Here is a 125745-nt window from a genome sequence, read left to right as displayed (position 1 = left end):
ATTTGCATTAACTTGATGTCAATAATTTTTCTTACGTGATGAATCAATAAGAATATGTTTACGTGATTATACATGTAGGAGTTATTACACCGACCAAGCAATCAAGTGTGTAAATTTATCGGTCATCAATGAGTATTTAGCCTTGCAAAGTGGTCATCGCTGATTCACACGGGATTCCACGTGCCCCATGCTACTCGGATCAAAACATAATAAGCTAGTGATGCATTTGGCTTATTTATTTTTTAAAAAAATACTGGATATTTTTAATCAGCTGGTTGCTAAAAAACCCGATTTTTGAGTTGTGTTATTTGAACATTCAATTATATGAAAACTTTTGAGACAACCAAAATTTACATAGAAAATAAGGTATTGACATAAAAACCAAAACAATATATTGAGAAAGTAAAAACATAATGTGAGTATGAGAGAGAAAGTGGTCACAAAAGTTGTCAAAAAATGGTTGTTCAAATATCATTTCTCCTTTAATTAAGTGTAATTAATATCATTCACAAAAGTGTCGTGGTATTTGAAATTTTTTTATCTTAATTGCAAAATTATGACGATGTTATCAACTCAATTGCAAAAATGTCATTTTATCGCCTTTGTGACGGCTATAGCTAAGTCTAGTTAAGAATGGGGATTTTTTAATCCCTATTTTGCACTAGTGATTGACTTCCACCATGCACCTAAGAATTTGAAGGGAAAAAAAAAGTTCCAAGTCAAAAACTCGAGAAATATGAGTTTTTCTTTTTTCATAAAGTGATCATTACATATAACCCAAAAGTATTGCTTTTGAAGAAACTTACTCTTAAGCCATAGACTAATTATGGACAATTTAACTCGTGTGATGATATATAATCTTACGTTATTTTCAGCATATTTTTCTGGTTTATTTTAGTAGTTAATTGCGTAAATAAAGTGGAGTTTTAAAGAAGTTGCTCATGATTTAAGGGATATTTTATAATGTTTTTAAATTGAGTCATATAATTATATTTCATCCCCAAACCATACAATTTTCTAAGTGTTTTAAGGCTTTTAATGAAAAATCATGTACTTCGCCAAATCAAGACACCTCATAGAAGTTTCGAAGACATGAAATGAAGTTCAAGAAGCTTGTAAAGACATCATAAGTTGGGGAATTATGTTCCAAGTCCCAAGACTAAAGCGGAGAAGAAAAACACTCGAAAAGATGAAGAAAAAGGTGAAAACGACACGAGACCTAGACCACACGCGTGGAAGAGAGAGCAACATGTTCTCTATTTGCTGCCACACGTGAGGCCAATATCAAAGTAACCTGAAGCAACACCAACAATAACAAACTTAGATCTAATTTAGGAACCAAGTGTAAAACACAAAACGATAAACAAAAGATAAAGAGAGAAGAGAAACACGCACATCAATAAATATTTATCCAGTTCGGTCTAACAATGACCTACTATGGGGGAGAGATTGATCTCTCCAATCCACTATCAATGCATTCTTTACAAAGAGATACAAAAGGATTATAAGAAATTAGCTTCAACAAGCTCTCCAAGAACAAAACCTGATTTATTCTCTTTTTCCAATCTCTTCCCAAGAACAAAAGACTCAATGATTCACTCACTCAAGGTATTTACAAATGTTTCCCAATCCAAGAGAAACTCTCAAGAGAACCCTCACCAAAGACTCTTAACCATAAAGTTATCTCCCTTGATTTCTCAAGTTTATCTCTCTTGAAGCCTTCACAAAACATGAAGAATGAAGCCTTATATAGTGCTCAAATCTCGAGAAAAATTGTGCCCCGATTTTCACCAATTGTGCCACGATTTGCAGTTTGTACACAATACGAACTGACCGTTATCTACAAAATTGTGTCTTGATTTCATCCTATCGTGCCCCGATTTTTGGTGAATCAAAAATCCAAATTTTGAACCAAAATTGTGTCACAATTTCTCCAAATCGTAACATGATTTTTGTTGAACCTTCAATCATCAATTTTGAGACAAATCTCAACATATAATAGACATGCCGAAATAAAATTGTTTTAAAATGTGAATGGAATAAATGAGTTGACTTAAAAACATAAACAAAAAAATGTTGATGGAAAATATTTAAAGGACCGTTGTTTAAACTAAAACTTTAAAAAATACTAAAAACAAAATATCTCGGGTTAAAAATTTATTTAACCTTTAAAACTGTCAATAAAGCCCAAAGACCGTTCCACATGCTTCACCTGTAAATAAAATGAGAAATGATATTTGTACAATCACTTTGTGACAACTTCTTGACAATTTTATCTCTCTTACTCACATTATACTCTTATTTTCTCTCTTCCTTTCTCTCTCTCCATTGTTTTTGACCAATAAAAAGATAGAAAAAGAAATTGTCACATAAATTATCTAAAATGAATTGTTCAAATATCACTACTCAAATAAAATATCATCAATGAACTAGAGAAGTGAGAAGGAAATTTGTATAACCCTTAGATAACCCAAAATGACTTATCAACTAAACTAGCTAATCCCTCCACCATGATGAGAAAATTAAAAGAGGAAATAGGATCCTTTTATCTAAGCCCCTCGATGCAAAAAAAATCTTATGTAGAAGATGTCCATTCACAAAAATAAACATTTGATATGGGAGGCGATCATACTTCTTCTTTCTTAGTGTCCAAGTCTATAATTCATTCACAACCAACACCTAATCCAAATTATATTTGTACTGTATATTGGAAATTTAACCTATATTAGCGTAATACAAGTGTCACTAAATTGTATAATGATAGAAATTCAATGATATATAAACAAGTAATTGAGTTCAAGTGGTTAATGAGTTCAACGAATAATTTAAAAAAACCAAGTTCGATTTTTAGATGAAGCAAATTTTGACTATGCTTTACTTACTTCCCGATAGAACTCCAAGAACGGTAGGTAAACCCTGTGATTTTTTCCAATTAGATAGAAACCCATCACTATAATCTATAGGGACGCACAAATTAAAACTGTTGTACAGTGAACTATTGACTACGAAATAATTTATCGTCGGTAGAAATTATAAATATTTAGGACTATACCCACGATTTTTTTTTTGTCTTTAATCTATGGTTTTTTGCTTCTACTAAAACACAAGTTTCCTACAGTGAAAAATTAATCATTATAAGAAAACAATGAGAATCTCTAATTTGCTTCGTTTAGAGGAAGTTCACTGATGTCTTGGTCCTTTTCTTTTGGCTGTATACTACATTTGCATAAATAAAGTACAGAAATAAAAGTTCAATCCATAAATTAATTAATCGAATGTCTCTACTAATCCTTACGGGCAGGCAAAATCATGTGCTAAGCTTGTATTCAAAGATAAGGTTAGGATCACCAAAATTCACCACAAAATTTAAACAACTAAGGATCACAATTCACAAGTATAGAATTCATTTTCCATTAGCTTGATAGTTTTGTTTATAGCAAAAATAGTGGCTACCCTGTTTAATTTAATAGCTACAGTACCTTCAATCATCGATAGGATATACCTTCAATTTATGAATTTCACGAGCTATCTTGATGCGCTTATAAAAATTAACTGAAAACAATTTATGAATATGTCAGAAGTTATTTTACAAGTTCTCTTAAATAGCCTCAAAGAGCTTATATCAATATATAAACACTCAATAAACCAATTCAAATAGGCCGTTAATAAATTATAGGGTTAATAGTATTTTTCACCCCTGTAATATATGTCATTGGTTTTCGCCCCTATAAAATTTTCAGTTTGATTTGCACCCTCATAAAAATTTTATTTTTCGGAAAACACCCCTAATAGGCCATTTTCAGGATTTTTTTTCAAGAAATTTTGGTTTTTGAATGGCCTATTAATGGTGTTTTCTGGAAAATAAAAATTTTACGATGGTGCAAATCAAACTGAAAATTTTATAGGGGCGAAAACCGGAAATGACATATATTACAGAGGTGAAAAACACTATTAATAACCCTAAATTATACATGCAACTTTTAAAAATATAAGAAATCTTTTGAATGTTATTAACTTGAATGTTGTAAGTTCATTCGCAAATTTACATTTTACGTAGCGATATTTGATCATGTCATTGTATTTGATGTACACTATCAATTTAAATAAATAAATATTGTTTTCCTTTAAAAAAAACAAGAAGAAATCTTTTGAATGGAAGTCATAATATTGATTCATGAATGAAAGTGTGGTTGCTCATTTTCTAACACGGAAGCCACATATACACCTCGACCTTAGTATTATCACTGCAGTTCAACGTAAATTTGAACCTTTTAATATTGAGGAAATGAGGTGGATTTCTCTTAGATATGATAGAAAAGTTATCAAGTGAAAGTTGTATTTCAAGTGATTGCGCATATTATTTTTTTGGTGTTAATCTAGAGGAAGAAGATCTTAGTAATTTAGAGTTTGTCCGTTAGATAAGTATAATCTGACAAAAATTTGTTCAATTTAAAAATTGAACTCAGATTCTTTTAAACGATTTGTCCTCTGGATGAAGTTCCTTAATCACTTATGTCTGATTGCTTGGTTTGATGGCATAGATATAGCAGACTTGGAAAGTGAAAGAAAAAAATTCATTAATGTATATTGCTTTTGCATTTAAAGAAGTGTAGCCACTTATGTTGCTGGTTTTGAAGTCTTCATAATGTGGTTGTACATTGTCCCGGGTGTTGAAAGAAAAATGAAAGCGATGCGCCCAAATAACCTATAGGGTGGTCCCCTATCATACAATATGGTCATACCATGTTATACTACCATGGTCTATTCTATAGAAGAGGTGTGTGCCATTTTGAGCCGAATGATAATACATTTCAATACAAAACAAAAATATTGTAAGTGAATTGTATGCATTAAAAAACTAATTTACTTTTATGCTCTTTGTAAAAATAGTAGATAAACAACAAATTAAATGATTAAATATATTTGTGGTCCCTACACGTGGGGACATTTTATTAAAAAAATGATTTTTATGACTTGACATTAGTGATTTGGAATAGGCGCATTAATGTCAAGTCAGCGCCATATCATTAGTGAGACCGCTACATCACCTAAATAAAAGGAGGACCAGAAAAATATTAACTTTTTTAGTAGGGATCAAAAAAACTGGTTTTTACAAAAAATATGTAAATAGGAGACCAAAAGTACATTTAAGAAAAAATAAAATAAAATTAAGGAATAAACTTAAAAAGTTTCCATTTTGTAGAAACTAAAAACATATTTAATCCCCTAAGTTAAATGATATCAAATGAATTTATAGCGAATAAGTCAATTAAAAATGAGTAAGTCAGATTGAATTTGAAGTATGAGCAGACTTTCAGCTGAAACCATTGGTAGGCATCACGTGTAATGTAGATGTAGTTACTTTCAACAATTAATAACTCTATCATGGGGCATGATACATGTTTTTGTGATTATACGAGATCACTCTTGCTTGGCAAATCAGTCTTCTCCAATTCGTTTGCCACAATTCTATAAGCCGAGTCTTTAGGCTTACTATAGATTCTATTAAAGTGACTATTTCAAATGGAATGCATGATGTCGTGTTTGAAATTGATTTCAAAGTTTTGTCTGATGCTGTCACCACCACCACTACTTCTATCAACGAGTTTGGTGATCTTTTATTTAAATGTAGAAGTACGTCTCTTATCTAGTAGACCCGATTTTATAGTGTGGTATGTTTAGGCAATAGTAAACATCTCTTGTTTGTTTTTACAAGTTTATCATGACTTGAGCTATAGCAGTTGATCTTATCAAACTGCCCAATGTCTCATCACTATAATTAATGTGCTAATATAATATTTTCATTAGATTATTAGTGCATTGGATGAGATTAACATAAAGGTGGATGGAAGAGGGTAGAAATACACCTAATTTCCTCTTGCATGCAGTAATTTTGATCGAACAAATATAGCAAGATCTGGCTAGGGTCACATGATCCCAACCCCCAATACAAACTCTAATCTAACTCAAAATAAGTGGATTGATGATTTGATTCATTTTAAAATAAAAGAAAGTAAAATAACTTATTTCTATTTAATTGTAAAGAAAATGCTCGGGATGCTAGTCGTACTCAAACAGACACCAACTTAATCAGGCAGCAATAAATTGTGATTGGACAAGTATACTATGGAGTCGTGACCTACTAGTCCAAAATGATGAGTGTTATTTGAACAATCAATATGGTGACAACTTATTTGACAATCATACTTTATAAAAAAAATAAATGGTATTGACACGGAAACCATAGCAATAGAGAGATAAAGTAAAAAATAATGTGACTATGAGAGATAAAGTTGTTGCAAAAGTTGTCACTAAATGAATGTTCAAATATCATTTCTCGTCTAAAATAAGGAAAATATACATATTTGAACAAAATGAAAAATGCAAAAGATTATATTATATATGTCATACTTTATTTACATGTAGAGTTACTATGGTACATTGAAATATTAAAGGATTTCAAGTGCAATTGTTTTCTTGTACTTATATAAGTTCATAAAAAACATATAATTTTGTTGCCTAAACGTTTTTTTTTTATAGCTTTGCTATAATATTAGGATTATGGTTAGATATAGCGGAACACTATAAAGTCAGCTAGTAAAATAACAATCACACTCACTTATAAACTCATTCAAATTTTATTTTATTAAATGTGGGACTCTTAACGAACATAGAACGAGGTTTATATTGCCTTCAAAATGAAAAGTTGTCGAAACCATCAATAGTGGACAACATGTTCGTCTTTGGGCGCAGTCCATATAAACGATCAATAGTGGTCGAAACTACTCATAGAGTGAGTACCTTCCTCAACACCCCTGCCACGGCTTGCTGGAGCAAAGGCAAGGATCGCACACCTTGCCCATAGGCGTTACCTCCTCGGTCTTTACGATGCCTTTCCTTGGAGGTCATCAAACTTAATTAGCTATAAAAAGACTCATTCACAAACGCAAAGTGTTACTTTATTGTCTTTTCGATAATCACCCTTTTGATCTTGTACGAATCCGTGATTTATCCAAACATTCACCGAAAATTTACTACATGAGTAAATTTACAAGTGATACTAACAAGTTAATTTTTAGTCTACTTACAAATTCACTCCTCATCATCGTTAATTTTTATTGATTATTAGCTAAATTACCCATAATTTTTCAAAAATAAAAATTAGAAAAAACCGTAAAATTTTGTTTTGTGGGTTATAACCTCTTTCTATATATAGATTGTTGTTCTTTGTTGGAAGGTTCTGGTTGGTTAAAATAAGTAACAGTTGTTTAATTCTTCCACAAAAGGTGATGCTCAATCAGATTTGTTGTACTGAAAACCTACAGAATGTGATAGAATAGAATCCACCAATGGTCCACCAAAAATCTTAAGCCACCACACACTGATAGGACCAATTATACCACCATGGCCCCCACATGCAAAATTCAATTGATTTGTACAGTGCCAAAATCAATTAAGGGGGGCCACCGACGTAGTGCTAAGTTATCAATATTTCAGTTTCTTAAATAACAAGACTTAGGTGCGTTTGGTTTGCAAAACAGCAAGTACAGTACAAGAAAGAACAGTACAATACAAGGGAGAACAGCACAGGACAAATTTTTATGACATTGAATAATTTTTTGTTTTATACGATTTTTGGGGGACAAAATGCTATTTTGATATTTTAGACAACTTATACGTGTGACAAAAAGTTGTGTTGTGGTTTGCTGAGGCACAAAAATATCAGTTTTTGTCCTGTCTCTTGCCTCCAGTTTGTCCTGTACCTGAAACAGTTTTACAAATCAAACACTGGACAACTGAAGTTGTTCTGTCCTGTCCTTCATTTTTTAGCAAAACAAACGCACCCTTAAGGTACATTTTTAGATTTTCATATGATTCTTAATTAAAACTATATTTTCTTTCACTAAATAAACTTTTGAAGAGACCATCACGAAGGATCAACGTCCAACATAACCATATTCATTTCTCGATTTTCATTGAACATATCGAATTATATTTAAATTTTGTCCTTTTTTAAATACTTCCTTTCCAACAAAAAAAACCTCGTTGTTAATATTTACATTTTTTTTGAAGGCCAACAAATAAATTTATCAGATGGCATAAAACATGCAGAAATGCATTTACATGGTAACAAGCAATATTTATCAATGTGAAACCACCTTCTAAAATCTGAGCAGATGCAACAAGAAAATCTTTTGAAAAAGAAAAATATATGTAGTTGAAAGTTTGTGCAATAAAGTCACTCGATGATGTCCCTCTAAGAGTAATTTCGACATCAACATGTTGAATAGTCCTTGAGTATTAAAGACTAAAGTACTATTGTGGTCTCACATTGTAGTTGAATTATGTGGATGCAACATCTCCTTATAAATAAGAAAACAATTTCAATACAATGAGATGAGAAAGAAAAAAAAACCAACGAGATTTGATTGAAAGTAACGTTGAAAACATAATATGTTTGAACCTCATCCAAAAACATTCAATTAAGAACGGACAAAGAGGTAAGGTAACATAATGTGTCAATAACTTTTTTTTAGATGACAAAATCAATCATCTTACACATAATATTTACGGATTTTAGAGACATAATGCTGTATTATTATGCATGACCTTAATTTGATAAATTAACATGTCATAAATTCTATTTAATATGTATGTCATAAATTCCCCTTAAAAAAATGGATGTCATAAATTCTGTTTATAAAATTTTAATGTTTAATGAAGATTTTTTCTATATTAACCTTAATGAATTGAGGTAATTTACCCCTATTATAGAAAAACTCATTTTTCTTCGTCTTTATTCTTACAATCGGTTACCAATTTCATTTCAAGAACATCAAATTTCTTCATCTTCTTCATTCACTATGTGGTCTTCATCTTCTTCGTTTCAGAATCGTATCTTACTTATTAGGAGTAAATTATTGTCAATTTATCAAGGGGTAATATAGGTCTCACCTTATTCAAAGTATGTTTTAATGTTAAATTTATTTAAAGGTAAAGGGATGATGTATGAATTTAAGACGAAGAAGACATTATCAATCATTGAGCCCTTACAAATACAAATAAATTTACATTAACTTCCTCCAAAGAGTTCAAAGGAACAAATGAAATTTAAACATGTAACTTGCAGATTCAAGACCTCTTTTTTTATGACTAAATAAATATCAATCTCTTGAAAATCCAAATACATTTTGTTGTTTAAGCAAAGAGTTTAAATATTGAAACCAACAAATAATTTGCTTAAACAATAATAATAATTAATAATAAAAATGTCATAGAGTTGACACGTGCGATACTCAGATAGACTCTCGTTAAAGCCATAGTTAAAGCCTTAATTTTACTATGGTCAATGTATAATTTCTCTAAGAAAAAATAGTAAAAAGCACTTGTCGATGTTCCATAAACATGCAATGATTCCATTTTTGTTAACTATGTAGCTTGAATGAATTAATTGTAGAAGAAAATTTTGCTAAACACAACCCCCACCACCCTACCAAATCTAATGCCATGAGCATGTGGAGGTTGCACATTTGCAACGCACAACCCCCACTTCCAGTAAAAAAAAAAAAAAAAAAAAATCTTCCTTTAAAAATGGTCGAAGTTGGGGAGGTGTTGCAAGTCTAAAAATAAATTGAGAGAGATGGAAAACTTAGCAAGTAAATACGATGGTATATTGCAGAGTGGGAATTTGACCAAGGTTCGTTTATTAGCTTTTTTTTTTTTTTTTTTTTGGCTTATAGTTTTCTAATTAGTTGGCTTCAATTAAATAAATTGTTCAATCCTATTTGCTTAATTAACCAAAAGTTTTGTGATCAGTATATACTGGAAACCAGCGTTTACCCACGAGAACCAGAGAGTCTGAAAGAATTAAGGAATGCCACTGCAAGCTACCCTATGTACGTAATTTATTAGAATTAACAACATTTATGATTTTTAATAATAAGATAAAATTATTATGAATTTATATTAGGCACTTCATGGGCACTCATCCTGATGCGGGTAAGTTAATGGGCATACTCTTGAAGCTGTTGAATGCTAAAAAGACAATTGAAATTGGAGTTTTCACTGGATACTCTCTTCTACTCACAGCACTTAACATTCCTGATGATGGAAAGGTTTGCATATTCATATATCTCCAACATCCATGTGTATTTGAACTCGATTTATATGAGAAAAATGTCATAGTAATTCGGAGTTCGGTCATGATGTAAGTAAAGTTTGACCAAATATTGTTTACACCAGAAATCGAATTCGGGCTTTTATACCACGTCATTTAATTAATGTATTTGATAACACGTGAGTTGTTGTAAATTGATATGACAACACATAATTGAAAGCATGTAAAAAATTAACTTAACACTCCATGTGTACATGAATGAATCCTGCATATATTATGCAAGGTTTAAGGTTCGAGACCCGATCCCTGTATATATTATGCAATATCTCAACCAAATTAGTCAAGCTCATGATAACTTTATTATCCTTTTTTTTCTTGGTTAAGTAGCCAAGTGACTAGAATTTACCTTTTGGGTGAATAAGTGAGGTGTTTGAAATTCGAACACCGACTCTGCATATTTCAATTTTATAATATTTATATCATCTAAACTTATCTAAATTTTGGTTTAAATATTCATGTTGTATTTTTGAAAATTGAATTTAGTTTCAATTTTCTTATCTATATTAATACAATGGTTCTATTTATGGATTTTTTTTTTGTATTTATTAAATTTTTATGTCAGTAGTCTAATCGCTATAAATTTACCCCATAAGATGAATGAGTTAGGAATTGGAGTTCGAACTCAGACTCATGTATATATTAAGAAATGTTCCTATCAATTGAGATAAACTCAGATGACATAAATTCAATTTTTTAGTAGTGTTGATTCTCACGTACAACTAAATTGCAATTGCATCCAGTGTAAAGGTGATTTAACTCCATTGTATGGTTGCTGTAGATTATAGCTTTGGATCCAGACCGAAAAGCTTATGAAGTAGGACTTCCATTCATCAAAAAGGCTGGTGTAGAACACAAAATTGACTTCACAGAGTCTCCAGCTTTACCAGTTCTTGATAAACTCTTAGAAGATGTGAGTATTCATAACTCTTGGCCTAAAACTTGTTTATGTTTTGGACATTGTTTTAAATTGCAGTTGTGGTTAAACTGCGAACCTTTATGTTGCGGTAAAATGCGGAAAAATATGTGATTGATGGAGTCAAAAAAGAAATTTGGGCCCCCATATTTTGGAGGTTCAGCTTAGTAGAGCTGTTTGCACCCCCTCAAAAACGGTCCTGGTTACGGTTGCAGATCACAATTTAAAACTATGACTATTACTTTTTTGCTTAATTTTCAATACTACTATAAAAAATATAATTACCTATAAAAATTAATTAAAAACAACCGTTTCTAATTTTAGTGTCTTCACTATTTCTAGTTTGTTGGCTAGTGATTTGATTTTGCTATATATGTTTGCAGCCTTCAAATGATGAAAATTTTGACTTTGCCTTTGTTGATGCTGATAAACATAATTACTGGAATTACCATGAGAGGCTGATTAAACTTATCAAGATTGGTGGATTAATTATCTATGATAACACCCTTTGGGGTGGAACTGTTGCATGGCCTGAAGAAGCTCTTCTAGATCCCAGGAGAAAAAAAGTAAGGCAAGATGCAATTGCTTTCAACAATGCAATTGCAAGTGACACTCGTATTGAAATTTGTCTTGCTTCAATTGGTGATGGTTTCACTATTTGTAGGCGTGCTCATTGATCAATCATTATTTTCCTATGTTGTGTTATGGTTGAATTTTCATGTACTATTGTTTTTGTTTTGGGTGGAGTTGAATTTTCATGTACTATTGTTTTTGTTTTAGGTGGATTATTGAATAATGTTGCTTTAAACAACTTTATCAACTGTAAGTTGTGGAGTAAACTTTGTTTTTCCTCTGATTTTGTCAGTTTAAATTTATACAAAACATGTTTGTGTTTCGTTTGATGTGGAGAAGGGATGAATTTTAATTGAAGGGTCTTGTAAATTAACCGTTTTCATATTCCTTTTTTATAATAAATGATTTCATTAATGATGGGGATTATCCTTTTGACATATTGGGCTTAGTTGTCAATAGATTGAACCCGAGTGGTTTGATAACGATGACCTGAGAGCATGTGGTTCAAAGAATTTTGAATAGACTATGATACTATATTAGAATTTGGATTGATCATAACTCATTCATACAAAATTGATTTGTAAAATGATATTGTCTCCGTTTATAAATACTTGTTCGGGTTATATTTTATCAAATGTGAAGTCTTTGTCCCTCTAACATCTTCCCAAACTTAAACGACAAATCTCCCAATCATGAAAAGTGACTTCTAAGAAGTGGCGGATCTTAAGTAAATTTGTTGGGGGTATCAAAATTGTATTTAATATAAATTAAACAGTTTCAGGAAAAATCAATGAGGAACCAACAGTCTAGTGATTGTTCACTTTTGATTGTAGTCAGGTGGAGCTAGTTCGATTCCCCACAAATTACAGTAGAAAATTGTGATATATTTCCCTGAAAGTTTGGCACGCCTTCCAATTGCAACAAAGGGAAATTTTTGATATATATATATATATATATATATATATAATTTATCTTCTAAGATATATATGTTCAAAGTAGAAAGGGAACCAAAATTGTGATATGGCCTATTCTTTTTGCCTCTTCACATATAGATATATGAATATGTGAAATTTGCATCACATTTCTTGGGATACAAGCTCCAAATTTTCTTATGTAGAGGGAAAATTTGAACAAAAAAAAAGTTAAAATTGGGACAATGCTCAATATTGAATACCTGAATTGTAATGTCGGTGGCCCAATAATAACTCTCCTTCACGATTAGAAATGGACATTCAGGGTACGGTGAAACATCAAACTTAACATGGAAAAATCAGAAGTAATATTAGACATACTATTATAATAGAGAAATGATATTTGAACATCTATTTGGTGACAACTTTCTTTTTCATACTCACATTATTTTTTACTTTATCTCTCTATTGATATGTTTTCCGTGCCAATGCTACTTTTTCTTTGTAAATTATAGTTGTCAAATAAGTTGTCATGAAATTGGTTGTTCAAATAACACTCCTCATTACAACAAGAGAGAAAGTAGGATTCAATTTCTTAAATGACATTCTTTTGATGACTTTTATAGCAATGAGAGCCAAAATTGTAGCTGTTAGTATAACGGTAACATCAAGAATGACTTTCATAACACTTAGGCGAGGAATAGATTGATAGTTATGTTCTCTAAACTATCATTCTTAGCTGCCATAACGGTTGGAGGTGCCACTATTCAAGGTCGGCCAAATCAAATTGAAGAGCATATTTAAATATTAAAAATGGACCGCTAAAAATATGAGTCACGATTTTATCGTTACTTTTACCCACATGCACATCAGACTTTTTTCAATGGACAATGCATAGTAAAATTGTTGTTTATCAGACTTTCATCTATTGACAATCAACATTTTGTACGTCGATAAAAGTTTTTTTTTTTTTTTTAAATTTTTTTTTGAGGCACCTTAACTTTGAGGCCCTGTGCCAAGGGCTTGTTGCATTTACAAAGAGCCTCCCCTGTCATTATAACATTGGCTTATAGTGATATTGATACGAAGTTTCCACCGTTGTAATTTATTCGTGACTAATATCCATCAAAGAATTTGTTGGACACAAAATGAGTTTTACCGCTTCCAATCAGATTTTTTTTCATATACATGAGTCATGAATCGAACCCCTAACCACATGTTTAAAGAGCTCAAGTCTTTTACCACTTGGAGTAATCTATTATTGTTATTTTCATATTTTTTTATTAAAAACTTAGTGGTTAAAAATTCACCTTTTTACGATTTTAATTATGAAATTGGTGAAAGCATTTTACTTATATAGATTCAAATAAATAATTATTATTTTCTTTTGAAGGAAAATAATAATAATTATATTAACTATGATGATATTGATGGCTAGGAGATTTAAAAATAAATGAATGAAAAGAAAAAAAAACTAACCAATAATAGTTAGATGGGCCGGGTATATATATATACTTCTCCCACTTCCGGTTCAAGAGTTGCGATATATACTTCCTAAAAAAAAGAGTTGCGATTATACTTCCTAAAAAAAAAGAGTTTAATTAATATGCATGTAGGGTTGGGAATTCGAATAATTTGAAGCTCATAATTATTTAGGGAAAATGAATGGTGTGTAAAATGGATGGTCTGTGAGTTCTAAGTGATAAACATCTATTTAGTGGGGAAAAGAGAATCTATAAAAGTTATATAGCTCTAGTTAACGATATGAATTATGTTATGTGAACATAAATCACTTGATACGGACATTGCAATATGCATGTAGGGTTGGGAATTCGAATAATTTGAAGCTCATAATTATTTGCATTGAAAATGAATGGCATGAAACATCAAACGTCAGGGTCGGCCCAATAATTTTATAAAAGTAAGTGAGACCTAAAGCAGTTTTGAATATATGGGGTCATGTTTGTTCGACTCTAAGGCATTTTTGCTTGTAAAATTTGATGAAAAATATTTTATTATTTGGGGTCCTAAAGCGAGGGTTTTAGTGGCCTTATCCTTGAGCCGACTCAGTCAAATATGTCGTAACATTGCACAATCACAAGCTATTGGAGATTAATCATGCTATTATTACATTAAGAAAGGAAATTAAATAGGATTCAATTTATCTTGAAAGACATTCTTTAGATGACTTTTACAGTAATGAGAGCCAAAACTGTAGTTGTTGGGACAGATATAACATCAAGAATGGCTGAGGCATGTTCTCTTAGCTATCATAGCTGCTGTAGGTGATACTATTCCATTGATCATCATATAATCATCTACTTTACTAATATTTATATTCTTAACCATGAAATCAGTGAAAACAATATTTCTTTTATTATCTTCCTAGGATTCATTCCATTGTTTAAAAAAATCTTGTTCATTGAAAACATGTAGTTAGGGAAGAAACATGCAAACTCGTCAAAAAAATAAAAGTGAGGAATAGTTTAATTAATTAACCTCAATTTCCTTGTTTGATGGTACATCATGATGCTAACCACGCAATGCCATGTTGATAGTGCTAGTAAAAAATAAAAATAAAAATAAAATCAAATGTCAGATACTATCAACAAGATTTAGGGTCAATTATGACCCAAAAATCACCCCTCCTTCTTAAATCATGGCCGTCACCCCTTTCTTCTTCTTCTTCTTCTTGTCAGAGGGGTGATTTAGGATCAATTTTGACCCAAAAATCACCCATCCGAGTTGTTTTTCCTTTTATCTAGGGGTGGCAATTGGACCCAGGCCCGATGGATACCCACAAAAAAAACCCGCAATGGGTAGGGTAAAACCCCGCTTTCATGGGTCCGGGTAATTACCCGCAAACTTAAAAGGGTACGGGCACGGGTATGGGCACTATACTACCCAGCCCCGCAACCCGCATATATGTATTTATATATTAAAAAAAAATATATGTATATTAATTAATTAATTAATTTACCTAACTATTTAAGCTTAAACCTAAACCTAAAAAATGCTTATTACAGTAACCTAAACCTAGCCTCCTGTTGGGTTGATTCTCTGCTGCTGTTGCGTGCCTTTCGTTGCTTTCTGTTAATCCTTCTCTTCTACTTCTAGGTAACATCTTATTTTCCGTTGTTTTGTTTTCTCTTTTCCAAATGTTTTACCAAATTCAATCCAATTATTTTATAAAATAGTATTTACACTCTTCTGATACTTTCAGTTTTTTTCTCATATTGTTTTTCATCGTACTTCAGTTTTTTTCTATATTGATTGATATAAAATCTATATTACACTTCTGTGTTGTTTTTAATATAATCAAACTAACACTGGAAATTTTCAATTCACTTTTGTGAGTAGAAAGGAAAACACTTCTTACGCCATTCAGTCATGACTCAATGGATGATTTGTTTTTCTCTTGTTTTTTTTCTTCATAGTTTGAAAAACCAGACATAATTAGGTGCCTACCGCGTTTGCAATTTTGGTAGGGACTGTTACATGATTATTTTTTGGCTGATTATGGTGGCACTTATATATGTAATTTTTATTAATTTAAATGCAAAAGAATAAACAATTTATTCCATATACTATAATTGAAACATGTTTGGATATAGTTTACTAAGTGCCACTACATGGTATAGGTTAATGTCTCATATTTGGGGTTGACGTAGCATGACTGCATGGTTTTCTTTGAACATTTTTATTTGTTAATAATTGCTTTGAATCTTTTATTTGTATATGTTTCAAGCTGTGGTGGCTACTTAAATAATTTTTCCTTATGATAATTAATATTTTTAGTTATTATACTTTTTTTTTCTTTCATTAGTGTGATTCTAAACAAAGTACCACTTATTAACAATTTTATTGTTTCTAGATGGAAATTGGGAGTGGAATGATTCAAGTTAATGATTCTCTCACACAACCTGAAATCACTCCTAGTGATAACGTGGACAATTCCGACAGAGATCAATCTCAATCCCCAACTGACCTTATTCATCCTCTTACTGATGATGACGATGATGTTGATGCATGTGAATTGACTAATGAGGGCAAGAGAAAAAAGATATCTGATGTTTGGGACCATTTCAAAAGAAAAACAATTAAAGGGGAGGAAAAAGTTGTCTGCAATTATTGTAACAAAGCTTTGACAGGTAAAAGAACTCATGGAACTAGTCATTTGAAGAAACATTATTTGTCTTGTAAAAGAAAACCGTATAGGGATATAAGACAAGCAATCTTGTTGAGAGAACAAAAGAAAACAGACGGGTCATCTTCTTATTTGAGTAACTATCATTTTGATCCTGAAAAATCAAGAAAAGACCTTGCTAGTATGATAATAATTCATGAGTATCCACTTTCAATAGTTGATCATTTGGGGTTTAGAGCATATTCAGAAGGTCTGCAACCTTTGTTCAAGGTTCCTAGTCGAAACACGGTTAAAAGTGATATTATCAAAATCTATGAAAATGAAAAGTTGAAGACCATGGGACTCCTAGACAAGATTGAGAGTAAAATTGCTTTAACATCAGATATGTGGACAGCTAGCAACCAAAAGAAAGGGTATATGGTCATTACAGCTCACTACATTGGTGATGATTGGAGTATGCAAAGTCGCATATTAAGGTATGATATTTACATGGAATTTGTTAACATTATCTTTAATATAGAATTTGCATTGTCTTCATGTCTAATAAATATCTTGCATGATAGTTTTGTGTATGTAGAATGTCCACATACAGCCGAAGTTATTTCAGAAAAGTTGTTTAAGTGCATGATAGATTGGAATATTGATAGAAAGTTGTCAACCATCATTTTGGATAACTGTAACACTAATGATTGTGCTATTGGTATGTTGTTAAACAAGCTTGATTGTTCTACTCTTATGCTTGATGGTCAGTTGTTTCATATGAGGTGTTGTGCTCATATTCTAAACATAATTGCTCAAGATGGTTTGAGTGTTCTTGGAGATGGTATTGAGAAAGTTAGGAATAGTGTGGCTTTTTGGACAGCCACACCTAAGAGAGAACAAAGTTTTAGAGAAGCAGCACGCCAAATAAAAGTTACAATCACAAAGAAACTCATTCTTGATTGCAAAACTAGATGGAATTCTACTTATCACATGCTTATTGTTGCATTGGCTTATAAAGATGTTTTTATTCGTTTAAGAACAAAAGATCACTTGTATACATCTTTGCCTACAACAGGTGAGTGGGAAACTGCAAAAGAAATTTGTTCTAGATTGGAAGTATTTAATCGTGTAACTGAGATGTTTTCAGGTACACAATATCCCACAGCAAACATATTTTTTCCTTTAGTTTGTGAAATAAAACTATCTTTGAAGAAGTGGGTGACTTGCTCAATTGAATCTATTAGAAATATGGCTTCAAAAATGATTGTTAAGTTTGACAAATATTGGTCTGTTATTCATGGAATTATGGGAATTGCCATTGTTTTGGATCCAAGATATAAAATGAAGTTATTAGAATACTTTTATCCTTTGCTTTATGGAAGTGCATCTTCAAATGAAATTAGCAGCATCAAGCGATTATGTTTTTCATTGTTTGAAGAATATCAAGCTAAAATCAATGAAATGGTTGAAGGTTCAACTGAAAAGTCCAATGACAATGATTCAAATATTGATGATGTTCCTGGTAGCAATTATCTTAGTGGTTATGACTCGTTTGTCAATGATACCAGTGATATACAATCAAAGTCTGAGCTAGATAACTACTTGGAAGAAAAGGTACTACCTAGAAGTGCTGCATTTGATATCCTAGGATGGTGGAAAACAAATGGAATTAAGTATCCCACATTGCAAAAAATTGCTAAGGATATTTTGGCCATCCCAGTTTCAACTGTTGCTTCAGAATCTACTTTTAGCACAAGCGGTAGGTTGTTGTGCCCTCATCGTTCTAGGCTTCATGAGGATACTTTGGAGGCGCTTATGTGTGCACAAAGTTGGATGAAGCAGGAAAAGAAAGGTAATCAATATTACGTTTATATTTTTTTTCAATGAAATTGTTTTTCGCCTAACTATTAATTATTTTTTGGTATAGCTTCTATTAGTATAGTTGGACCAATGCAATATTTAGAAGTGAAAGACAAGCGCTTGCAAACTTTTCAAGACTCTGATTTCGAAGATGAGGTAAAATAATATAAAAACTTTAGTAACAATTTATTATGACTTGAACATCAACTCCAACTTTTTAATGTATAGCTAATGGAAGGTATCTCTTTTTTCTTTCTTTCTAGGATATGGAGGATATAGGCTCAGGAGCTACAAATTGATGATTTAAATTAATTTGTTTTTTTTATTTTAGTATGCACTTTTTTTTATGTATTTTGAATGTTTTTATTTATTTTCGAGGGATATTTTGAATTTTTTTATTTGGCTTACGATTCGCACTATTTTATGAGTTGATTTGAAATTTTTTGGATCATATTTTTATTTCAATTGTGATGCTTTTTTATTGTCTTTTCATAGTTATGCGGGTAATGGGTGCGGGTATGGGCACTTAGGTGCCCATAGGGTATGGGGAAGGGCACTAAAGTTGTTACCCACGAGGGTACGGGCACGGGTACGGCCATTTTTTACAAACACGGGTATGGGGATGGGTACTATAGTACCCTACCCATTGGGTGCCCATTGCCATCCCTACTTTTATCTTAATTGAATAAGTGATTTCACATATTTTCTGTTTTCTTTCGTTTGTTTTTGTGATTTCGTCGTCTCTGAACGACTCTGTTTGTTTTGATTTCCCGTCTTTGTGCGTTGTGTTTTTTATTTCCCGTCTTAGTGCGGTGTTTATTTGATTCAGGTTGAAAGATTAGCTTTGAGCAAGTGCAGATCCGATTAATGACAATGACTTTGGCGTCGCCAACGTTGCAGATCCAGAGACATGAGTATTCCGGAGACTTGAATATAGTCATATTACTCATATTTGTAGACATAAATGCTTTGACGTTTTATGCTATTAACATGGATGTTGTGAGTTTGTTCACAGTTTCATCCTTTTTGTTTCTAGCAAATTTGGATTTATATTGTATCGATGTACTCTATCAATTTGAATGAATGAATATCATTTAGTTTTGTCAAAAAAAAAATTGATATCAAATGTTGTTCATGAAAATCATTTTATTAAACTTTTATTCTTTTGTATTGAAAGGGGCCACAAATTTTTTTGTATTAATGAGATGGATAAAATCATCAAGAGTGGTCTTCATAACATTTGCAAATTGTCTTGTTCTCTTAGCTAACCATAGCTGCTGGAGGTGCCAATATTCTAAATCAGTGAAAATATTTTCCTATTTTACGTTGTTGTTGTTCCTACTTATATTAAGACGAGCGTTTTGTGCCCGTCTGCTATTTTAATTGCATTAAAGTGAAGTTTTTATCTATCCGATTTTTAATTGCGCTAACATGAGTAAATTGCAAGCAATATTTTTATGAAATTTGATTAAAATTGTATGTGTAGATGTCCGTGACCTTTAAATAGTAACAAATTATATTTTTCTTTTACCAATAATATAAGAAATATAATACCCCCAACAAAAAAATAGAATAAATTTTTTTTATCTTGTTCAATAATACCAACAATATAACATTTTTAAAACTCAATTTGTTTTAGAGTATAAAGAAAATAATGAAAAATAGAGCCTAAAAAATTATGTATTCCCTTTATATATTATTATAGATAATTATTACTATAGTAGGAACTATTTATTTTATTTTTTTGACAAAAAAATAAGCTTTATTCATTAGTCACAGTACAATCAAAATGATGATGCATTAGGACATTTTCCATCCATCTTTTTTTTTTTTGGAGGAAAATAAATTTCCATCCATCTTTTGAAATTGGTGCAAATGATCAAAATAGCTTGATGTAAACTAAATATTCATATAGAGCTTTCAGAAGACAATAAAGATTAATTTTTTTTTGTAATGTCAAATATTGTTCCTATCGGTTGTTTCTCATATTCAAGACAATAAGATTACAATAAGTGACTAGAAATTATTTTTTAAAGGTGAATAAATAGGGTGCCCGGGGTTCAAAATCTGACTCCTGCATATATAATTTAAGCTAAAATACGGTTTTAATTCCTGCAAATATGACTCATTTTGGTTTTAGTCCTGTAAAAAAAAATTGTTTTTGGTCCCTGCAAAATTTTTTGTTTTTTAAAATAGTCTTTGACCCAATTTTTGTGATGATTTGCATACGTGGCACATGATGACTGAACCCATTTTGTAGTTTTTGGTCCCTGCAAAATTTTTCGTTCCTATTTAACTGTCGTTTTGATATTTTAAGGGTATGATCTGTCAATTATACCCTTTGTCAATTATTCTTATATTTTTCAATAAAACTAATTAATGCTATATATTTAAAAAATTAAAGTTTGTTTTTTTTAAACAAAGTTTGTTTGTTTTGTTTTAAAATAAAATTTGTTTCTTGTTATCTTCAAATTTTTTAAAAAAGTTGTTACCTATGATAATAGTTCCATTAAGAGTTAAAATACTATAAATAACATGAGTAGTACTTGTTAAAAATTTCAAGAGATATGCACAATATTTAGAAAATTAAAAATTGTTTGTTAAGAGAGAAAGATAAAGCGTGCAAAAAAATAAAATTTGTTAGAGAAAGAGAGTAGTAACTAACAATTAGATAAAGTGTGTACAAATAAATAGGAAATTATAGTTTATTAAAGAGGGTATAATAGAGAAAAGGTGTGCAAAAATACACTTAGCTATTTTTATGTTAAAATTCTAAAACGACGCTTAAAAAGGAACGAAAGAAGTGTATATTTACAATAGTTAGTTTTTTTTTTACCAAGACTACGGTTAGTTCTCAAGAAACACTTGAACTTTGATTTGCCCGAGTTTAGGAGAATTGCTGTTCCCACATTACATAAGGCTGTGCCACACGAGTAAATGACGTTTTTACCCCTGCGGCAATTAACTACCGAAGTTTGAAACCGGCTGCAGTTAACTACCGAAGTTCCTTCGGCAGTTAACTGCCGACGAAAAAAAAAAAAAAAAAAAAAAAAAAACCTCGGCACTTTACTGCCGAGGAACTCATCAATTATTTTTTTATGTTTGGAAGAAGGAAAAGTGGGAAGCAATGAAGTCCTAAATATATATCAGGTAAAGTATGCAGATATCTCCCTTGTGACAAGCCAAAAGCCTCTTATGTTTATAATGGCATCAATAAATAACATATAGATTAGCTTACTCGTAATTAGAATTATTTCCTGTTGTACCCATGCCAAATTCGTGCATATTTGTCTTCCCTATGAATATGACACCACAGCTAGGAGCCTTCTTTTTTATGCAGATACAGCTTCCCACTTTTCCTTCTTCTCAAACATAAAAAAAAATTGATGAGTTCCTCGGCAGTAAAGTGCCGAGGTTTTTTTTTTTTTTTTCGTCGGCAGTTAACTGCCGAAGGAACTTCGGGAGTTAATTGCAGCCGGTTCCAAACTTCGGTAGTTAACTGTCGCAGGGGTAAAAACGTCATTTACTCATGTGGCACAGCCTTATGTAATGTGGGAACAGCAATTCTCCGAATTTAGATGTTATCTGCTATAAATCTTCAACTATCATCAACTTAACTTATCCACTATATACTACTAATATTTTTTTATTTTTTTTGCTAAAAAGAAGCAATATAACTTTCCTTTTTCTGAAAAAATAGCTGTGAGCATTACACGTAAACGTAATAGCATTAAATTACGTCTAAATTAAACTATCAACAGTTATCAAGATTAATTCATCTGCTATAAATATTCAACTTATCAACTATCAACTTAACTTATCCACTTGGTGCCTTCTAACTTTTTTTATTGCGCTAACGCGTATAAATTACGAACAATAATTTTAAACTATTTTGATTAAAATTATTTTTATTTTGATTCAAATTATATGTATAAATATTTTACACTTTCTTTCTATAACAAATTATACTAATCTTGTTCAAAAAAACAAACTATACTTATCTTTTTTCGATGACATAACAAATATTCCTTAAAAATAAAAATAATATAAATTCGTCTTTCTTAACAACAACAAAAATATAAATTCGTCATGGAGAATCAACAATAATAGTTAATGGTGAATCAAAAAGAAAAGAGACTAAGAAGGATGGTGTGCAAGTCTCTAAAGCTAGAGGTAGTTCTGCTGCACCCAAGTACGATAGCATGTTTATCATGACTACCGTTATGGCTCCTAGTGGTGGTGGTTGTGGATGAGGTTGTGGAGGTGGAGGGTGTGAAGGTGGTGGCGGTGGTTGTGGAGGAGGTGGAGGGTCGTAAGATTATAGTTACTAGTTTGTCTATATACAACCATAGACCTTAGTGTAGGTTATGCTTTTTTGGTGTATTTTGCTATTGGATTCCAGTTCTTGTGCAACAGACTTTTTTTGCTAATCTTTGTGACACATACTGTTCTTAAAGATTAGTCCCTCATGTTTTGATTTTTTTAATAATATTCCTTTTACTATGAACCATAGAGCAAATTTTTATTTCTCTATCTATGATGTAGCCCCCTCCCTTTCCAAAGTTTGGATTATTTAGATGATACGTGCTAAATTAACTTCAGAAGAAAATAAGAAAGACGGAACTTCTAAATCATATAGCAAAATAACGAAGATATGATTGTAAAATCGCAGCTTCATTTAAATATTAATAACATGTCTCTAAGTTTTATTGATGTTATTCTTTTAAAAAAGAAATTTCATTCTTGACAAAAAAAAAGAAAGAAAGAAATTTCATTGATGTTCCTCAAATTAATTCATTATACGTTATATTTTGATTCAAGTATTATGGACTCAAATGTCGGTTTTGAATATGACATTGCATTTATGTGTTCAAAAAAGTGCTATCAAAATAAGTTCTCATGTCATACATCTAGATCTATTATCAAATGAGATGTCACGTTTAAGGTGGATTGGTAAACCATTCGGATGTTAATCCTTTTTCAAATCACTATTACTATTTGCTAGTTGGCCCTGTTATATAAACTAAAGTGCTTTGATTGAGAGAAAAAATCTTTAACTTGGGGAAACAACGAAGTAGAACAAAGATGAAATAATATAGTGTTAAGTGTAATTATTAACTATGATTTGCTAATTGTTTTTGTTCTCTTCTTCAAAGATGGAAGGAAAGAAAAAACTCCATTATTCTCCATCTATTTTTGTACTCATCTTTCTTGAATGCTCATTTTGACTCCTTTGTTTGGACCCTATTTCATATTCATTTTGGCTACATATACATATGGAGAAGCCTATTCTATTTTAAATTCTTATATGATGTCTGACTCATCTTTATAAAATTGATTTGTCATGTGTGGAGTAACACTCTTTATAAAACCGAATTAGTTTTAATACTTTGTGATTGAAGTTGGCACATCTGTTTTCTAAATTTATAATAGATGAAAATTAAAAATTATTCTACAAAGTACTTCAAGTTTGATTTTTCTATAACTAGTTAGAAGAGTAATACTAACAACATACAGTTTAACACAAATTTTGCAATACACTCTTTTGAATGCAAACAACCATATTTTTTAAGAACTATTTGATTAGTTTAGTTAAACAAACTCTCATATTTTTTTTTAAAAAAAATAGAGATATCTTTTTTAATAACATGTATATTTGAAATAATGAAATGATAAGAAATTTTATTTGTTTATGCTCACAGGGTTCAAATGTTTGTGATTAATATTTTTCAAAAGTAATACTAGCAACATTTATTTTAACACATTATTTCTAACAATCGATCTCTTATTAGATGAAATAAATGTGAGACTCGTCACTTTATGTAGAATCATTTTTTAAAGCGATATATTCACATGTATTTCATTCAATAAGATATAGGGTAATAATTATTTTGATTCATGAATGTTTAAGGAGTAACCACAATAGTCTCTCAACGTATCGTAATATTAAAATAGTCGTTGATTGTGCACTATGTTATTCAAAATAGTTTCCTATGTTAAAATGCTTTGTTAATATTGTCATATTGGTACCTCAATATACTTATTATTGTATCAGTTCTTATAGATAATTACTTACTATCTCAGTCCCAATATGAAAAGAGTTCATGTCAGTATTGATGGATTATTTTGACATCAGATACTATTTTTTATTAACGAAGTGAACAATCAGGGACTATTTTGAAATTTGATACATTGTGGGACTATTATGATTACTTGTTACACATTCAAGGACCAAAATGTCTATTATCCCATAAGATATTGAATGTTAAAAAGCGTGTTTAAAATGAATGTTTTTTTTAAGGGTCTTGTTAACGAGTGCTCCCGGGGCACTATTTAAGGAACCCAAATTTAGAAAATATTTCTTAAAAAAATCAAATGTTACAAATTTCAATTTCAATACATTGATTACAATGTTTTTCATAAAAACTTACTGCTATTGGTTCTTAAAGAGTGCTCCTGGAGACATTCATTAACATTTCTCTTTTTTTAAAGGAAAAAATGAATGCAGTTACTATATTTGTTTTCCAAAACATGGGCTTCTTTCCATTCTCTCCATATTCTACTTGCTCTTCTCCCTTTTAAAATTGTTCATTTCTTTAATTCAATGCGAGTTAATTCACGTTTGATATTTTTTAGCGTGGTTAATTCACGCTGACATTTTTAAAATTGATTAAACCAACTTAAGAGTGATTGAACCAATCTTACTCATGCCGAAAAATGTTAAAGTAAGGTTACGCTGATTGAGGGAAGGAATAAAAAAGAAAGAAGAGCAACTTTCATTCTTCTTGGCACGTGGCAAATGGCAATGATCTTGTGAGTTGTTGGTGTAGCTACTTATTTTGGTCAGCATGGTAGAGGATGCAAGTGAATATATATTATTATTATTTCAATATAAAATAAAATATAACAACCTTTGAATTGCTCCAAAAAAGGAAATCTTTGAGAACAAAATTGCAAGATATCTTGTGCACTAAGGTACCCGATTTCATCTTCTACTTGCTCCTCCCTACCTTCCACGTGTCCATCAAGGTGTTAAAATGTCATATAAAAAACTATATTAATCTTTTTTTTTTTAAGGAAACTATATTAATCTTTATAAAATATTGTAAAAAAACATTATATTAATTTTTATACCAAAAAAAAAAAAATTAATTAAATGTTATATGAGTCCTTCCTACATCCAAATTCAATTCAAAGTTTTTTTTGACCAAGTTTCTTTTTCTAATTTGACTAAACTTTACAAAGTTGCTATTAGAACATCTACATTGGTAAGGTCTTTGCTATTTAAGACCAATATCTAATAGGTACTTTCAATGTGGAAAAAAATTTAGGGGTCTCTTAAGACTCATGATCTTACTTAAGACCCCCAATCTTAAGTGGACCCCACACTACTTTTCAATAAAATAATCATTATTTGAGTTGCTTTTCATTAATAAATAGTTATTTGTGTGATCCATTTATATCTTTTGATAGATGATCTCCATTGTAGTGGTTGAGTACCTATTAAATACTATTATTAAAAAATAATAAAAAAGTGATGTAGGATCGGTTTAAGACATCAAATATGAAGGTGTCCATTGTAGATGCTTTTATGTTAATAAAAGATAATAAAAGATAATATAATAATCAAACTATCATATTATATAATAATCATAATCTAATCTAATTACCATAACTACGAGTATAATCATAATTATCAATTTTGTAACAGAAAAAATAAAAACAAACATATGCCCGAGGTATAATCCCTGTTTCCGTTTAAACAAAGTCTAATTTTTGCCATTTTCAACTTCCTCCAATTCATCAATCAGGTTTCTTCATTTCTCTTTTCGTTTTTCCCTAATTTTTGAATTTTAGGGTTTTTAGGGTTTCAATGTTTCTTCATGTTCGTCAGGTTCCTTTTTTTCTCATTTTTTTCAATTTTTTTCTTAATTGATTAATCGAGTGATTCTCTGTTCAATGCTTCAGTTCAATTCCCATCTAAAATTATCGAATTTTAACGTAAAAATCGAAATTTTACATCAATTTTTATTATTTTTATTGTTTATTTTCTCTCATCATTGTAATTTGAGCTTAATAGTTGATTTATACCTTAAAATGGTAAAAAGATAGAATTTTTTTGGTGGGTTTTTTATTTGATTTATAATTGAATTGAAAATGAAGGATTTTGAAATTTGAAGTTGGATGGATTGAGAATTTGGGAATTTTTTTCACTGTTATCTGCTGTGGATTTTTTGCAACAAAGTTTTGATTGTTTTGTAATTTTGGGATTTTTTGTTAAAGGGAGAGGTTAATCATGGCAACTGCAACAATGGCTACTGCAGCAGGTGCAGCAGCTCTTTTATACTATACGTTGAATAGGAAATTACAGACTCAAACCACAGTTGATGAAGATGGTGAAGAAAGTGGTAGTGATGCGCCGACTGACATGCGGTTCCGTGTTACTCATAGGTTAATTCAAGCCCCTGCTACATGGTTGGAGACAATTTCAACATTGTCTGAAACTCTTAGGTTTACGTATTCGGAGACACTTGGCAAATGGCCTATTGGGGATTTGGCATTTGGTATTAGCTTTCTTCTCAAGAGGCAGGTAATGACAAATGCGGATTTTGGTTCTTTGTTGGTGCCCTGGTTTTACGCAACTAAAAAGGCATGAGAAACTTTGAAGTTTTGTGTTTGCAGCTACTAAACTTGATAACTTTTGAAGCATAGGATATATCGAACTTAAGTACCATGTAGGACATATTGAATTGCAAAAGATAGATCGTGTCTTTTAGGTAGAGCAATTGCCGAGTAGTTATTATAGCTGTAGCCCGCATATTGTACTACTCACATAATTCACATAAAAACTGAACATCACTGGCATTGATGAATATAATTAAGAGAGATAAAGAGAAATGGATGATGGGCCTGGTATACTATTGACCAAAGCTAATCGAATTATGTGAACATTTTTAGGTGCAAGTGACATTAATGGATAAGTGAGTGGTTGGCAGGCCAATTTAATGCCTACTGGTATCATCTCAATACGAAACTTATGGTCTTTTGAAGAAATACTTGAACCTTTGGAGAGGAATACTATTAGTTATATTATATCTAAACGTCTCCTCACAAATAATTGGCAATTTAATCTGAGTTTGTTTTCTTTTTTAAGCTTTCTCGACATCACAGCAGTGGATTGAGTTTATAATTTATTGATTTCTGTATTTTAGCGGCTGCTGTTATACTTTATCACGTTGCAATTATTGTATAATATTATCATTGGATTTTATGACCTACATGATATAACTCCCGTTTCTCCTTTCAAGGGATTAATGTGCTATTTTCAACAAAATGAGTCCCCTCTTGATCTAAATCATATGCCAGTCAGACTTTAAGATAGATCAAGCAACTTCATGACATCGCTGGAAACTTTGCATTCATCTATTCGCCTGGAATCCCAAACAGCTGAATCTCATCAGCTTAGCTTTACATATGTAGTTAAGAAATTGATCTGAAATATTGGTTGTGCTAGTTTAAGCTTTTCATATTTAGGCTTAAACCACAGTTTAGGCTTTACAGTAATCGGGTATCTATTTTTTCAATGGTTTAGCTCAGTAGTTATGCCGTGTATGCTTCAATTTTGTGTCCTCCAAAATAATCCAATTTGTCTGAAATTAATCCTTACAGTTTCCTTTTTTTTAATAAGCAAATGTTGGTTGTTATTATGTTAGCAGTAAGAGTTTGAACCCTGGACCTCCTTCTCAAACTCTTTCATGTGTCAAGCTAAATCACTTGCACTACCTTGATGCCAAGCCTTACCGTTTCTATTGTTGCTTGGTTAAAATTTTCATAATTAATTTCTTTTAAGAACGAATTCTAATGGAAGTAACACAGTTGTAGGCTGTAGCTTCCATGGTGAAGAAAACTGACTTTGAGATAAAGCCTAATGGTTTTCCAGAAAGCCCCTGCACGCAAGACTAAAAATTTAATTTGATAAGTTGAACCCGGTAACTTATCAAATGTATCCCAACAATTATACTTCAAATGTCATTGTACTGTAATAACCAAACAAATTTAAAATTATAAATCAGTTTTTTTACAATCTAATCTAAATGAAACCTTAAAGTTACTAGACTATCGATATTCGCAGAACACTAGCTTTGTGATGGCATCTAAAATTGCTTTGTATTATGTGATTTTGATGCTTTCTCTGTTTTTACATTCTTTATTTCTTTAATTTAAGTTAGACATAAAAAATTATGTTAGTTTGTGGTTTTAAATGCCAGTTTCTGGGTTATGCTTTTTCAGGGAAACTATCACGTTGACAGTGTATTTGGTGGTAATGAAAGTGTACAGCTGAAAGGATCCGAGATTACTGCTGAACTTAAGTATCTGTTAAATTTGCTGACTCTGTGTTGGCATTTTTCAAAGAAGCCCTTTCCCTTATTTCTAGAAGAAACTGGCTACCCTGATGAGAATGTTCTTCTTCGGGAACCGAAAGCTGGGGTAAGTCTTATTTAAAGTTTTGGGAATACGCTATAAATTTAATATCTGTATCCTGCGCTGACTATGGATTTGGTAATTCTTTACATACGGTTTCTTTTAAGGAATGTTGAAATTCAAAATTATTATAGACAGAGAGATATGTGATTAAAGGGGGTAATTAGGGGCTATGAAGGGTTTTTCTTTTCTTTCCTTTTTAGTGTGTTTTTAAGGGTTGAGGAGGAGGCCATGGTTGAAATGAATCAGATGGATGAGTAATACTTTCTGCGTATCAGTAGCTTCATTTTGTTTTGTAAAAACAATATTTATGTAAAATTGTCTGTTTATCTGTCATGCAGATTTTGAAACCGGCTTTTACAATCATAGTTGATCACAAGATGAGGTGTTTTTTGTTGCTGATTCGTGGCACACATAGTATTAAGGATACTCTAACAGCTGTTACCGGAAGTGTGGTACCATTTCATCACACTGTAGTTCATCAAGGGGGTGTTAGTGATCTGGTTTTAGGTTATGCACATTGTGGAATGGTAGCTGCTGCACGTTGGATTGCAAAGCTTGCAACTCCTTGTCTCCTTGATGCACTTGGCCAATACCCAGACTATGAAGTTAAGGTAAAAATGTTTATTTTCATACCACCCCTGGTTCTTTGATTAAGTAATTCCTTTAATAAGTTGTCCTGTTATACCATGATAACATTTTGCTTTATATTTCTTTTAATATTGTGATCAAACATGTATAAGTAGTGCTTGTGGTTATATAAGAGAACCGGTGATTCTAGAATTTGACAACAAAAGTTGTTTCTTAGTTTTTAAAATTAGTCCATTCGTACTTTGTATGTTTTCTGGCTTTTATTAATCTTTATAGGATCTTAAGCTTCAAATAGTTTCTACAGTATGTATCTGGTTTTATGCCTAACCTTTTGAAGATCTTTTATGCAGATTGTAGGACACTCTTTGGGTGGAGGCACAGCAGCAATTCTAACGTATGTATTACGAGAGCAAAAGGAACTGTCTGTGACTACATGTGTTACATTTGCTCCAGGTTGGTTTGTTGCTGCAGATGCTATATTTTCTAGTTTAAATAATGCTGCATTCATATGCAAATTGAAAGGATACTTTGGTAGTATCCTAGACCACTTTGTTACTAATACTTATTTACGCAGTGATTCTGCTGAGAATAATATCTTGTTTGATCATGCAGCTGCTTGTATGACATGGGAGTTGGCAGAGTCAGGCAATAGTTTTATTACTTCTATCATAAATGGAGCTGATTTGGTGCCTACATTTTCAGCTGCATCTGTAGATGACTTGCGTACTGAGGTTGTGATTCTTAAGTTTTAAAGAAAGAAAAGCATGCATCTTGTATTGGAAAATGTTTTTTGTAATCTTAGTTTATTAGCCAATGTTCAATGATTTTTGTCTGCTCTGGCAATGCTGTTTTCTATTAACTAGGAGCATGATTCGTGAGTGAGGCTTTTTCTTATGGTTAAATTTTTATTATTAAAAGAAAAAAGAAAATGAGAGGATAAAAAAAATGAAAAGACGTTGGAAGGAGAGACAAGTGGATCCTTCTCTTTTCTTGTTTGATTGGATGGAAAACTTAAAAGAAAATGACTGATTGATGCAATGTCTTTTTCATCCTTGATAAAATGAGAAAAATCAAGTGAACCTTGCACTAGGCAAGAGAGATAAGTATACAGTAAGATTGAAAAATATGAACTTGTCTTCTTCAAATTTGTGTTTTCTCTTGACTTGTGTAGAGAAAACTTCGGTATGGGTCTCATAAACTTTTTTCCTTCCCCATTTTCTTTATAAAACCAAACAAGAGAGAACTTCACTCCTATTTACTCTTGAAACGAAAAATATTAATGCTCCTATTTTCAGGTAAAGCTGAATACTTTCTTAATCTCTGTTCTATATCACATTGATACATACTAGTGCAGTGATTGATTATTGATATGAATGATTACTCTTTTTCTTATATTTTGGTCTAGTTGCATAACTATTCTGCACCGCATGAGTTAAAATTATTTGTTCAATTTTCAGGTGACAGCATCAGCATGGATAAATGACTTGAGGAATCAGATTGAGCAAACAAGAATACTTAGTACTGTTTATCGTTCTGCCTCAGCACTGGGTTCTCGCCTCCCATCTATTGCCAGTGCTAGAGCAAGAGTTGCTGGAGCTGGGGCTATGTTGCAGCCAGTTTCTAATGGTACCCAGGTATTCTTCCTTCTGTTATATAACATCAATTCCTTTTTGTGCAACAATTTGTCATACAACAACCTCTTGTCTTCAGAAGTAGAACGTGGTAAACTATGCATTGTTAGAAAAAGAATTGGCCTCCTTTTTAGTTGTTGTGTTAAACGAGTACTGGTTTTGCAATCCAGCTGTTAAAAAAAGTAATTACATTTTTATGCATTTGATCATCATTGACATAACATGTACTGTGGGGTTGATGCGTCCAATCTGGTTTATACAGAAAATGTTACTATTACATATTTATTTGATAACCACATACATATTATTCTACTTCATTGTCTGAATTTTGAAAAACTGCAGGTTGTGATGAAAAGGGCCAAGAGTATGGCTCAGGCAGCATGGACACGTCCAAACCTTAACTTGACCTCTTGGTCATGCATGGGACCTCGTCGCCGAGCGACAGGTGCTCATTTCAAAGAAGAAGGAAGTTCCCCTAGATCTCCAGCCTCCGACAATGCAGAGAGTTCTGATTCACTTCTTTGTTCATCGCCCAGGAAGGGGATAAACGCCAAGAGCATGAACCTTCCTGTATCTTCATCTGTAGACGAATGGACATCTGAAATTGAATGTGCAAATGAAAGTAATGCAGATGCCGAGGTGGACGATGATCTCCTTCTCAGTGAGAACACGATGGACCATGACAGATACGAGGATCAGATGAGTGAAGTGGAGTTGTGGCAACAACTAGAGCATGAACTGTATGACAGACCTGAAGGTGAGGAAGCTGACGTGGCTAAGGAGATAAGGGAAGAAGAGGAAGCAGCCGAAACCGAGGTAGTCGGGCAAACCCGTAACAGCTCTGCACTAGAAACTAAAGAAGTTCACAGATTTTTCCCTCCAGGAAAGATAATGCACATCGTTACTCTCCACTCTGATTCTACCGAGCTTGAAAGTGATGGCAGCCCGACCTCTTCTACAAGTTCGGATGATAGCCAGCTGGATGAGACTAAGATAGGGATTTTCCTAACTTCAAGGTCTTTATATAGTAAACTCAGACTTTCACAGACCATGATCAGTGATCACTTCATGCCGGTATATAGAAAGCAGATTGAAAGGCTAATTAAAGAACTTGAGGAAGAATCTAATGAGGATCATAGAACAAAAGAAGTAATGTTATAGTCAAAGGCATGATCACTCTTAGATTTATATGTTTGTACCATACATGTCATTGGGAGTTTTTTGTCCCATTGATTGCGCGGAACTAAGTCTCATAGGAACAGCAGTTTTTGTGTTGTGCTGCAGTGAGGAGCTGAAATGGTTGGTGATTTCTGCCGCCTAATATACTGATAGTGATGGTCACTCTTATACTCATCCCCGGATGCTTTAATATCGATGTTCGTCGGGGACAGCTAATTGTAAATGGATTCCCGATTCGAAGTTGTTTGTAAATAATAATAAAAATAATGATGTGATAAACTGAGCTGTAAAAGGTTAAAATGACTCGTTATCTAAATGAAATTATTTGCTCTCTATTAAAAATTGATAAATTTTGATTTGATATGTGAATCCTGCATTCATATTCATATAATTATTATGAGTTTGGTGGAATGTGGGGCTCAGGTACTTCAACTAGATTCACTAACTGAAAGGTTGGAGTTGAATTCACGTGAATAATTGTAATCCATTCATGTTGAAAGTTTTGAGAGACAAAGACCTCTTAACAAAGATTCTCAAAACTTGTATTCTAACATAGCCCATTTGCTTTTGAAAATTGAAAGATGAATGTCTGTTTAAGAAAAAGTTGATTGGAAGATATTGTTTGAGGTTAACAAAATTTGACATGGCTTGGTAATAATTATTCTTTACAAATGATCAAACTAAGAGATCTGCAATTAATATGCTGTGTTGCTAGGATAACCCTGCTTGGTATCCTTGAAATATTTGATTGTTTTGAACCCATGAATTCATTATGTCTCCAAAAAAAATTATTTTTAAACTAATGTCTCCAAAACTAAGGAGTGAGATTGAGATTTACTTTAGACATGAGAATATTATTACCTCCCAAATGAATTCCACATTATAAAAACGTGTCACAGTGATTTTTTGGACATACATGTGAGACCTAAAGTTAGTTTTCTATTCCCTAATTTTATTTTATTTAAATTAGAGATATTTTTCTTTTACTCTTGTGAGATATCTTTAACTTGAATCTTTGTTTTAATGAGTGACTTATTTTGCTTTATAAAATTTTGTGAAAGGAGTTTGTCTTTCTTTTCTTTTTTTGCTTTAAGCGAAAAAGAGTCTCAAAATTAAAATTGAATCTTTTTATTAACATTAGTTTTTTTTTTTAAGAAGCAAAATATATATATATTTATCAACATTAGTAACCTTAAAATGTTTGTCCCCAACCACTCAATCATGCATCATCGCCCATGTATGTAATGATCATACTCGATTATTTTTTTATTTATTTTTGGTCAGGGTTATACTCGATTATTTGATTAAACGCTACAAGGAATATAAGGCTTAATACATGCTTTGGTCCCTTAACTTATTTTTGGATTTTAATTTGGTCCCTTAACTTTAAATTGTCTCAAATTGGTCCCTTAAGTATCTCTCCGTTTACTAAACTGGTCCCGTCCGTTAGTTTTTTTCAAAAAACGTTAAGTTTGTCCAGGTCAGCTTCCACGTATTCATAACGTTACCTTTCTGAGGAGTTAGAGAGAGAATGAAGAAAACTTAGAGAGAGAAGGAGAACGAAAATCCAGATCGATTTGGTGAGGAAATCTGCAAAACGAAGAAGAAAAAGCTGGAAACGAAGAAGATTCAGGAAGCAAATCGACATTCGAGGTTAGTTTCATCATCTTGTTCGCGAATCTCATGGTTTTAGGAAGAAAAAAATAAATCTGAATAGGGTTTCGAAACTCTCTAGGGTTTAAGTGATCTGGAAGAATACAACTCTGATGAGCTTGTGAGTGGGTCTGACAATGATGAAGATGATGCAGGAAATCCAAAATTTCCAGTTTTTAAGATGCCAGACAGTATGAAAAAGTATGAATGGGAGGTGGGAACTTTATTTATGACTAAGGTTGATTTTCAGCTTGCTGTTAGAACTTTTGCTGTTGAGAATGCTAGAGATTTGAAGTTTAAAAAAAATGACATGAAGAGAATGAGGGTAATTTGCAAAGGTAATGGTTGTGATTGGGAGATGTATTGTGCTAAAATTGAAGGTGAGGAAACGTGGCAATTGAGGAAAATTACAGGGAAGCATACATGTGCACCAGGGTGGAAAATTAAGATGATGAACTCTAAATGGTTAGGATCTAAACGACACACAAGGGTAAGAGAGAATAGAGACATAAGTGTTACTGCAATTATGCAGAGGGCTCAACAGAAATGGGGAATGAATGTCAACAGATGCAAGACTTATAGGGCAAAGAACTCTGCAGTTGAATTTGTTGAAGGTAGCTTTAGAGAGCAATATAGAAGGTTACATGATTATGGTAAAGAATTAATTAGAGCCAATCCAGAATCATCTGTAACCATTACTAGTACCCCTTATGTAGGTTCTGAATCTGACCTAGAATCTCCTAACCAAATAGTTTGTCCTCACTAGGGCAATGTTTAAAGGTGATTCAAACTGTGACACATTAGTAAATAACATATCAGAAGCATTCAACTCTGTTATCGTTGTTCCAAGGTCAAAGCATGTGGTGTCTATGTTGGAGGATATCAAAGTGTATGTGATGGAAAGGTGGCAGCTTAATAGGGAGAAAATTGCTAAGTATTCTGATGGTGAGGTGCTGCCAAATATCAAGAAAAAACTTGAAAATGAATCTTCATATACTAATAATTGGCTAGTAAGGTATGAGTTACTTAATACATCATTGCTTTTATTTATATTCATCTGCTGAAATCTGGTGTTAATATGATGTTAACCTTAATGTAGGCAAGGTGGAGATAATGATTTTCAGGTTACACATATGTCACAGACTGGAGACAAGTTTGCTGTAAACTTGATGAACAAAGTGTGTGATTGCAGGAAATGGTTGTTGACAGGACTGCCATGTTGTCATGCCATTGCTTGCATGAAGTACAAAAATTACAACATAGCTGACTATGTGCCATCAATATTCAAGAAAGAGCAATATGCAGAATGTTACTCCAGCATCATTTTCCCAATAAATGGTCAAGATCTTTGGGAGACCACAGAATGCACTGATCTTCAACCACCACCTGTGAAAAGGCAACCAGGTAGACCTAAAAAGAAGAGAAGATTGGATGCAAGTGAGCTGATGAGAGATGACAAACAGATGAAGAGAGCCAGTTATGGAATTAAGTGTAGCAGGTGCAAGCAAACTGGACACAACAAATCCACATGCACACTACCTCCACCACCAGCACAGGCATCATCTCCTCAGGCACAACCAGCCTATGCATCATCTGCTCAAGCACAACCAGCACCAGCAACACAACATTCTCATCAACAACCACAAGCTTCTCATCAACAAGCACAATCATCTCAACCACGAATTCAGAAGAAAATGAGATCACCTAGGAAGAGAAAGAATGTGAATCAAGCCCAATCAGGTGAGACACAAGCTACTCAGTCACAGACACAACCTCCTCATGCACCAACCAAAGAGAAAATCAGAACACATAGGAAGAGAAAGAATGTGGACCAAGTTGCTGCAACTCAACCAACACAGGTACAAAAGAAAGGAAAGAGGTTGTCAAAGAAGACCGGAGCAGGGTCTGCATCTCAGCCTTAGATTAAGCACTGTGAATGTCTTTTTGGAATGTAATTTGTGCTATTAAGCAGTTTTGAATGTCTTTTTGGTTAACTGGTATTAAGTGGTGCCTATTAAGTAGTAATTGATGTAATATGTGCTATTGACTGATATTTAAGCACATCTGACTTTACTTTATTTTTTGGTTAGCAATGTCTATGCACTTTGTAACTGTTAAGCACTTAGTGCTGTAACATTGCTGTAATGCACTTATTAATATATGGAATGATGTGCTATTAAGCACTTTTTAATGCCTTATAGCAGCCTATAATATAGTTTCTGTTATAGCCATTATAGTAGTCTATAATTGTAGCATTTTATACCAATTCCTGTTACAGTATTATATCATCTTAAAAGGTTCTTATCAACATTATGTGCTTGCTTAAACAGAACATGAATAAAACACAATTCATCCAAAATATTGCATTCATTCATCAAAGACTACACATTACATTCATTCATCATAACATTACATTCATAATCAACCTAAACATTCATTCATTCATAACAAAACCAAAGTACATTTGTGTCCCTATTTCAGATAAATTCCACTCATCATGGATGTGGTTTTGCAAACTAACACTGTTCCTAAGACCAACACAATCCCAAAGCATACAAATCCAAAAATTAAAGCCATTATCAACCATTTCCTTGTTCTTGCTAAATCACTCTTCAACTTGTTTTTCTTTTTCTTCTGCTTTTCAATCTTCAACTTCTGTTTTTCAATCTTCAAATCCCTTTCATCCACAACATCATCTTCATCAACTAACCTAAAGTAACTGCATCCTTTGTCACTTGAATTTTTATAGTTTCTACAACCCCAAAATTTCTTCCCACAATTTGGATTCAATGCATCAGTTACAGTTCTCACCACAACATTTTCTCCACACCTACAATTTGGTACTGACCTTATTCTCAAACTAGACCCAACCGAACCAGATCCATATGATGAATCATGAACCCATTGAGTTTTTGTAGTGTGGTTCAACATTTTTAGCTGAAATCTGTTGGAATCTGGACAAAGAAGAAGAAAAAGAATGGTGGGAGAAGGAGGAAGGAAGGATGTCACGATGAAAGAGAAGATTGGGTGAGGAAGGAAAAACAAAACCCTAATTTTCTCTTTTCTTTACCCTTTTATACTGATGACAGGGTTTTCCATCTCATCAAATGATAGGCCTACGTGTGATGCCAACAATGACAAACTTAACGTTTTTTGAAAAAAACTGACGGACGGGACCAGTTTCGTAAACGGAGAGATACTTAAGGGACCAATTTGAGACAATTTAAAGTTAAGGGACCAAATTGAAATCCAAAAATAAGTTAAGGGACCAAAGCATGTATTAAGCCAGGAATATAATTTAGAAGTTGAGACTTGTCAAAATAGAGAAACTTTTAGATTATATTCGAGTATATGTTTAACTACATAAAGAAATAAAAGCCTCTGTTCAAAACAGAGAAAGACATAAAAAATGTGTATTAAATATTTTTCATCATTTAATTTCTATTTGTCAAAAAATAAATCATTTAACTACTTTCTTTTTAAAAAAAATATGGCATCGTCTCTACGTCTTTCTCTCTCCAAATAATGTTATAATAAACAATCAACGTAGTTGGTAAAATATTGTTGTGTCTTCAATTTAGTCTCGAAATTATATAAATATAAAAACTAATATCCAAAGTACATAAAATTTCTTGTTTAGTCTATACCATTTTTATTTAAAGAAGTTTAGTCTAACTCTATACTATTAAGAATTTGTTTGGTTTGACCGCGGGAAAGCTAAACTCACGTCTAAAAGAGCTACTTTCGTGAAAATAGAAAAGCTTTGTTTCATAGATTTTACGGTTCCGTGATTCCTTGCCGCATGTTTAAAAAATACAATGCCTCTCCAAACAAATGCTAAGATGTTAAAGACAAAATTGACAGATTATCGTATGTTTTAGTGATTAATTTAACGGATTTCATTTGCTTCATGTATTGTTTATTATATTTATATAATTTAGCAATTAAATTAGAAAAAATAGTGATAGGTTATAGACTTAGTTTTTTTCTTTTCTTTTTCAATCATCCGATTCTAAGAGGAATGGGGCTTTAATAACCCAAAATTTGATTGGGCGGTAAATAAAGTCTGACGAAGAGACTCAACTAATGGTTTATTTATACATAATGGTATAAGTTTTTTTGTTTTTTGTTTTGTGAATGTGAGTATACTATAGTAGGCACAAATGAATATGACATATACACGCGATTATAAGTACACAAATCACAATTAGTAATAGTGTGCATTAATTAGAGCTCAATGTTGTGGTTATCATATCAAGGGCTCAAGGCCAAGTTTATGGCAATAATAATCTTCTCATGTCCTCACATCAAAGGTTCTTCTCATTGATTTGCTTTGATTAAACATTTTTGGTGGTAAAGTCCAGTTCCTGTTAACATCTTGGCCACTAACCATGTGATAAATATCGCTTTAATTAAGATGTTCATTAAGTGCTAAATAAATCTATCTCCACTGCTTTTTTGGAAAATTTATAGGATGGGAAAGTGTAAACATCACTTGACTATTTTTTGAGGGGAAACATCACTTGATTTAGAGCTCTTTAAATTGAGTTTATGTTAAGAAAACAATATATCAACTACTTTTGTGTGTGACAATAAATAACTAATTGCTATTGCTACTACTACCACCAATTATGCAATCCAAGGTCAAAAGTGTATATTTGTTGCATTTTTTGTGCACTAGATGTTAATTATATATTTTCACATTAAGCAGAGGTCCTCTATTTGATTATTATTATTATTATTGCACAATTTTTTATTTTTTTTTGAAGAAATATTATTACACAAACATGGATGTAGATGCGTAAGGACTATATAATATTTACATCACAATCGATTCTGCTGGCAATTACCATAATTATTTTCTATTCCTTTGCACTTGCATAATTGATCTTCTCCTTCATCAAAATAATTATACATAAATCATGTCAATGATAACCTACACGCTTACATCAGATCATTAAAGGCAACCATCCTATGTTAATTAAAAAATCTTATTATATTTTAGTTGCTACTGTCAATACGTTCCCAAATGATATGTGAATGTTCAACCTTTATTATTCAGATATTTCTTTAAATTCTATACAATTATTAAGTATTTTTTATAAGATAAATAAACTAAAGGAAAACAAGTAATACGTTAACTAATACACATCAATTGAGTTAATCTCCTAGCAACATTGCCTAACACACAATCAATGATATTAATACACCATTAGGAAGAAAAAAACAAATAATAAAATGGACTAAGAATTAATTTTAGGCAGGTGCAACACATATTGAGGGTTAAAACGAATGTAAAGATGTGTTTTTCTAAAGCTAATATTGTTTCATTAAAGTTATAATATTTTGTTTGAGTTCAATATTTTAGACGTTTTAAAATACGAAATCATTTTTCATTCTTAATTTCTTATAGATATAAAATATCTTTTATTAAATAACTAGTCTTGTTTAATATTTCATTTTTAATCAATAGTAAATCAATATTTTAATTAAGTGAATTTTTAATTACTTTTTGAGATCCAAGACATATTCTTTGGTGGCCTTACTTTTAGGTCGGTCCGATTGATTCCAAGACCTTATTTTTAAAGTAGTGATATTTATACAACAATTTTAAACAACTTTTGTGACAACTTATCTTTCTCATTTTTCATTGGTCAAAAAAGAGAGAGAAAAAGGAAGAGAGAGAATAAAAACATAATGTGAGTATGAGAGAGAAAATTGTCAAGAAGTTGTCACAAAGTGGTTGTACAAATAACTCGTTTCTCTAATTTTATTATATTTAGCAGAGACACCAATTAGTTTTTGGACTTCACTCTTGCTCACCGTCATTTACATGTTAATTTGTTCCTTCCATGGGCGAATGTTTGTATACGAGAGGGGTAGCCATGACTACTTAATTTTTTTTTATTGAATGAGTAGGTATATTTTCATATATAACTACCTCTAAAAATATATCTTTAGCTACCCCAAGTTCGGTTTTATGTGGAATAATTTTTTGTCTCACTTAAGTTACTTTCATATTTGATTACTTGATCCCGACTCCCAAAAACTAAAGGATTAACACCCAAAAAAGTAGTCTTATTTTTTGATACAATCCCCTATATTATTGTTGTTTTTTTTATACAATCTGTTGTTGTTTTTTTTTCTTTTTTTGGTATAATTCATTCTTGTTGCTTTAAGTGTATTTTATGAAATACATTTTGTATTAGTAATAGTTATTATGATTTTTTTATTGGTTAAATTTACTATTAGTTTTAAATAAAAAAAATTATATGTTGCTATCTCATGAAAATATCACTAGCTTTGTTGCTGGTTCCTTCCTCAAGCTTGAGAAAAGTTGTAATTTTTCTTTTTATGTGTTGAAATATGTTGTATTCATAATCCGTGAAAACATATAAAAATAGATGATCATGTACTCTAATTTATTAACTTAGGAATTTTTTTTATTTTATTTTTTTACAATTTTATCTTAAGAGTCCCTACTCTTGATATATCTTGTGGAAAAACTTTGATTTAATAAAAAGGAAAAGATAACTTTTGAAGCCGCTATTAGTTATGTATTACCTTTAATTAATCTCCTTTACTTTTTTTGAACAAAATTAATCTCTTTTACTTAAAAGCAGCTGTTTAATGAATTATTAAAGCTAACACATGATAATTGTGTGGCACGTAAGGCATGATGATATACTCCTAATAATTATTCTCATCAATCAACTATTAATTTAATTTTGATATAGAATCAGAAAAATTGTTATACAGTGTAAATAATGAATAAATCACAACGAGTTGTATATGTGACTTTTCGAAATCAAATATTATCAATATCCTATCGAATATGATTTTACACATGATTTTACACAGACGATAAATATGAATTAACTTCTCTAAAAAAAAAGATATATATGAATTAAGTCTATCAATTATTACTTGAATCAACCCATTTGGGGTTGGCCTAGTAGTTAGCTTGGGATCTTGGAGTTTGCTCCTCCAGAAGTCTCAGATTCGATTTCCTCTGGTGCCAATTTTGGTGGGCTAAGTCCGCTTGTTCTGGCTTTAAACGGACCCCCGCAAGTGGACGGTGGGATTGGTCCCCTCGAATTAGTCGATTTTTGCATCGGATACCGAGTTTAAAAAAAAAAACAATTTATTACTTGAACCACTTTGAATTAACTATACAATTGCCATCGTTATCAATATCATTTTTTAAAAAGAATTATAGCATTTATACAACGTGCTGAAAAGCACAAATTTGCTTAGGAATAAAATGAGATTTGATCACTTTATTATTTAGGTGGGTAGAGGGTGAATAATTGGGTTTAGAGATGTTCATACCTAAACATAAATAACTTAAAACATAGTTGTTCAAGGTCAAAAATTGAAGAAATTAAACATGGGTCCACATAGAAGACGTGCCATTGGTTATCAAACATACCTATAAAATATTTTGGAAACAAAAATGCATGAGTTCACACACACATGCCCTATATTAGTTTGAACATAGGAGTCCTCCTAGCCATGTGAACTATGCTCTATGTTCTCACACCATAAACTTCATGCATTTAAAAATCTGAAGTTGCTTTGTCTTATATTTCTTTGGAAAATGAGATATCCATAAACGGGAAAAATTAAAACAACACATATGTGTGGGTTTGTATATGTATATATATAGACACACACACACCATATTTTGGCACGAGAGACAAATGGGGTGTGTGAAAGTGTTGTCAATGTCCTTATCATAACCGCTGGTTAGTGCAATATGGCAATTATATACCATACACTATCAATTCATTAGCATGGCAATGTTTGGTCCATTCATTAATTGCTAGTTTTGAGTTTATATTTTTGTTTTTTTATATAAAAAATACAAATAAATGAAATATGTATTTTTTTATTGCCTCCACGAGGAATTAAAATGCCCCAAAATGTTTTTTTTTTTATTTTTATAAAAAGATTTTTTCATTCATAATTCATATCCCAATCTAAACAACTATTGAATCAATATGCACAAAGAGATCTCGTGCTCGTGCACAATACATGCACAAATGTCTAGTTCAATATTTTGGACTCCTAACTCTTTCCAACCAAGTAATAGCTTATAATAAATCATATGCCTCAATCTCTTTGGGTGACAAAGTTGCAAACCTAAAAAAAGTTTTATCTTGAACGAGTTCCCCTTTATCATTTTGCATTTGAGTATATATTGATCACTAGATTAACAGTAAAATAAACAAAAATATATTGTTGGACTTTAGATATGTCCCACTTGGAATAAGAATACTCAGCTTCATACCCTGTATATGGAGAATTTGAGGCTAATCAGCCACAAGTATATTCTGCCTTCCCTATCCTTAATGTTTTTTCTTCATGCGGTTCCCTTAATTGTCAAGGTGCTCGTGCATTATAAAAATTGCTTTTTGTTTTTTTGGCAAATTTTTTTTTGTGCTTAATAAATTCAACATTGCAAGAAGGTAAGTAGTGGATAAACAACACAAAACAAACATTTAAGGCACTGAACAATATTTTTTTTTCTTTCATGTTTAGTAAATAATGTGGAGGAAATGGATTAGAAAATGTGTGGGTACTGCTACAGCTTTTGTTCTAATTAACGGTAGTCCTACGGAAGAATTTCCTTTACATAGGGGCTTACGTCAGGGAGGACCTCCTCTCCCCTTTTTTTGTTCCTTATTGCAGCTGAGGGACTCCAAATTTTGATGAAAGAAATGGTTGATATTCAGTTATTACAGGATATTCAGTTGGGAAAGCCAACCCGGTGGTTGTTTCACATTTACAATTTGCTGATGATACTTTGTTGCTTGGCCACAAAAGTTGGCCAAATGTCCATGCTCTTCGGGCGACTCTTGACATTTTTTAGGCGATGTCGGGATAGAAGGTGAACTTTAATAAAAGCTTGTTGGTGGGAGTTAATATTTCTGACTCGTGGTTGAGTGAGGCGGCTTCGGTGTTGAGTTGTAAAGTGGGTAAGACTCCTTTTATGTATCTAGGTTTACCTATACGGGGTAATCCACAGAGACTTTCGTTTTAGGACCCTGTTGTGAATCATATTAAATCTGAAGTTGTTCTTCTTGGTGGCGAGAGGTAGGGAGGATCCGTGATGGTGTTGGCGATGATGGGGGTAGGTGACAGTGTGTTGAGGAAGGTGGGAGATGGGGCTAATACATTATTTTGGTTGCATAGATGGATTGGTGGTTCTCCCCTTAGTTAGCGGTTTCGTAGGTTGTTCGACTTAGCTGAGAACAAAACTGTTACGATTGCTTCTATGTTCTTTCGTGGTTGATCTGTTGTAGGGAGGGAGGGGTGGAGTTGGCGCGGGTGGAGTTGGCGCCATAGGTTGTGGGTGTGGGAGGAGAATTTATTAGAGGAGTGTAGGGCTTTATTGGTTGATGTTTCTTTGTTTCCTAATGTTTCAGATAAATGGATGTGGCCACCTAACCCTATGGGGGGTTATTTAGTTCGAGATGCTTATGATTTATTATCAGATTGTGACACTTCACCTATGGATAGCGCTTTGGACTTAGTATGACATCATCAGGTTCCCTTGAAGGTCTCGGTCTTTGCTTGGCGGCTCCTTCAGGATCGTTTACCTACAAAAGCAAATCTGGCAGTCTGTGGTATAATTCATTCAGAAGCGACTTATTGTGTTGCAGGGTGCAGTCATGTTGAAACGTCTGACCATTTGTTTCTATCTTGCACAACTTTTTCTTCGTTATGGCAGCAGATACGCCACTGGATTGGATTTGTAGGGGCGGATTCTAATTATATCTCCGCTCATTTGGTGCAATTTACTTATATGACAGATGTTGGTAAAGCTAGACGTTCGTTTCTGCAGCTAATCTGACTTCTTTGTACTTGAGTTTTGCGGAACGAACGTAATAACCGTCTGTTTAATAATGCTCTAACCGATATCACCAGATTGCTTGATAAGATTAAATTGTTATCGTTAGGATGGCTGAAAGCTAAAATAGTCATGTTTGTATTTGGTACTCGGAGGTGGTGGTCAAGTCATTTGGCTTGTTTGAGAATCGGCTAACCACTGTTGGTTTTTCTCTTTTGATACTGATTCACTTTGTATATTTGTAGTGGTATCCTAGGCACTCCTTATATTTGAGGACTACTATTGATGTCGTAATATAATTTAATTTTGCCTTGTTCAAATAAAAATAAATAATGAACAACACAAATAAAATAAGTTCAAATTAAATCTACTGCAATACTCAAAATATGTTATAGAGAGAGCTATGGACAGTCGAGTTTTAGTTAACTATTTTTTCGCAATTACATTCCTAGAGATAATTATGATATATTACTTATAACTTATATGAAATATTTATGTTATTTTTGTATAAAAATGAAAACGAACTAAAATTATTGAAGTAGTTTTGTAAAATAAAAAAGTTATAAAGTGATAAAAATAAACATTAATTAAGTTATTAATATACGGGTGAAGAAAGAAAAAAAAACTATCAAAGACATAGAAGTTTATCAAGGTAAAAATGTTATCTTTTCGGTGGTTGAAGGCGGTCTCATTACATTCGCGTTCAGCTATCATGACGGGTGGTTGGCTGCATCTTTTATCTTGTATGGGTCTGTTTGTTTCTTCTATTATATTTTTTGAGATATTTGTAACCCGACTTGTTCATATTTTTTGGTGGTTCTCTTTTGCACACCTTATGCAAGATGAATAACTCACATTGATATAATATATTTTACTTTGGCTTGTTAAAAAAAATGATGGAATATGGTTATTTTTAATTAAATAATTATTTATCAGTTTGTCTATCTAATAAAAAGAATATAAGCTTTAATTCAAATTTGAGAGCTGCTTTACGACGAATTTTTCCTTACAGGGAAATCTTGCTAGCTGTACATCTACCTGGAATGACTATATTTCACACGCCACCTAAGCATTGCTTCATAAATAAATATACGTGTGTTAATGATCAAGTAGCATATATATATATATTCATCCACTTTGAGTCCAAAAAATTAAAATTAAAAAGTAGCATATTCTCACTATTTATTAATAAAAGAAAAATGCTAGAAAAATTCAATTTTTAATAAAAAAGTTATTGAGTGCAACTCATGTAGATCTCACTATTTTACGTGGGAACTATTTGTAAAGTTTGAAACTAATATGAGTTTCATCCAATACTTTTTTTTTTTGGATGAAACTTGGTATATCATTCACGTGGAAACTGCAGAGACTAATCTCTCGAGCCTGGTATGATTTAAATGGACGGCGAATCCTCCCCAAGAGTCTTAACGCTATTGCATCTCCATGACTGGATTCAAACCCTTTTTTTTTTTTTGTGGTGTCCGGAGTTTGAACCTTGGACCTTGCATATATTATGCATTGTCCCTACCAACTGAGTTAAACTCACGAGGACAAACCCAAAATTTTTGTTAAGCTTAAAGAGATTTGTGTCATCCAACATGAGAGTATGTTATAGATCGTTTGAAAAAAGAATGTTTATGGCACTCCTCTTAATAAAAACATAGAGACGAATTTGTCTTCGTGATCATAAGTTCATAACTTAGTTAACAATTGCAATATATATGTCATCAGAGTTCAAACCTTAAATTTTTCGTTTATTTATCTTAAGAGATAAAAATATGACTATTAGATTACTTAACCAAAATATAAAGAAGATATGAACGGATATCTCCGACTTTAAACTCAAGATCTCCAACCCTTTCATTGAATTATTGATCACACTATCATGAGAATTATATAAATCAAATCAAGTGCTACAAAATACTATTCCAATAACAACTCAACAAGTATGCAAGGGAATAATATTGTATTTATATTATTAATTATCAAGAAAAAGTCCACAGCACATATCGGGTAAGAAAGAATCATAATATAACCATGCTTAGCTGGCAACCCAATCATAAAGTTCAAAGACATTAACATATTTACCAATTATATTGTCTATGTGGATTATTACCTTAGTCCACCTCCTTAAATCCTCAATCATTGAACATTTTTCTCTCACTAAATTGTATTTCCTCTCTCTACAAATCTCTTGTTCCATATCTCTCTCTCTCTATCATTCCAAATTCCCCACTAGAAATATTTGGTATATAGTTGAGTGCACAATTGTGGTGGAGAAACAAAAAACCAATCTCTTTGTTTCTTTCTTACAATCTTTGTGTTTCTTCAAAGCTATTTCCTACCATACATATAATACAAACTTTGTATGATTATTATATAGAGATTGAAGAAGAAAAAGAGATTTATTTTTTAGCCTAAAGTTTTTTTTTATAATGGTTTTCATGTCTGAGATTTTAAGCATAAAAGAAGAAAAAATTGAAGAAGAAGGTGAGTGGGAGAAAGAACGATAAGCAAGAGTAGCATATATACCCAGCAAGCAGAAGTAAAGAAAGATTTATTATAATCCAATTCATATTGTTTTGATCTGCTTCTGCTGGTAATTTTCATCAAACTTCATGTTCTATTTATTTTCTTATATACTTTTATCATGTCTAATTGTTTTATATTAAGTTTATATAATGTTTTGTGCCTTTCTTAAATTCAGCAACAATCTTTAGTATTTTAAATTATGATGAAAGACACATCATGTTCCTGGTACATGTTTGGAATCGCGGTGAGTTTGACAATATCAAGGTGACAACAATGTTTTGTTGGCTCCAAAGTTTATGTTTTGCAGAAATCATTGTTGCTCGTCGTAATCCTGTCTAACTAGTTGGCAATCCAAACATGTATTTTATATCGTATAGAATCGCAATCAAATCCAATTAATATGGTTTCAATCACAATTGTATTGCGATTGTAGAGACATCATAAACCTTTAGACCGTGCAAGATTGCGGTCTAAATTCTTTATTTGATTGAAAGTTTTTTTTTCCTATCTTAATTTACTATTGGATTGGATTATTTATCTTGTGAAATTTATTTGTATAAACATTGAAAAGGTTTGTGTTACAATTTTGATGTTAACTTGTTTGTAATTGATTTTTCTTGATATAGGGTGATTGAAAATGTCTGCAACAATGATAAGTGATCCAATGATTATTTCAACACCAGAAACTCAATCAACAACTAGTAGCATACTAGTTGCACAGAGTGAAGTTGAATTTGCAATATGTGAATGCTGTGGACTAACAGAAGAGTGCACACCAGCATACATAGAAAGAATCAGAGAAAGGTATCAAGGAAAATGGGTTTGTGGATTATGTGGTGAAGCTGTTAAAGATGAAATTGTAAGGTCAGAAAGACTTGTAAGCACAGAAGAAGCAATGACAAAACATATGAACTTTTGCAAAAAATTCAATACTTCAGGTCCTCCTCCAAATCCAGCAGTTCATTTGATTTCAGCTATGAGACAGATTCTTAGGAGGAGTTTGGTTAGGTCCACACCAAGTAGTCCTATTAATAAGACTACTAGAGAAATTCATGGTTCTGGACTTGCTAGGTCTGAAAGCTGCTTCTCTACTCTTTCTGGTTCTTGATGGTATCGGTTGGAAAATCTATGAAGCACTTACACAGACACATGCCAAACACGTCACTGACACGTTGACACTGATAATTATTTGAGAAATTGAATAATTGAATGTAACTACATGTGTCAGTATTGGACATTGAATACGTCTTGAATCAGAAATATCGGTGCTACATAGTCGGGAATAGAACAAGATGCAACAAAGGGAATGTACTGTATTTGGTTGGCAAAAAATGGAAATGTGGAAAAGAATAAAGACAGAAAAATCTTTAGCTTCAAGTTAAAGTCTCTCAATTGTAGTTATGCATTACATTACATAACTTTCAATCTGTTAAAAAAATTTGATTTGAACACAATTTGCTCAATTTTTTTGCTTCAATATTACATGTTACACTTTTTATTTTCAATTCCATTCAATTGTTTGAAAAATGATTGATATATAATTGAAGACAAGCATTTTCACAGTTGGTGCAATTGATGAATAGATTGGACAAAATAGTTCCTTTTATTGAATTCTTCCAAAATGTCATCATGGAGCTCAACTACTCTTGTCTGTACATAAATTGGTTAAACTTGGTTGAAACCTGTTACAGTTGTTTTGAAGTGCATAAATATAAAAGTAATCTTTACATATTGAGGCATCAATAATTGAGCTGTCCAAACTAGCTTAAATAAATAAGTTAATCATTGATGCAGTATAAAATTGACTAATCTACTTTTAGCCACTTGAGAGCCTAGTGGACAAATGATTCTTTTGGCATTTGTTTTTAGTTGAGTCAGCTACACATTTCAATGTGACCATGTCTTCTTGTTTTATCAATAATCAATCTTGCAAAGGTATATTCTTAAGATACAAAAGGAATACATATATTTATATCTGCCAAATTTCATTTCATGGCTGCTTTGCAGTCTAATTATCGCATGGTATTTTAAATCATAAAATACACTTAAGATATACAATTTTTTAGTTTGTTTGATCTTCATCGAATAACTATGATATTTTGAATTCGTGAATACAAAGTCCTTTAACTACATAGAAATTTAAACTCGTGTCTAGTGTTCCGTCTTGCCGTGTATAACTAACTTATTCCAAATTCTATTAGCTTTATCTTTTACTAATGGCACATCATAACAATGGATATAACTTCTCTATATATATGGTAACACACCGTAAATAAAACTTTTTGTTTGTGACAAATTCCTTTTACGTAAGGTAATTTTGTTCGAGTTGAGCTTCGAACTTTGACGCCTTACGTTATAAAAGATTAACTTCTTCTGCTAGACTCAACCATGAGTCCATGATTGTTTTGTAAATAGAACTTTGACATAGGAACAAAATAAAATGATTATTGTGCATTTGGTAGTTGAAGGGTCTGATTCTTATGTGATTTTCATCAGAATTCAGATGCTTGGTTGAGATATATTTCTGACACAGCACACTAACTTGATTGATGACAACTAAGTTTGTGCCAGAGAGAAATATTGTTTGTTGATTTTGCAAGATGGAAGGTTCTGGAATATAAGAATGCAATCATTCATGTGTCAGGTGGACCTAATTGATTGGCTTCTTCTTATAGCATATGATGATCAGTAACAGCAGCATTCCCCACATAGTTCCAAGTCACCTTCTTAATAAACATATCATGTGTCCTAGTTTAACTGGATCATGCAAATGTAACTTCTAAAGTGAAAAAATTATTAGGTCATGTTAACTAGTGTCCTTGCAATATTTTTTACACTTTTGAAGAATTGAGTACACAAATTTTAATATAAGGTATTATACTTGTTACCTTAATAAGTGTTTCAGAGACACCGGTTAACATTTCCTAAAATTATTATGCTAGTACAGTACGTAAACAAAAAATTACGTGAAAATTAAATTTTATATTTAAAATTAATAAAAGAGTGTATTAAACTTTATGTCATTATTACTCTAATTTTGCCAATTTACATATTGTCTAAAAAAAAGAGCAAGAAATAATCAAATTTTATTTTTCTAGTCCATTACTAGAGATATTTAGCATCTAGCCTTTTTTTTTTTTTATAAAGTTTTGAAACAAAAATCATTAGCTACTCCATTTCTTTCATTTGTGACATGGTTGTCTTACATTGCATTGAGAAATTTCTAGAGAGTTGACACCATTATATACGTGTATTACTTTGTCAATCTTGATCAATTTTAGGAGATTTGAATAATGTTCTTGACAGCTAGGATGAAAACTAATATAGTATAAAAAAGTTGAATGTGCTTTTTCGTTGAAAATGGTTGGTGAGTTTCCCTCAGAAAAATAACACCTAAGCCAACCTCTAATAAAAGTCCAAACTCTCACATCAATTGAGTGCTAGTTTTTGATATTTTTTTCCTTCCTTCTAGGAAAAGTAGTTGATCTAATTCTCCAATACTAACATATACTGTAGAATCATTCACATTGCTCTATGCTTGCAGCTTAATTAAATGATGATTAGTGCATCATTTAATATAATATTTTTTTAGGGAATTTAATAGTATAATATAGGCATAAGCCGGTTAGGAATATAGAACCATTGATTTCAAAATAATTTGTGTAAGCCCAAGTGGGAAAATTTTAAGGCACCTTAATAATATTTGGCGTGATTGAAGGTAGTCAATGAGTATATTCTGACTAAATAACTTAACCTAGGGGTTACGTGGTTGCAAATTGGATCTATTTTTTTATTATAAGGGTCTGTTTGGTGTACATGATAGGATAGAGATAGGATATGATATAGAACTGAATAATGATAGGAAAGAATATAGACAGGATAAACATTTATCATATCACATGTTTGATGCACACATGATAGCAGACATAATATCATATCAATAATAATTAAATGACAAAATTACCCTTGTAATTAATTATATATTTTTAACCCTTTTTAATTAAATAAAATTAAGCTATTATTAATTCTGCAAAGTTATCAAACATACTCCCTCCGGTCCTTATTATAAGAAAAAGTTGATTTTTTTAGGTTCATAGAATAATTAATGCATCTTATTGTAAATATAGTCTAAATACATCACTTACACAATGAACCAAAAAAATTAATTGTTTCTTATAATAAGGACCGGAGGGAGTAATTGTTAACCTTCTTCTTAAAAAAAAAAAAAAACTGTCTTCTTTATTTTTTTTTGTTGTTGGAAATTGGTGAAGGATAGCAATGAAATTGGTTTAGAAGAAATAAAATCACGATGGCTGAAATCCGTTGGTTAACCTTCTTCTTCTTCCATAGTCAAGGTTGAAATAAGTTTGTTATGGTTGAAATAAACGGATTTTGATTATGGTTAAAATCACGAAATTAGTGTAGAAATAAAATCCATTTGTTAACCTTCTTCTTCCTTTTAATTAATTATATATTTTAACCCCAAATTCTTAAACATGTCGTGTAGAAGAAATAAAATCACGAAATGGAGACGTGAACAACGGCACGTAGTTTTGCACAATGGTTGTAAGAACGATGGCAGTGAAGGAAATGGTCAGATCCATAACAGATAGAAGAGATGGTGCTGAAGATTTATGGAGAAAGAGGTAGAGATTGATGAATGAGAGACATGAGCGATGAATTGAGAGAAAGGGCAAAATCGAATTCTAGTGCTAATCATAATAGGATAATTCTAACCCACCAAAAACTAAGGATAATAATATCAAAGGAGAAGTGGGATAGGATAAAAAATAGGTTAAACTTATCATTTCTTGTTGGTGCACCAAACAACGGATTAAGACAAGATATGATAATGTAATCATATCTTGTCTCCTTATTCTTCGCACCAAACGAGCCGTAAAGGGATAAGGTTTAATCAATCATGTATGTGACAATGAATGGCATGTTGACCTCCAATGTGATATCCAAGAGACCAAGACATAAGGAAGTAAAAAATAATAATAAATATTAAGTTATTTTTTTAGATAAGCATGCATACTAAATAGTAAGTTAGTTGATAATTATGTATAAGCTAACATGAAAATGTCAAAACTTTAATAGTATGTTTGGATGGAAGAAATTTTGGATGTAGTGTAATTTTTTAGGGTAGTTCAAATTCTTCTATATAAGTTATATTCTTTTGCAGATAAAATTCAAAATTTTGTAAAATAAAGTATTTAAAATTACTTTCTTGTTGTATACAATGTGAATTTTAAATTGGTCCTTATGAAAATTATGCAAGTTGGTTTTGCTGCTAGAATCTTTAGAAAAAATAAAATAAAATATACCTAATAACATTTATATCTGAAAATTAAGTTTGATAAACTTGTAATAAATATAGAAATGCATATTTTCTGTCTTTTATTCGAAGAAGTTTATCGACCAGTTTTGTTTTAAAAAAAAAAACACTAATTTAGAACTATTTTTTATCAAGCTAAGAGTGAACGAAGTCATCAATAGCATTCGAAAGCTTATGAATTATCATTAGGTGTTGACTTTCTATCACTTCTTAAAGAAGAGGAACAATTGTACGAAGTAGCTAGCTAAATATAATTTGGGTCACACCGTTGCAAAGTGTCTTGAATTCAATGTTCAACTCTTTTGACTAGTTCTTTGATGCTACATATCATGGAAACTCGTTTATCTCGTGTACTTAGTTTTTGTAAAAAATTAAATTAATTTAGTAAAAAATAAGTGAAATTGTCTCATATGTTCTAGTTCAACTGATAAAAAATAAGTGAAATTGTCTCAGATGTCATGATCGGGGGGTTTGAACCCTGACACCTCCACTTATGTGTATATATTTGTAATGGTTTGTTATTTCGTCTATCTAAAAAAACAAGTGAAACTAAGTATTTTAAAATAATATTTTTGTTATGATTTTTTTATTTTTTAAAAAAAAAATCAAAATGAAATAATACTCAATCAAGAGTGGATCAATTCGAACAAGGTGTGCCGAAAAGATCCACATAAAAGAAATACAATGTCAAGAGTATGTTACCATAAGGCACAGCTAGAAGATAAAGCTGAAGAAAAACTACTTCCTAACACCCATACATAAAAGAGAGCGCTGCCACAAATCATTGTAACTGAAAGCGGCAGTTAGTAGCTTTGCTTTTAACCATAAAAAAGATAACAACTTAACATAATCCAATAACTTTGTCTAATCCTGAACTTTGTTCTGAAAGATCCTGTTGTTTCGTTCCTTGCAAATGACCCAGATAGAAGTATGCCAAATCAAATGAAGATATGAATGAGTAAAAAGCGGTAAGCCCGCTAACTGACCAAACTGATGACAATGATCAACGACCGATGCAGGGGAAATGAAAGAGATACCAACCCACTGATAAATGAGATGCCACATGCTGCCGAAGATGTCGCAACACAGAACCAAATGAACCGCAGACTCCATGCAGCTACATCCTCCAACACAAGCGGTGTCAGCTTGCTGAAGGAAACAAGAAAAACAATGATTATATTGTTTTTATTATGAAACTATTATAATAAGAACAACAAAAACAAGATTAAAGAGAAGAGAAATGATTATATTGTTCTCTTGTGTTATACAATAATGTTACATGTGATATCTATTTATAGAGAAGTACAACATGACTTAAGAGTTAAGTACTTAAAATAAGTACAAATATGTGTGATTTAGAAGAATTTGAATGAATCTAAAATGTAAAATTTGTTTATATTAAAAAACGGAGGGAATAAATAATACGGTAGCATTTAAGAGATAAATACAATGGTAGGTGGACATCCATTTACGACGATAAGAAGTTTAGTACTCTTATTCTAACAAAAAAAAAAAAGAGAAGTTTACTAGTTTAGTACTCTTATTATAACAAAAAAGAAAAAGGGAAAAGAAAAGAGGAACAAAATTTTGCTCATCAATAAAAAAATATAAAAAAACAAAAACCAACGTGTTGAAAACTTTGTTCTTCTGAACAAGGAACAAGTTCTTCCTGCAAATTCAACAACTCAAATACCCAAATCGAAAACCCTAATCGCATACCTTTCTTCAATTCATCGGGTAAGTTTCACCGTTCCTTAATTTTCACGCCAATTATTTCTAATGCAAAATTTTCCCCGTCAAATTCAGCTTCAATTTGTCTCACTTCCAAATCTTAGGGTTTCGTTTCGCGTTAAGAAACCGAAACCCTAGAAATTTTTCGACTAATTTGTAGCTGAAATTACATCACAAACGATCTTTGTGTCGATAATTGATTGGAAATGAAGGCTCTGAATGGGTTATTGGGTTTAAAACGCAGAAAAATTCATGGGGTTTTCAATGGTTTATGTGTTATGGTTGTGTTCTTCTTTTTTTACAACAGGGAAGATATAATTCGAAACCCCCTTCTTAGACAATCTGCTTATTTGGTTAATCAACATGGTTTGTCTCAAAATTTGATTTTGAAAAATGGGGTTTCGGTTATTCACCGTAGAATGGTTGAAATTAGGAATAGTACTAATGATTCGAGTTTAGTTGGTAATGAAGATTTGGGTGTGAGTACACCGGGAGTGTGCTTTGGATTGCTTCAGTATGATGGTTATGATAGCCCTTGTGAATTTTTGAAGGTGAATCCTCAGTGTAGTTCTGATGGGTATATTGATTACTTGAGGTTTTTCTATTGTAAATGTCGAGGTTTTAGGGCTCTAGGCTATCTAGTATTGGGTGTTTGGCTTGCTGCTTTGTTTTATCTCTTGGGGAACACTGCAGCGGATTATTTTTGTCCTTCGCTTGAGCATCTCTCGAGGCTTTTGAAGTTGCCTCCTACTGTAGCTGGTGTTGTGTTGCTTCCTCTTGGGAATGGTGCGCCGGATGTGTTTGCTAGTATAGCGTCGTTTGTGGGGACTGATACGGGTGAAGTTGGTCTTAACAGTGTGTTAGGTGGGGCTTTGTTTGTTACTACTGTTGTGGTTGGAACTGTTTCTCTTTGTGTTGCAGAGAGGGATGTTCAAGTTGATCGACGATGCTTTATAAGGGATTTGAGTTTCTTCCTGTTCACTATTTTTTCGCTGCTTTTGATTTTGTTTGTTGGCAAGATTGGTATTGGGGCAGCGATTGGTTTTGTATCGATTTATGTTGTTTATGCTTTCATTGTTGCTGCCAATGAGATATTGCGGAAACATGCACGGAGGTTGAAATTGGATTCTGTGACACCTATGCTTCCTGTCCAAGGAAGCGTGTTCTCTATTGGTTCTGAAGAGGATACTACTATATATAGCTCTTTGCTTGACTTAGACACCGAGAGCGATCCTCCCCGTCTCCCTCCTTCCTTGCCTCAGTGGATGTGGTCTTCGAATGTGGCAATATATTCAAACCAGGCAAGTAAAATCTATCATTTAGACGATGAAAGGCCTCCTTGGGGGTGGAGTGATGGAACCCCAGAAAACACCAGGTCGTCGTTCTCTGTTTCAAAGCTTTTCTTACTCATGGAAATGCCGCTTGCAATTCCTAGACGGCTGACTATTCCAATGGTTCACGACGAAGTATGGTCGAAGCCGTTCGGTGTGGCCAGTGCTTCATTGGCTCCCATTCTCCTAGCCTTTTTGTGGAGCACACAAGATAATGTGAGTTACACGAGTATTATACTTGCTTATTGTTTTGGCATTTCTGTCGGAAGCACACTTGGTATTCTTGCATATAAATACACAGTGTCTGATCGTCCGCCGTCTCAGTATTTGATACCCTGGGTTCTTGGAGGATTCGTTATGAGCATAGTGTGGTTCTACATAATAGCAAATGAGCTTGTGGCTCTATTAGTAGCGTTTGGTTTAATGTTTGGAATTAATCCATCGATTCTTGGTTTAACTGTATTAGCATGGGGAAATTCAATGGGAGATTTAATGTCAAATGTTGCATTGGCATTGGAAGGAGGGGATGGAGTTCAGATAGCTTTATCTGGATGCTATGCAGGTCCTATGTTCAACACACTTGTTGGTTTGGGGTTCTCATTGCTGCTCGGTGCATGGTCGAAGAAACCTTCTTCATACGTGGTGCCTAAAGACGGTAGCTTATTTTACACCATGGGATTTCTTATCACAGGACTGCTATGGGCACTTGTTGTTTTACCGCGCAACAACATGCATCCCACCAGAATGTTGGGATTGGGTCTCATTGCCCTTTATGTGATATTTCTTTCTTTCAGAGTGTGTACTGCAATGGGATTAATAACAATGTATGGTTTAAGTTAGACTTTTTTCGATTGATTTACGTTGTAATCATATTGATCATGGTTTCTACTTCTTATTGAGCCATGAGCTGTAATTTCTGTCGTGCATATAGCTGATACATAGGACATGAAATTTAGGAAAGAAAAATTTGGTCTCCACGTAGCATGAATGAGTTACTGCTCTGTATATTCAAACATTTTGTTGAAAAATGGACTCCAAAGCTACCACTTACCAATCAAAATGACTTCAGCAGTCTAGCCTTCTGGTGTGATTGATTTCTTCTTCGTTTGATTGTGTCTTATCGTTACTTATTACATGTCTATATGTACCAATATTTTGGCATTTGATTGAAAAATGGACTCCTAAAACTAAACTGAATAATAATTCCTTATGACATTTGCTAAGTCAAGCTTGTCTTAAAACTTGTGTTTAATTTTGCCTTAATATTTAGTAAAATGTACCTAAGGAAACTGTCCTTAAGAAGGATACTCCTAAATTAGCTGAGAATGAATTAGGAAGAGGCTCATGAACCATAACAATTAACAAGAGTATTATGAAGAGCATAGTGATGAAACTACTGATTTTACCTATCTTATAATAGGGTTTTGCTAAAAAACACCTTCATGAAAGCAACAGGGTTTTTGCATCTAATAGGGTTTTGCTATTTACCCTTTATAATATATCAATGACCATAAATTTTCCATAATTGTTCAATGTGGAAGACAAACCAATTTCGTGGCTCAAATAGGTGTTGTTTGTCACATTACATCTTTCAGCAACTTCGATACTGCAGAGAATCTCTGACACTTTCATCTAAAAATAACAATTCTACCATTTAATAATTCACAATTTGACTACTTGTCCCTCTATACTCTGATTTTTCGAGTCTTCTTTTAACATAAACAAAAAAAGCAAAATCTGAAAACTCTTTCTTTTCCAGTTTCCACTTTCCTGTGTGACAGTCACGTGTGCTTCGTTACCCTCTTGTCACTTTCTCAGGAAAATCTCAACCAATCCAATTTTAAGTGCTCATGTGCAAGTACAAAGCTAACCCATTTCACAAGTTTCTAACTTTCAACTAACCAACAATCAAGTTTCACTTTTTTTACTCTGCAACCATAGCCATTGCATTTGTTCATTGTTGTAGAAATTTCAAATGGATGGTGAATACAACTCTTCTACAGTGTCCTTAACATCGAAACCTTTGATGTGTCCCAAGTCACCACTTCCAGGGTTTGTGGATTTTCATGGAAAGAGGAAGCAGATGGTTAAGATTCAAGTTTTGGAGAAAGAAATTGGTTTGCTTCAGGTATGCATGTCTAATTGATTGGTTTCTCTTTCCCATTTGCTATCCAAAGTGCTTATTTTTTGAGCTAATTTGAGAAAGATACATCAAGCATTATGAAAGCTTTTTTTTTTCTCCCTACATAAGTTTAATAAGTTTGGTGGAATCAAAGGATATCTATACCTCATTATGCAGACTTAAGATAGTAGCATCCTACCTGGCTTTTACACTTTATATTGAAGTATATTGAAGGTGTGTCTAAGTGTGTGACATGTAGTTGTGTCAGACACCAACACGTCAGTACATACAATCACTTCTATTTTCTCAAATTATTAACGATGTCTCTAGTCCAGGTCGTATCCGGTTTTCGTGTTTGTCAGTGCTTCATATATGGATTTTTCTATTCCTTCCAAGTCTCATGACCATTTTGTGGTCATGAAGGAATGAAGTTTGATTTAAATAGTCTTAGTAATTATCCTAATATATGTTCAATATATATTCCTCATCACATAACTTTGGTAACATAACATATATAACATTTGTGGTTTGATTGATTTGAATACAAGTGATTGCATCATGAAAAACTACCATTTATGAACAAATGAGACCAATTTTCATTGTTTCATGTGTATTGCTCATAGGAAGAGTTAAAATCACTAGAAGGACTCCACCCAGCTTCTAGATGCTGCATAGAGTAAGGTTCCACCTTTTAATGTGTACTTTATATTATCATATATACTATATTCAATCACCAATGTTTAAATTAAAAATAGTGTACTTTATATTATTATATATACTATATTCAATCACCAATGCTTAAATTAAAAATACCTATCATACATGTATTATTATAGTCAAGTATTTTATATGTATGCTAATTTGGAAATAACCATTTTCTTTAACAGGCTTGATGCCTTTGTAGGCTCTATTTCAGATCCCTTCACACCCACGTATGAATCTTCAACTTTTAGATTATTAATTTATGTTACAAGTCTTAATAAATAAATAATCACCACTGCATCTAATACAGAAGAAAGCACACAATCTCTAAATCCCATTACTTCGGGAAGAAGATCAGGTACTCAGTTTTTCTCTATCTAACCATTTCATTTTTAAATATTAATTTCTTTCACATGCTTTCATTTCTAAATTCATGATGTATAATTCAATCAAGTTTGTATTGCTTAACATATTACTTCAAAATGTTTAATTCTTTAAAAAAAATTAGACCATTTTTTAAAGGGTTTACAACATGGTAATTGATTTTACTCTAGAAAAATAATTTAGTTTCATAACCACTTTACTTTCAAAACAAAATTTCCTAGTATACTTTCTTTTTATTCATTTCAAAAGATTTATTTTCTTTTTACTGACCTCATTTTTTCTTTTTAAAAAAATATCTATTGATGTGGAAACGGGAACAAAAATAGAAGTCCCTAAATATACAATCACTTTTTTTTTTTTTTTTTATAAATTAAATACATGATCCTTTGAGAAATTTCTTTATCCATTTTATAGAGTTTATTTAAATTTTTGTTGTATTAACAATTCCTTTATACAAATCCTCTTAACTAATATACATCATTTTTGTAACCAATGTCATGTGAGCATAACTCACTTGGTAGGACAATGCATTATTATATGCAGGGGTCGGGGTTCTAACCCTGGACAACCCACTTATTCACCTTATAAGGGTGAATTATAGCCACTAGACTACCTGACAAAAAAAAGGTAATAATATGATATGAATATATACATCATTTATGATATGAATATATTATAAAAAAAGTGTTACACATTTAGTACTACTATCAATTATTTTAGTTTTTATGATTTGATCAACATAATCTTACATTTAGGATAGAATGTAGTAATAATGTGAGCTAACTTTTTTTTTTCTTTGTTATTAGTCTTCCATGGATATGTTGCTCCTACAGTTGCTTTCCTCATAAAAAAATTGCAAAAGGTTGTTGTTCATGTTGTTCATCATCAAACTCCAGATGTTTTGGCAACAATTGCTTGAAGACTAAATCTACACTCTCCTTTGCTTGTTGCTGTTTGTGCTATTCTTTGTAAAGTTGATGTTGACCCAAGTTTTAATTGTTTAAATTATTGGGTGCTGTTAAACATTTTATCAATAATTGAAAAATATCATATAAGCTGTTCAAGTATTTTCCATATTGTTCAACTAGTGCTGTATTTTTTGTCAAAAAAGAAAGTGGTTTTATTATTATTTTTTGAGGGGAAAAAACAAGTGGTTTTGTTTAACATACTTTGATTTTCATATTTAGTCTGAAGTTCTTATAAGTTAAAATAGTAGGAAAATAACTGGATATAAAAAATAAAAAAATAAAAAACGAAAAATCAAAGCTTTAGTCAAAATCATCATTGATTTGTTGATGATTCAATTAGTTAGACATTGAACATTATTCAGTTCGATGCAAAGGAGATACTGTATTTCAAACTCAATCTATCAATACTTCTACAATCAAAATTCTTCAACCATTTTATTACTTGGTTATATTGAACATAATAATAATACACTAATTTTAAATTAATCAATTTTTCAATGACAAGAAATCAAAGTAGAGTAACCTGAATTTTATTACAATCAAACACCTTGCACACAACCACTTGTTTTAGATCTTACTAGGGTACATTACCTGATTTTTTAAATTTGCCTTTTTAAAAATAATAATAATAATAAATACATGATTAATTTTCAATTTTTCATATCATAATTTTCGATTTTTTAGCTAGAAAGAAAAATTAACTGTAGGTAAATTAGTTATTTCTAGATAAACTTAAAAAATGACTTGTGAAGAACGGAATATTAAAAATGTTTTGCAAAAATATAAGTTGATATAAAAAAAGAAGATAAAATATAAAAACAACAATATTAATTCTCAGTTATCATTCATTATAAGCCCAACCCTCTTATAGGGAGCAAGGATATAAAGAAGGCTAAATAAGAGCTAGTGTAAGAGTACACACCATTAATCAATAATATTGCTTGAAATGTAAGGATTTTCTCCCATTGATAAACACACTTTCAAACAATACTTTATTCAATGTGGGATTATAATACCACTACTCGTTTTCCATCGGTAGCTATGTTATACACCAATACTCTTTTCTTTTCTTCTCTTTGTCATTAGTCTTCCATGGATATGCCTTCTTCATAAAAAAATTGCAAAAGGTTGTTGTTAACTTGTTCATCATCAAACTCCAAATGATTGTTGTTTGTGCTATTCTTTGAAGTTGATGTGGACTGCACTATGTTTTAATTGTTTGAATTATTAATAATTTAAAAATATTGTAAGCTGCTCAAGTATAAAAATCCAACAACATTTTCTTGTACCCAAAAAAAAGAAAAAGAGTAGTAGGAAAATATAACAGTAAAGCTTTTCGGTAACTGAAAATCAAAACAGAAGGAAAAAATGAAACATTTGTCAGAAGTGGGATTTGAACCCACGCCCTCTCTCGAAGACCAGAACTTGAGTCTGGCGCCTTAGACCACTCGGCCATCCTGACATTTGATATTCAAAATACTGAACATATGATATATATACTCTAATACACAATAAATTATCAGGACCTATTTATTTGGTAATTAAATAAACAAATTAATTAAATTTTTTATTGAGATAATTGAATATAAAAAATAACATAATGGTATTTCAATCATCTATGGTTTGGATTATAATCACTAGTTATTTTTGTGTTGTTTGTTTACTCGAAGTAAAGTATTTTTATTTTCTGGAACTGTGAATACAAGATTTTGATTTTCTCAACCTCAAACTTGAAAGTCTACGAAAATTTGTGAAATGTTCATACTCAATTCGTGTTTACTCAATACAAAAATATTTTCTAAAAACCTATATACAGAGTAAAAATTAACAAAACATAATTTAATGCTAGGATCTGACCATCTTATATTCCAAATTATAAATAATAATACCACATTCATGATGAATACTTAACATTCCAACTTCATATTAAATCAATCCATCATAAAACAAATATGACATTGGGACTAAGATCATGCAAACATGACAACTATGAACTTGAAGTAATGCTTTCCATGTCGGATAGTGAAAAATGGAGGAAAGCCAAAAATCTTCCATATAAATACACCATTGCATATTTAAGAATTTTACTTTATCATGTAAAAATGTCTAAATTCACACTTTTTTTTTTTTGACTTAATTGGTTTTTTATTCATAATTTCTTCTCGTGCGGGAGAAAACAAGGAAATGACAATGAAATGAAAGACGACAACTTCCCTTATCCTTTCTCACGTATAGATCCATGATCTATATCTCTTTGTGTTCAAATTAACTATTTCTAGAGCCTATGATGTAGTGAACCTTTCAACTAGTGGTGTAGCTTGGGATGCTACAATTGATTATTCTACAGCCACATAAGATCAAGTACAAGCATCAATGGCCAATTTTGGTTTAATTATTTGGCTATTGGTGCTTCTACTTGATCGGATGTGGTAGTAAAATGATCAATTGTAGCATCCTTAAATCACACCACCAGTTGAAGGGTTCACCATCATCATGTGTGCTTGAAACCGTGAACTAGAGCTGAAAGGGGTATTGATCATGGATCCATATGTGAGATAGGGTAAAGGATGTTGTTGCCTTCCATTTCATTATTCATTTATCTATCCATGTTTTCTACTGCATGAGAAGAAATCAGGAATGAAAAACCAATTAGGTATAAAAAGACTTGAATTTGGACACTTTTATGTGAGAATGAAAAATTATATTCCCTCAGTGACAATTTAAACATTGGGTGTGCATTATTTGACTTCATAGTTTATACAAGACATGTGACGACCCTCGACATAGAGGTAACGTTGATAAGTTGGATTTTGTTTGAATTTTATGCTTTTACTTGATAGCTTAATTTAATATTTTTACTACATTTATTATGTTATCTTATTTTCTTTTGTTTATGATGAGAAGTGATGGAATGAGTGAATAAATTGATACAAAGAAAAGGAGTCTCGACTCATCAATGTTAGAGATTACACTCCGTTTACACCTAAAAATAATTATCTTGATGGCCGACATTAGCGGATATGCAATTAAGGTTAGGTGAATGTCCTCCCAACCGATGGAAGGTTAGATGAAGGCTAAGATAACCGATTTGGAAAGAGCTGATTTTTTTTTTTATCTAGAGTTTACAGACTAAGTATGTGGGTCTTAAATATCTCATACCGAACCAAAGTTCTGTAGAACCGAAAAATGTAGCTTACAACTGACGCTCCATGTTTACTGCGCCACTAACCACAATGAACGACGAGTGAGGGAAATTACAACTGAACGTGGGGCGCCTAACGAAGAATAATTAACACACTACTTTTGAAATTAGTGTATGCACCTGAGATCAGGGGAGTGTCATAGTAGTATGGATCAATCATCATCTATATCATCAATAAGTGAAGACCAACAAGAACGACCAATATCTTGAAACCCTAACTTAACATTTTAATTTACTAAACGATATGACTATTCACAGGTCTTTGTAGATCGATTATTAAAATATTTTGATACTACAGTAAAACTTTATCAAATTACATCATTGTCGGGAACTTGATCCTAATAGTTAAACATTGCAGTAGTTTTCTTTTAAGCTTTGTAATTAATTTTAACATTGTGTATTTTTATATTCTTTTTAATTAACCTTTGCTAAATACGAGTTTGATATATTGTGCTTTGCTTTGTGTATATGACATTAGACTATAGTCGACCAACTTCTTTTTGATTCAGAAATCGAGACAACGATGCAGAAATATCTTAACAAGGTCGATAAGAAGAAGCTAGACAAGCTTAAAGAGGCACAAGGAGAATGCTTCTTGTCCGTGACTTAAGAAAAAATACAAGAGAACATGACAGATCACATTGATTTTCCCACACCACCACATATGAACGATAATAGTTCAAGGTGACTGACTCACATAACAAGGCTCGGACAATATGTGATTGAGGGTTATGTGAGTGTCTATAATATATCATGGATACATCTTTTTTGTTAAAATAGCCTAATGATTAGAATGTCATCCCTTAACATAAATAAGTAGAGAATTTTAGGTTCAAACCTATACTCTGCATATTACAATGTCCTTAATAAGTTATGCTTACAATAACTATGAGATATAGATTTAATATGTGAATAACATTAGTTATACATTCAATAACAAATCAAATGAAGTGATGGCACTAATTAACAACTTACAATTTTATAAGTTATGACATAATTTCATGGAATAATATGATATGACTATCGGTTTCTGTTAATATACATATAAAAAAGTTGTGTTATTTAAATAATAATTTGAATGACAATTTATGGGACAATCATAAATTTACAAAGAAAATGAGGTATTAACACAAAAACTAAAATAAAGAGAGAAAGTAAAATCAGAATGTGAGCATAAAAGAGAAAGTTATCACAAAAGTTGTTAAAAATTGATTATACAAGTATCATTTCTCTATATAAAAATAGGTTTAATTGCATGTTTGATTCCTTATATTTATTTTTGGTTTCAAGTTGGCCCCTTATGTTTTAAAAGATTCAAGTTGGTCCCTTACATTTTACAGGTTTTAAGTTGGTCCAAAACGTTACTCACGTTGAAATAAGTTAGTCCCTACCGCGACATGATATTGAGTTTAATGAAACAAAAATATGATTTAAAACTGATTTTCTAAATAAGTTAAATTTTATCAATCATATTGTCAACTTGAATCTTTAAACGATCAAGTGATAAAAGAAACTAACTTATTCCAATGTGAGTAACGTTTTGAACCAACTTAAAACATAAAAGACCAACTTAAAACGTAAAATAAACATAAGAGACCAAACATGCAATTAAGCCTAAAATATAAAAAAGGCTAAATTATCTTTTTGGTCCTCTAACTATTTAATTGGTATCAGATTAGTCCTCTAACTAAAAATTGATTTATTTCGGTCCTCTAAGTTTCTCATCGTTACTACATTTAATCCTTTATGTTAGTTTTATTCAAATAAACGTTATAGTTTGTGTTATGTGAGTCCTCTAGCTTTATTTATTAGTATCATTTTGGTCTTATTCCTCGTTAACGTATTATGATTAAATAATGACTGATATTATTTGTAACTGTTATGGTTCATATGTATGTGTGAAACAGGAGGCCAGATACCCACATAACACAAATCCTAACGTTTATTTGAATAAAACTAACAGAAAGGACTAACGGTGAGAAACTTAAATGACCGAAATAAATCAATTTTTAATTAAAGGACTAATCCGATATCAACTAAATAATTAGAAGACCAAAAAGGTAATTAACCCAATATAAAAATATCACTAAATTTTTCAAATGAACCATACAAAACAAAAACTTCCAAATTTCAAAAAGAAAAAATTTCCGTTGTAAATTAGAGAAGTATTAATTAACTGATTTGGAGTGAACAATTTGAAAAAGCAGGAGTAGGTAACATCGTTGGCATACTCAAAATGAGTTCAAAAGAAAGTTGCAGAAGCGAACTTCGCATCGCAATTCGTCAACTCACAGATCGTTGTCTCTATTCTTCTTCCAAATGGTAGTAGTTCTTAACTTCAAATCTCTAATTACATTGACACAGACACGTCGACACAAGTAAATGAATTAATTGAATATAATCACATGTGTCGGTATCTCAGATACATACGTCTGCTATCAGAGGTGTCAGTGCTATAGAGCTCATCACAACACACTCTCACCATCTCATTTTCATTCTCCTTCCTTAATGCAGGGCAGCAGAGCAATTGGTAGGAATAGAGCAAGATCCATCGAAGTTCACTCCATCAAATACGAGGTTTCAGAGAGGTAGTTCAAGTATTCGACGAAAGTACCGAACACATGAGATTACACCGACGACAACACCGATTGCCGGTGTTTCGTATGTGGCTACTCCGGTTATGGAAGAGGATGAATTTGTTGATGGTGATTTTTATCTTTTGGCTAAGAGTTACTTTGATTGTCGGGAGTATAGAAGAGCTGCTCATGTTCTTCGTGATCAAATTGGGAGGAAATCGGTTTTCTTAAGATCTTATGCTCTTTATTTGGTTAGTTTTTCTTTATTTTGAAACCCTATTTTGCTATGTTTATGTTTATGTTTATGTTTGTGTTTTGTCACTTGCATTATTTTTACCAACAATGCTTTGAAGTTGGACTTACAAAAACCATAATGTTTAGTGTATGTTTGGTTCTGCGTAACAATAATTGATTTTGAATTGTAGGTAAAGTGATCTGTGTTTGGGTACATTCATATAAAAGTGAGTTAATTATAAGTTCGTATGTAAAAATCAATTTTAGAATCAAAAGCTAGAAACTTTATCTTAAAGTAGAAACAATTCCACGAGACAAAATCAATTCTACTTGAAAGCAACCAAACATGTCAGGATTCTACACCTCCAGAATTAATTTTGGCCCCTCCAAAAGTGGAACCAAACATATACTAAGCCAACATATGGTGTGCACATAGGACAAATTTTACACATGATTGGTTTGTTTCAATTTGATTAGTTTAGATAAGAACCGATCGTATATTCGAACTGGGTAACGAAGCGGTCCAATCTATTATCATATATACAGAACTAATTTGTAAAATTCAAACTTCAACTTGTCAAATATCTTAATCTTTGCCACATAAATTTTGTCATCCTATGGTTGAGTGTCCTTCTGAGCTTTTCACCTCATTATTGTTTCTTTAAATGCTTTGCAACTCTTACATTTCTCATTAATATTATGTTATAAACTCATTCTGAAATTGAAGAAGTTAAAGACTTATGTTATGTGTTTTGATATTCATAGATATCAACCAGTAACTGTTGTGTGTGAATAGACCATTCTTTTAAAAATCAGATAGAGAGCTAGCCATATATTTAAATCAGCCAAAATGGTTTTAAATAGGTGGTTAGAATCTGCTTAAGCTGGTAAATTTATAGTTTCTAGAACTGTAATTATTTCTATAGTTTGTAATGTTTTCATTCAGAAGATAATTTTTAACCTGATGAACAAGTTCAATGACAAGTTATACCTATATGTTATACTAGGGTCTAGCACACGTAGTTGCCGCGACACCATGTTCATATGGCAGATTTTGGCTGGTCATGATATTCCGCTATCCAATATTGATAACACCGATGTCCAGTAGTCCACCTAAGTAATTATAAAAGCTTATAGGTGTTTTTACCTTCAAAAGTCAAGAACATTCGTTTAAGATTAAACAAAGGGAAATGCTAAAGAGTGTTCTTAGGGCATTGGTTAAGGGGATAAAAATAGAAATATTGTATTGGAAAATGGTGAAAAGTGATGAATTTAGGTTTTTAAAAGTTAATATTGTTGAATCCAATTCAAACCTACTACTTTTGGTTTCCTTAACAAATGAGGGCACTTGCTAGCATAACCCTTAACCAAATCGGCCCTTAAGCTAGGGGCTTCTTTTGGTTAGAGTACAATAATGATTTCTGAAATAAAACTTACAAGATTGCATTAAATTTGCATTAAATCAAGTTGTTTATGTATAAACAAACTAGGCTTTGGGTTTTCATATTAATCAGTGGGATATTATTTGTTCAATGTCCAAATGTATTAGAGACTTTTTGTTTTTTGATTCCTTGTGGACTTAGATGTAGTGGCGTTTTGGAGAGCTTAGGATAGTTTGATTTTTTATATCTGGGTGTGTATGTTGTGCTGATGGGTCATTCTCGACGTTTGTAATTTAGTACAACCTTTGGTAAACACGAGATGGTTATGTGAAGGCAGTGCCAGCGGAGGGTTAGAAACATGACATTTATGCATGTATTTAATTCAATTTTTGTGGGCAAGTCTATTTTGGGTTGGAGGATGTTTGTGCCTGCTTATCTGCCAAATAGACTGATTAATTATGCTGATTCTGTTGGATTCCTTTTTTGCGGGATTTTTGCTGTGTTGTCCGTCCTGGATAGCAGAGCGGTCAACCCCAAAACTGGGATAGCAGGGTGTGATGGCTGTAATTTGCTATATTTAGGAATTAATGTTATTACTATACAGTTAATACTAATAATAAACACATAATTGCTGGAAAATTTAACAAATTACTCTAAAGCTCTTTGTGCTGCAAATTGCAATTGCACCACAAAAACAAGAAATGCTCCTGTGAACGCGGCCATGACGGTCGCCACACAATTCTGGGTTGCTATGGCGAGTGTGAGGGCGGCTACACAACGCGCTGCCGCTCTAATGGCGTTAGTTGCCATTATTGACATCATAGGATTTTTGGTATATTTACTTTTTTGATTGAAGCTAAAATCATGTGGATTATGTAGTAAGGAGAGTAGATCAGATGGAGGGGAGTCAGATCACTAGAGGTAAGGGTAGACCTAGAAAAACTATACGAGAAACTATTAGGAAGGATCTAGAGATAAATGAGTTGGAGAAAGACATGGTTTTTGATAGAACACTATGGTGTCGTTTGATTCATGTAGCCGAACTCACTTAGTAGGATAAGGCTTGGTTGTTGTTCTTGTTGTTGTTGATTGAAGCTAATGTCCTATAATTGTTGAAGTGGGGGTTTTGCAAAGTTTACAGAACATATAGCAACATTAGGCAAGAATACAGAGGGCAGTCTAGTTGTCATTTACTCTTTTTGATTTGAGTCGGGCACAGAGTTAAATGGACAATGCACAGCAGCTGACTGACATGTTATCTCTTCATGTTTTCCTCGTGTGAGGTGTAAAACGCGTGTCTCAACAATGTCTGTCTAGAATATCTATTTCAATTGTGATGCATTTTGCTATGGTGCTTTCAAATTATGGAAGGACATGCCTGATATCAAAAGTATAATCTGAGATATCTTTTAAATTTGATAATTTCTGTTGGAAAGTAAGTTAGATATAGGTATGCTTATATTAAATGTCACAACAGAGTAAAAATTAAAATACTGGTTGTTGCCTTCAGAGTTGGTGTTTCTTCTAATACATTTATCCTATTAACATTTTGATTAATAGGGTATGAACTTTCCATTAAGTTGTGTAAGTAATACAATTATGTTGCTGAATAAGTGAATGTTTGTTTGCATGTACTATTCATTTAAAAGAATGTTCTTTCACCTCAACAATGTCTTCCGTAAATAAAACTGGGATAGGAGGTATTCATATCAGTTTAACAAGCTTTTTTGAATTACCTTGTTTAAGTAAGAAATAGTTAGATTAAAAAATATATATGCAAGTTAAACCACGAGGCCTCTTTTTAGTTATTTTTGAACTCTTGATTTTTGCAGCAGAAAAATTGCAATTTTATTACGTGATATGTGAAGTAGCCAAATACCAAACTCAGTGATTTCTAGTTGTTACTTGTCGATTATGTGTAATGTGCTCTCTGTTTCCCCAACAATCTTCAGATCATTCTTTAAGACATTGTCAGTTGTCATCTACCCTTTTTAAGAGAATGTTTTCTGCAACTTATGCTTACCTTTGTTAATTCCTAGCATTATCATGCTATAGAACTATCATAATGTGTAGAATTTTTTTTATTCCATTTTTATCGTATATGTATATTAACAGAAACTGATTGTCATATCATATTCTTCCATGTCACTTGTTACCTCCCTTGAGTAACATTTAAATAAAGATAATGCATTGAGCTCTGTCGCATGCTAATAGCACAAACTACTGATCTGATGCAGTGCATTTTTCTTTCTAAATTATCATACATAATATCAGTTGAAGCGAACCGAGTTTTTTAGTTTTTGGAATTTGATATGTTGATAACTTCTTTGTCCATGCGTTGTACTTCCTACAGGCCGGAGAAAAGCGAAAAGAGGAAGAGTTGATAGAACTTGACGGACCTCTGGGTAAAAGTGATGCTGTGAATCAGGAATTCGTTTCATTAGAGAGGGAGTTGTCTACACTTCGCAAGAATGACAAAGTTGATCCTTTTCTTTTGTACTTATATGGTCTCATACTGAAACAGAAAGGCAATGATACTTTGGCACGCACAGTTCTTGTGGAATCTGTAAATAGCTACCCTTGGAACTGGAATGCATGGACTGAGCTACAATCCTTATGCACTACAGTTGATAGCTTGAATAGTCTTAATCTCAATAGTCATTGGATGAAGGAATTTTTTCTTGCTAGTGCCTACCAAGAATTAAGGATGCATAACGAGTCTCTGTCAAAATATGAATATCTACTCGGAACTTTTGGTTTTAGTAATTATATTCAAGCTCAAATTGCTAAAGTCCAGTACAGTTTGAGAGAATTTGAGCAAGCTGAAGCTATATTTGAAGATCTGTTGAGGACTGATCCCTACAGAGTGGAAGACTTGGATGTGTACTCCAATGTGCTCTATGCTAAGGAATGCTTTTCTGCTTTGAGTCACCTTGCGCATAGAGTATTTACGACGGATAAATACAGACCTGAATCTTGTTGTATTATTGGGAATTATTACAGTTTAAAAGGACAACATGAAAAATCAGTTGTATATTTTAGGAGAGCTCTTAAACTGAACAAAAATTATCTCTCTGCTTGGACACTCATGGGTCATGAGTTTATAGAGATGAAAAATACTCCTGCCGCTGTGGATGCCTATCGTCGGGCTGTTGATATAGACCCGTGTGATTATCGTGCTTGGTATGGACTGGGACAAGCATATGAGATTATGAGTATGCCTTTCTATTCGCTTCATTACTTCAAAAAATCTGTTTTCTTGCAGCCAAATGATTCTCGGTTGTGGATAGCTATGGCTCGATGCTATGAGACTGACCAGCTTCGCATGCTCGATAAGGCAATAAAATGTTACAGAAGGGCAGCAAATTATAATAACAGTGAAGCAATTGCTCTGCACCAACTAGCGAAGCTGCATTCAGAGCTCGGACGCCCCGAAGAGGCAGCGTTTTACTACAAAAAAGAGTTAGAGAGTATGGAATCTGAAGAGAGGGACGGGCCTCACATGGTTGAGGGTTTGCTCTATCTTGCAAACTATTACAAATCGATAAAAAGATTTGAAGAAGCAGAGGTTTATTGTACACGCCTTCTTGATTATACTGGCCCAGTGAGTCAAATATATAACTAAACTTCTGATTTATTTATTTTTATAATAACTACACTTTCAATATGAAACAATTTGTTCATACTAAATCATTCTTTCAGGAGAGGGAGACAGCAAAAAGTTTACTAAGAGGGATGCGGTCGACACAATCTAGTTTCCCAGATGCTGAGCACTTTCCTTCCTAATTTCTCTAATGAAGCATTGGTGCATATTACATTTTGGTTTCAATTCATTCTCATACCTTTTGCCGCGTCAGAAATAATGGCAAACATGAAAATGATAAGAATGATTCTCATACTTTAATGCGTGCTGCTCTAGTAGACAAGCATCATAGCACATTTAAGTCCAAAGTAGTAATCTGGTTTCCAAGAACATGAGTCTGAAGTTAGGAAAACCTTTCTTCTCTTCTATAATGACTAAACAGTTTAGGCCATGTTTGATTTTGTAACAATGTAAAAGGGATAAGATAGGATAAAACCAAGTGTTCCATGTTTTTGATTTAAAATAGTTGTAGAATAGGACAAAACAGCAGAAACTATTCCAACCCCTTGTATTTGATTCTACTTCTAATTTTTTCTTCTTCTGCTTTTTCTGTTTTGGTCGTTGTTCTGTTTGTTACTCATTTTTAAGCTTAATTTGTTACACTGTTACTGCTATTGGATTATTATTTAGAACAAAGTTGATTGGTGCAACGTGCATTGATGGCTCAATATAAGAATCTTTTATATGTATTCATTCATTTTTGTTTTTAATTTAAGATCTTGTTAACGAGTGTCCGTGACACTTTTTAAGCATTTTAAAATAAGTAATTATTCTTTACGAAAGTCAAATATTTCGATTTCCAATACATTGATTACACATAAGTACTTACTAATTATGACCCTTAAAGAGTGCCCCGGAGGCATCGGTTAACATTTTTCTTTTATTAGGAGCAACTCATGGTGAGTGTAAAAAAAAAAGTAGCAACTAATGGCAATGATTTAATCACAAAAAGATAAGACAAATACAAATAATTTATCACGACGCTTGCTCAAAAAAAATAATTTATCACGACGTCAGCATCAAGTCATAATCAAACACATATCAATATCTTTAATCTTTTTCTTGTCAATAAAACGTGGGTGAAAAAAAAAAGATGAATGCAAAGAAGATAGTTGTATTTTATATTAGATAATTTGACATTATATTACATAATTTGACTTTATATTAGATGAATGCAAACACTGTTGTATTTTATTTTTTATAAACTTTCATGTCGAGTTTGATCAGAGACAGCGAATGAGATAATTCATACATTAGCTAAATAGATCATATTTTTAATCCATCTCCATACTTTTGTTGATGTACCGATATGTATCATTGAACCTATATATAATGAAATGCATTAAACTTTTTTCCTTACAACAACGTGGGTTCTTTTATTTTGCAGATAAAATAAAGAAAGCTGATTTTTAACATTGTATTAGTGTTCTTTTATTTGGGTAGACAATCATTTTATTCTTTAAATTTGTTTTTAGATAGTCAATTTAGATATCCCTAAAAGACTAGATGCCTTTGTAACTTGTAAGCTCCGTCAGTTTTAGATCTGTTAATCTGTAAACTATTAATTTATGCTACAAGTCTTAATTAAATAATTACCATATTCGGGAAGGAGATCAGGTGCTCAGTTTTTGTCTTCTAACCATTTCATTATGAAATATTAATTAGTTTATGTCTTCTTAATTAAATAATGCAGCTTCCATTTCAAAATAATCTTTTATAACTCATTGAAGATATTGTTTAATATAAATATCACAAGTAATTGACTATTTTTGACTGCTTAATTCATTTGAGTTTAGGTCTTACTTTGATTATACTTCATTGTCACCATTTAGTGTAAGATCTCCTTATCTTTCTTAGTATGTGCCCATGTCATTGGTCGATTTATCCCTTGAAGTGTTTCTCCACATTAAAAGTTAACACTAATTAACACTGTATTCATGGGATAGTCTAACTTTTCTTTTTGAGTATGGGTTAGTTAACATCTTGGATAGCACTTGAAATAATCCATCTCTAACCCTTCGTCAAGTAGTGTATTAATCTAATCACAAGATAAAACAAACAAATAAGAATAAAGATTTTTTTTTTTGTACAAGCAAATAAAAATAACTTATCACGATGTCAACATCAATTCGTACACAAAAAAATAAATATCTACATCTTTGATCTTTTTCTTGTCAATACGTGGGTGGCCTGGTGCCTTATTCTCCAAACTTTTGTAAATAAATAAATTAAAAATCCAATACAAATGCATAGAATGTAAATTAAATTAATAAATTTAATGATTGACATCAAATAATTAACTAACTTTATTAAAAGATAAACTCACTTAGGTAGTGGTATTGACTTGGTACTTAGGAGTGTGTTCCTCCTTAAGGTCTTTTCGATGTCAATTTGAGTATACTAATTTAACTTCTTCAAAAAAACTTTATTAAAAGATAAAGAAGAATTCGAATTCAATTAATGTATAAAATAATTGTCAATCAAGCTGCATTTAACTTACGACTGAACTCCTGATTACTATATTATGTTCACTTAAGACTAGAGGGAAAAAATAAAAAAGCTTAAACACATTTTAGGTATTTATCTTTATTTAAGAGTTCATGTTGATCCATTGTTTTAAAAAAGGTGCAAATATGTTATTTAATTTGTTTTCTGTCAAAAAAAAAAAGTTATTTAATTTGTTTAATTGACACCACATTAGTCCTTTTAATCCACAAGGTTAGCAACATTGTCGTATAGGTAGCATGCAAATCAACGTCTTCTTCTTCCCACTTCATCAATTCCTCTAAAATTAAAATTATGGTTCATTGAAAGTCATTTTTCTCCAAATTCTTCATCCCAAATTAGAGATTGCAACCCATCTTCTTCCCTATCTGAGCTAACATATCAAATTCCCAAATTTTCTCGTTAGCTTCCTTTCTAAAATTATTGAACAACGATGCAAATGATAATCCAACACAAATTCATATAAATCTCGTACTTCAAAACCACAAATTCGTATGGAAAGACTAATATAATACCATTTAAACAAATTAAAGAACATATCTACATTTTTTTATTATAAAAGACCAACATAAACCTCAAAATAAAGATAAGGGAAAACAAAAAGTTTTCATCTAAAGAAAAAAAAAACAACAAGAAGAAGGTGATGAATATGTGTAGTATGGTATTGGTCTGATTATGGAGATGGCAAATCCACATCACCCATATGTCCTTCAATTATTGGCTATCTACTTTTTCTAATCCAATTTTTGGAATTTAATAACCCATAACAACACCCATATGTCCATCAATTATTGGAGAGTAACTAAATACCTAAAAATAATATCTCTACCCAATAACCACACAGAGCATGTCCCCCTTTTCCTGATTTATCGGTCAAATTCAGTTCCCTCTCCCCATCTTCATCATCCATCATCACAATTTCTACTTGTCACAAAGTGAATAATAATTCACAAATCACACAATAAAAACCCTATTCCAATTCATAAGGAAAACTCACACACAAATGGCTTTCCCTCACTCTCTCTTTCTCACCTTCTTTCTTCTTTTCCTCTCTTTCTCTCACTCATCTCAACAACACGAACAAGAACAACAATCTAATAACTCTCCTCAAACCTACATCATCCACGTGGCAAAACAACCAAAAAATTCAATTTTCTCAACCAATCAAAAAACCCATTTCTCTTCCATTCTCAACTCCCTCCCACCATCCCCTAACCCAGCAACCATCCTATACACATACACATCCGCCATTCACGGCTTCTCAGCCCACTTAGCCCCATCCCAAGCTGCCCACCTTCAATCCCATCCGGACATCCTCTCGATTCAAACTGACCAAATTCGCTATCTTCATACTACTCACACCCCCGTTTTCCTCGGCCTCACCGAATCCTCCGGCCTATGGCCTAACTCTCATTTCGCTTCTGAAGTCATCGTCGGTGTCCTTGACACCGGTATATGGCCCGAACTCAGAAGCTTTTCAACATCTGATGATTCAAATTCATTAAAAAGTCTGAATTCTTGGAAAGGAAAATGTGAAATTAGTAAAGATTTTCCTTCTTCTTCATGTAACTCTAACTCCAAGATTATCGGAGCGAAAGCTTTTTATAAAGGCTATGAAGCATATCTTCAGCGACCTATCGATGAAACTGTGGAATCCAAATCTCCTAGAGATACTGAAGGACATGGAACACATACAGCTTCAACAGCAGCTGGATCAGTTGTTGGTAATGCTAGTTTGTTTGGTTTCGCTAGAGGCGAAGCTAAGGGAATGGCAACAAAAGCTAGAATTGCTGCTTATAAAATCTGTTGGAAACTTGGTTGTTTTGATTCTGATATTCTTGCTGCTATGGATGAAGCTGTTGCTGATGGGGTTCATGTGATTTCACTTTCGGTTGGTTCTAATGGTTATGCGCCTCATTATTATCGTGATTCGATTGCTATCGGTGCTTTTGGTGCTGCACAACATGGTGTTGTTGTTTCTTGTTCTGCAGGTAATTCAGGACCTGGTCCTTATACTTCTGTTAATATAGCTCCTTGGATTTTGACAGTTGGTGCTTCGACGATTGATAGAGAGTTTCCTGCTGATGTTGTTCTTGGTGATGGTAGAGTTTTTGGTGGTGTTTCTTTGTATTATGGTGATAGTTTACCTGATAATAAACTTCCTTTGATTTATGGTGCTGATTGTGGTAGTAGATATTGTTATTTAGGGTCTTTAGATTCTTCAAAAGTTCAAGGGAAGATTGTTGTTTGTGATAGGGGAGGGAATGCTAGAGTTGAAAAGGGTAGTGCTGTGAAAAAGGCTGGTGGGTTAGGTATGATTATGGCGAATACCGAAGAAAACGGTGAAGAGCTTCTTGCTGATGCTCATCTTGTTGCAGCTACAATGGTGGGTGAAAATGCTGCTGAAAAGATTAGAGAGTATATAAAATCGAGTGAGAATCCAACGGCCACGATCAAGTTTAAAGGGACTGTGATCGGTGGTGAAGGTTCGCCTTCTGCTCCTCAAGTTGCTTCCTTTTCGAGCAGGGGTCCAAATTATAGAACTGCAGAGATTCTTAAACCAGATGTCATAGCTCCTGGTGTTAACATTTTAGCAGGGTGGACTGGGAAAGTGGGTCCCACTGATTTGGAGATTGATCCTAGGAGAGTTGAGTTTAACATAATTTCAGGTACTTCTATGTCATGTCCTCATGTTAGTGGAATCGCCGCGTTGCTTAGGAAAGCTTATCCAGAATGGTCACCAGCTGCAATTAAATCTGCTTTGATGACAACAGCTTATAATGTTGATAATTCTGGTGGAAAAATTAAGGATCTTGGAACAGGTAAAGAGTCAAATCCATTTGTTCATGGAGCCGGACACGTTGATCCTAATAAAGCACTTAACCCCGGTTTGGTTTATGATTTAAACATTAATGACTATTTAGCTTTCCTTTGTTCAATTGGTTATGATGCTAAGGAAATTCAGATTTTCACTAGAGAGCCAACTAGTTATAATGTTTGTGAAAATGAAAGGAAATTTACTAGTCCTGGTGATTTGAATTACCCTTCATTCTCTGTGGTATTTGGAGCTAACAATGGATTGGTCAAGTATAAAAGGGTTTTAACTAATGTTGGTGATTCTGTTGATGCTGTTTACACTGTCAAAGTGAATGCACCTTTTGGTGTTGATGTTAGTGTTTCACCTAGCAAACTTGTTTTCAGTAGTGAAAACAAAACGCAAGCTTTTGAGGTTACTTTCACTAGGATTGGATATGGTGGTTCTCAGAGTTTTGGGTCACTTGAATGGAGTGATGGAAGTCACATTGTGAGGAGCCCAATTGCTGCTAGATGGAGTAATGGATTTTCCTCAGCATCTTTTTAAATTTTCACTTTATTATAATGCTTTGTTGCTGTGAAAGTGGAAACACATTATTACCATGCATAGGTTATCTATGTATGAAGTTAATTAGTCTTGTCTTCTTGTAACTTTTCTGTTAGCTTATTGTACAAACTACAAAATAATAATAATTTGCTACGGTTGTTGATGTTTCATGAAGTTGTGCTCTAAACTTATAAGTAGCTGATGAAGGTCTACTAATAATTTATGGTAATTGTGGTTTTACATATGATCATGTCCATTATATATGAACTGATATGGCAGCATTGCACTTGCACCAACATCGTTTCACACTGAAACCTGACATAACATGTGTTTGGGATGTTTTGTAACATTGCTAACTATCCAGGAATACTATATGTGCATATTGGCATATTCTTCTTCAAACAATATTTTTGGAATGCAAAGCTATCACAATAGAGCAAGATTCTTATGTAGGTTTATGTGGTATTCGTCATAAACTCATAATAATTCATGTAGCGGTACACTAGTTGTTTTCTAAATTATGGGTTTGGGCCAAATTTGAACATCTAATATTTGAGTAAATTACACTCTTTCTCCCTTTTAGAGATTATGATAATACACTTCATCTCCTTTTATGTTTAAAAATATATAGTTTAGTCCATTTAACTTTTTTTTTTAAGCAAGTTTAGTCCATTTAACATAACATTGTTAGAATTATGTTTTTTAGATTAAATATACTTTAAAATTTATATATATACACTAAATTAATTTAAATTTACAATATTATCATTTCTATTAATTTGATGGATGCCTATCTTTCCTAACCTTTCTTCTTTAGCATATGTTTGGTTAGACGTCACATCTTGCAAAATCACGACGAAAATCCACATTAACGTGAAAGCTCCACATTTTAGTTTCTAACTTACACGTCAAATCAAATATACGCTTAACCTTTTCCATTGTGTGATTGGTCATTTCAAAACATAGAATCATCTCGCATCGAAAAGATTGCATATTTCTATGGATATGATATTTCTTTATTTTATTTTTTTCAATGGTAAATGTTACTTTCACTTTCCCTCTTTCTTTTTAGCCATTATTTTCTTTCTATTTCTCTATTTTATTTTATTTTATTTTTAATGGTAAATGTTACTTTCACTTTCCCTCTTTCTTTGTAATCATTATTTTCTTTGACTTTTCCTTCTAGTGAAACGTAATATGTTTTACTCTCAAACACATTTGTTTTTTTTTTCTTGCTATTATAGTATACATTTAGGGATTTAAAGATTATTCTATTTGCAGATACAATGAATCATTATGGAAAATTATTTTTGGAAGCAGGTAAAGATAAGTGCATCGGACATTCACTCACGAAATTCTTTGTCCTCATATTCACTCATCTACAACGTGCTATTAAAATTTTGACCAAATGAAGGTGTAGTTACTTTAAGCTCTACTTTCTAGATTCATGCAATCACAGTTAAATTCATTTGAGAATTGTGTGTGCGTGTTTATTTTATTTTTATTGATAAAATAAACATCATAGTATATATTATGAACGTTTATGAAAATGTTTTTTTAAAAAATCGATTGAATATTGTTGAAAATTCTGACAATTTCAAATGCATTCTCTGTAGTTAACTTCCATCTCCTCTATCACACAATTGAAAATCAAAATTCATAGTCATTCCAACCACCCACCTAAAAAGTAACAATTGAAAAATGAAAATATTAGAAAGTACAGGAACTCTACATTTTCTTGAATGCTTCACTCATAAATAAATAAATTTATAATAATAAACTTGAAATTATGAACTTATAACACAACCAATACACTTAGATCTGGATCTATTACAAAGATATTATGAAAGCCGAACCAACACAATCACACTATCTGCGAATTGCAAATATAAACTGCAAAAAGCAGTAAAGAAGGAAGAAAGCTACCTATACAAACACACCACTCAAAAGAAAAACTGAAAGGTTAACCAAGTTAATTGTCTTCTATTGTCTTCCTTCTTAGCCGATCTCTCTACGCAGAGGATACAACAGTCTAGGTCAGATGCATACCGGTTCCTGAATTCATTTTCTTATCGTCAATCCATGTCCAACATCAGAAACTTGTCTTCGGTATGCCAGTTACAATCTTATAATCAAGTGGACACAAAAAGCAGAAGAATAAAAACATAGTAGGGCAGAAGAATGATGCCTATGAAAGTTGACTCAACACTACCAGGTGCCACTATAATAAACTTGATGTTATTGGGTGCTGCGTGTTAATCCTCCACGTGTCACACTTCTGTGCAAATGAGAAAGGCTCCATTAGTCATCTCAGATTATGTGCGGGAAATCAGAAAAATAGAAAGCGAGACGAAAGAAAGCAAACAGCATTATATATTAATAAGTTATGTCTTTATTGAGATAGGTTCTAATTTAGCAAGTCAATGAAACAAAAAAACAAAAAAAAAAAAACCTGGACGATATAGAAATCTTAACATCATTATTCAGATTAAGTAGATTGACCAACATGCCAGGAAAAAGTATTGGCAAATGCCAAAAACTAGGCCGTTTTAAAAAGAAATCAGGGAAGATATTTGACCTAAAAAGGACTCATAGCAATCATAAAATTGAGATCCATTTTTGTCTCGGTTATACATTATGTGATTATGGGGAGTGCAAACTGACCAAAAAGGACAAGTGGATTTTGCATGCAATTTAATGGTGCATTTTCTAAGGGCTTTCCCATTCAACGTTAATCACCAAAATAAAAGGCCCGGATTGGGAAAAAAACATGGTTTATTAGGTAGTAACATTAAATCATAGCACATCCCGGGGATCCTGTTCTGAAAATGAAATAGTTTATATCCGTTGACTTGGGCAGAAATCCCTTGAGAAATACCCAGTTGAACGTAGCAGGTAAAACAAGGAACAGAATGGATGTATAAGAAGGTTAAAACCTCCAGCCTCGGACCAGTTACAGAAAAAAGCAAGTGAAGTGAAAAGTATGCCAATAGCTGCATATAAAAGGTAAGGAGGCGGGAAAAAAAAATTACCTTCCAGAAATTAGCTGATTCTGAGCACTGTTTACAGGGCCAGGGCCAGGGCCCTTTATATTGCTGAACCGCTTTGCTCTGCTCTCTTGTTCTTTCTCCACACGCATAGCAGCTACCTCCTTTTCCATGTTGGCTACTTCCCTTCTCATCTTCTTTGCCTCAACTTCCATGGCTTTGGTTAATGTATCTACCTTCTTTGCTAACATCTGACAGATAATGACCATTAGAAATAATTATAGCTAAGATTAATCTGTAAAGGATTAAAATCCAAAAATAACAATAAACAAGATGCTAACCTCAATAGCATCGTCTTTATCTTTTAGGCTTTGATCTTTCTCATTACCAGCTTTCCTCAAGGTCATGACTTCTTTCTGCAGGAGATCATATAAAATACCTGGAACACTATCCTCTGTATCCACTGTTGGGAAGTCATTTGCCTTATCATCTGAATTTCCTTTCCAATTAACATCTGTTTCTCTCTCTTTGGTTTCTTCAAGAGACTGGTTAAACGAATAACTTTGGGGTGCTCCATTCAGCTGCATTTTATTCCTCTCCAGTGACCTTGTGCCCCCATCAAAAGATTTAGATGTTCCTTTGGCATTCTTCAATACTGAGCTAGAAGATGGGGATGACCTTAATTGAAAGGATGGTAACCGCTTAGGCAAAAACCCATTAGAGGTTGGTTTTGAGAAATTATCAGCTCCACCTAGAGATTGCCGACGAGAATTGCTTACACTTCTTCCCTCAGGGGTGCTGCGACTACTGCCGTTAGAATTCCCCCTCAAACTCTCCTCTAGTACTTTAAGCCGTAATTGATATTTTTCCTGAAAATTTTGAAAAAGCATACCTTGAATAATTTAAGAACTAATCTTCTATTATAATAGATAGGAACCGGATTATTACTTTCAACTGTGCTTCAGACTTTGCTGCACGCTCAACTATAGCAAGTTTGTCACGAAGTTGCTGCATTTCCCCCTGTAAGAAGAATACAGGAAAATTTATGAAAATAAGAAAGGAGAGTAACAAAAGCTCAACCACTAAAGGCAAGTTAAAAAACAGTGTAAAACAAAACAATATTACCTGCAAGAATCGACGTTCTTCAAGCCATTGTTTGACAGGCATCACTTTATCATTTGAATCTTTCCATTCATTTGCAACCACCGTAGCTACTCTATTTGCTGTTACCTTGGCACGGGCCAACTCCCGATCAAGAGTTTTTCTTTCTTCCTAAAGAAATATAATTTTTTTTTGTTAAAATAAGTATAGTGTATAATATTAACTAGATGTGATATAATCATTAAAATAACCGGGAGACTCAAATAGTTGAAGACTTTAACACATTACATTCATTTCTTGAACTTTCCTCTGATAATCTCTAACTGCATTTGCAGCAGCACCACCTGCAAGGACAGCCTCTTCTAGCTCCCTAACAGTTTGGGTGAGTTTTTCAACCTCTGCCACCTTTAGTCTATGCATTCTGTCCAATATTTTATTTTCTTCCTGAGAGAAGTGGTGATGAAACAAGAAGTTAAAGTTAAATATTTAAGGTCCTAGTGTACTGGGAAAGGAAAAAAATCATACAAGATTGAGATACCTGGCAAATCTCAATCTGTTTCATTAGCTCTTGATTTTTGTTTTGGAGATCATCCACCATGGAGGCCTTAACCAAGGCAACCTGAACAGTCTTTTCGGCTTCAATTAGTGCCGCTTCTTTGGATTTGGTAAGACGGTCTAAGGCTTTGTTATCGTCTTGTAATTTAGCAATCTGCAAGGAATATATGGAAGAAAATTAAGCCAAAAATCATTTATTAAAAGACAGATTCAGTCCCTCCATTAATTATTTCTCTTAGGGAATACAACATAAACTCCAAGAATAAGGGAATACCTCTTGTCGAGCAAGTTTTAGTTCAGCCTCCAAAGGAGCAAGAATTGCTTCTATTGGGGGCATGTCATCATCCTTCTGAGCAGCATGTACCCTTCGAAGAGTAGCTTCAGCAGCAAACTGAGCGGCCATTGCTGCTTTCTTTTCATCATTAATTTTCTTTATTTCAAGATTCTGCCAAAATATTCAATTTAGTTAGTCTATAATGTAACCTAGGAAACCAAATCATTACTAAAGTGAATATAGGCTTTAAGTAATACTTTGCTTTCTAGAAGAGATTCCGTTAATTTTAGCTTGCCATCAACCTTTGACAGTTCATCGGTTAACTGAAATAAAGCAAAAAGAAGAAAGGTGAGTTAGATTTCAAGATGCCATAAAGCATGCAACAAAATAATATGAAGAAAATGTAAAACTAGCATAACAAGCATGAACAAGTAAAAGCTTCAATGTCATTGTCAAGTAATAACCATATACACAACAATGTGAAAAATGATCATACTGAATAAAAGGAAAGCAAATCAATAATCATCATAACAATCAGATTAAATGCAAAACCCACTAAAAAATCACCACCAACAATGAAGATGTAATTACTATTATTGAAGAACTATTGTAAGAAAAGGGCAATAGAAAGTGGATAAAGGAATGATAAAAATAGACCAAAACAAAGGAATTTAGCAATTCAGTAAAGCAAAATAAAATTGTTGTATCTTGCAAAAAACTTTAAAGTTATCACATCAGACAACAAAATTGTTAGACTCATAACTTCAACTATTGCAGACAACAAAACCATTAAAAGCAAAACTGATATTATGAATAAGTCAACACAAATGTAGAATTAAAAGTGAACATACAGGACGCCATAAGAATAAGGGAGAAAAAGAATAGGACAAGGCCAAGGACAAGTTATATATTCGAGAACTGATAAAAACAAAACTAAACTAAAGATTCTAGCAATTTAGTAGGGTAAAATACAACAACAACCATTAAACTCCTATCCTACAAGATGGAATCAACTACATGGATCAAACATAACACCGTAATGTCCTGCCATGAATCAAATTCAGTGATAGATCATTTAAATCTAAACCTCTCTTACTGGTTTAGCGTATAGATTTTCATGGTTTCCCTCTATCTCTAAATTGGACTATCACTCAGTCTACTCTCCAAAAGAGAGTTTCACTCACTGGTCTCCGCTACAAAAGCTAAAAAAAAAAAAAAAATTAAGATGAGAGACTATCATATTTTCTACAGTAGGAGTTGTCGCAACTTTCTCTCTCATGATTTCAATCAAAATGATTTTAGTCTTGTGTAACCCCTCATACATAGGACTATCGTTTATACAACACTGAACTTACATTTTTGGCTCTTCACTGCCCAACGTTCAACGCCATATAACATTGCAAGTTTTATAGCTGTGCAGTGAAATTTTCTTTTAGGCTAGAGGAATACTTTTCTACCACAAATAACCCACATGGCATTCCTTCATTTCATCAACCCTACATGGATCCTATGCTTTGCATCTCCTTTATCTCCCCTTCATTTTGTATAATGGACAAAGGGCACTCAAGCCGAAGGACTTGTGATGTGACATGTTTTCCGATATTCACCTCTAAGCTAGGATATTTGTCTCTAAACTTGCATTCCATATACTTTGTTTTACTTCTACTTAGCCTGTGTTTGGTACTATAAAAAATCACGGTGTGACCACACTTTCGATTGAATCTAACAATTGGAGGTTCAAGAAACTTGAGGTTGGGTTACCAAACACAAACTTAAGCAAAAGTCATGGGCTTCCAGAGCTAGTCTCCGTGTCTCAACTTTTTCTTTATTTCTTTCCTCGACTTTCTAAACCACTGTATCATCCAAAAAAAGCATGCATTGTGGCATTGCCGCTCAGATATATTCAATTATCACATCAAGAACCAAGATAGAACAATAAGGGCACAAGTTTGATCCTTGGTGCATATCTATGGTTATAGGGAAATATTTCGTTTCACCACCTTGTGTTGTAATGCTAGTAGTGAGCTTTTCTCTATTGGGTTGAAATATAACAGAGGCATAAAAGTATATTAATATGAAAAAATAAAAAATTAGATATCGACTGAGTACAAGAAAGAGCTCATCACAATGACTTAATGAGAGTGCCAGATCTAATATGAAAAATATAACAGCTGTTTCGTTTCACTACCTAATCTTCTAAGTTCTAACTTCACTTACAATAGACAAAAAAAATATCAAAAGAAAAATCAATATTATCACGAAGTCAAAACAAACCAAGAATTGAGAATGAATGTCATGCATACAAGAAAGGGGAAAAAATTCCCTTTAATGAGTATACCACAATTTTTTTTTTATCTTTCATTTTAGATTTAGATAGTTGCAAAGGAATTGATAAAGACATTAAATAGTTTCAAAATTAAGTAAAAATAACTACATTTGACTGAATTATACTGTATTGAAATACTGAAAATATCACAAGCACTTTTATTAACATGCCCTCTCACTTTTTAAACACATAGGATAAAGTTAGAAAAAAAACTAATTTATCCTTGATTGGTTCTATAAATTGACAAATAAAATAACAAGAATATAAAACTAAAGATAAAACAAAATGGAGTATTATTATTAAAATAAAGGTTTTTCCAAATAGCATCAAGACAGAGTAGAAAGTATCAAATTAAAAGGAAAAAATTATTCGAAGTCCCTAATGAGTTAAATGCACTACTTTTCATTAAAGACTTTCCAATTTTATTTATTAGAAACCAAATCCTAGGATATAAATCTGAAGATTCTCTGTGCAAAATAGAGCCGAGACAGTTTATATCACCACATAGATTCAAGTTATGAGAACAGAAACTTCAATGGACTACAATGGAAATATTATAACATCAAAAGCTTTGTCATTTCTATTATTGGATAATGGCTTTAATTAAGAATTGACCAGGCAGTGGATTTTCCACACATGGTCAATGCAACACAAGAAAGAGCTCATCACAATGACTTAATGAGAGTGCCAGATCTAATAACTGAGACGGTTTCTTTGGAAAAAAAAATTGCTGGAGAAATTCCTACACACTACATGGCACAGATGTAAAAGGTGTAGTATCAATGCAAACGCCAAAAAGGGGCTTCTTCTCCAATGCATTCCTGTGCACTTAGACATGTGAATGGGAAGATAATACATTTTTCATGTACAACTGCAATGTTCAAACATTGTTATCGCATGTTTGTTTCCATGGTAGGAATTGGTTAGACATGTGTTTACCCTAATAATCCTAAAACACCAATTTGTAGAGTCTCATTTTTCACGGTAAAGAGCTAGTGGACGCGCCGCAGCGGTGATAGAATGTGAAGCCAAACACTTACTTATTTGAGTTTACTTATTGGTATAAGCAATTATGAGAAAATTTATGATATGTTTATAAATTTTTTCAACTTATTTCTATAAGCTCTCCAATATAGCTTATCGAAACAGCTTATAGCTAAACGAAAACAGTTTAATTTGATTTTATCTTTTGATATCTTAATAGCTTATAGTTATACACAAGCACTTACACGAAGTGCTTATGCTATAAGAATTAAATTAAGGGTTTGTTTGGATTGACTTGTTTGGACTGTTTGGGAGAACTTGTGAAAGCAGCTGATAACATTGTTCATAAGCTGTTTCCAACTAATTTTCACTAGTTCTGCAAAATAGCTTATGAAAACAGCTTGTAGCTTATATGAAAACAATTGAACATTATTTTAGTTTTTGCTATAGAAATAGCTTATACATAAGGGCTTTGTGCTATAATCTGCAACTAAGTTATTTATTCAAATATGATACCAAGGACTTCCAAATATGTTAATTCTAATAATATGATCCAATTAGGAAATAAAATAATATCATAGTAAATTAGTAATCAGTAATTAATTAATGTAACATAATAAAAAAAAGAAACGCATAAATTAGAGTAATAATCTTCAATCAAAAGATTACCTCTTCAACGGCTTTTTCTCTTAATCGTTCAGAGTGTCTCAACGCTTTGATCTCAGCTTGTGCTTCTGATAATTCTCTATCCTTATCTACACAATTTACACAGAAACAATCAATTTCAATTTCAACATTAATTCACAAAATTCATCTCAAAAACTGTTCGGATCGAGCAGCATTTTCTCACCTCGAACTTCATTCTCAAGCCGATTAAGCTCAACCTTCACTGGATCCGAACCGTGCAACAGATTCATGAACTCATCAGCATCCATACTCGGTTGCCTCGCGGAGCCGCGTCTCCGAGAAGAAGAGCTTTTCGTGAACGATCCGGGAACTGAAAGCGGCGCCGGCGTCGCCATTTCAGCTCCGTCGCCGGAAACCTCCGCCATGGATGATTGATGAAATGCTAGTTGTAGAGAGAGAAAGTGTGAAAATGGTGGATTTAGAGAGAGAAAGATGCTTCTTCTTCTTGGTTTTGTTTGTTTCTTTGTTTCTCTGTCTAGATTCTGATTTAAACAGAGTGAGATTTATTAACGAATTAATTAACGATAAAGTGAGTCAGTGAAGGTTTTGCTTCTGACTGTGATGACTCATCGGACTTAGAAAGGCTACGATGTTTACATTTTAATTTTACTTTTAATAAAAAATAAAAATACTACTCTGCTTTTGAATATAAACAAAAGTTTTTGTTTACGAAAAATATAAACAAAAATTTGTAATCAAGAAAAAAAGTCAAGGTGTATTTTGTCTTAATATAAACAAAATACAAGAGTAGATAATCATTTTCGAATGTATAATCACAACAGTCTTTAATTCCTTCCAAAATAAAAAATAAAAAATTTTGATTGTACATTTCATTAATCAAAATTATGTTTAATTAGTTTGATGTGTCTTGTTAACGAGTGTTCCCGGGGCACTCTTTAAGCATATCAAAACAAGCAATTATTCTTTAGAAAAATTAAACATTTCGATTTTCAATGCATTGATTACATGTATTTTTATAAATACTTGCTATTTATAGTCCTTAAAAAGTGTCCCGAAGCACTTGTTAGCATTTCCCTTGATTTCATATATCTAAAGGATTGCAGTTATTTGTGACGCATTCAAGAATCAAAACAACTATTTGCCCAAAATAAATAGCATTAGTAGTGACTTGTTGTATAGTCAACTATGGTAATGTCCTTTTGGTGGTTTACCTCTTAAAAATAGTTTTGCTAATAAGTGTCCATTAGAAAGTAAAAGAAATTGACTTGAAAATAAATATTTATAAAAAATGGTAACTAAACACAAATTATTTTAAGGAGGAATGTAAGGGTCACACCCTACAACACATCTCAATAATAACTCGTCACCTCATGTGTTTTTTTCACTCTCTTACCTATTAAGTGGTTGTAACGATTGAAAACTATATTTTTTAGAGCACCTTCAATGGTGAGCTCTTTTTTTTGATTACTTTGTGGATTCCATTGTGACACGTCATCTCTAAGCAACTCACTCATTTTTAACTTCAATGGTGAACCTTACAAAAACTCATATTGAGTCCCACAACTTACTTTACCCCAAATATTAATATTATATTTATATTTAATATTATTGCACCTTAAAATATTTAATTTCAGTATTTTAAATTAATATCAATCTGAAGAATAAACGGTATATATTGTGGAAAAAAAAGATAACCATTCAGATTTATAAAACAATGGTAACATAATTTGATATATGCTGAGTCAAAAAATTGATATTGGCTACAACTAACAACATTAAACAAAATACATCACACAAAAACGTAAAACAAAGTAAGGCAAATATTGTTTTTTAATCTAAGTAACAATAAAGTTTGGTTACGTTACGCACGGTACCTCCATGGTGGCGTACTCCAATGATAAATATTGTACAATAACTCACCTTTTGGAACTCCAAGCTGGCGGACCATTGCAAAATAACGCCGCTGGAGTTGCTATTAGAATTTATCTGCAATGTTTACAGAAAAAACTCCAACAGAACGTTCATGAAATTTACAACCCATGAAATTTGAAGCAAAGATTAAAATGTTACCAAATACCCATATGCAAACAAGAGTACATAGATGAAAATTCTTTGATGGAGTTCAAATACAAAGTAACAGGGAGTGGAAGAAATTGAAAAGGGTTCTAACTTTGATGTCTGAATTGAAGAAAAATGTGAAGAAAGATTGTGGAGATATTGAACAGTGAATTAGTGATTTGGATTAATTGATTTTAAAATGTGAAGTAAAAATAATGTTTGTCATAGTCTTCGGAAAAATGTTTCCGACAATAAACTTACAAATTTGTTTGTTGAATCCTTGAACCTAAAAAGACAAGGGTGGGATGTTAGACCATTTAGTATGGTTAAAAACATTCAACAACCCTCAAGATCATTTTTTTAATTTCCAACACTCCACATCATTTTCTCTCTCGTAAATAATTTATTTTTATTTTCTTAACTTAAAATGCAATACAACAAACTAAGCACACGACACAAAATAGCTTAAAATGCAAGACAACAAACAAGTAATTTATTTAGTACGATACAAATCATCTTCAATCATGAAACATTCCAAACTTTGTCCATATGTGCTTCACTAGATCTGCTTGTAATTCATGATGAACATTTGGATCACGCAACTCGGATCTAGCACGCACATGATTTGCAAAAGTGTGTAACACCTCAGTCGAGTATGGTTGCGGTATAATAGATCCACTTTCCTCAGATTGCTCAAAATCGGTCCAACGTTGAACATATGTATCTCATTCATCCTCAACAATCATATTATGTAATATGATGCATGACCTCAAAAGAAAAACTAATAGAAAGCTAGAGTGAAAAACTTAGTTTTTTTTTTTTTTTTTGTGTCCAAATCAAATGATTCAAGTCTCTATTTATATAGAAAAAAAAAAATCACAAATTTTGGTAAAAAAAAATAAAATAAAAATATTTGCAATGAAATAATTGAGTCCAAAATATTAAGATGATAAAAATCCAAGTAGCCAATCGAAACGTGTCCTGTCTTTATCCATTCCTCTTTCTCTCTCCGCGTGCGCAGTTCCCACACGTGCCCTGTCGGCGCGTGCATCTCACGCACCATTTTTGCCCAACCGATTTGCGCCACGTGGCCTGACCGGGATATAGTTCAACTAGTTTAATGGATTCATCACCTCTTTCATCCACATCATCTTTCCACTCACTTTCAACACCCACATCAATGGTTCCAACATGTTGAAGCTTCCATTCAACTATCCATTGCACTTGGTCTTAAAGTTGAAGTGCGCAGGAAGAGGAATATTTTTTTAAGTTTTTTTTATTTTAAATAAAAGAACATTTTTTAAGTTAAAATCCAAATAATATTAACAATAAATAATTAAACCGGTAGCAAGTAATGAGAAGAAGAAAGTTTGTCAAAAAAAAATGTAATGAGAAGAAAAAGTGGATGAGGTAGCGAGTTATTATTAAGGTGTATTAGAGAGTGTGACCCTATATCATACCTCTTATTTTAGGATGATGCATGCAACAACACCGTATATCATACAAGGGCAATTTCGTCACATAAATATTATAAATGAGTCCATTTTGTAAATTTCAATTCTTAAACTCTTCTTTTTCCTGATGATGATTTGCTTTTGTTTAGAAGGTGCTTTAACATCATTTTTTTCACCGCATGAGGTGACAAGACTGCAGGAATTACATTTATCGCTCTCTTACCATCATCGTTCTTTCCTCTACTAAGCAAGCAGTGATAAGAACAAATTTGTGAAACCACCTAGTGATGTTCAACTAAGACGACTTTTTAATTTAATCATCAACAATTTTGATTCATGATTTGATTGTGATGTATCTAATTTAATATAGGGAAAACAAAAATATCCACAGCCGTAGCCGTTGATATTCACGGATAAAATTTGTCACGGTCACAAAACGGATACCTTAATGTACGGATATCTTAATGGATATTAAGGTATCCGTTGATATTTCAATTATCTATTATTTAATGGATACAAATGTAGATTCGAAGGTATCCACACCCACATATATTCGGACCAGCTATTATAACAAGTAAATTACAAAAATAATCTTACTACCATGTCCACTTCAATAAATAAACACTTTATACTATACAGTATTATTACAAGATGTTTCAATTTTCCTCTAAAACTAGCAAATAATATTACCCTTTATTTATGTTTTTTTAATCAATGAACTTTGTTTTTTTTTTTTTTTTAAGAAATCAAAATGATATATATAGATACTCAAAGGTGCTTCCACTTGCACAAGGTGCAATGAACTTTGTTTTAGTTATACGTGATTAACATTTTTTTTTTAGAAATGAAAAGTATCGATTTTTCTATGTATGGATATTGTTATAATTTGGCAAAAAGAAAATGAATGTGATGAACTTTATTTATTAAATTTTAGTTAATTATAAAAAATAAACAATTTTTTATTTTATTTTTTATACAAATGTATCCAAGGATATCTATTTATACTAATGGATACCTTAGAATATGTGGATTACCCGCTTCACGAATATCCGCGCGAATATGGAAATGACACGAATATCATATTTATTCAACATAGCAGACACATATATCATGTTATCCGCGTCAATGGATATTTATTTACATCCTTAATCTAATAAGAGTTTGTGAATTAACTCACACAGGTTAGCCTGATAGTATAGGCATGGGATTTTAGAGTGTGTTTCTCTCATATTTTTATGATGTTAGTTTATGTGAGTTATAAAGAGGCTTACTATAACTTTTGTTGAACCCTTGTTAGAAGAGGGTGAGATTGGTCCTTAAATGAGTCAATTTTTTATTTTTTTAAAAGGATTTGTGCATTAATAAACTAGAAGAATGATCTTGTTTGAAAATTGAAAAAGGTATAGAACACATGAAATTGGAACATAGTATGATGACTGTTCTTTTGTCCCCTCTATTTATTCTTTAGGTCTCTAGAGATATCTTCGGAAAAACTATAAACACAATGAAAAGTTCTTTGAGAGTTACAAATCGAACCACTTTAGGGTGAAAAAAAGCAAATTCAAGTAGTATAGTGGAAGCCCAAGTAAGATTTCGTAGCTCAAGTTGAAATGGAAGATATGAATAGACGTCCTGTTACAGTGAAGCAAGGTGCCACCATTCTCCTTAATGCAATTCAAAATGGGGAGAGGAAGAAATTTGATTTACCAAAGCAAGAGGTTGACAAATTCCAAATCAGTAATTTGCAAAGGAAGAAGAATAGGAAAAGGAAAAGGAAATAATGTCCAAATACCAAACTAGCTTGAAAAAGTTGCACAAAGCATCATAAAATAAACAGGAAACAAGAGAGCATCCATAGTTATCAATAGTTATCATAAACTTTGAAATATTTTGTTTTTGCTAATTGATAAGTAAGTTAATTTTCAATCCTTTATTTTGTTCCTTTAGTCACAATTGTTGCACCCGAAATATATATCATACACATTTTGTTTATTATTTCTAGAAGATACTAGAAGAGAAGTAGCAAAGTTAAAACATACATTTTTTATGTTGAATCCATCAGAATCATGTTCACTACAAAATAATATCTGATTTGCTATCATAATTTGGCCACAAAATCTGTTTCTAGTTAAACTCAACTTAATTTGAAATAGTTCTGCAAACTACTGATTACTATAACGAATTGCTTCCAAATTTGTTCCCGGTATTTCATAAGAACTCCCAAGCTTACATCATAAACACTTTGACCTTCACTCGAGTCTTGATGCTCCTAAAATCCATTTTTTTTTTAAAACACATGCGCTCATGCTCTCGCTCTCTAGAAACACATTATCCCTCTCGTCATCAACCTTGTGTAGTCTCGGATCTTTGTTTTATCTTTGATAATCTATCTTTGATGTCTAACTCTTTTCTGAGTTATTTTCCAAAACTAGCAATAACTTGTAATATGCTCTTCCATTTCTATTTGATTTGCTAGCTTAAAGTTATACTTGAATTCATATTGCTAGTTTAAACTTTTAATCTACTCTCCAATCTTTTGTTTGAGTTTTATTGTCCTATGATTTATTTGGATTTCAGGTTTATTCTAGGTTAAAGTTATATTTGAATTCATATTGAGTATCGTGACCGTTCTTGCAAATGGGAGTGGTTAAGGAGATTTTGAAAATTCTATTATATTTGAATTTTCCTGTCCTTTGTTATGCCATTTTTAGTTTTACGTTTCCATAACTTGAAAGTGTCTTGTCCGGTGGAGAACAGAAGAATGTAGTGGTCTTTCTCTGATAGAAATAACTTCCGTCACGATGGTGTGCATTGTTTTGGCATGGACGATTGGAAGCTTCTACGACGGAGGAGAATGGTGTCTACAGACACGTTAACACTCCAACACTCAAGTTGGTATCATAAAAGTGTTGGATTTGTGCAAAAAAGTGGAGAATGAATCGTAACTTGGGCGTGACGCAAGGTCACACTAATATAGACGAAGAGGTTGATAACTGCATCTATGGTATGCAGCGTCGTATACAGAAGCCATTAGCGAGGGCTTCAACGATAGAAATTGATTTTGGGCACACTTCTATGCAGTGAGTCACACAAAACTTCTTGTGACCTTTGTGTTTAGCTCGGAATGATGTGGTTTTCACCTATTGGGGCACTTTTGTTGAGGCATAACAGAAAGTTTGATTGATTTTTATGTTTATCATTTCTTGATTGTTCTTGAAATGTAGAGTCATAATTTGTTGAGTAACTTGTTTTAGTATTAAAGTTGTGATAGAGGCTCAGAGCCTCCTAACTTATAGTCAAGAGGTATTTTTTATTCTTGAATAGGGAAGATTATAAAGGTTTTAAGCAACTTTGGTTGATCTGGTGTTGTTGGTTTGAGACTTTGAAGTGTGCTCCTCTCAAGGTTTTAAGTTCAATTTTTCATGACATCAATTTTGATGTCCTAGTTTAATTTCCTAAATAATATTTTCAGCATGCATGTTTTGTGGACGTTTAGGTGTTTGCCTTGAAGTGATAAACTGCAGGGCTAAAAATGAAGACTTCATATGATGGTTCATTTCTCAAGATAGGATGAATTCCATATATTATCGGTGTATCCTACTCTTAGAGGGTGTATTGGATCATGATTCTAAGGGATTTTAAAAGACTTTTTTATCATGAAAAAGTCTTGTGGTATTCAATCAAGACTCTTTCCAATTTAAAAAAAAGTTTGTGTTATTCAATCGAGATTCCTTGTCATTTAAGAAAAGTCTTGTGGTATTCAATCAAGACTCTTAATCACTTAAAAAAAGTCTAGTGGTATTCAAAACCATTCAAATTTTGAAGGATTGTTTAATAAATCAGATTTTGATGGATTTTGTGGGATTTTCTAGTGAAATTTTAGCATGAAAAAGTCTTTCATGTAAACATGAGATTTCTTAGGATTGTTTTTTTCTTTTAAGATTTTACTATCTCTCCCTCTCTCTCATCCCTTCTCTCTCACTCTCTCTTTTCCTCTCCTCTCTCTTCCCCTCTCTCTCTCTCTCTCTCCTCCCTTCTCTCTTACTCTCTATTTTCCTCTCCCCCCCTCTCTCTCTAGCTCTCACGCAAAAAATAAATAAAAGAGTCTTTATTGAGATTTTGTGAAAGAGAGTGTGTTATGATGTTTTTTTCAATTTTTTTTTTTGAAGGAAGATATTTTTTTCAATTATTTCTTAAAATTCATAAAATCTGTTGAAATCCATAAAATCATTTCAAATCCTTTAAAATCTTATGAATTAAATCCATTGAAATCCTTAATAATCTTTTAAAATCATCAAATTAATCAAAATCTATCAAAGTCTTTTAAAATCCTTAAGACTTTTTTAAACAAAAATTGTCCTTTAAAATCCTAATCCAATACACCCTCCTTAAAGTCTTATAAATAGTAGAAAAGACAAATAAATGATTTTAATTGGTTTCAACTCATTATGGGCATAATTAGGCAAATAAGAATTGAATATTTAGAGTTTTTGAAGGAAACTTTCGATTGCAGAATGTTCACATCTTACTCCTAGGATTTTTATCTTACTATAGAATAAGGCTACCAATGATCCGAACGAATTACGGATTGGTTGATTACTTTGCCTCTGTTACCTACATCAGATATTACATGTTTATGCAGCTTTGAACTTTGTATAATTTGTCTCTATCCTTTGTAGACTTGCGGTAAATTTAATTTTAATTCAATATTTGCTTTTTTTTTTTTCCTTCTATAAAATTAATATAAAAGGTCAAAGATCTATAAACTCTGACTTTTTTGACAAAAGAATGGACTGTCAGATATAACATTTTCGGGTGTGGCTCAACTATGATGATGATAAGATGATGTTTGATTTAGAGTTTTTTTTTTTTTGGGTGAGTAGTTATATACAATTGTTATTTTTTTTCCTTTGTTTATTCCCTTAATTACAATTAAAGTTATATTTGAATTCATATTAAATATGACTGTTTTCGATTCTTGGATCGAATACCGAGTTTTAAAAAAAATATATTATAACCGTTGTTACAAATGGGTGAGATTGAAGTGATTTAGAAATTTCTATCATATTTGAATTTTCATGTCCTTTATTTTACCTTTTTTAGTTTAATGTTTCTATGATTTGAAAGTTTGATTGATTTTTTTATGTTTATCATTTCTTGACTGATCAGGAAATGTAGTTTCCTAATTTGTTGAGTAACTTGTTTTAGTATAAAAGTTGTGCCAGAGGCTGAGAGCCTCCAAAAATTATAGTCAAGAGTAAAAAGATTAAGGGTTAATAGTGTTTTTCACCCCTGTAATATAGGCCATTTCCGGTTTTCGCCCTTATAAAATTTTCGGTTTGATTTCTGTCCTTGTAAATTTTTTTTTTTCCGGAATACCCCCCTCCTCCCTCCAACTCAGCAAATCAGCCTATGTGGCGCTGACAAGGAATTTATTTTTCTTTTTTCTTTTTTTTTCACTTGCCACGTGTATAATTCGTTTTATTTTTTTAAATTGTGAAATTTTAATTTTTTTTTAATTGTTTTATTTTTTAAAATATTTGAAAATTAATTTTCAAAAATAAAATATTCAGATTTTTTTTCCAAAAATTTTAAAATATTTAAAATATGATTTTTTAGAATTTTTAAAATTTTAATTTCAAAAATGATTTTATAAAAATCTAGAATAAAATTTTCAAAAATAAAATCTGAATTTAAAAAAAAATCTGTATCCAGATTATTAAAAATAAAATATTTTCCATAAAAAAAATATGACTTTTTTTTAAAAATTTCGAATTTGTTTCTTCTAATTTAACTTTTTTTAATTTTGAAAATTAAACTCCAGAATCTTTAAAAAAAATTAATTTCGAAAAAAAACCGAATATTTTTTCTGATTTTTTTAATATTTGAATTTAAAATAAAACCGAAAAATTCAAAAAAATCTTATCGTTTTTTCTGATTTTTTTAATATTTGAATTTTTTCTTTTTCGATTTTTAAATTTTTTGGAAAAAAATCTGAATTTTTTTTTTTATTTTTGAAAATTAATTTTCAAATATTTTAAAAAATAAAATCTGATGTAGATAATTAAAAAAAAAATTGAGTTTTTTAAAATTAAAATTTCACAATTAAAAAAAAAAACGAATTATACACGTGGCAAGTGAAAGAAAAAAAAAATTCATGTCAGCGCCACATAGGCTGATTTGCTGAGTTGGAGGGAGGAGGGGGGTATTCCGGAAAAAAAAAAAATTACATGGACAGAAATCAAACCGAAAATTTAATAAGGGCGAAAACCGAAAATAGCCTATATTACAGGGGTGAAAAACACTATTAACCCTAAGATTAAAGAGATTGTTTCAACATGCATGTTTTGGGAATTGTCGGTTCTTTTGCCTCTTTTACATGTATTAAGATTAGATATTTTTCTGCATATTTATGCAACTGAAGTTTATAAAATTTGTGTCTATCCTTTGTATGCTTGCAGTAATTTTTAAATTTTATTCAGTGTATTCTTTAAAACTTAATTTAAAAGGTCAATGATTTGTAAATTTTTTTAAAACTTTAAACGAGCCTACTCAAGCTGAAAAATAGTTTATGTCGAACTCTACCTGAGTGTTGAGCTGAATCAATTCTTATCGAATCGAGTCAAGTCAAGTCTACGCAAGTTTGATTCACTTATTTCCCGTCCCAGAGCCATCCCGGACAATTCGGAGGCCCGGTTACAGACTTGACAATTTTCATTTAAAAATAATTGAAAAAAAATCCAACACTATTTATGGTGACAGACAATTAAGTTGTAGTTAAATATATGAGCAATGGTTCAAACATGATTTTTACCTACAGATAAATAAACATTTACTTAAGGATAATGCATAATTGACGGTAAAATTGATGTCTTCCATACTTTTACCTACAAAAAAATGACATTTAATGACAGATTTTGTCTGTAGATACAAGTTTTTTTTTCCTTTCAAATTTTGAGGCCTCTAAGTGTGAGGCCTTGTGTTGTGTCAGGGGCTTTGATGCACTTGGCCAGGGCTGGCCATGTCCCGTCCTACTATAGACCATAAATTTCGGTGAAAAAATTGAAAGACACACTATATGCGTTGCACTAGAAGCCCTTGAAATAAAATATAGATTAAAAAATGTAACCAAAAAAATATATAGATTAAAATTTCATTCTTCCATCAAGACTTTTCTCGTTACGATTTCTAAGGATATTTTTTCCTTGTGAAAAAATGTAATGGACCAAATATTTTTAGATAGGCTCTATGCAATGTGATATAAGTATATGAGTCCTTCTGGTCCATCGAGCACCCGCTTGCTGGAATCAATCTGCTCCTACTAGCTGATGCTAGTGGGACCTTCTTTTCTAGATAGTTTTTTTTTTCTTCTCTGATTGTTCCAAATATGATATAAGTATATGAAAAAAAATAGCTCAAAATTTTATTCTTCGGCCAAGATATTTTGTAGGTTCGGCTCCTAGGGAGTTTTTTCCTTATCCGACAAAACCACAGTCTCACTAATTTTTTTTCAAGGAAAACTCCCTCAAAATGTTGCCACTTTGCTCTCCGGATAGAATTAGGAGATTCACCTCATTAAGAGTTGGTCTTACTATGCATTTCCACCAACCCCTCTCCACTTTTAGGGTGTGTTTGGATTGAGGCTTTGGGAGGGGAGGGGAGGGGAGGGTTTACTTTTCGTTTTTAAATTATGGATTATATAACATGTTTTTCTAAAATAAATTAAGTGTGATTAAAGTATTATATGATTGTTTATCATGTTAATATGTTAACTTTTTATAAAACATTTCATAGTTTTGGTAATTTAAAAATGGAAAGCAAACCCTCCCCTCCCAAACCCTCAATCCAAACACACCCTTAAGCGCCACAACCACATTTTCCCTCCTTCTACACTTGATACAAGCATGAAAATAACTACTGTTTGCATCATCTCCTTTCAACCATCTTAATCTTGCCCTAAAAAAACACATTTTCTTTACTTTTAAATAGGGACCACAACTCTACTAGCTAGTTTTTAATTATGTCCAACCTCTTCCCCTCCCAACAACATACTACTCTCAACATTAAGAGCTTTGCTATTTGAACACAACAATTGCCACACCGTATCCGACAACACAAATGAGACAAGACCTAATTTATTAATTTTTTTTAAATAAGTCAGGAACTTGCAAATTAATTAGATCTTGTTAAAAATATAACCAGAGGAATGGTTTGTATTGAAAATTGAAAAATGGTATGAAAACGTGAAGTTGTTTACTGAAAAAGCGTCTTAGAAAGGAGGTAAATATAAATACCTTTATAAATTCTCTTTGAGCTTGAATGTTTTTTTACCTTGGATTAACCTAAATTTACGTATTAAAAAAAAAAAAAAAACTAAAAAACATGAAGTTGCATAGGTGGAAGCCTAAGCAAGATTCATTGGCCCAAGCTGAAGTTGGGTTTTTAAGCAATTTTTGTTGATTGAGAGCCCATAATAATTAAGATTAATTGATAATATAAATACAAAGGAATAAGTGAATGAATATATATTTTCTCTCAAAAATATCCACCATGACTACTACTATAGCTGCATCTTCAGTAGGTTAGATTCAGACATCATTAACAGCCACATCCTTCCACGCCTCGACGGCACACTGATTTAACCGCCTTATCGACCGTGTCTCCAGAACTCCGCCACCTGATCTGCAACAACAACAACAATCTATGGCGGAATATTTGCACCTCAAAGTGGCCTTCCCTTATGGATCCAATCGTTAACGATGTCATCTCCACTTTCCCCGGTGGTTACAGTTCATTCTTCTCCGATGCGTTCCCTTCCCTTCACCATCATACTAATTCTCACCGTTCCTATCCTCCTCCACCAGAATTGATACACGCCATTGATATATGTATATACATGGAGAACATGTCTTTTCCAGAATTCTAGTTAAACGCATCAACACAGATAAGTGGCCTCCGCCTCCCTTTTTCCCTTATGCTAATTGATAACTAAGTTATTTTTTTTATCCTTTATCTATTCCTTTGATTACAATTGTTACACCCAAAATTTATATCATAAATCTGTTGTTTATCATTACTAGAAGAGAAGTAGCAAAGTGAAAACATACTTTTTGTATGCTGAAACTTTCTTTTAACTGGTTAGCTTCTAACATACTTTCTTTTAACTGGTTAGATTGAATTATTGTTTCTCAAGTTAGTTATTTCAGTATTTTAGGGTATACCGTTGTATGCTAGCTATGAAGAGAGGCGTTTTTAGTAACTAAAAATAGAAAATAGGGATATATAAAAGATACCACTAAGTTAATAAGAACCACTCTCTTCAAGACTCACAAATCTATTCCTCCAACTTCTGAGTCTTTCCAAATGTTTTCCCATATTTCAAAACACTAATATTTCTTAAAAAAATTATTACTTTGAAAATTCATATATTGTCTATTATGTACTCTAAAAAACTAAAGAAATGATGTATTTTTTTACTTAGAATAATAATGAAGGAAATAACTCTTAAGAGTTAGGCCTTGTGGTAAAAAAATCAGATCTTGATGTAGCTCTCGGGTTTGAGTCTCGCTAGTGCGTTTAGAGGGAGGTAAATTTAGATACTTTTGTAAGTGTTCTCTATGTGAGTCCTAAGTGTTCTTTCTATAATGTGTCCTAAATTTATTATTTAAAAAAAAATCAAAAAGAATGAAGAAGGCAATAAACCGAGATTAGTTTTTTTTTTTTGCTAATAAAAAAATGAGAATAGCTAGAATACGTAAATAAATTAACTATAAAGGAGATATTAAACTGAAAACACTAATCAATATCAAAGCTAATTTCCTGAATCATAGCTTGAAAACAATAGCTTGTTCAACTCAACAATTTCTTTCACCATATTTTGTGGGTTTAGTGCCTCTTGTATTTATTTTTTATTTTTTTAAGGAGTACCTCTTGTACTCATTCTCATCTTTCTATTTTAATAAATATTCATTTGCTGCTAAAAGAAAACTCCCTTCACCCATCATGAATAATTTCAGTAGGTTAGATCCAGACATCATCCAGACCTATATCCTTCCACGCCTCGATGGGGCAGCCTTAATGGCATTGTCCTGTGTATGTTCCGACCTTCGCCACTTGATCTGCAACAACGAGGAATTATGGCGGAACATTTGCACCTCCATGTGGCCTTGCCTTCTGCATCCAACCGTTAGCCACATTATCACCACTTTCCCTGGTGGTTACCGTTCCTTCTTCTCCGACGCGTTTCCTTCCATTCACCATTATAATCAATCTCACTGTTTGTATCGTCCCATAAATAAATTGATCCATGCCATTGATATATCTTTACATGGAGAGCCAAAGCCTTTGTTCACTAAGATCCGAGTTCAACCTATGAACAAATTCACTATATACTCCAACGGTAAGATTTTTTTAAGAGACTATTCCTCTCTGGAAACTCAAATTCCGGTAAAGAAAGAGAGATGGGACAGGACGGAATATTTGCATGAAAATTTGAGGTTGAGTTGGGTAGTTATCGACACAATACAAAACCGTGCTGCAGGCTTGTTTCATTCTAGTTGTAAACCTCTTTGGGTTAACCAGATGTTGACGAAGATTGAGGTGGGGTACTCCACCATGATGTTGGGGCAAAAATGGCAGGTGAATGTCACGTGCCGCTGGAAAGGTGGAGGAGATCGGTTGTACGTGAGGATTGTTGTGTTTGGAATAGAGCATATGACCGGAGAACTGGGGAGGCAAGCTGGCATTAATCTCGTGAATGCAATTCAAAATGGAGAGAGGATTATATTTGATTGAAAAGGTTTATACCAATTTTTAAATATTTCATTTAAATCTACTAGGTTTTCATGGTTAGAACAATTGTGGTAATTGGATTGGATGTGTTTTACTTCTTCACTCTAGTCTACTATCTCGGTCCCAAATTATAAGCACAAAAAAAAAATCACATTTATTAAGAAAACTAAAACATAGGAATTTAGAGTATAACTTTTTGCGTTTTCTTTGAAAGAAGATGTAAAAACAATTTTCATTGGCTATTGGTTATGGAAAAAAATGAAAGAGAGAGAAAATTGAATGTAATTTACATTTAATTTTATGAGAATAAACAAAAAAATTTCTTGGAAAAGAGATTTAAAAAAAAAAACAAGATTAAATAGAATACAAGTTTGTCTTTTTTACTTATATTTTGGGATAAAGGAAATTAGTTTTTTTTTGCTTATATTATGGGACGGAGGGAGTACATTATAGATATGTTGTTTTAGAACTAATTAATTCACTAAGAAATTTGAAAGGTGTCTTATAAAAATGATAAAGAATAAAGTGAAAATGTCATATATTTAGAGCGAAGATAATATATTAGATTAGATAACAAGTTAGGGACGAAGGTAATATGAGATTAGATAGCAAGTTATGTGGAATGCAATAATACATTATCCATTGATTTCGAGGTTGCGTCTAAGGTGTACCATCGTCATATTAAGCAATCAACTAAATCGCCGACCCGTGCACCGCACGGATCTTTTAGAGTTGAAGATGAAATCATTTTTTAACCATTGATATTTTATTTTTTATGATATCTAAATTATGTTTCCAATGAGATTGAGGTGTCAAAAATATGATATGAAAAATTGTTACAACCCTTGAAATTCCAATTGGACTTATAGCATATAGAAACACATATGCACCTAGATAATTGGATAAGAATTCTAATGCATTCATGTTTTACTACTTTATGTTGTAACTGCCTTAGTGGCTTAAATTCCTTTTTAATGCTTTCCTGAATGCACTGATATAGTACTATAAGTACCCCTTTTAGGAAAAGGAATGAATAAGCAATGAAAATTGAAGAAAGTATTTAGCTTAGTATAGCAGCTGTAGTTTACAAACCTTATTTACTCTCTGTCACTCTCACACTGATACATAATTCCTTTTCATTAAGCTACTATTAAGATCTTATCGTATGCCTCATAGTTAGCATCACAATACATCGTTGGTGATTCCTCCTTCTACAATGACAAAAAAACATAAAGTCGGTTGGCTAAAGTCTTGCTAGCTTTTAACCAAGTCAATAAAGCATAAGGTCTATTGGCTTTATAAAACATCCTACACACATAGTAAAATCTAAATAAGCCTCAATATAGAATATTCAAACATAAGTACAACATTATAACATGGAATATTCACACATAGTGAAAATGAATAGCAAAGAAACAATTTCTCTTATCAATTGTGACACCAAAACAGCATGACACATGCCATTTGAAAATTTAATTTTTATATGATACTAAATGAACTTGTTGAAATCACACAATTGCAACTTTTCACAATCTTTTATGGGATATAATACCATATGTAAACATGCACATAAAAGTCCTTACAAAGATCAGCAACAATGATACCAGCACCACTGTAAAAGAAATTCCAAAAGAAAAAGGAACAACCCACAAATATTATCAGTTACAAAGGAATAAACTAAAAAAAAAAAAAAACCCCTCACATTAAAGGTAGAAAGTGAATAATAGAAAAATAATAAACAAAGACCACAGCACTACCAAAAGCCTACAGAATTCTGCAGGAAAAAAAAAAAAGCACAGCTCTACAACAGAAGCTACACGAAAAAAGCATGTCGCAAACAATATAAGGAAGCCGCTTGATTTGCGTCTATGAGTTTTCTTTACACACGCAATGAAAACATAAATGTCTTGAACACAATTATTCTAGAATTGTATATGAAGTTGCCATTATAATATCATATGCTAACTGAACTCGATAAAAGTTTTCCAACCAATTTTATCAACAATCATACAGAATAGTCGAAGAAAATTATCATGAGGCGAAATTGAGCAAGATATAGATACTAAGGAGAGAATACATGTCAAGAAGACTATTGAGAATTGGGTGTTTCAGTGTAAGCCATAAGCAAAGTGTCGAGGGTCTCCTTATAGACATTAATAAAAATATTGGAAAATAGTAATGATGCAAACAAATTTTTTGAATCCCCATTGAACACAATAATTCACCAATTATTGAATAATATTGATTTTTATTGTTCCTTTTTCTAGAACCCATACAACCAATGAAAACGTGTGATTGCCTGCATACATAACTTTTGTTATTTCATTTGGTTAGTAAATCTTCCAATATTATAAAAGAAGTCAAAGTAAATTAAAAAAATATGAACTTTATCGTATAACACTTCTTGGATCGATAAAAAAAAGAAGCACAAACCTGTTGTCGTTGCGCCAACTCATGACATCTTTGTAGTTTGTCACCTTTTATTGCATGAAAAATCAATTACTTTTCAAAATAGAACCAAAACTAAAAATGAACAGAAAAAATAGAAGAATTAATGAATAAAAATCTGTTGAAAGTAAAGTCTAGCATCACGTAGAATACAAAACCTTTGCTCTAAACACTTCAAAAATCGTCTAAAAACTGCTTGAAACATAAAAAGAGACACAATTGGACACATTTTCTAAACTTCTTCGGTGGATTTAAAAAGGGACATTTTCCAGTTGATCAAAACTCAACGCAAGGGTAAAGAAGAAACGGTAGAAAAATAGGTTTCAAACTTAATGAGATGTTGAAGACAACATATTTGCACAGGGAAGTAGAAGAAAATTAGATATGAAACAGGATTGAGAGATTGATGTCAGAATGAAGCTCGGTTTTAGAAATTTTGAAGAAGATGAGAGGGATGATATTAAAGAGAATTATGGGAAAATGACAGAGTAAGCGGATGTTCATTTTAGGTTTCTTGAAAAATTAACAAACTTCAATTGAGCAGTGTGTATAATAGCAATCTATTTTCAATGCTTTATAATTTGAAATTACCAATGCTATTAATTGGATATGTTGGGCAGTTTTGGCTGATTGCATGTGGATACATCATGAACTTCCTTGGTCATCCGTAATTGTGCATTAAAAATATGTTTAGCTTTAAATGTTGAAGTAAACAGTGATGGCATGCCATTGGTTAGGCGTGGGATTATTAGGGAGGGAAAAAATAGGTTTAAATATTAGGGTCAGCTATAGCTTGATCAAACAAGCTTTAGTAAGAAAGATAAAAGACCCTATTTATTTTCAATTGTTACTATTGGATATTTCAAAGTTTATGATGCAGTTTTAGTACTGAATTAACTCTCATTAAACTTGACACTCTTTCATGTCTGAAATCTGAATCATAGCTTGAGCTCTGGGCGGGAACATCACGCTACTCTCAACAATATCTTTCCTTCTCCTACTATCTATCTCTACTTAATAACACAGGCGGATCCTATGACGTTTAAGATGGTACGAAACTCTACTCTACGGAGTAAAGAAAATGGAGCTAATTGATCACAATATTATACTTTTGTTTGGTATTGTATATTTTTTCAGTATTAGTGTTTGTATACCAATGGAATTAGAAACTGTAACACTTGGTATTGCTCGTTTTTTCATGCATTGGATTCATGTTCAAGTTCTTGTTGACTGCTCATTGAGCCTCAATGATTTTTTAAAAGTTATACTATAATTGAAGTTTGTTACTATTCTTCTTACTTATGTGAGATAGTCACTCATTTTGATTTCAACATGATCACGTCGGTAGAGTAATATAAAAGTCACAATGAAAGGGTTGAAAACAAATTTACAACTACAATTTCTTAAAACAAGACTTGCATATGAAGCAGAAAGCTTTCGTCGGAGTCGGAATATGAATAGCTTTGCTTGGTGTTACCGTTTCCATTTGAATGAAAAGTCACCCAAGGTTGAATAAGAATAACTTTCATTACCTTGATTGGTTTGGTAATTGTTGTTAACTTGTTGGCAGCATGCATTGCCACACTGTACTACCCATCAAAATGTTCAAATGCTAGGTGCTCACAGAAACCGTACAGTATTATTCTGAGCAAAATAATCTTGGAATTTAGGATACTTCTACGAAATTTGTAAACAAAAAAAAAAAACAGAACACACACTAGCGCACCCATTTTCTCAAATTTCTTTCCAAATTACTAACTAGATTACGATCCCTTAAAATTTAAACGGGGAAGGCAAAAGTTTACTTGAAAACCACACCTTGAGCTCTCTCTATAGGAAGATAGTAAAACTTCTAACTCAATTTTGGTGCTTTTGTAAAGAATCATGAAGATTCCTCAATCAATAGATCAAATGAAAACAAATCAAACAAACCATTAGAAAATAATTTGTCTGAATGCATTGCCTTGATAGGAGAAATGCTGAAGTGCACGAAACCACCAACACTGGCAAACCACGCGAATGAGGTGGCATCCCCACTCTCTTAAAAGTTTATTTCATACAAAATCACTTCTATGCATCAGAACACTCAACATCTTGCGATGCCACTACAATCACTGAATTCCCTTCCTCCCTTTTTCGTCGGTGGGGAAGCACACTACCTCAACTACGCCGTTTCCCATCCCTCGCACACACAACTTCGATTTTCGGTGAGAAATTGGAAACACCTTCTCTCTTCCGGTCTCCCTTGTTGACGCCTCGCCAATTCACTCTCCACATCATAGACACCACAGTTTGATGCCATTGACACAGTGAGACACTTTCTCCTTCTATATTTGATTTGTTTTGGGGGAAATGAGCAAATCATATAGCTTTACACACAAGGAATTGGCATTGGAGAAATGCAAAGTTTAGTGCTTCACAATTTCAATGCAACTGATATGATGACACATAGTTGTAGAAATTGAACATTTTTTTTATTGATAGGAGTTGTAGAAATTGATGCAAAGTATATTTTTAGAAAAGCTACATATGCAAGATTTGGATAAACACGCAAATTGCTAATGTCTTGTAGCATTTGGTAAATTCTTCTTCCGGACTAAATGTCATCCTAACCTTAAGTTCATCTTCATGAACAATATTTTCTTCAAAATTATCATCTCAATTCTCATTTATGTGATCACTCTCCTCTTTGTCAGATGAGGTAAATCTTACCCCCACTAGTGCCCCGATTTTTTTTAAAACAAGATACTTAAATTAATCAACTAACATAATAAGCCAAGACAACAAGAATCTGTCCAACTAAGTAAGAAAAAGCAATAAATAGACAAATTACACTCACTCTTTCAGTCTGTGTCAAAAGAAGAGTTTTGGGATCAATGAATAATAGTCGGTTTTGTGCTGGTTCAATTGCCAAGGATTGTATGTAATGGAAGCTGTATGGGATATTTGTTATAAGGATAATAACGATACAGACATACAGTGCCTTTCGATAAAGCTCCTTAAAAATTGTCGGGTTTTAACTGTCTTACGGTGTAGCAAGAATTGTTTTGGTTTTCTGGCTACCGTTGTTTCCATTCTTTTTGGCTTGATAGCTTTTAAGGTGACCACAAATGTAATTCAAATTGAAGAAGAAAAAAACATGATGACTTATTTTCTTATGGAAACTTCTTTTCTTCTCATTGTTTCCATTCTATTCGCAGGGACTGGATCGTATTCTGCATATTTTGTCTCTGCTATTGATTTCTTGTTAGCTTATCAAGTTATTTTTTCTTGAATAATTGATGTGGTGGCATCAGTTGCAGAGTTGACAGAGTAGCGGGAAAGTGAGTTTGTAGTAAGCCATGTTTTCTCATTTATTGTGGAGTGGTAAGGTAAATTGTTGCAGTTCAATCTTCTTTTGCTCTTAGGCGTTGGAAGTATCATTTGGTCAATAAGGCTTATAAGAGCTTTGGTGGCATCTATGTTTTTTATGTCCTTTTTTTCTTAGAGTTGTGTGGTTAATTAGTTGGAAGTACCAATCACATTTTCAACCATTACTATCAATAAATAACAAAACATTGCAAAAATAAATATTATCAATAATTATTTCAATTATGCAAAAAAAGAAGGATAAAAATGCAACAAAAAAAAAAAAGTTAATCTGAGCTCCAGCAACACTTAACTTAAGTGTTACTGGAGCCCACTTAACTGAAGTTGGCTTCAACAACGACACTTAACTTCGTTGGCTCGAGCGATGGTTAAGTGTCGTTACGATCATGTCAGGTTTTTACGAAAATATGGCAGAATAAAGGAACAATGTAAATGTGTTAAAAGATGCATTACACGTTTCTTGACGTTAAATGAGTGTAGAAATCTTTTAGCAATTCTTAAATGATTTGAGACCAAGATTTTGCAAAAAGAATTCAAAATTTGGGGATTTTTGTATGGAAGAGAGAAAAAAAGTTGGTGAATGAATAGTGATGTGGAAGTATATTGCCTTATATGTGAAAATATGTCGGGAACGGTAGTTAACAGCCGTTGCCAACCAACGAACAAACATTTAACTGCAAGAGGAATGTTAACAATACTCACTTTTAAACACTCTCTCTAACACTTATTTTTTTATTGGATGAAATCATATATTGTGTGTCTTACCACTTTGTGTTGGGTTCTATTTTCAAAGTGTAGACTCACAATGATTTAAACCAATAAGAGAGTGAGTATTAGAAAGAGTGTTCATAAGAGAGTTGTTGTGAATTCGGACAAAATCACACCAATAAAACTATGATGTGTGGAGCAAAGGAAGTAGTAATCAATGTGTAAAGTAGTCTCAAGCAGCAGCAACAACAACAACAAATAGATCTAAATCTAAGTGTAGAGCAACACCACAATCCACTAAGATGAAAGTGATACAAAGAAGTTATAAGAAATTAACATAAAAGCTCACACAGAACAAAACCTAATTTCTACCTGTTTTTCAAGTCACCCACACTCTCAATAAATCCTAAGAAAAAACACTAAAGGAAGCTTTTTGATCCTTCTAATTGTGAAATCTCACTACCCAAGGTGTTTACAATGTTTCCCAATCCAAGAGAACCTCACTACAAATGCTCTCAACCCTAAAGACACTCAAAATCGTATCACGATTCGTAACGTACAACCTAAGGTACAACAACATTATCCATAAATTATGTCACGCCTGCCACAAATCTTATCTATCACAAATCGTGTCACGATTTTATCCCAGAAATCATTCTGCTTCCTGCCAAAAAAATCACGATTATGAAGTTCCACAAGACATTAATTTGAAGTGAATCTTAACAAGAGCAAAATGCACTTAAAGTGGATAGCAAACTATATACTTAATTGTTATTGAGGGTATTTATGTCATTTTGGGATGCCGGGAGTAAAATTGGAAGCCTAGAGAGTGATTTTCTCACCTTTCCAAACACCAATAATATCCCATGATGTTGAACCCAAAGATCTCTCCTAAAAAGGGGGCTTGAACCGTTCAGTGACCACAGAATGAAAACTCAAGTTTTCACCGTTTCCTTCCACTCATCACCGGCCGTGAAGCAATCTGAGTCCATTTTCAAAGTAAGCACGCCCTATTTATTTTTCTTTTCTTTAAAGTTTTAGGTTTCGGTTAGATTTCTGAATGTCAAGCTGCATAATAACTTATTAATCATAGTAATTCAGCTCAAAACTACTTCTAAAATTATTTAAATTTCCTATATATATGTTTGTTTGCACTAGTCATGATTAGAATATCACAATGATGACATCTTAAAACCTAATATATTCCTAATGAAGTTGTTATCTTTTTTGAAGCCCTATTTCTTTTAAATAACAATGCACATCTACAAAGCTATGAAGGATTGTGAACGCAAGGTTCAAAAGAGCCTCGAGTCTCCAACCGTGAAGTTGTTGAGGGAGCACATGGAGAAAGCTGGATGTCCTGTTAAAGATACTTTCTTCAAAGTTATTTACTGTCGCAACAAATACGGTGGCTCTTATGCCCCCGGTGGTGGAGGAATATCTGTGTGTGGAAATTTTAGACAAAGGCAAGATAGTGTTACTAGGTGATAATTCATGAGTTAATTCATGCATTTGATGACTGTGGAGCTGCAAATGTGAATTGGAGGAATTGTGCTCACCATGCTTGTAGTGAGATAAGAGCTAATCGTTTAAGCGGTGATTGTCATTTCAAACGGGAACTTTTACGAGGAATTTTGAAAATACGAGGGCATGAACCAGAATGCATCAAAAAAAGAGTTTTGAAATCGCTATCTTCAAATCCATTTTGTGCTGCTTCAACAACTAGCAAGGATTCTATGGAAGCTGTATGGAATATTTGTTACAATGATACAGCGCCTTTCGATAAAGCTCCTTGAAAACTGATGTGTTGTTACTGGCTTCTGGTATAGCAACCATTGTTTCCATTCTTTGGCTTGATACTTTTTAAGGTGATCACAAATGTAATTCAAATTCAAGAAAAAATAATTACTTATTTATTGTTAGCTGAGATCTCTTTAATCTTTTACCAAGTTGTAGCTTCTTTATTGATCGAAGCTTCTTTTCTTCTCATTGTTTCTTGGATTTCAATCTATGGATAATAATTGAACACTTGTTTTATTTTGCACTTAATCCATCATTGCTTGGTTGCTATTGGACTATGGCATATGTTGTTATTACTGGACTATGGTATTGTAGCCATTGGGACAATTATTTAGCTAGCACCCATTTTTTCTGTTTGGTGAACACAATGGTACCTATTGAATTTGGTTGGGTATGTACCCCTCATCCTATCAATCGATGTCATGTCATAGGTATGTAGCTTAATGGTTTTATGAGGGTATAAGTAATTGAAAGTGTCTTCTTCCAAGAAACACTTTCTCCCTAATTGAGTTGCACTCACAACATATTTCGGTTATGCAATTCACATTCACAGGTATGTTTACATCATTTCAAATCTAAACATTTTATTTTTCTCACGGATTTGAACATTTATCGCAATGATTAGTGCTCCTTTTTGGTTTCAAAAATGTTATATTAGGGTTCAATTAACATCTTAAAACACTCAAACTATTCCTAATGAAGTTGTGAATGTGATATATTTTTTAAGCCCTATTTGTTTGAAATAACAATGAACTGAAGTGGTTCCTCGGCCGATGGCAACAAGCAATCGTGAAGGAATGTGAACTCCTGATTTAGAAGAGTCTTGAGTCTTCAACGGTGAAATTCTTGAGGGAACACGAGGAGAAAATTGGGCGTGCTATTAAAGACAAATTCTTCAATGCCATGATTTTTGCTCCAAATCATGGTGGTGTGTACATTCCTAGTGGTGGAGGGATAGTTGTGTGCACAATTGTCGAGCATAAAACATGAGTTGGACTAATTGTGTTCACCGTGCTTTGTAGTGAGATAATCTAATAATTAGAAGTTTTGTATTACTAATCCAATCTTTTATTAGAAAATATATCATAGTACCTTCATTGATAATAACTAAAAATATCATTTCTATCCTATTATTTCAAAATCCCGAATGGTCAGAAGATTTTAGGGATTGGAGTAGGGAAGTTCATATTAAATGCACCTATCAGAGCATTCTAGTATCCCATAAAAAATTACCAAAAAATTGGTTCAACAAAGATATTCAGATAAGGATCTTATACCCTTTTGTTTTGAAATATAATATCGACTATAAAATACAACACCCATATTATATATTCTCATAGGCCTCTCAATATACTGCGAGAAATATAAATTTCCACGTTAATGAGGTTCAATTAAATGACTAGATAATTTATTATGTACTCAACAATGCATATCGAAGTACTATGGAAGAAATATTTGCTTAGGAGAGGGAGAGAAAACCCCCCTCTAAAAAAACATCCATTAACCACACCATCCTCTTCCACCTATAACTATCTTCTTCAAATCCATCTTGAATTGTAAACTTGATGGGTCCGATGGACTAATTAAGTGTTAAGCCAAATTAATTAACAGCTACTAAGTTCAAAGGGAATTCTAGCATGGTGTAGAAATAAGTGAGTTGCTTAGAGACCTAACATTAATTGTAACTACTAGAGTGAAGTGTGGAGAACTTTCTTTTAAAATTGTAGAATATTATCTTTTTTTTTTTTTTAGGGAATATTATCTTTATGTGTTTACCACTCTCTTGGGGAGCCTATAAAATGTGAGAGGTTGTCAATTACAAACCAATCAAGTAAATAAGAATCAAAATATCATATCAAGCATAACAGAGACTGTCCTCTCAAATACTTATCTTTTTCTCAATTCCTTAAACACTCACTATAACTTTTCTATCATGTGCAAATTTGTGCATGTTTAGAATTTTAAAATAATAAGTTTGTATTAAAATTTATATATTTTATATTAAATGTATAACTTTTTAATAATTGATTGCTATTTTTCAATAAAAAAAATTATTTTAAATTTCTTTAACATATTCAATATATTACACATGTTAGACATATCCATATAAAAAATCTAATGATTTAGTGTTATTGTTTTCATATAACTAATAATAGATTGTGCATCTCTTTGGCTTTTACTTGGATTAGATTAAATGGAATTTTTAATCAAATATGAATTTGTTTACTATTTTTTTTTTATTATTTTGTTGTTTTTCAAGAAATGATGTTTTTCTAGATACTTATAATCATTATTGTCAAAATCCCCAATTAAATCGTAAAATACAGAATTTTGCTTTCTTCACCTTCAACGACTAAAATCCGTAGTAGAATTCTAAATAAAATAGACAAAATTTATCGATTTTGATTGCAATTTTATGATTTCTTATAAATTAAGTCATTTATGACTATATATCATTTATAACATATATTTAGTATTAATATTTTTGAGTAAAATTCATCGATTTTGATTGCGATTTTACAATTTTCTATATCGATTCTACAAAAGTCCTTGAGTAAAATCCTCCGATTTTGATTGCGATTTTACGAGTCCTAATTTTGCTATTTCCTTTCGACTTGAAGTAAAGTCCTGATTTTGACAACCTTGTTTATAATAACATGTGTTGTTGCTACTTAATGGTACACAAGTGGTATCCCTTGTTCTTTACTGTAGAAGAAGAGTTCGTGTGAAGGATATCTTAAGGACTAGTTTGATGACCGGTCAAGACAATGCACCGATGCTTTTACATGAATTCAATGTCTAATTAGTTTACAATTTGGATCTTTGAACTTGTGGTTTGGATTCTGTTTTGGTACTGTTTTGATTTTGTTGGGACTTTTGGTAATGTCGTTTATTTTGGATTCGTTTGGATATACTCTGTTTTAGATTATACCGTTGATGATTTATGACACTAGTTTTATAGATTTTGAAACATTTGCATGCTTTAAACTGTGACATATCTTGTAGTATTTGTAAGTATGTCTGAACCAATAGTAAAAGCACACACTAATTTAGTTTGAAAATTCTCCTCAATCTCACTCCACTTCCACCAAGGTTTCAATGTTAAGATAATTCCAACCAATCACACAAAAGTATATGCATTAAAGAAAATTCACACACAACATCACACGAGATAATGAATTTGAAGATTTCATTTGATACACATTTGAGCCTTTTCTTCCTGCATACTTAGATCTTGACTGTTGCAGGATAGCATATTGTATCATCATTTGAAATACAAACCATCGAAACCACACTGCATTGATTGCTAGTTGCTACACCAAAACATCTAGCAACACAATAGTTAGAACAAGTGCACTTCCTGCCTCTTGGATAATTTGTCAAAATTAACACTCCTTGATTCTGAAATTATCCCCCTTTCAAATGACTCTTGAAAGACAAGAGACAAGATCCTTAATTTGACAGGAGGCAATGCCATTTTATTTTTTTATGCAAAAGACAAAACCCTTGAAAGGATTTAATTTGAAATGACAAAATAATGCCTCTTTTTTCTAGGTATATTCCTAAAATATATCTACAATTTTTCACTTGATGTTATTTGATTATATCTATGTATAAAAAAGTTTTTATAAATTACTCTTTTAATTATATCTATCTTCTATGTGTGTATACGTTTTCATGTCAGTCTATATAAATAATTTTTTTCTCTTTCAAAACACAGCAAATAAAATTGTTTCTGAAGGATTGTTTTATGCTTTAGTAATGAGATTAGTTTTCACGTATTGGTGGTATAAAACCTTTTTACATGCGTATCTTATCAAAGTGTTTCTCCAAGGTACACGAGTGTCACTTTTATAAATTAATTATTTTGATATATAGATTGGATATCTATTTTGTTCAACTGATAAACTAATTCTTTGAGATGTTATACACTCGTGTATTTTTTGTAGGACCACAATAAGTAAAGAAAATCTCATTGAGAGAGATTTAAAATTGTTGTATTTTTAAGCCTGAAATCGCACTCTTGGAGCCACTTTTATTGACTAGTTTCTAAAATATATTCATAAACATTTAATATATAAAGTAAGCAAATCCTTTAACAATAGTGTGTTTGAACTAAAAAAAAAACAATAGTGTGTAATTTCAGAAGTGGTGTTTTACATATTTTATATTAAGAACTCATAGTAAAAGATAGACTTAATACATCATTTGGTCCTTTAATTTATTTTTCGTTTTCACTTTGATCCCCTAACTATAAAATGTCTTAAACGGATCCCTTAAGTCTTCTGCCGTTATCTATCTGCTCCTCGCAGTTAGTTTTTTGATGTCTAACAATTTTAATATTATTATAATCGTTTGATTGCAGGTTCATAGAATGTTAAAGGGAACCATCTATATCTGATTTTTTTTGTTTCTTCTTCTCTTCTTCTCCTTCCCTGCTATTCCTCTTCATCTTCATCACCTTCAACATTGTTCATATAAAACCCAAAAAATTTCTTCATCACAATTAGAAACAACATCAACCTTTTCATAACCATAAACACCCCAATCTCAATTTTAATCTCCATGCTCATTAACCACCTGTTTTTTTCATCTTCACGAGCACCGGGTTCCTTGCGAACCTATATCCGAATTGCTCCGTTACGCAAATTCGTGTTTGATTTCATCACTTTCGCAAAATGTCAAACGTAAAAAACTGAAATCATATCGTAGGAATTTATATATAATGGTGAATCAAGCCTACAAAAACAACTATTTTATACACAAAATAATGGCTTGATGCATAGTACTGAGAATGGTTAGAATTTGACATGACAAAGGGGGAGAAAAGGCTACGTACTAAGAGATGGATGGGGGAGAAAACATGGAGACGGACGATTAAAAGGATGACGAAGGAAGGCACGACAACAAATTCAATGGAGGAAAAGGGGGCTGAAATCACTCGAAGAAGATGAGGGAGGGAGGAACAAAGGTCACTATGAAAAAGATTTGGGAATTAGGTTTTCCTTTTGATTTCAATCTTTGATTTTAATTAAAAAGTTATTACTATCATCATTATTATTATTAACAAACTCATGTTAAGAATGTTTATCCCCTTCTCAGTTTTTTTTCCCGTAAATAATTATTTTTTTTCCTATGAGGGTTTTTGGAGTTTATTTTAATTCTTGTTGTCAGTAACTTTAAGTTATAATTCATGGGCTTTATTTTGGAAGTATGAAGAAATAAAAAATAAAACTTTATTGATTTATTTATGATTTTTTGAGATTATGGTTCTGGTAGTAACTTTTTTGTAAGAATCATTGTGTTTATGAAGATTAGGAGAAGAAGATGAAGAAGGTGAGAAAAATATTAGGTGTTGGTGGTTTACAATAAAATACAATAGATCTTATATGATCTAACAATCCTCTTTTAAAGAAAAAATCAAAAGGCTAAAATTTAAAAATTTAATAAGGTCTATGGTGGACAACATTTAAACATGGTTCACTTTAGACATTTGATGTTAAAAACTAACGGAGAGGACCAAAATAGTAAACAGCAAAAGATTTATGGGACCAAATTGAAGCACTTTATAGTTAAGGGATCAAAATGAAAACCAAAAATAAATTAAAGGGAGATGATGTATTAAGCCTAAAAGATATTGTATTATTACAGTAGATATTAAACAATATTTTATTGTCAGTAAGTTGACCACAGCGGTTAATCGATGGCATACGTTGGTAGTCTGGCCAAAATTTCGATGATCGGCGCCAACTTTCCGGTGATCCACGATGATAGACGACAGAGCTCCGGCATTGACCGGTCAAGCTCCAGCGTTGACACCACATATAATAAAATAATATTAAATAATATTTTAATAATATATTAAATATTAAAAAAAATATTTTTTTCTTTTTTATCTCAGTTTTTTTATTAATTTAATTATTTTTTTTATTTTATCAAATATATAATTATTTAAATAAAAAATATTAATATTATTTAAAGTTATCCATTGAATTTTTTTATTTTTATTTAAAGAGGTCATCCATTAATTTTTAAAATATGATGGATGGATCCAACCCGTTAACAAAAAATTTTGTTTAATAAATCATATTGTCACCCCTAGCTATGATGATATAACTGCTTCTTCCACAATAAATTTCGTTGGTGAGAAACAATATCAAATTTGGTGAAAATTGAAATTGACAACATTATTGAATAAAATTAAATAAAGGAATTTTGGAAAGCAAAAGAAAATAAAAGATAAAATACGTTTATGATATCTTTTTTTTCTTTAAACATTTTCTTCACGTAGTCTTTTTTTTTTCTTTTTTTCTGAAGGAAGTAATTCTTCACATAGTCCTTTTGAATATCTATGGAAGGCTCTAGCTACGGTAGGCGACCTTAATGGGTCTTCTACCATAAGAGACTACAATTTTTATTTTTTTTTGTTTGTAAATTGGTTGTGAGCCATTGGATTTAGAAAGAATATTTTAAATGGCACAGATTTCTTATCAGGTTGACCCATTAGGATAGTATATTTTAATCTTTAAAGTTGATCTTTAATAACTTAAATGATTTTGCAAACAATTTACGTAAAGGGTGTTATTGTCAATTTAAGTAAATGATTTTGTTGCGCATATGGTTTTCTTGTGTATATGTTCCCAGAAAAATCTTTGTTTCACGAACCCTTTAAGCAAAAAGTTAATTTCATATTTTTGCCTATTGAATTTTTGGGTGGGGATGTTTATTAAAGGGTTAGTTAATTTGACTAATTGAGGCATGATTTTGTATTATAATTAAATTTTTAACGCAAAAGACAATAATAGAAAACATACGAATATTTGAATTAAATAGGATTACGGCTAACAACATAATACTCCCTCTGTTCCCTTAAAAAACATAATACTCTCTCTTTCCCTAATTCTAAGCACCCATTGAGAGAAAAAAATTATTTCTAAATACACCCTACGGTCATTATTATAAGCAAAAATCAACATTTTAGATTCATTCATTAAATGATGTATGTGGTCGATAATAAAGACGATATACATCATTTAATGAATGAATCTAAAATTATGTTTTTGCTTATAACAGTGACCGGAGGGTGTACTCCAAACATAACCCTAATTAATACTACTAATTAATACTAGATGCATTTATTATTATTTTTTCAAACATAACCCTAATTAATACTACTAATTTACCTTTTTTTTACGTTTATTTACCTTAGAATATGAAAAAGTCAAATTTGAATATACTACTAATTTACCTTATATCAACGTTTATTATTATTTTTTCAAACATAACTCCAATGCCACAACAGGACACAAAAACACTTATTTGGATACATCACGATGAAAGAATGTTCAATGACTAATCAATCTAAAATATCTTCTAAACAGTTAATAACGTATGAGAGCTACCAATAATCAAATCATGTGTAATAACAATTTTTAATCACTAATATAGGGTTAATTAAGTTTTTGGTTCCTATAAATATCTGTAGTTTTGTTTTTAGTCCTTATAAAAATAAATCACACTTTTTAGTCCCTACAAAATTTTCCGTTAGTGTTTTTAGTCGTTGTTAAATTAAAATTTGTTTAGTTATGAAGAAATTGTGAAGGAATATGTTCTTCTCGTTTAAGTAAAGGCAAGGAAAAGAGGAAAGGTATTACTTTTGAACTACCCAAAATAACCTCAGCATTCAATTTGTATATGTGATTACTACCTCCGTTCCTTTTTAACTGTCACTTTTTGATATTTTACACAAACTAAGACACTAAATAAATGTTACTTTTTCTTATACAATAATTCATACTTTTACTATAATAGCCTTAGTCATTTAATATCTTATTTCATATATTTCTCTCCATAATAAATAATTAAGGGTAATGTTGGTAAAACAACATTTATTGTTGCATTGAACTTTGAAAGTGACAGTGAAATAGGAACAAAAAATTTCTCCAAAAATGACACTTAAAAAGGAACGGATGGAGTAATATAATACTGATTACCTGCAACAACAGGTAATTAATACTGGATTGACCTACACATGCAAGTTATAAGACCAACATACAAAAAAAAAAAAAAAAAAACTTGTAAAAGCATGTCATGCACCATGCAAGACCCATAAGGGTCATGTACCTTAAACGGCGCCATCTATGGAATACTAATACCAAAAGTATATGTTCCCGATTCCCATTCGCTTTTTTTTTTTTTTTCTCAGGCTACACAACCTCCCATTCGCTTGTATTTCATATAAAATAAAAATAATCCCTCAAAAAAAAAATTACGTTTTTGATAAAAAAAAAAAAACTAGTAGTATAAATATTATTTTGTACCCAAATATTTAGATGAGATGATAAATGATCTCTTCCAACTTAATCATAGATCATGAATTCGAATTCAACCTTAGGAATGCAACCAGTTTTAAATCTTTTGAGGAGGGTTTTACAACCCATAGAAATCCAACACATGTCAATAGATCAACCTAAGAGTTTCACTCCGAGATTCTACGTTAAAAATTGTATTTTGCAATATAGTGCTTTTAGGGTACTTAATATTGTAAGATTCCTCAATTTACTCAAAAGTTTTTAAGACTTATCGGATCGTAAGTCTGAATAGCACAAATCTTTCAAGAGGTAGGACCTAATCATTTTTTCGTCGGGGTGTAACTCAAGATCAGCCCCGTTAAAAAAAAAAAAAAATCTTACTATCAGCTCCATTGAGAAAAACTTATAAACAACTTACTTCAGAGGGTTGAGTTGAACAACTTGAAGAGCATATGGAGCAAATCACCTTTAATGTTTGAGTAAATAGAGAATTACCCATCTGAAATTGTAAGTTTCGTTAATTACCTTCCTGACATTATCAAAACTTCAATTATCCCCCTTAAAATTGTACAACGTTAATCAATTTACCCCCTCCATCAAATTCTTCTGTTAATCAACATGACGTTTTGCAAATACCCCATAAAATTTTGCACTTATGTGCAAAATGCCCCCTAAACTTAAAAATTTATATATATATTTTTTATCAGTATGTCATTACTTAGCTTCTCATCTTGTTTCAATAATAGTGAACATTTGTTGTGTTTTACACTTAATTCATCATTGCTTGGTTGCTATCGGACCATGGCGTAGGTTGTTATTACTGGACTATGGTATTGTAGCCATTGGTTTAATTATTTAGCTAGCAACCATTTTTTCCTTTTTGGTGAACAAAATGGTACCCACTGATTTGGTCTGGTATGTACCCCTCATCCTATCAATCGATGCCATGTCATAGGTATGTAACTTAATGGTTTTGTGAGGGTATACATAATTTGAAAGCGTCTTCTTCCAAGAAACACTTCCTTACTAATTGAGTTCCACTTGCAACATATTTTGGTTATGCAATTCACAAGTATGATTACATCATTACAGATCTAAACATTTTATTTTTATTCAGGATTTTCTTTTTTCTCACGGATTTGAACATTTATCGCAATGATTAGGGTTCTTTTCTGGTTTAGAAAATGTTAGATTAGGGTTCGATTGACATTTTAAAACACCCAAACTATTCTTAATGAATTGTTGTGAATGTGATATATTTTTGAAGCCCTATTTGTTTGAAATAACAATGAACTTAAGTGGTTCCTCGTTGACAACAAAGCAGTCGTGAAGGAATGTGAACTCATGATTTACAAGAGTCTCGAGTCTCCAACAGTGAAATTCTTGAGGGAACACGAGGTGAAAATTGGGCGTCCTATTAAAGACAAATTCTTCAATGCCATGATTTTCGCTCTGAATCATGGTGGCATGTACATTCCTGGTGGTGGAGGTGATATTTCATGATTTAATTCATGCATTTGATGATTGTCGAACAGAAAACCTGAATTGGACTAATTGTGTTCACCATGTTTGTAGTGAGATAAGAGTTAATCGTTTAAGCAGTGATTGTCATTTCAAACGGGAACTTCTACGAGGAATTTTGAAAATACCAGACACGAACCAGAATGCATCAAAAGAAGAGTTTTGATATCATTGTCTCCAAATCCGTTTTGCACAAGTTCAGATGCTAAAAAACTATGGGTTGTTAGTTACTCACTTATAGTATAGCAAGCATTATTTCATTCTTTGGTTTTATATTTTAAAATACTTAGTTATTTTTAGCTGAGATCTTTTTATGACAAGTTGTAACTTCTTGTGCAAGCTTCTTTTCTTCTTATTGTTTTTTTGGCTTGCCATCTCTATATCATCCAATACACCTCACAATGAATGGATATTTAATAATTTATGCTTGATGAGCAGCATGTGAAATATATAGTAGAATCAACCATATCAAAAAAATCAAATAAATAAATAGAGTAGAATCAAATTGTATTTGAAGCAAAAGATTTGATCAATTGGGTAAATAGGAAGCAAATAAATATATTTGTTCTCCCTTTAACTCTATTTTCTACCTTTGTAGAGGAATCAGAGTTATCATTATTTTGGTGCCTATAGCTTTTGGCCTTGTTGGGAAAACAAAGATAAAATTTCGTGAAGCACACATTAGTCATAAATCCCTCATACTTTTCTTTAGAAAAGTAAACAGTTCTCGCTATATATGTTTTTTTTAAGGGAATTCTCACTATATATGTTATTTCCCACAAAATAAATAAGAATATTGGACAGGTCCCTTAAAAACAATATTAGACAGAAACTTTATAACATAACATTTTGTTAAAAAATTTAAATAATAATAGCAATCAAATTAAATGACTTGGCAGATAAAGATTCAGCCTAGAACAATTCTTTTTTTATGTGCAAACGAAATTCCAAACAATCACACCAAAGAGAAAGATAGATAGTAGAAGAATAAAGTTGATGTTTGTTGATGTAGTTCAATCCAAAAAAAGGTAACGTACAATTACAAGGAAAAACCAACTCTTTGATCCATCATCAATAAATCTTCATAAAAAGTAGCTTACAAATCTATCAACCTAGATGATTTTCACTCAAGCATTCAATAGAGGAAAGATTGAATCCTCTCCCTATTGATTTCTAATTATCTAAAATACTTATATTGTGTTTCCCAACATAAAGTTGCCCCAAAATCATTTTCATACATAAAAACTATATATATATATATATTTTATTTTTTTTGCGTTGTCTCACTCTTATCTCGTGATTATGTAAATTTGTCTTCTATGTTGTTGTAAAAATACTAACATGTTTCACATCCCAAAAGGCAAAATGCAAAAGAAACACAATTTGAGTAACACGGTTTTAATCACACTAACACAACTAATAAGCTGATTCGAATCACCCTATGTAGAAATAGGAAGAAAAAAAAAACAGTTTTAAAGGCATATTCACCACAAATTCAAGGGGGTTGCGTAGCAAGTGTAAGTTGAAAGTCCAACAATGCTTGAAAAAGTGGAGGTTTAACACTTTATAAATAAGAAAACCTACAAATCTAATGCCTTAAGGTTTTAGGTACAGATGTGGTGTCCAACTCACTTATGTTGTTGTTCTTAGTCTAATGTTGATGACCTCTCGAGCTTCACTCATAACCCAACAATGGCATCAGGATTGATGGTTCGACGAAGGGTTTAACTCACTCCTTGTGTCAAAAGTCTTTCTGACAAGATGTTTTAAGCGATATGTTCTGTTGAGTGCCACAATTTGTGGTGCAAGTACAAAAGAGTGCTTGTGGATGGAAAAATCCACTTGTTGGGGAGCATATTGAATTGATAGAGTCATACTTGAGTGGGGGAGATTGTTGTATAGTAAATGTTAGTTGAAAGTCTCACATATGGAGAAAAGTGGACTAGTAAATTTAATGTCTTAAGCTTTTGTGTAAAGATGTGGTGTCTTTGTCACTTGTGTAGTTGTTCATGATACAATGTGGATGATGCCATCGGGCTCCCCTCAGATGTCCCAAAACAAGGAATGAGAGTGTTCAAACACATATGTACTTCAATTCAACTAAAAATCTTGACAATATGTGAAACTTTAATACACCTTCAATAATTACCTATATGTAGACCATAATCTCTTACGGTCAAAATACCAATATATTCAACATCCAGGGTATCATTGGTTGTTCGATCAAAATCAGATGATCTAGATTCAAGCTCACAGTTTTGAATTATATGATCAAATTAAAATTCATATTTTTTTTAGTTGTCTGATTAAAATTGAACGAATCATGTGACTGTAGGCAATTGGAATTCGTCTACCCTCACAAGTTGTGTGTGTCTTGTGGTGGTAATTTATATTGGATAGGGTGTCTGGTATTTTTGTGTTTTAAAAATAACACCTCAAGTCTTAATTGGGTAAAATTTATCCATGATTTGTTATATTTGATTCATTTTTTTTTTTATCTTTTTAAATCAAGACAAAACCAATTAAAATAAGGCAAGCAATAATTTTTTTGTCAACTATTGAATTTCTTTTTAATAATAATGCGTAATTTTTTACAAAAGGTAACACATATTTTTATAGAAATAACTTATAATAAAAGATATGCTATTATTAGATGTTGCTCATTGGAAGCCACATCCATGTGACAAGTCCATGCACATCACCTGTTTATGTTTATGTATGTAAGCTGTAACACGCAAAAAAATCAGTAAGCATGTGGAGTGTACACTAAGCCCTACACATCGTTCCAAATACCAAACTCAAAATGCCTTCTTTCCTCTTCTTATTATAGTGTCTGCTTCACCAACTGACCCTAGCAACCAGCTATCTTGATCAAAACTAGTAATGCTACAATCACATGTAAAAGAGGAGTGTTATTTGAACAACTAATTTGTTGACAACCTATTTGACAATCATAATTTACAAAGAAAAAGTAGTATTGGCACGGAAACCATAGCAATAGAGAGATAAGGTAAAAAATAATGTGAGTATGAGAGAGATAGTTGTCATAATAATTGTCAGCAAATGGATGTTCAAATATCATTTCTCCAAGTAAAATGGTTACTTAAGAAAATGTTAATGGTTACTCTCAAACACAGGTTAAGAAATCAAATATAATAATATTTATATTAAAAATTGTGTAGTCAATACATTAATAGTCCAAAAAGTGTTCTTTTTTACATATTTTTTTTCTTTTCGTTCACTTAATCGGTGCTTCCGAAATACCGGTTAACATGACCTTTAAATAATCAACATCTATTTAGACGCGGTGCTGGATGATTGTCATGCTGGAAGGTTAGTTAAAGGATGAACCGGTTTTGTCTATGACATGAAGAATCATGCTATGATGTTTGCTTGCTCCTTTGCAATTTCATTATTATGGTCATATCCGAATCAAAAGCTACATTTTTATCTTAGTGATTAATCAAATTTAAACTCCAGGTGAAACTAAACTTAGATCATTTGGCTCTCGAATTCGAGTTCAAATGAAAAACACTTGGTTGTTGATGGAGTTATGTCGTTGAATGTATATAATTAACACGAAAGACGTGACTAAAATAAAGAAAAAAAATTGAGGGTTGTGTCTACCCCTAAGGAAAGTCAGATTTCCACAATACGGTGAACTACATTTTCAATTCTTATTATTTAGCGAGATATATTTAATATCTGACACAGTTCAAAAAAATTACTTTTCGTAAATGGGTGTGAGAAACAAATAAATACATATGTATTTTTTAAAGTTTAGTTACAAAAATTCATCTTTTAAAAAAAAATGAAGGAGGTGTTTGAAGTTTGAACCCTAAATTATATGTATATTATATAATGTCTTTACGAACTTAGTTAAACTCACGAAAACAATTTTTTTTTTTAAACATCTTCTATCATACGTCCCTCTCTGAACATGTTTCATAAATCCAATGATATATGCATATTAATATTGTTACATTATTTTCAATTTTGAATATTTATGGAATATTGATACTCTTGGAACAAGATCCTTCAAAAAAAAAAACTCTTAGAAGAAGTTAGTTAGTTTAGAAGAAGAAGGATTATAGAGAAAAGAGAATAGAACACAATTAACAAGATCAAAATCTTTATTCAATATCAGTGTATTTACAATCACCAAGCTTGCTTATATAGCAAGTATGATATAACAAAGACCATATAACTAATCCGTTACTTGCTCTCTAAGTAATTGTTAGAAACTAACTCTATTAACTAGTTAACTAACTCTCTAGTTTAGTTAACTAACCAACATTGAATTACACATAACAAATACTCTAATGGCAGTTTTGGCACCCATAATGGTCGACACGTGGCATCTCACTTAAGGAATGTGGTGCCATGTCAGCGAAGACTAAATCAAAAGTGATATTGGGGGCCAAAACTGCCAAAGATCTAATACATAAGGGGCTGTTTTGTATTTTAATTAGTTAGGGGACCAAAATCGCAACTTTTAAAAAGACAAGGGGCCAAAAGTGCAATTAAACCTTTATTATATTATATTTTCTTAAAAAAATGGTACGTAAGAATCCACCCATTGACATTTGTAAGGTTGAAATAAATACAAAACAAAGAGAAATCACAAACGATCATGAGTTAACTAGAACCACCCTAAAAATAGATATAAGTAACGATGATAATCCGTTGATAAAGTAGAGAAGTTTTTTCAGGGAAAAGTAAAGAATATTGTAGAGTTTTTAAATGATAAGTTCATAATTTTTTGTTTTTTTGAGAGAGTGATAAGTTCATAGTTTAAACTCTAAAAACTAACATTATCTCTAACTAATTAATTAATACTTATTGATAAAAACAAATGATCTTATGTCATATTAGACTTTGGCATCTCTATCACTGTTACGATCATTTGGGAATATTATATGCTGCCATTAGAGTTTTATAACATGCATGTGTTGATCTTATTCGACACCATATTTTATTTCTTGAATTCTTTAATGGCAACGCGGCAATTCTTGCATTCATTATTAGTTGATGTGTCAATTACATGTCCTCTAATAAAAACATGCATACCTTTTTTTAAAATAAAATATTTAAGGTGAAGGAATAATGTCCCATGCATCTTGTCTTGAGTTAAACTTGCATAACAAAACCCCTAACCGTAAAATCATGGAATGAAAATATTTCTCTTTTTTAAACTGCAAAATTATATTAAAAATGTCAGCAAACGGTCTTAGAACGTTTATTAAGTAAGGATCAAATATTATTATAATGTTATTTTGAAAGTTGGGCAGTCACTACTTCAAAAAAAAAAAAAGTTATTTTGAACATAAATTTTCATTTTTTTTCCATAACAAATAAATCTCTTTAACACACTTATTAACATGATTCAAATTATATTAAGCACAAGCTAACCACACAAAAAAAAAAAAAAACGCAACTTACGCAAACAGCCACAATGCAAGACAAAATAAGAAACTGCAATTCAAAATTGTTGTTTAAAAGTTCTCTCAGTTGGGAGAGACATTGCATAATTTATATAGGGACTGGAGTTCAAACCATAGACACTTCACTTCTCTAAATTTAATTGTGTGAACTTTAGCCACCAGATCATTGGACAAAAAATTTGTTGTTTAAAATGGTTGGGTTCATATTATTAAGGAGATACATTTAAAGGTCGAATAGTTTAGATAATACCTAAATATAAAGTTTAAGTAAAAAATAATCGATTGAACTTTACTTAATTCTCGTTGAAATTCCGAATTAGTTAAGTCTTCTTTCTTTTTTTGGTTACTGTTAAGTCTTCTTTCTGAACAAATAGTTAACACTTCTTTACTCAAATGATATTTAAATGTGCTTGTGAGGTAAGTATATATGTCATCTCAAATTTGTTGTTTAAGCTGGTGGGGGTTCCTTTTTTTTCTTTCAACTTATATGTCCTTAGAACATTGATTAAAAGGATAAATTTAGAAATGTTGTATTGAGAAATGGTGAAAAACGATAGATTTGACTTTTGAAAACTTAAAAAATTGTTTAATCCAATACAACTTTTGAAATGATAGATTTGACTTTTTGGCACTGGTTAGCATAACCATATTTTATATTCATATGAAATTTTTATCACCGATTAACAATGATTAATCTTCATCGAAAAATTTATGAGATATATAGAGTGAATTATCTCCTCTTAATTCAATATACATTAGTCAAAAATTAAATTCATAACCACATATTTAACGAGTTCAACCGTTATTTGAACCAATTCATCGTTGATGGATGGGGAAAACCTTTTTCCTTAAACTAAAATATGATTCAAGAAAAAAATGATAACTTAATACATGTAATTCGCATGAACGAATAGTTTTGGTAAAATAATTGTCACTAACTTTCCATGTTTTGCAATAAACTTTGTTCAAAATATATACTCCCTCAGTTCCGCAATAGATGACGTATTTAAAAATTTGCAATTTTAATCTAGCTTACTTTGATCATATTTTTCTATCAATATACATCGATAAATAATATAGATGTCGTTAGCTTACTTTAACCATATTTTTCTACTAATATGCATTGGAATACATAATGGAGTAATATTTTTTTTGTATACTTTATATTTCTCTCTTCACACTTATTTTGCTATTTTGGTTTTCCCCAAAGATGCGTTACCAACTTGCTTTATTTAAGTCAACTCTTCTGTCTGTCAATGTCATTCACATCATACGTAAATATTTTATTCTTCTTCGTACCTTATTTTATAACTCAAACTTAGCTCTCTCTCTCTCATTCTCATATCCCCCCACATGCTCTTGCCATGGCTCTAGATCACAAACAACCCACCACCACCACCACCACCATGACAACATGGCAGCCCCGCCGCAAGGTCTCCCTCTTCAGACGGCGGAAGGTTCAAACGGTGAGGCTAGGCAGCAAGAAACCACGACGGAGAATAATTGGTGGCATAGTTAGAATGTTTAAAAGGATGCGTGTAAAGTGGCTTAAGTTACAATATCTTAGGTTGTTAAAACGGCTTAAGGAACATTATAGAAACGTTGTGAAAGATCTCATTGAAGCTGGTGCTACCATTGAAACTTTTCAACAACGCCTTTTTATGGAAAGCACTTTTGCTGTCCCTCTTGGTGTTAACTTATCTACTTATCCTTCTCGTTTTGGTTCAGATTATCCACGAACTCTATTCATGTAAATTACTATCAAGTACTTTTTTTTTTTTTCCTTTCTATATAATATATGCATGTATATAAGAAGAAAAGGAAATATTCAATTCCTTATTTTCTTTTCTTTTTTTTATTATAATATGTAAAATTTTCCTTTTCTTGCTTTTGTTTTTTCTCCCCATATGATTTTATTTTTAGTGAAATTGTGAGGGAGTTATTTTAAGGGGATGAAAAAACTATGAATGCTCTTGTTTATTAGGACTCTCTTTTTTTACATTTCTTTAAAAAAAATTATTACCATATATTTTAATCCATACAATTTTTTTCCTTATTTTGTATGATCTCTATTTTATTTGCACCTCCTAGTCTCTAATATTGTTCATGGACACTGAGTAAATTTTCAAGTTTTCTTTCTAGGTTCAAAATTGTTTTTATGGGAGATCTCACAAATAAAAAAGTCATTCCATTTGCAGTTTGAAAAATATATGCAAGTAGATTTTGTTACTTTGGCTAGTTAGGAGCTATTCTCGTATGGTTAAGATAAAATTTATACCTTAGGCACATACTATACTTTTTCTAATATTTAAAAGAAAATTGATTTAACATTATGAAGAAAAAAACTATATCTTTGCGTGTATGCACGTCTAAGCATTGTAGTTTTGGCATTTGTGACCACACAAGCTAGCATTATGAGTTGTGACCAGACAAGACACTATCTACTCTAAAAAAAGACTGTATCTACCTGATAGTAGTTATTGTCTCAATTCATTTCGGGTTGGTCTAGTTGTTGGCTTCAGAATTTGGAATGTGCTTCTCTCAAAGTTTTAGGTTCGATTTTCTTTGATGTTAATTTTGGTAAGTTAAGTCTTTTCAAAGTTATGATCTGGCTTTAAACAGGCCCCTGCAAATGGGCGGTGAGATTTGTCCCCTTAAATCGGATAATGAGTTTTAAAAAGTAGTTATTGTCTCTTCATTTTGATTGAAACGTAAGGGAAATATTAAAGAGTGTCCTTAGAGCATCGATTAAAAAAATACTAATACAAATATTGTATTGAATAATAGTGAAAAATGATGCATTTGACTTTTTAAAAGTTAAAATATTGTTAAATTTCATGCAAACTTACTACCTTTAATTTTCTTAACAAATGTTTTAAAGACAGTCCGTTTGAGCTTTTTACGTTGACATTAGTGGGTTTTTTTTTCTCTTAATACCCAAAATGAATCATGGGATGAATAATGTTTGGTTCTGTTATGATAAATGATAAAAGTTAAAA

General features: G+C 32.0%; 10 protein-coding genes, 1 non-coding gene and 1 pseudogene across 12 annotated transcripts; 10 read left to right on the top strand and 2 right to left on the bottom strand.

Moving 5' to 3' along the window:
* The first annotated feature begins 9533 nt into the window (after nucleotides 1–9533).
* LOC25500555 (probable caffeoyl-CoA O-methyltransferase At4g26220) lies at nucleotides 9534–12045 on the top strand. The gene is made up of 5 exons (XM_013589004.3): nucleotides 9534–9697; nucleotides 9817–9896; nucleotides 9971–10115; nucleotides 10956–11087; nucleotides 11474–12045. The coding sequence occupies exons 1-5, from the start codon at nucleotides 9641–9643 to the stop codon at nucleotides 11765–11767; spliced, it is 708 nt and encodes a 235-aa protein (XP_013444458.1). The 5' UTR covers nucleotides 9534–9640; the 3' UTR covers nucleotides 11768–12045.
* Nucleotides 12046–26233: 14188 nt separating this feature from the next.
* Nucleotides 26234–32788, top strand: LOC112417470 (uncharacterized). Of its 2 annotated transcripts, none has more exons than XM_024773234.2 (8): nucleotides 26234–26302; nucleotides 26847–27153; nucleotides 28854–29051; nucleotides 29387–29659; nucleotides 29987–30089; nucleotides 30249–30367; nucleotides 31094–31270; nucleotides 31610–32788. In XM_024773234.2, the coding sequence occupies exons 2-8, from the start codon at nucleotides 26860–26862 to the stop codon at nucleotides 32426–32428; spliced, it is 1983 nt and encodes a 660-aa protein (XP_024629002.1). In that variant the 5' UTR covers nucleotides 26234–26302; nucleotides 26847–26859; the 3' UTR covers nucleotides 32429–32788. The 2 variants fall into 2 exon arrangements, with proteins under 2 accessions (XP_024629002.1, XP_024629001.1); XM_024773233.2 differs by having other exon boundaries at nucleotides 26235–26374.
* Nucleotides 32789–46075: 13287 nt separating this feature from the next.
* Nucleotides 46076–47964, top strand: LOC11423042 (uncharacterized). Its single transcript, XM_003627281.4, has 2 exons — nucleotides 46076–46554; nucleotides 47114–47964. The coding sequence occupies exon 2, from the start codon at nucleotides 47125–47127 to the stop codon at nucleotides 47593–47595; it is 471 nt and encodes a 156-aa protein (XP_003627329.2). The 5' UTR covers nucleotides 46076–46554; nucleotides 47114–47124; the 3' UTR covers nucleotides 47596–47964.
* Nucleotides 47965–53388: 5424 nt separating this feature from the next.
* LOC11425537 (cation/calcium exchanger 4) lies at nucleotides 53389–55990 on the top strand. The gene has a single exon (XM_003627280.4). It carries the CDS (start codon nucleotides 53763–53765, stop codon nucleotides 55725–55727), a length of 1965 nt encoding a protein of 654 aa, XP_003627328.1. The 5' UTR covers nucleotides 53389–53762; the 3' UTR covers nucleotides 55728–55990.
* A 618-nt stretch (nucleotides 55991–56608) lies between these two features.
* On the top strand, nucleotides 56609–59148 carry LOC11430429 (guanine nucleotide-binding protein subunit gamma 3). The gene is made up of 5 exons (XM_003627279.4): nucleotides 56609–57015; nucleotides 57633–57685; nucleotides 57897–57941; nucleotides 58022–58069; nucleotides 58902–59148. Exons 1-5 carry the CDS (start codon nucleotides 56863–56865, stop codon nucleotides 59065–59067), a joined length of 465 nt encoding a protein of 154 aa, XP_003627327.2. The 5' UTR covers nucleotides 56609–56862; the 3' UTR covers nucleotides 59068–59148.
* A 1293-nt stretch (nucleotides 59149–60441) lies between these two features.
* Nucleotides 60442–60525, bottom strand: TRNAL-CAA (transfer RNA leucine (anticodon CAA)). The gene has a single exon. It is a non-coding gene; the product is annotated as a tRNA-Leu (tRNA).
* A 3893-nt stretch (nucleotides 60526–64418) lies between these two features.
* On the top strand, nucleotides 64419–70654 carry LOC11428624 (anaphase-promoting complex subunit 8). Its single transcript, XM_003627276.4, has 4 exons — nucleotides 64419–64587; nucleotides 64780–65092; nucleotides 68811–70061; nucleotides 70160–70654. Exons 1-4 carry the CDS (start codon nucleotides 64502–64504, stop codon nucleotides 70241–70243), a joined length of 1734 nt encoding a protein of 577 aa, XP_003627324.2. The 5' UTR covers nucleotides 64419–64501; the 3' UTR covers nucleotides 70244–70654.
* Nucleotides 70655–73456: 2802 nt separating this feature from the next.
* Nucleotides 73457–76140, top strand: LOC11434053 (subtilisin-like protease SBT1.4). The gene has a single exon (XM_003627275.4). It carries the CDS (start codon nucleotides 73609–73611, stop codon nucleotides 75964–75966), a length of 2358 nt encoding a protein of 785 aa, XP_003627323.1. The 5' UTR covers nucleotides 73457–73608; the 3' UTR covers nucleotides 75967–76140.
* Nucleotides 76141–77712: 1572 nt separating this feature from the next.
* On the bottom strand, nucleotides 77713–85457 carry LOC11434516 (microtubule-associated protein 70-2). The gene is made up of 11 exons (XM_003627274.4): nucleotides 85044–85457; nucleotides 84863–84948; nucleotides 81141–81206; nucleotides 80884–81054; nucleotides 80593–80763; nucleotides 80343–80498; nucleotides 80079–80225; nucleotides 79902–79973; nucleotides 79295–79822; nucleotides 78999–79204; nucleotides 77713–78244 (listed from the first exon to the last, which is right to left on the bottom strand). Exons 1-11 carry the CDS (start codon nucleotides 85243–85245, stop codon nucleotides 78205–78207), a joined length of 1845 nt encoding a protein of 614 aa, XP_003627322.1. The 5' UTR covers nucleotides 85246–85457; the 3' UTR covers nucleotides 77713–78204.
* A 12898-nt stretch (nucleotides 85458–98355) lies between these two features.
* LOC11435021 (probable F-box protein At2g36090) lies at nucleotides 98356–99147 on the top strand. The gene has a single exon (XM_003627270.1). The coding sequence runs from the start codon at nucleotides 98356–98358 to the stop codon at nucleotides 99145–99147; it is 792 nt and encodes a 263-aa protein (XP_003627318.1).
* Nucleotides 99148–106923: 7776 nt separating this feature from the next.
* On the top strand, nucleotides 106924–107465 carry LOC11435020 (mitochondrial inner membrane protease ATP23-like; annotated as a pseudogene).
* A 16496-nt stretch (nucleotides 107466–123961) lies between these two features.
* On the top strand, nucleotides 123962–124729 carry LOC25500554 (uncharacterized). Its single transcript, XM_013589002.3, has one exon. It carries the CDS (start codon nucleotides 124111–124113, stop codon nucleotides 124498–124500), a length of 390 nt encoding a protein of 129 aa, XP_013444456.1. The 5' UTR covers nucleotides 123962–124110; the 3' UTR covers nucleotides 124501–124729.
* The last annotated feature ends 1016 nt before the right edge of the window (nucleotides 124730–125745 follow it).

This window comes from Medicago truncatula, chromosome 8, assembly GCF_003473485.1.
Source record: "Medicago truncatula cultivar Jemalong A17 chromosome 8, MtrunA17r5.0-ANR, whole genome shotgun sequence".
Taxonomy (NCBI): Eukaryota; Viridiplantae; Streptophyta; class Magnoliopsida; order Fabales; family Fabaceae; genus Medicago; species Medicago truncatula.
This window is presented reverse-complemented; position numbering and strand designations above follow the sequence as displayed.

What these genes read in the sequence shown, in the direction of transcription:
- LOC11435021 (XM_003627270.1), top strand. Translation starts at nt 98,356, where the DNA reads ATGAATAATTTCAGTAGGTTAGATCCAGACATCATCCAGACCTATATC.
- LOC25500555 (XM_013589004.3), top strand. Translation starts at nt 9,641, where the DNA reads ATGGAAAACTTAGCAAGTAAATACGATGGTATATTGCAGAGTGGGAAT. An exon ending in ACATTCCTGATGATGGAAAG is followed by an intron (nt 10,116 to 10,955) that starts GTTTGCATATTC and finishes TGGTTGCTGTAG; the next exon opens with ATTATAGCTTTGGATCCAGA. An exon ending in TTGATAAACTCTTAGAAGAT is followed by an intron (nt 11,088 to 11,473) that starts GTGAGTATTCAT and finishes ATATGTTTGCAG; the next exon opens with CCTTCAAATGATGAAAATTT.
- LOC25500554 (XM_013589002.3), top strand. Translation starts at nt 124,111, where the DNA reads ATGGCTCTAGATCACAAACAACCCACCACCACCACCACCACCATGACA.
- LOC11434516 (XM_003627274.4), bottom strand. Translation starts at nt 85,245, where the DNA reads ATGGCGGAGGTTTCCGGCGACGGAGCTGAAATGGCGACGCCGGCGCCG. An exon ending in AATCTCTTCTAGAAAGCAAA is followed by an intron (nt 81,055 to 81,140) that starts GTATTACTTAAA and finishes ATATTTTGGCAG; the next exon opens with AATCTTGAAATAAAGAAAAT. An exon ending in AAGAACGTCGATTCTTGCAG is followed by an intron (nt 79,974 to 80,078) that starts GTAATATTGTTT and finishes TTCTTCTTACAG; the next exon opens with GGGGAAATGCAGCAACTTCG.
- LOC11428624 (XM_003627276.4), top strand. Translation starts at nt 64,502, where the DNA reads ATGAGTTCAAAAGAAAGTTGCAGAAGCGAACTTCGCATCGCAATTCGT. An exon ending in GATCTTATGCTCTTTATTTG is followed by an intron (nt 65,093 to 68,810) that starts GTTAGTTTTTCT and finishes TACTTCCTACAG; the next exon opens with GCCGGAGAAAAGCGAAAAGA. An exon ending in TTCTTGATTATACTGGCCCA is followed by an intron (nt 70,062 to 70,159) that starts GTGAGTCAAATA and finishes TCATTCTTTCAG; the next exon opens with GAGAGGGAGACAGCAAAAAG.
- LOC11423042 (XM_003627281.4), top strand. Translation starts at nt 47,125, where the DNA reads ATGTCTGCAACAATGATAAGTGATCCAATGATTATTTCAACACCAGAA.
- LOC112417470 (XM_024773234.2), top strand. Translation starts at nt 26,860, where the DNA reads ATGGCAACTGCAACAATGGCTACTGCAGCAGGTGCAGCAGCTCTTTTA. An exon ending in ACCCAGACTATGAAGTTAAG is followed by an intron (nt 29,660 to 29,986) that starts GTAAAAATGTTT and finishes TCTTTTATGCAG; the next exon opens with ATTGTAGGACACTCTTTGGG. An exon ending in TAGATGACTTGCGTACTGAG is followed by an intron (nt 30,368 to 31,093) that starts GTTGTGATTCTT and finishes TTCAATTTTCAG; the next exon opens with GTGACAGCATCAGCATGGAT.
- LOC11430429 (XM_003627279.4), top strand. Translation starts at nt 56,863, where the DNA reads ATGGATGGTGAATACAACTCTTCTACAGTGTCCTTAACATCGAAACCT. An exon ending in AAGAAATTGGTTTGCTTCAG is followed by an intron (nt 57,016 to 57,632) that starts GTATGCATGTCT and finishes TATTGCTCATAG; the next exon opens with GAAGAGTTAAAATCACTAGA. An exon ending in TACTTCGGGAAGAAGATCAG is followed by an intron (nt 58,070 to 58,901) that starts GTACTCAGTTTT and finishes CTTTGTTATTAG; the next exon opens with TCTTCCATGGATATGTTGCT.
- LOC11425537 (XM_003627280.4), top strand. Translation starts at nt 53,763, where the DNA reads ATGAAGGCTCTGAATGGGTTATTGGGTTTAAAACGCAGAAAAATTCAT.
- LOC11434053 (XM_003627275.4), top strand. Translation starts at nt 73,609, where the DNA reads ATGGCTTTCCCTCACTCTCTCTTTCTCACCTTCTTTCTTCTTTTCCTC.